The 142498-nt window shown below is 49.6% G+C and overlaps 3 protein-coding genes, 1 long non-coding RNA gene and 2 other non-coding genes across 9 annotated transcripts; 3 read left to right on the top strand and 3 right to left on the bottom strand.

Annotated features, from left to right (window-relative positions):
* Positions 1 to 42743: 42743 nt before the first annotated feature.
* TRNAT-CGU (transfer RNA threonine (anticodon CGU)) lies at positions 42744 to 42817 on the bottom strand. Its single transcript has one exon. It is a non-coding gene; the product is annotated as a tRNA-Thr (tRNA).
* A 4185-nt stretch (positions 42818 to 47002) lies between these two features.
* TRNAK-UUU (transfer RNA lysine (anticodon UUU)) lies at positions 47003 to 47075 on the bottom strand. The gene has a single exon. It is a non-coding gene; the product is annotated as a tRNA-Lys (tRNA).
* A 50-nt stretch (positions 47076 to 47125) lies between these two features.
* LOC135975982 (uncharacterized) lies at positions 47126 to 50351 on the top strand. Its single transcript, XR_010593212.1, has 2 exons — positions 47126 to 47835; positions 50053 to 50351. It is a non-coding gene; the product is annotated as an uncharacterized LOC135975982 (long non-coding RNA).
* Positions 50352 to 64691: 14340 nt separating this feature from the next.
* LOC101938704 (zinc finger protein 436-like) lies at positions 64692 to 125774 on the bottom strand. Of its 3 annotated transcripts, none has more exons than XM_065569734.1 (5): positions 125567 to 125754; positions 102940 to 103022; positions 98394 to 98520; positions 68916 to 69029; positions 64692 to 68508 (listed from the first exon to the last, which is right to left on the bottom strand). In XM_065569734.1, exons 2-5 carry the CDS (start codon positions 102961 to 102963, stop codon positions 67010 to 67012), a joined length of 1764 nt encoding a protein of 587 aa, XP_065425806.1. In that variant the 5' UTR covers positions 102964 to 103022; positions 125567 to 125754; the 3' UTR covers positions 64692 to 67009. The 3 variants fall into 3 exon arrangements, 2 of the variants coding, with proteins under 2 accessions (XP_065425806.1, XP_065425805.1); XR_010593146.1 differs by lacking the exons at positions 64692 to 68508; positions 68916 to 69029; positions 125567 to 125754 and adding exons at positions 88156 to 88435; positions 103619 to 106846; positions 108391 to 120373; XM_065569733.1 differs by lacking the exon at positions 102940 to 103022 and having other exon boundaries at positions 125567 to 125774.
* Positions 117433 to 118822, top strand: LOC135975962 (myb/SANT-like DNA-binding domain-containing protein 2). The gene is made up of 2 exons (XM_065570112.1): positions 117433 to 117973; positions 118353 to 118822. The coding sequence occupies exons 1-2, from the start codon at positions 117433 to 117435 to the stop codon at positions 118820 to 118822; spliced, it is 1011 nt and encodes a 336-aa protein (XP_065426184.1).
* A 3618-nt stretch (positions 125775 to 129392) lies between the features above and the next one.
* LOC101938364 (uncharacterized) lies at positions 129393 to 141859 on the top strand. Of its 2 annotated transcripts, XM_065570124.1 has the most exons (9): positions 129393 to 136898; positions 137106 to 137274; positions 137371 to 138007; positions 138170 to 138285; positions 138890 to 138958; positions 139625 to 139717; positions 140185 to 140293; positions 140823 to 140931; positions 141340 to 141859. In XM_065570124.1, exon 1 carries the CDS (start codon positions 129714 to 129716, stop codon positions 130656 to 130658), a length of 945 nt encoding a protein of 314 aa, XP_065426196.1. In that variant the 5' UTR covers positions 129393 to 129713; the 3' UTR covers positions 130659 to 136898; positions 137106 to 137274; positions 137371 to 138007; positions 138170 to 138285; positions 138890 to 138958; positions 139625 to 139717; positions 140185 to 140293; positions 140823 to 140931; positions 141340 to 141859. The 2 variants fall into 2 exon arrangements, with proteins under 2 accessions (XP_065426196.1, XP_005312654.2); XM_005312597.3 differs by lacking the exon at positions 138170 to 138285.
* Positions 141860 to 142498: the final 639 nt, after the last annotated feature.

Raw genomic sequence — 142498 nt, 5'->3', positions numbered from 1 at the left:
CGGGAGGGAGGGTACTATGTGATATTCCTGCAGGAGACCCATATGGATCCGGCCGCTGAAGCTAGCTGGCGGCTGGAGTGGTGGGACAGGGTCTATTTTAGCCACCTCACAGTTCGTACGGCTGGAGTGGCGACCCTCTTCTCCCCCGACCTACGGCCCGAGGTGCTGGGGGTCACCGAGGCTGTGCCGGGCCGCCTGCTGCACCTCCGGGTCCGCATGGAGGGGCTTGTAGTTAATCTCGTCAACGTTTACGCCCCGACATTGGGCCCGGAGAGGTTGTGTTTTTATCAGCAGGCATCCGCCTTCCTCGGCACCTTGGATCCTCACGAGTGCCTGGTCCTGGGCGGGGACTTTAACGCCACCCTTGAGGAACGGGACCGCTCGGGGACCGAGCAGCACCAGGCCGCTGCGGACGTCCTCCGGGAGATCGTCGAACATCACTCCCTGGTGGATGTCTGGCGCGACCACCACCCGGATGACGTTTTGACATTCACTTTTGTCCGGGTGGTGGTCCATCGGTCGTACCACTCCCGGTTGGACCGCATCTATATGTCACGCTTCCATCTTTCCCGGGCCCACTTCTCCAGCGTCCGGCCGGCCCCTTTTTCAGATCACCATCTAGCCACCGTGACAGCCTCTCTCTGCGCGGAGAGGCCGGGGCCGGCCTATTGGCACTTTAATAATAGCTTGTTGGAGGATGTGGGCTTCGTGGCGTCCTTCCAGGAGTTCTGGCTAGCCTGGCGAGGGCAGCGGCGTGCCTTTGCCTCGGCGCGACGGTGGTGGGACCTGGGGAAGGTGCGCGCCCGGCTCTTCTGCCGTGACTACACCCAGGGCGCCAGCTGACGGAGGGATGCAGCGATAGGGCAGTTGGAACGGGAGGTCTTAGAGCTGGAGAGGCGTCTGTCTGCCAGCCCCGGTGATCCATCCCTCTGCGGAGCGTGCCGGGAGAAGCGGGAAGAGCTGCGGACCCTCGAGGACCATCGGGCCCGAGGTGCCTTTGTTCGATCCCGCATCCGCCTCCTTCGGGAGATGGATCGCGGTTCCCGCTTCTTCTACACCTTGGAGAAAAAGAGGGGGGCTAAAAAGCACGTCACCTGCCTTCTAGCAGAGGACGGCACCCCCCTCACGGATCTGGCGGAAATGTGCAGGAGGGCCAGGGCCTTCTACGCAGGCCTTTTCTCCCCGGATCCAACCGATCTTAATGCTTGCAGAATGCTCTGGGATGAACTCCCGACGGTCAGCGCTGGCGACCGAGACCGGCTGGAGCTGCCTCTCACTCTGGCCGAGTTCTCGGAAGCCCTCCGCCGCATGCCCACCAATAAATCTCCGGGCATGGACGGGCTGACCGTGGAGTTCTACCGCGTGTTTTGTGACGTCCTCGGCCCGGACCTTGTCACTGTCTGGGCCGAGTCCTTGCAGGTCGGGGTCCTCCCTCTTTCATGCAGGCGAGCCGTGCTGACCTTATTGCCGAAGAAGGGGGACCTCCGTGATTTACAAAATTGGCGTCCCATCTCGCTCCTCAGCACGGACTATAAAATCGTAGCAAAGGCCATCTCGCTGCGGCTAGGGTCCGTGTTGGTGGATGTGATCCACCCAGACCAGACCTACACCGTCCCGGGCCGCACCATCTTCGACAACTTGTATCTGGTCCGGGTCCTCTTGGAACTCGGGTGTAGGGATGGTCTGTCGTTCGCACTCCTGTCCCTGGATCAGGAGAAGGCGTTTGACAGGGTGGACCACGGGTATCTCCTGGGCACTCTGCGAGCGTTTGGCTTCGGGCCCCAGTTTGTGGGTTTTCTCCAGGTGCTGTACGCCTCCGCAGAGTGTTTGGTCAGGCTCAACTGGACCCTGACAGAACCGGTCAGCTTCGGGCGAGGAGTACGTCAAGGGTGCCCCCTCTCGGGCCAGCTGTATGCTCTGGCGATCGAGCCCTTCCTCTGTCTCCTCCGTAGGAGGTTGGCAGGGTTGGTGCTGCGGGAGCCGGAGCTGCGGCTGGTCCTGTCGGCGTACGCTGACGACGTGCTCCTCGTGGTCCAGGACCCGGGGGACCTGGTGCGGGTGGAGGCTTGCCAGACCATCTATTCGGCGGCCTCCTCCGCCCGGGTTAACTGGGTCAAGAGCTCTGGCCTGGTGGTAGGGGACGGGTGGCAGGCGAGCTCCCTCCCACCCGTGCTTCAGGCCATCCGGTGGAGCGCGGGTCCGCTGCTCTATCTCGGCGTTTACCTTTCTGCCACGCATCCGTCTCCGCCGGAGAACTGGCTAGGTTTAGAGGGCAGAGTGTCGGAGCGGCTCCGGAAATGGACAGGACTCCTCCGGTGTCTCTCCCTTCGAGGGAGAGCACTGGTGCTCAATCAACTAGTCCTGTCCATGCTCTGGTACCGGCTCAACACCCTGGTCCCGGCCCCGGGCTTCCTGACTACCCTCCGGACGTTGATTCTGGAGTTCTTTTGGTCAGGACTGCACTGGGTCTCTGCAGGGGTTCTCCATCAACCCCTGGAGGAGGGAGGGCAGGGCCTGAAGTGTCTGCAGGCTCAGATCCACGTCTTCCGCCTCCAGGCCCTGCAGAGGCTCCTTTATGGTGCAGGTAGTCCGGCATGGAGCGTATTGGCGCACGCCTTCCTGCGCCGCTTCCGAGGGCTCCGATATGACCGGCAGCTCTTTTGTCTCCATCCGAGAGGTCTTCCGCGAGACCTTTCTGGGCTGCCGGTCTTCTACCAGGACCTCCTCTGGACCTGGAAACTGTTCTCAGTGACCAGGTCCGTGGCGGCCACCGTGGGGGCAGATCTCCTCGCGGAGCCCCTGCTACACAACCCTCAGCTCCGTGTGCAGGTGGCGGAGTCCCCCATGGTGCGCCAGAGGTTGGTCCTGGCAGAAGTCACCAAAGTCGGAGACCTCCTGGACTATGACCGGGAAGACTGGCTGGATCCCCTGACGCTCGCTCAGCGCATGGGGTTCTCCAGATCTCGTACTCCCCGGCGCGTGCTTCGGGAGGTGAGGGCCGCTTTGCCGCCCACTGCTCGGAACTATCTCGACCGGGTCCTGCGAGAGGGCACCCCCCTACACCCTCTACTCCGAGCCCTCCAGATCTTTTCATCGGGCCCCTGCCCCGTAGACCCAATCGGCCCCCCCCACGTCTCTTCGCCATGAGCCGGCTGCACCATCTGCAGCCGGTTCTGTTCCGGACCGCGCCAAGGAAACATCTATATACACTCGTGCTCCATGTTCTTCATGTCTTCACCCTCGCGTCCCACCCAGATACGAAGTGGCGGGATCTCCTGCTACCTCTGGAGGGTGAGGAGCCCCGGTGGGCCAGCCTTTATTCTACTCTGATCCCGAAGCCCATGGGGGACATAAGTTGGCGGCTCCTTCATGGAGCTGTGAGCATGGGCGTGTACTTGGCGCGGTTTACCCCTATCCCAGACACTTGCCCCTTTTGCGGCGTGAGGGAAACCCTGGAGCATGTTTACCTGGAGTGCGCCAGGCTGCAGCCCCTATTCCGGCTCCTCAAAGAGATTTTGTTATGATTTTTGTTGCACTTTTCCCCTCACCTTTTTATTTATGCACTCCTTGTCCGTTGCCCCACAAAGTCACGGGACCTCCTGGTCAACCTCCTCCAGGCCCTAGCAAAACTGGCTATTTATAAAACCAGAGTGAGGAGGTTGGCCGATGGAGTCTCCTGTGACTGTGGGGCCTATTTCCGGTCCTCTGTTCGTTCACGTATCCGGGCAGAGTTCGTGTGGGCGGCGTCCACTGGCTCCCTTTACGCCTTCGAGGAGCAGTGGGCGCTGTCCAGGATTCTCTGCTCGGTGTCCCCGTCTGGTTCCCCTCTTTTAACCCTTTAACCTCACTCCTGTCCCTGTTCTTTTATTAGTTGTCCCCCATAATTTTTTGTTCTCCAGACCCTGTGGACCACCCCTTAGGCTGGGGGGGATCCTGTAGCAGGATCCAAATAGGACCATACTCCTGTATCCTACTGGTCTCGGTCTGTCACAGTAGCTATTTTCCTTCTCAAAGCCACTGGCTTCTTCTCATGCCTTGTCCTGAAGGCCCAGATGTTGCCAGAATGTGAAGGAGCCAAGATGCTGGTGACCTTTCCCTCACCACGATGTCTTTGCTCATTGGAGTCCTCACCTTCAACTGGATGTGGTTCTTGTTCCTCTACACAGCATAGCCCCTGGAGAACAGGGATCTGCAAATGTGCATTCATAATATACCTTTGTTTAATTGATGAAAACATAAACTAGACACAGAAGACTGGAACTGATTTCAGCTGATTGGCTGGTTTTTATTCATTTGCACAGGAAAATGTTGAGTGTTCAATTCCTTTCAAGCATCCCCATTCAGTGGAACTCCTGTATATAATGGAAATTGATATGAATGTTTTCCTTTAAAAAAGGCTTCTAAAGGGGTACTTGGATTTAAAGAATGGACAATTTAATCTGTGTTCAAACACTCTATCACTGAGCTATACCCCCATACCAATGCTGTGCTAAAGTCTGTGATCTTAAGGACCTTGAAGGACAGAGTCTGCTTCAACAAGCTCCTTTTCCATTCCTAGACCATGGGTGGTTTTAAAAATGGAGTTTAATCAAACTTTATGTATGCAGGTAAACACCACAGCTTGCACACCCACCAACATAGCTTCTCCCATTGCCATAGCTACCACCTCTCCAGGAGGTGGCTTAACTACACGGATGGGACAGCTCCCATCAGCTTAGAACATCTTCATTAATGCACTACAGCAGTGGAGATACATTGGTGCAGCTGCACCACTGCAGCATTTTGAATGTAGACTTGCCTAAGAGTAAGACCAGACTGGCTCAATTTGGCACCTTGGATGGTAAGACACTACAGTGACTGCTGTGTAGTTCTGTAAGTGTGTCCATGGCTGAACAGCAGGAATTCCTGCCCATTTCCCTTCTGGCTGGAGCATGATTGGAGTGTGTTTCTGGTTGATGATGTTGCTGTAGATTGTTCATTCCCTGCCTGGAAAATTCAGACAGTCACTTTACCCATCACATCACCAGCACACCAATGATTCCAATAGCAGGGGCAGGTTTTCTCTGGGGCACTGAGATTTTTTGGGGAGTTGGAGGCTCCTTTCTTTCCTCACCCTGGAGTAAACTCCGATTTTTATTCCATCCTTGATGACTCATGGAATAACAACAGCAGCATGAAGAGAGAGGAGAGTGAATATCTCACTGCCGGGGGGGAAAGTGGCCACGTCCCCTCTGTCTGACCATTGCCATTGCAGGAGATAAGGTCTCAATGGAATTGAATGCCCTGGCTCAGACAAGAGACACAGGGAGGTTTTGCTGTTCATGGATACATGCAAAGGAAATTTTCTCTGTGTGAAACTGAGGAGGGAAATGTTGGCACCTAAGGCATAAGGGAACCCTATAGGATTAGAATAGGATAAGTTCTCAGGCAGCAGGTTTCTTACTTTGCCCATCTGTCAGTTTTGATTATTATTGATGTAAATATTTTGCCAGCGGGATGTGTGTTTACAAGGAAATTGACATTTACCAACAAACATAATTCTTCCAAGTCTGCAGTTGGTGGGTTTAGAGGGACACATTCACTCTTCCCAGTCCCATGCTCTCCATGCTGCCCACTTCCCACACTGCTGGGATCCTTCCCTCATCTTCCTCCAGACCACTGCCCCCCACTCCCACGAATCTCTCCTAACACTGTCCAACTCCTGTGATGGCAGGATGCCTCCCCGGTCCTTTCATTTCCTGCCTCCCTTCTGAGGAAGAGCTCTGCACTATTCCTACACAGGGAATTGAACCCAGGACACCTGGGTGAAAAAAAACAAGAATCCTGACTACTAGACCATATGAAACTGTTATTACTACAGCTCTCTAAGCCAACCCCTCATGAGAGCAGCAGGGACTGCACTAACTCTTCGGGTACTGAGCTTTTCCCTCTTTCCATTCCAGTGCCTGTGATCAGGAAACAGAGATTGGGGCTCCCAGGCTCTGCACAGACCATGACTGAGATGGGACCCCATATTGTGCTAGGTGCTGTACAAACCATGGCCAACACTGGGACACCCAGGGGGTTCCCCATAATTTTCCTGAGCCTCTGCTGCCCAACTTCTTCTGACTCCCTCTGGTACACCCCCCCCCCCGCCCCCCATCCAAGCAATCTTTCTTTCCCTGCCCCCATCTCCTCTCCCCGCTGCCCAGGTGGACAGAGATGCAGACAACTTCAGCCACTGGCGACAACCCCAACAAGTGCTTCAGCCTGCCCCGGGGTGGTGTGACGGGTTAGATCACAGAAACCCCCTTGGGAGCTGCGACCTAATGTGCAAAGACTACCCCTGCTTCTGTTTTCCCTGCCAGCTTAGGACTCCAGCACCCTGTCTTGGTGAGCCAGACACTCCCGTCTGCTCCAACACAGACCCAGGGTCTGAATCACTTGTCCCAAAGCTGTAAGTTTACCTGAAAACAGCTCACAGAAGTGTGCTTGTCTTTAGCACTCAGATGCCCAACTCCCAATGGGGTCTAAACCCAGATAAATCCATTTTACCCTGCATAAAGCTTATGCAGTGCAAACTCATAAATTGTTCACCCTCTATAACACTGATCGAGAGATATGCACAGTTGTTTGCTCCCCCAGGTATTAATACATACTCTGAGTAAATTACTAAATAAAAAGTGATTTTATTAAATACAGAAAGTAGGATTTAAGTGGTTCCAAGTAGTAACAGAGAGAACAAAGTAAGTCACCAAGTGAAATAAAATAAAATGTGCAAATCTATGTCTAATTAAACTAAATACAGATACGTTCCTCACCAGTTCCAGAATGCTCCCATTTACAGGCTAATCTCTTTTTAGCCTGGGTCCAGCAATCACTCACACCCCCTGTAGTTACTGTTGTTTGTTCCAGTTCCCGTCGAGTATCCTGGGGGAGTGGAGAGGCTCCTTCCTTAGCCAGCTCAAGACAAAATGGAGGGGTCTCCCACGGGTTTAAATAGACTCTCTCTTGTGGGTGGAGACACCCCTCCTCTCTCCTATGCAAAGTCCAGCTCTAAGATGGAGTTCTGGAGTTACCTGGGCAAGTCACATGCCGAAGCCATTGTCCACATGGTATCTTGCATGTCTCCAGGAAGACTTCTTATGTGGATTGGAGCATTCCAACATGCATTGTTCCCCAAGTGTTTCCTGATCAGGTACTTAACCTGGAGAATTCCTTCCTAAAGAAGCTGACCAAATGCCTCCCAAAGCTTACTTAGAAACCAAGCAAGCATACAGTCCATATTCTTAACCTCAAGTAGAAAATGATATATATGTACAAATAGGATGAATAGATATAGTAGACCATAACCTTTAAGGAGATATGTTACATGGCACAGGCAGTGCAAAACATATTCCAGTTATATCATACATACATTTATAAACACGCCCCCCATAAAGCCTTATGGGGTACGCTGTAACAGGTGGTATTTGCAGACACAGGAAGGGAGCACCTGGGAACGGTGTAGGGTCACCAGATCACAGGGATGAAATATCGGGACGGGGGGGGGCGAAGCAAAAAAACCAAACCTGGCTGCGGAGCAAAAAAGAAAAAGCAGTTTCGCAGGGGCTGGGGGCTTTAGGAGGCCCCGGCCACGCCACCGGATAGCACACAGCACCCCGGCTGTGTGCATTGCCCTCCCCGTGGAGCCTCCCACCCCCCAGCCCGCCCCGGACATATGAGGTATGTCCTGCCACTGGCGGGGAGCCCCGTGCCTCTCCCTCTCAGCTGTGCTCCAGGGGCTCCTTCATGGCGGGGTGAGCTGTTGGAGTGCAACCGAGCAGGAGAGGCACGGGGCTCCCTGGCAGCAGTGGGGAAGTTTATCGGTTCAGGGGACCCCGACTGGCTCCTCGCCCCTGTCCGCCGGCCACCCTGCTTGTGACAAGTCTCGCCCCTGCAGCCCCTCTCTGCCGTGTGTGATGTGACGGAGCAGGGAGCGGGGCAGATTTGACCTGGGAATGTTGCAGGGGGGATGTGGGACTTCCCTTGAAGGAAGCTACCTGAGCTGTAACCTGAGCCAGGAACGGGGGTGGGGAGAATTAACACCTTCTGCCCGGGAGACTGAACAAAGGAGAGGAGGAAATGGGGGGAGGGGGACAGAGGAGCTGCAGGAGGAATTTTGGTTTGGTTTCAGTTTGGGCTGGGTGGTGCAACGCAGGGAACCCCAAGCTGGGGTCTAAGCTCCCTGAACCTCCCAGAGGGACCTAATTGAGGGGGTCTGGTCATACCTACACGCTCTGCTTGAGACTGTGTTCCTGTCCTTAAATAAACCTTCTGCTTCACTGGCTGGTTGAGAGTCACAGTGAATCTCAGGAAGAGAGCTGCAGGGCCCTGACTCCCCCACACTCCGTGACAACTGGTGGCAGAGGTGGGATCTACTGCACCCCGTGGACGGTGCTTCCTCCAGTAAGTGACTGGGGAGCAGTAAAACGAAGGGGGATTGACGGGGACCAGGCGTGCTGAAGAGTGAGAGAGAGACGGTTATTACCCCTGGGAGTGTGTGACCAGCGAGAAGGCCTTTTGCAGTAACAGGGTCCCCCGGGGGGATCGCAGCGAGTGGTCCCAGGGGCGGAGGAGTCTGCAGCTCGACCCTGGCAGAGAGGTGGTGACCTCGAGAAGGGCTGGCACACTAGGGGTCTCCCTGGGAACTGTGGGGAGCTGTGAGCACACAGGCCGGTGAGTGGCCAGCAGGAAGATGTATGCCAAGCGGCTTAAGAGCGACCTGGTGGAGCTGTGCAAGCAGAGGGGGCTGCGCAGTGGGAGGCTCACCAAAGAACAGCTCATTGCCCAGCTGGAGGTGGAAGATCGCACGAATGAACTGATCCCTGGGTCTCAGGGAAGCAGCCTGGCAAATGCAGCGCAGGCCCCAGTGTCTGTCCCAGCTGGGAGTGGTCAGCCGGCTGCTGAGGGCTTCCCGAGACCCCTCCTTCCTATGCCTAGGGGAAGGGTGGGGAGAAGCCCAGCAAATACCGAGGGCGCCGTGACCCCCCCGGCCAGCAGGGGATCCTCCCGGCGAAGCTCGCCGGCCAGCAGAGGATCCTCCCGGCGACGTTCGGCATCCGTGGAGCGGAATTGGCTGGAATGGGAGAAAGAGCTAAAACTGAGAGAGCTGGAGGATCGTGAACAACAGAGACAGCATGAACGGGAGGAGAATGAGAGACAGAGACAGCATGAACTGGAACTGGCGAGACTGAGGGACAGCGAACCCCCGGCTGCAGTGAGTGAGGGGGGACCCAGGACTGCACAGAGCTTTGATAAGTGCATCCTGGCCCCACACAAGGAGGGGGAGGACATGGATGACTTCCTGGATGCCTTTGAGACGGCCTGCGAGCTGCACCGGGTTGATCCCGCGGACAGACTCCGGGTCCTTACCCCCTTACTGGACCCCAAAGCCGTGGCATTGTACCGCCAACTGGAAGAGGCAGAGAAAGGGGACTACGAACTATTCAAAAAGGCCCTGCTACGTGAGTTTGGGCTGACTCCTGAGATGTACCGGGAAAGGTTCCGGAGTCAGGATAAAACCCCTGAGATCTCATATCTGCAACTAGCCGTCCTCATGGAAGGATACGCCAGCAAGTGGGCTGATGGGGCCCAGACAAAGGAGGACCTGGTTAAACTGCTGGTACTGGAGCAACTGTATGAGCGGTGCCCATCCGACCTGAGGCTGTGGTTGGTGGACAGAAAGCCAGAGAACCCGCGACACGCAGGGCGGCTGGCCGATGAGTTTGTAAAGAGCCGGTCAGGGGGTGGCAGGGAGGAGCCCCAAAGGAACAGGCCCGCCGCGATGCAGAGAGAGAGTCACCCGGGTACCTTCCAAAGGGGGAATATGGGGAATCCCCTCCCAAGGGGAATGCCCAGCGTCAGGGACACCCGACCGGCTCGAGGGGACCCACGGGACATGAGCTGCTATTACTGCGGCCGAAGAGGCCACGTTCGGGCCCAGTGCCCCAAGCTCAAGGACAGACTGAGCAGACCGAACCTGCACCGGGTTAACTTGGTAGAGGCCCAGACGGACGAGGGGCAGGCTTCTCACGCAAGAGGGGCTGGCAGCTTATCAACTGCTCAAGAGAGAGAAGGGCCCCAGGCCAGCTTCTCTGGGGGGCCAGATGCTCCGGATTCAAAGTTCTCCGTTTACAGGGTGGGCGCGGGGCTGTCCCTGCGGAGCGAGTGCCTTGTTCCCCTGGAGGTGGATGGGAAGAAAGTTTATGGATACTGGGACACGGGCGCAGAGGTGACACTGGCCCGGCCCGAGGTGGTGGCCCCAGATCGGGTGGTGCCCAACACCTTCCTGACCCTGACAGGGGTGGGCGAGACCCCATTCAAGGTTCCCATAGCGAGGGTACACCTGAAATGGGGGGCCAAGGAGGGCCCCAAGGACCTGGGAGTGCACCACCATTTGCCCACTGAGGTGTTGATGGGGGGGGACCTAGAGGACTGGCCAAGCAGCCCCCAGACCGCCTTAGTCGTGACCCGTAGCCAGAGCCGGCGAGGGGCACTACGCCCTGACCTTGGGAAGGATGTCACACCGGAGGCACCGAACCCTACCCGGGTGGGGAGGGAACACCCAAGGACAAGGCTCGGGCTGGCTGGGGCTTCCGACCCAGCCGACGAGAGGGAGCAGGTCCCCATCCCTTCCCCAGCCGCCGAGTTCCAGGCTGAGTTGCAGAAGGACCCCTCCCTGCGGAAGCTAAGGGGCCTGGCTGACCTCCGTGTGGTGCAGACCATGATGAGAGGATGCAAGGAGAAGTTCCTGTGGGAGAAGGGGTTCCTGTACCAAGAGTGGGCTCCCCCATGGGAAGTGGAGTCGTGGGGGATCAGGAGGCAGCTGGTGGTTCCCCAGAAGTTTCGTCACAAGCTACTGTACCTGGCCCATGACATCCCTCTCGCCGGGCACCAGGGGATCCGGCGCACCAGGCAGAGGCTGCTACAGAACTTTTACTGACCCGGGGTCTTCACCAACGTCCGGCAGTACTGCCGATCCTGTGACCCCTGCCAGAGGGTGGGGAAGGCCCGGGACAAGGGGAAAGCAGCGTTGAGACCTTTGCCCATCATAGAGGAGCCTTTCCAGAAGGTGGCCATGGACATAGTGGGACCTCTCAGCAAGACGACCCGGTCTGGGAAGAAATACATCCTGGTGGTGGTAGATTTCGCCACCCGCTACCCCGAGGCAGTGCCCTTATCATCCATCGAAGCAGACACTGTGGCAGATGCGCTGCTGACCATTTTCAGCTGAGTGGGGTTCCCCAAGGAAGTCTTGACGGACCAAGGGTCCAACTTCATGTCGGCCCTACTCCGGTGCTTGTGGGAGAGATGTGGGGTCCGGCACAACTGGGCCTCAGCATATCACCCCCAATCCAACGGGCTGGTGGAGAGGTTCAATGGGACGCTAAAAATGATGCTGAAAACATTTATGAATCAGCACCCGCAGAACTGGGACAAGTACTTACCTCACCTGCTGTTTGCGTACAGGGAGGTACCCCAGGAGTCTACCGGGTTTTCGCCTTTCAAACGGTTATATGGAAGGCGGGTAAGGGGGCCCCTGGACCTGATGAGAGACGAATGGGAGGGGAAGGCCACTCCTGATGGAGAGTCGGTGGTGGAGTATGTCCTGACCTTCCAGGAATGACTTGCCGAGCTCATGGGCCTGGCCAGGGAGAATCTGGCCAGAGCCCAGAGGAAGCAGAAGGTCTGGTATGACCGCACAGCACGGGCCCGCGCCTTCGCCACTGGGGATCAGGTGATGGTCCTCATCCCTGTGAGGAAAAACAAACTCCAGGCCACCTGGGAAGGGCCTTCAAGGTTGTCAAGCAACTAAACGAGGTAAACTATGTGGTGGAGCTGTCGAACCGGGCACACCATCACCGGGTGTACCATGTGAATATGATGATGCCATATTATGACAGGGGGAATGTGGTGTTGGCCATGTGTGGACATTGGGAGGGGCAGGGAGATGACCCTTTAGTAGATCTATTCCCTGGGACAAGAGCTGGCTTCCCCCTGGAAGCAATTCCCCTCTCTGATCGGCTAACCCCTGCCCAGCAAGCTGAGATCGGAGGGGTGTTGCATCTGTACCAACAGCTGTTTTCCAACCAGCCTGGACGCACTAATCTCACTGTCCACCGGGTGCAGACAGGATCGCACCCGCCTATAAAATGCTCCCCCTTCCGAGTCACAGGGAAAACTGCTCAGGACCTGGAAAGAGAGGTCAATGACATGCTGGCTTTGGGGGTGATCCAGCCGTCTTCCAGCCCTTGGGCCTCGCCGGTGGTGCTGGTCCCCAAAAAGGACGGGTCGATCCGGTTCTGTGTGGACTATCGGAAGCTCAATGCCATCACTGTAGCCGATGCCTACCCCATGCCCAGGCCTGACGAGCTCCTAGACAAACTGGGAGGTGCTCGGTACCTTACCACCATGGATCTTACAAAGGGCTATTGGCAAGTGCCACTGGATGCAGATGCCAGGCTGAAATCGGCCTTTATCACCCCTCTGGGGCTCTATGAGTTCCTGACCGTGCCCTTCGGCCTCAAGGGAGCGCCGGCCACCTTCCAGCGCCAGGTGGATCAGCTACTGAGGGGGATGGAGAGTTTTGCCGTGGCATATATCGATGACATCTGTGTCTTTAGCCAGACCTGGGAGGACCACATGTCCCAGGTTAGACAAGTGCTGGACCGACTCCAGGAGGCTGGGCTGACCGTAAAACCGGAGAAGTGCAAGGTGGGGATGGCTGAGGTATCCTACCTAGGCCACCGGGTGGGAAGCGGCTGCCTAAAGCCGGAACCAGCCAAAGTGGAGGTGATCAGAGACTGGCCCACTCCTCAAACCAAAAAGCAGGTCCAAGCCTTTATTGGGATGGCAGGGTACTATCGAAGGTTCGTGCCCCACTTTAGCGCCATAGCCGCCCCCATCACTGAGCTGTGCAAGAAGGGGAAGCCAGACAAGGTGGTCTGGACCGAGGAGTGCCAGGAGGCTCTCCGGGCGCTGAAGGAGGCTCTGGTCAGTGGCCCAGTTCTGGCAAACCCAGACTTTGACAAGCCCTTTATGGTGTTCACCGACGCCTCAGACACGGGACTGGGGGCGGTGTTAATGCAGGAGGATGAAAAGGGGGAGAGACACCCCATTGTGTACCTGAGCAAGAAGTTGCTACCCCAGGAGCAGAACTACGCGGCCATCGAGAAGGAATGCCTGGCCATGGTGTGGGCCCTCAAGAAACTAGAGCCATATCTCTTTGGGTGACACTTCACCGTGCACACCGACCACTCTTCCCTGACCTGGCTGCACCAGATGAAAGGAGCCAACGCCAAGCTCCTGAGATGGAGCCTGCTCCTGCAGGATTATGACATGGACGACAACCTGATAGCGGACGCATTGTCCCGGAGAGGGAGCCCTGAACTTCCCCAGGTCACTGGTCAGAGTGACCCCGCTCAGTTCAGTCTCGAAGGGGGGAGAGATGTGACGGAGCAGGGAGCGGGGCAGATTTGACCTGGGAATGTTGCAGGGGGGTTGCAGTGGGGATGTGGGACTTCCCTTGAAGGAAGCTACCTGAGCTGTAACCTGAGCCAGGAACGGGGGTGGGGAGAATTAACACCTTCTGCCCGGGAGACTGAACAAAGGAGAGGAGGAAATGGGGGGAGGGGGACAGAGGAGCTGCAGGAGGAATTTTGGTTTGGTTTCAGTTTGGGCTGGGTGGTGCAACGCAGGGAACCCCAAGCTGGGGTCTAAGCTCCCTGAACCTCCCAGAGGGACCTAATTGAGGGGGTCTGGTCGTACCTACACGCTCTGCTTGAGACTGTGTTCCTGTCCTTAAATAAACCTTCTGCTTCACTGGCTGGTTGAGAGTCACAGTGAATCTCAGGAAGAGGGGTGAAGGGCCCTGACTCCCCCACACTCCGCGACAGTCTCTGGCAACCCACACCCCTTGGCTGCACCATCCACCTGGGTCCTGCCCGCTCCATGCTGCCCCCAGACCCACCGCACTACCCCGCGGGCTGCAGGGCTGGAGCAGGCTGCTTGCTGCAGCCTCCCGGACCTGGCCGGCCATGGCCCATGTGCCCAGGCTGCTGCACATAGGTGTCTCCTCCCCAGGCCCGGCTCGGGATCCAATGGGACAGTGAGGGGGCAGGGCTGGGGGCTGGGATTTGGTGAGGGATCCAATGGGGGAAGGAGGGGGCGTATTCAGGGCAGGGGGGTGAGAGCCCCTCTGAGCTCTGTCTGTGTACTGCAGCGGAGGGCAAAATTGCTCCTCTGTCCAGTGTCCTGACCGAACATCGGTCAGGACGTGGGACAAACAAGCAAATATCGGGACAGTCCCAATAAAATCGGGACATCTGGTCACCCTAGAGCAGTGGGTGCTGGGAAGAAGGAGGCAGGAGCTGGGAGAACAAAACCCAGAGACCGGGTGGGAGGCAGCTCCTGGGGGCGGGGCTCTGGCAGAGACCGGACTCTGCTGGTGCCTCCATGTGATCTGGGAGCTCGGGCTGAGCAGCTGCTGCTCCCCGGGGTCTTTGCTGGGGAGATCTCATCATTAAAGCTTCTTCCCTGCCACGCCAGGTGGGCTGGGATGGTCTCCAGGAGGAGCCAGCCTCCTAGAGCCCCGGAATCTGTTACCATCAGCTCTGGAGCCAGAGACTCCAGGTGAGTGAGAGACCCCGAGGGAAGTGCAGGAAAGTGACTCTCTGCCCCAGGGATCCGCAGCTGTTCTACATGTGCTACCAGCAGCGCTAGAGCTGCCTGAGCGATAGCAGAGCTGCTGTTCTCCGCTGCAGCCAGGATCTGCCCCAGGCACAGCTGAGATTCAGGTGGGGACAGAGAATGGGGCCCAGGGGTTCCCCTTTGTGTGGCTGGAGGTGGTGGGAAGGAAAAGGAGGGGGAGAAGCCGGAGTTGCAGGGAGGGGAAGGGCAGTGGGACAGGTGGGGGATTGAACGTGCTCTGTGCAGCCAGGAAAGTCCAGGGGGAGAAGTGTGTGTGAGTCGGGGGGTGAGATACTTGCATCCTTTTCCTGTTTGTGCCACTTCCCTCTCAAATACTGAAACAGTTCTCTCTAGTTCTTCCCCTTTTCTCTCCTCTTACCACGTATGGCTATAAAATCCAAGGAGATTCCCTCATTTTTCCTAAAATTATTGACTCTCTATTCTCTTATTTTGCCCTATTTTCTCTGCAATTCTCAAATGGCCATTTAAATTCTCCTCAGATTTGGGATGTTAACCCAACCCATTTTATCTGAAGCAATTTGTCCTTGTTTAGGTGGGAATTTGCTGTCCTGTGTCATTCCCCCAAAGTGAGTGGTAGTTAGTAGGTTCTGTTTGGGGGAGCCCGCAGACATGGCTGCCTCTGGGGTGGAGATGGGGTGGCCGTTCTCTGCCAGAAACAGGGCATGGCTGAACAGAAGGGAAAGGGAGGAGCCAGTGTCCCCTTGGAGCCTGCCCAGCCGCTTTGGTTCTGCTCCTTTCTAACATTTTGTTCAGAGACTTTATTACTGGGGAGGCTGAAAAATTTCCCTGTGGGCTTAACCTGGCAGGAGGGGCCAGGTCTACAAAGTAATGAAGAGATCAAGCATTTTCCCAGCATGGCAGAATCTAGGATGTGTCTCTGTAGGGAAAGATCCTGGGGGAATTGTGATGTGAAATTAACTAAAGCCTGTTCTGAAACCTCCACAGTTGCCTTTCTTGCCCAGCCAGGCTGCAGGATGATGTCCATGTTTTGCTCCAGCTCATCCCATCCTCTCATAGGACAGGAAAGAGAAATGGCTGCAATGGAGCCAGTTCAGGTAGGGATTATCGGGGGCGTGGGGGTGGAGGTTGCTGGTGGGTTCCTGCTGGAGAGAGATGGACAGCAAATACACCGGAGGTGGGAGGTTTGGACAGTCTGGTTTGGAGGTTGGAGTATGCCAAAAAATTCGCAGTGTGGAGAATGGGAGGAGGCCAGGGTGTAGCAAAAGTATTGGGACTTCTTTAATATGTGGTTTACGTTCTAGGAAGAGACCCATGAGGTTAGAAGGTGGAAATGCTCTAATTTGTGGAACAGGAAACAACCCACCTAGGTGGGGCTAGGAAAATGGACCAGAATCCCAGTGCTGGAGCCTGACTTGATTAACCAGCATCTGCTATGAGATATAGAGGGGGCACCCGCCAGTGAGGTTTAGGGATTGGTTCTTAACCTTTTTCTTTCTAAGGCCCCTCAACGTGCTATAAAAACTCCACGGCCCTGCATATGCATGGTTTTCTGCATATAAAAGCCAGGGTTGGCATTAGGGGGTAGCAACCAGGGCAATTGCCTGGGGCCCCATGTGACAGGCCCCTCCCCCCCTGCAAAGCTAATTGTTCAAGCTTTGGCTTCAGCCAATGGTGGCAGGGCTCGTGGCCCCAGGCTTCGGCCCCAGGCAGTGAGGTTTGGGCTTTCTGCCCTGGGCCCAAGCGAGTCTAACACTGGCCCTACTTGGATGACCCCCTGAAACCTGCTCGCAGCCCCTCAGAGGTCCAGGGACCCCTGGTTGAGAACCACTCCCTTAGGGGATATGACCCTCCTCCATATCCAGCTCCAAGGCTGGCCTTAGAGAAAATGGCACCCTGGGTGAACTTGTATTTTGGTGCCCCCCATCACCCCTGGCCTTCATGGGCTCCCCACCATCATGTCCAGACCCGATGCCTCCCTGTAGTGTTTAATTTGTATTGAAAGAAGTGCCAGAGCTCAGCCCTGGCACAAATTAAGGCAATGCCACCAGCAGCAGCAGTGGAGAATTAAGGGTGGCCTGGTATATGGTGTATTGTGCAGCCTTTTATTTTATTTAAAGTGCATTTTGTAATGTGGCATTACACCACCGTGGGTTCGGCTCTGGTGGCTACAGTTTCAAGCTTAACAGAGTGAAAGTCACCTCTGCCACTTGCTTCAAAAGTATAGTCTCTAGGAACACATAAAGGCCAAGGGTAGTGACCACACAGACATTCACAAGTACAAGCTCTAGTCTGTTTTACAAGTTTTATTAAAGTTACTATTAATGTTATGAATACCCAAGCATATAGAAATTCTATAAAGATGTATGCAAAAGTTACAACTATAGTCCTACTCACATCCTGAACAATAGTATTAGGGTCTGATGTGTCTCTCATGGATTGATCATCACTAGAGGGATGATTTCTGCTGGAATTTCCTATAGGGAGCTCAATTTTCCTGCTCTGGGCACCCCCTTTTTATAATGTGATTCTGATTTTACCTGTGTCTTGTGGTTAAGGCACATTTGGAAACAGAGGTGTCTCTACAGAATTTTTTTATTTAAAATTAATCTTCCAGCTAATTTTTCACCCTGTTACCACTTGGTACCTCTTTTCCCATAACACTCTGTGTTACTGTCATTATCTCCTCTATTTTAGTCAATTGTTTTTCACTCCACTGAAAACATATTTACTTAATTTTATATACATGCTTAAGGTTTTTTCTCTTTTATTAAGAACGAGAATTTAATTTTCTAGTTATTTTGGCATTTATGTTTACTGATCACAATCATGTATGTGACTCACTAACATTTGACTCCATCATTGCTATTAGTATCATACTTGGAACTGTATTTATTTTCATAGAAATTTTAAGTTACTTTACAGCTATAACTATATCATGAAGTTTGGGGCAGACAGGGCCCTGCACCTCCCCCACTTCCTGTGATTCACTGTGAATCTCAGCCAGCCAATAAAACAGAAGGTTTATTAGATGACAGGAACACAGTCCAAAATAGAGCTTGTAGGTACAGACAACAGGACCCCTTGGTCAGGTCCATCTTGGAGAGTAGGGAGCCAGACATGGTTCTAGCCTCCCTCCATTTCCCCAGCCAGCTCCAAACTGAAAAACCCCCTCCAGCCATCTCCTCCAGCCACACTCCCTGGCTCCTTCTCCAGCCTTTGTCCAGTTTCCCGGGCAGAAGCTGTCACCTGGCTTCATCCCCCTTCTGGGCTCAAGTTACATACTCAGTTATCATCCCTTAAGTGAAGTCACACCCTGATATCCCATCACCAATGCAGACAATACCAGTAAAACTCCCCTGCAACATCCCCAGGTAAATCCTCCCCACTCCCTACTTCATCACAAACTAAAAATATAATTTGAAGATAAGTGATCTGCATCTGCACATTGTCTAAAGTTTTGAGTTTAGCTATTCTTTTTAAATTTGCACTGCTAAGGTAAGTGCAAGCAAAATTTACATTCTATTATTTGATAGTACCATTTTAAATAATGAATGACAAAGTACAATAGGGGAATAACAGTAATAATGATAATTACTCCAGCCAGGACACGTTAGGCATTTTAGAACTCATTACTCAAAGAATTGAATTTAAGCATAAGAGAGAAATAAAATTATGAAATGCACAGACCAATTAAAAAGCTAAAATAACAGCACTGTAATCCTGAACAAATGTGAAAGAATAAAATTACAGAGAATATATTTACGTTGCACATTTTGACAGGAAGTAAAAAGAAGTAATGACAACAGTAATTGAAGTGTCTGTTGTGGAGTACTGTGATGGGTTGGATCACAGAAACCCCCTTGGGAGCTGCCACCCAATGTGCAAAGACTACCCCTGCTTCTGTTTTCCCTGCCAGCTCAGGACTCCAGCACCCTGTCTTGCTGAGCCAGACACTCCTGTTTGGCTCCAGACACAGATCCAGGGTCTGAATCACTTGTCCCAAAGCTGCAAGTTTACCCGAAAACAGCTCACAGTAGTGCGCTTGTCTTTAGCACTCAGATGCCCAACTCCCAATGGGGTCTAAACCCAAATAAACCCGTTTTGCCCTGTATAAAGCTTATGCAGGGCAAACTCATAAATTGTTCGCCCTCTATAACACTGATAGAGAGATATGCACAGTTGTTTGCTTCCCCAGGTATTAATACATACTCTGAGTAAATTACTAAATAAAAAGTGATTATTAAATACAGACAGTAGGATTTAAGTGGTTCAAAGTAGTAACAGACAGAGCAAAGTAAGTCACCAAGCAAAATAAAATAAAATGCGCAAATCTATGCCTAGTCAAACTGAATACAGATAATTTCCTCACCAGTTCCAGAGTGCTCCCTTTTACAGGCTAATCTCCTTTTAGCCTGGGTCCAGCAATCACCCACACCCCCTGCAGTTACTGTCCTTTGTTTCAGTATCAGGGGGTAGCCGTGTTAGTCTGTATCTACAAAAACAACAAAGAGTCTGGTGGCACCAGTCTTTAAGGTGCCACCAGACTCTTTGTTGTCCTTTGTTTCAGTCTCCTTCAAGTATCCTGGGGGGGGGGGGGTGGAGAGGCTCCTTCTTTAGCCAGCTGAAGACAAAATGGAGGGGTCTCCCACAGGTTTAAGTAGACTCTCTCTTGTGGGTGGAGACCTCCCTCCTATGCAAAGCCCAGCTCCAAGATGGAGTTTTGGAGTCACCTGGGCAAGTCACATGCCCCTGCATGACTCAGTCTTTGCATTGTCCACATGGCATCTTGCATGTCTCCAGGAAGACTTCTCATGTGGATTGGAGCATTCCAAGATGCATTGTTCCCTAAGTGTCTCCTGATCAGGTACTTAACCTGGCAAATTCCTTCCTAAAGAAGCTGACCAAATGCCTCACAAAGCTTACTTAGAAATCAGGCAAGCATACAGCCCATATTCTTAAGCTCGAGTAGAAAATGATATATACGTACAAATAGGATGAATAGATATAGTAGATCATAACCCTTACGGAGATATGTTACATGGCACAGGCAGCACAAAACATATTCCAGTTATGTCATACATACATTTATAAGCACCCCCTCCCCATAAAGCCTTATGGGGTACACTGTCACAACCTCCCCCTGAACTTACTGCCAGAGACTTGGACACTGTCCATGGCGGAGGCAGTACCTGTAAAATTTCTGTTTGTTTCTGGTCACACTTCCTTTCAGTACCTTGAAACCATATGATGTCACTCCTGGGGGTTCTAGCCCGTTTTGGGGTCCCTGGTCCCCAGATGCTTGCAAACAGGTAGGGATGTAGTATTGCTAACAGAATGCAGGCAGCAATACTCATTAACGTGGAGGTATCTTGGCATTTAGCCACCAATGCCATGAGGCGGTGTGCCTCAGTTTCCCCTTCTACACAGCAGCATAGGCCTGTTCTGCTTTTGCTGCTTTTTACAGGTATGGGCTGTAAAGTAACATGCTGGTGGGGCTGTCCTGTCACCATCCCCAGCATGTATAACAGCTTATTCCACAAATCAAATATGTTCCACATCTTTAAAGGGTTTACCACTAGTGTGAATTCTTTTGTTTTATCCCATAGGTGAATTAGCAAAAGACACAAGGTTAACAGCAAATCTACAGTGGACAGGCTTCGTTCACTCAATTTGACTTGTTTAGCATCCATTGCATTTTCCCAGTTCTCTGTGCCCTCTGGTAGACCCTCTGATGCAGATTCCTCTGCCTCTTTGGGGAAGACTTCTAGTTCGGGCAAGTGCTTGGGTCTTTGGCCAGGAAAGGGTGTACTACAACCATACTTGTCCTCGGCCCCTCCCTCTGGAGTTTCTCTGGGCTGGGCCCCCCTCCCTTGTGAAGTCCCTCCTATGAAGAGATTTCCCCCCCCCCCCCGTGTCTTGGAGAGAGAGTTGTATCTCTTGCAAGTGTAGCAAGAACAGCAGCTTTCCCTGGGGTGTTCTGGACCCCTTTGGGCACCCCACTTTCTGTTTCCAATGGGTCAGCTGGATAGACCCCCTCATCCTGGAGACCTGACCCCCAGGTTTCCCTTAAAACCTGATCCACAGGAGAGGGGGCTGGCATTTCGAATGCAGACTTTTCACCCTCCTCCTGGGAAAGCCCCTCCCCACAAAAGGTGGGTGGACTCTCTGGCCCCCCCGACCTTCCATTTGGGCTTCCCTCTTTGGGCTCCCCGCTGGGTCCGACACTCTTGTGTCCCCTGAAAGGGAAGGTGATCCTGCCCCAGCTGTGGACTCACAGCTACCAGCTACAACAGACCTCTCACTGGCCCGCAAAATCCCTCCCCTTCCACTCGGGTTGGGCTGGCACTCAGCTATAGAGTCCTTGGGGCCTGTTCCCACCACAGTGGTCCCCAGGACCCCAACTTCCACCTTTGGGACACACACCTCTGTGCACCCCAGGGCAGGCCCGGCCCCCTGCTGACCTGCAACTTCCTGGCAGTCAGCAGCTGTGGTGGCCTCCTTGCTACAAGGTGGTACATCCCCCTCCCCCGGGGAGATGATTAGGGGACAGGAGCGGGCTTCATCCAGCTCCTCCCTCTGGACCTTCCCTTGAGCCCCAGAGCTACAGGAACCCAGCTCCTCCCTCTGGAACTTCCCTTGAGCCCCAGAGCTACAGGAACCGGCTACAACCAGCCCTGCCCCCGAAGCTGCATCCTTTACTGCTGCAGAGGAATCTAAGAGACACCCTCCTATTCCCCCAGCAGTCTGTGTGACTTCGCCCCCCTCTCTGGGGCTTTTGGCACAAGATTCCTTCTCACTGCTAACCAACCCTGGGACAGATTCTGCCACACTAAAGAAATCATTCCCCAGTAGAAACGGTGCAAAATTGTGTGCCACCGTTGCAACAGTTAGCTCAGCCTGCAAATCCCGAGTTTGCATGTGTACTTTAGCTAAAGGTGCAAGGACTTTGTAACCCCCGACCAGCTCTAATTCTGCCATTTTACCTGGCAACAAATCCTTTTCTTGGATCAGGTCCCTCCTGACCACAGAAATCTCAGCACCCGTGTCCCTTAATCCAAGAAGCATTTGACCATTCAATTTAACAGCATGCATATGCTCATTGCTTGGTTGTGTGGAAGCAAGCTTTACAAATCCTGTGTGGAAAGAGGCCACAGCCTGGCTCTGAGAAGCCGCAGCTTCACTCAGTAAGGGACACTTATTTCTCAGGTGCTCAGTGGACTTACAATGATAGCACCTCTTGGGCTCCTCTGCTTGCACAGGAAATTTGGGTCGGGTACCAGGGGAATGGGGAGGTGACCGCCCAGCCTCTTTTTTCCCAGACCCAGGGGTAAAACGGTGATTCTGCTTTCCCCCAACCTTATACCCTTCTGCCAGTGGTTTGTGTTTGATTGCAGCTTGGGCTTGTTCATAAGAGTCAGCATACTCAGCTAATTCTCCCACTGCATTTACCTTTTTGTCCCACAAATACTGTTTTACCTCATCACTGCACATATTCAGGAAATGTTCCTGAGTAACTAGATCACACATCCCTTCAAAGCTGGTAATGCCTCTCCCCCGCACCCATTTATCTACCAAATCTCTCATTTCATTGGCATAAGCCACATTACTTAATCCAGATCCCCTCTTAAGGCTCCTGAATTTAACCCTGTAGGTTTCAGGTGTAACCTGAAACTGTTTCAAAACCAGTTCCTTAAATTTACCATAGTTTGAAGCATCATCAATAGGCATCTTATTGAATATGTCCAGAGCTCTGCCAGTCAATTTTGCTATCAATGTGGTCATCTTCTGATCTTCAGGGATGGCATGGAGGGTGCACAGTCTCTCAAAGGTGATGAAATATTCGGCGATATCGCTGGACTCATCATACTGTGGACATAGCCGCTCCCATTTGTGGATTTTTGGGGAAGTGGAGCCAGCAGGGGGAGGGTTTCGTCTCCCAGACTCCATAACAGCCAGTTCATGTTTCCGGGCCTCCCTCTGGGCCTCCATAACCCTCTCGTGGGCAGCTGCCTCTGCTTCCATAGCCCTCTTGTGGGCAGCCTCTTCCCTTGCCTGTTCTGCCTCCATGGCACTAATTTCTAATTGTCTTAGTTCCAGCCGTCTCTTATGTTCATTTTCTCTCTCTTTTGCTTCCAGTCTGGCCAGCTTTAGTTTAATAGCAGCGTCACTAGTACTCATTGTCCTGCTTTCTTGTGCTGGGCTACAACCCCTCTGCAGTTCACTGAAACTGAGATCACTAGTACTCATTTTCCTGCTTTCTTGTACTGGGCCACAGCCCCTCTGCAGTTCACTGAGAGCTGTTTGAACTTCTTTTACTAATGTCTCTCTAAGGTCTGTATGTGTTTTGGGGCGAGAAGGCAAGGAGAAGTATTAGCTACACAATAGTGACATCTAAGGAGAAAACTGTAATTGGCTTTGAGGTTGTAGGCTAAATGTAAGCAATAATTTGGTTTTGGTATTGAAATATTCAGCTGTGTATATCTGGGTTGCACTGCCTGGGTAAAATACTCTGATTGGGGTTTCGGCATCACTAAATATGCACCTGCCTTCTTGCGTTGCTCTTTTAGGATTTACAAAGGTTGGTTTTCTGCTGTAATAATCTGATGGTTTGACTAAATTGATGACTTGATTCCAATGCAGTATCTTTGTTAACTCATTGATTTACTGAGTTGACCTGAACTTTATCACTGTATTGTTTAACTCTTAGCTGAGTGGTGTCTATACTCATTTAGCCTTAGTGATGTGTGCTCTTGGATTTATTTGTTCATGTTTGTAAAACATGTAACTGGGATATTGAGTCATTTCTTTCAATAAGCAACAGGGGATGGAACTTTTATTTGTATGTTTCCCTTTAATTCAATCTCCATTTTCTTCATTTCATACTCTTCTAAGTTAAGGAATGTGCAGCAACAAAAACTGACACAAACCTGTTGCTGCCCCATTCTGTGCCCATTCAGCAGGAGTAGAGAACAAACACCTCCTGGAGCAGGGATTGTCACACTGGACTGTAAATACAGATGCACGTTCCCAAGGTTTGCTGTCTTTCTCAAATCCCGGCATAAGGATGACACCTACAAATCCTTGTAATCATGCCTGGCAGGAAGGATACACCTTGGGAGGCAGGGGAATCTGGGAGACACTGGGGGATATTTACCCAGAGCTCAGGAGCAATCTACTCAGGGGTGATACAGTAGAAAAGGGCTGGGTGCTGCTTTCCCCCCTTATTTCTCCTTATCCCCTTTTGGTCTCTCTCCTCTTTCCCTTTCTTCCCCCTCTGCCTACCCTCTGGCAGGGAGACTTGGTCACTTCCCTGCTCCCAGGGCCTCACTCTCCTGTAGCTGGATTGGCCCCTGCCAGTGCTAATAGGAGTGAGAGCCTGGGTGTGGGTCAGTCCCTGCAGTGGCTCTGGGACACTTTGAAATCAGGAGATTCTGTCAAAATAATAGATTTGGAGATCTATTTATTTGCCTTTTGCTTGATGAGCCTTTAGGGTGCACGGCGGTCCCATTTTGAAGCTTTTTCCACAGCCACAAGGGCTAGAAATATACTGTGTCTTTAAGAGCGAAGGCTGCAATCATCACGTCTCCACTTGACTCTAGGAGCTGGGGTTTTACGGAAAAACAATAACTCTGACAAGACTCAAGGCAAAATCATGAGGGTTGGCAGCACTGAGTCAGATTGAGTCTTTATTCTCGGGGATTCTCTGGAGCAGGGGTTCCCGACCTTTTTCTTTCTGTGGCCCCTGCCCAACACGATATAAAACCTCCACAGCCCATCTGTGCCACAACTGTTTTTCTGCATGTCCAGTAGATTAAAAGCCAGGGCTGTCATTAGGGGGTAGCCAGCAGAGGAATTGCGCAGGGCCCCACTGCAGAAGGGTCCCCATGAAATTACGTTGCTTTGGCTTCAGTCCTGGGTGGTCAGGCTCAGATTTCAGCTTTCTGCCCCAAGCCCCAGCGACTTTAATGCCAGCCCTGCTTTCTGGGTTATTTTGGTGCCCCCCCAAAACCTGCTCACTGCCCCCTCGACTGGTGTCCCCTGGTTGAGAACCACTGCTTGGGAGCTCTGTTTAGAAGTAGGAAGCAAAGCTGCTGCCTTTTCTGATGGCTGAACACAGACCCTTAGATTATGATCATAGGTGTGCACCCAGGGAATTGTATTTCTTTATTTTTTTTAAAGCGAACATTTATTGAATACTCAATCAGAAAGGACATTATTTTTATTCATCAAACAAACTGAAGAAACTAAAACTTATTTTTTTAAATTAACAATTAAACTTTACTTAAAAAATGAGACTCAGTTCTTAACCGAGGGGTCCGAGGTATTTGCACTACTATCAGAACATTCATTATAATTCAGTTTGTCTGCTCCTTTTCTTAACAATGAACCGATCCATATTTTAAAATTAAAAGGGGGTATCATACGAGTGAATTAAAATGTAAAGCCATGAGCTTGTTATGCTATTTCAGTAGAATACATGCAACAAAGATTACAAACACTGTAGACACTGCACTGGGCAAGCCTGACATGGCTGCTTATATAGGTCAGAGAATTTTCTAGAATAGGAGTCGGAGCGGGAGGGGAGGACCAATGGTAATGCAGTGCCGCTGTAGTGGGGATGCATGCTGTGAGCGAACACGGGCTTTCTATACATTTCTACAACATCTATATATCGCAATTCGGGGCTTACTGCATAATAAAACAATCCATACTTTAAAACTAAAAGAGCGTATCATGCGATTAAATTAAAAAGCAAAGCCACTTTTTTTTGAGACCTTTGGGCAGGAGTGGGCAAACTTTTTGGGCCGAGGGCCACATTGGGGTGGGGAAATTGTATGCACGGGCCAGAGCAGGGGGTTGGGGTGTGGAAGGGAGTGAGGCATGTGGGAGGGGGTGCAGTATGCAGGTACGGGGTCAGGGCAAGGGATTGTGGCAGAGGAGGGGTGCGGAGTGCATGAGGGGGCTCAGGGCAGGAGGTTGGGGTGCAGGAATGGTGCAGGGTGTGGCAGGGGGCTCAGAGCAGGGAGTTGGGGTGCAGGGTGCAGCAGGGGGTTCAGGGCAGGAGGTTGGGGTGAGAGGTGCAGGCAGGTGTCTTAGGGCAGGGAGTTGTGCAGGAGGGGTGTGGCAGGGGGCTCAGGACAGGGAGTTGGAGTGCAGGAAGAGTGTGGCAGGGGACTCAGGACAGGGAGTTGGGGTGCAGCAGGGGTGCAGCAGGGGGCTCAAGACGGAGTTGGGGTGCAGGAGGGGTACGGGGTGCGGTCAGGTGGCTTAGGGCAGGGAGTTGAGATGCAGGAGGGTGCAGCAGGGGACTCAGGACAGGGAGTTGGGGTGCAGGAGGGGTATGGGGTGCAGGCAGGGGGCTCAGGGCAGGGGGTTTGGGTGCAGCAGGGGGCTCAGGGCAGGGAGTGGGGTGCAGGAGGGGTTCAGGCTCCGGCCCAGCGCTGCTTACCTCAAGCGGCCCGGGGGGGCAGTGGTGTGCTCCCTGGCTGCCTGCCCTGGCCCCACGCTGCGCCACTCACCACGTCCCTGTGCGGCCCCTGGGGGAGAGGGGGCACAGGGCTCCATGCAGTGCCCTTGCCATGCCCCCAGGTATCTCCCCCAAAGCTCCCATTGGCTGCGGTTCCCCGTTCCCGGCCAATGGGAGCTGTGGGGGGCAGTGACTGGAAAAACACACAGAGCCCTCTGCCCCCCTGGTGCCCCAGCGACGTGGTGCCGGCCGCTTCTGAAAGCAGCACAGGGCCTGTGGCACCACGGGAGGTAAGTCTCATGGGCCGGATCCAAAGCCCTGAGAGGCCTGATCTGGGCCATAGTTTGCCCACCCCTGCATTAGGGTGTGCCTGGGCACACCTGGCACACCCCATGTGCACGCCCATGATTATGATACTCAGGCACTGCCAGCTACACCAGGAGAGCTCACCGAGCAGCTGCCTGGCCTCAGGGACAGTCTAAGCCTGCAGGGCCCCAGGGGGCAATGAAACAGCTGGGTCAGGCTAGGCACCTTGATTCCCAGAGAACTGCCCTGGCTCCCTGCTCAGCAGCAAAGAATAATTTCTCCCCCATCCCCCAATAAATCAGCCTGGAGCTAAGTGCAGTGCTGGGGGTTTCTCCTTTTACTCCTGCTGGGGAGTGCGGGGGTCCCGGGAGCGTTTCTAGCAGAGCATTTGGAACTCAACTGGGGGAACCAGCTGTTCATTACAGAATGCTCACGTTCAGACAACATATTTATTTACAATTTTTTATAATACGATATAATACTTCAATCCTAGTGTCACCATCGATAACATTGCTTGTTCAGCCTGGTGGGATACCAAGGTTAAAACTAACCAGCTCTTCAAATCCAAGAGAGTGGAGATAAATCACCTCTCAGAGTCAATGTGGGCCAAATCGCTTTTCAATAGATCCCAAAATCTTTTTATTTACTTATTATTAGCATTATTGTTATTTTTCTATTATTATTTTCTCTGGAGTGTGGACCTTGACTAGACCCTGACCAACAATTTTGGACCTTGACAAAGAATGGTGTTGTGTTACATTCCTTATGTCCTGGCGCCATCTTATGGCCATTTCCTTTCCCTCCTTTCGGTGAAAACCTTTGGGATTTTGTGGTGACCAACAAACACCCTTAAGTATCAGAGGGGTAGCCATGTTAGTCTGGATCTGTAAAAAGCGACAAAGAGTCCTGTGGCATCTTATAGACCAGGGGTAGGCAACCTATGGCACACGTGCCGAAGGCGGCACGCGAGCTGATTTTCAGTGGCACTCACACTGCCTGGGTCCTGGCCACTGGTCCGGGGGCTCTGCATTTTAATTTAATTTTAAATGAAGCTTCTTAAACATTTAAAAAACCTTATTTACTTTACATACAACAATAGTTTAGTTATATATTATAGACTTATAGAAAGAGACCTTCTAAAAATGTTAAAATGTATTACTGGCACATGAAACCTTAAATTAGAGTGAATAAATGAAGACTCAGCACATACTTCTGAAAGGTTGCCGACCCCTATTATAGACTAACAGAAGTATTGGAGCATAAGCTTTCGTGGGTGAATACATCTGATGAAGTTATGCTCCAAACACCCTTAAGAAGAGGCAGCCATCCCTGTCAAAAAAAATCATCTCCCGTCTTCACTTGAGTGACAGCCCTGAATCGTTCCTTATCGAGGCAGAGCCCAAAGATTGGCATCAGCAGCAGAAACAAACTGTTCTGTATGTAGCAGGAATCAACACAAAATGTGCTTTAAAAGGAGCTGTCTCCTTCCTTCTGGGGTAAAATTTGTCATTATGGTCATCAATTTTCATTTCCTTTCTCGGAGGGCGGAGATGGGGTTGGCATTACCTCAGGCTAGGACAGGAGTGGGCAAACTTTTTGGCCTGAGGGCCACATCGGGATTGCAAAACTGTATGGAGGGCCAGGGAAGGCTGTGCACCCCCAAACAGCCTGGCCCCCACCCCTTCCCACTTCCTGCCCTGACTGCCACCCTCAGAACACCCAATCCATCCAACCCCTCCTGCTCCTTTTCCCTGACCGCCCCTTCCCAGGACCCCCTGCCCCTAACTGCCCCCTGGGAGCCCATCCCCTGTCTAACCACCCCTGCTCCCTGTCCCATGACTGCCCCAACATCCATCCAACCCCCACTGCTCCTTGTCCCCGACTGCCCACTCCTAAACATCCCCCTGGGATCCCACCCCCATCCAACCCCCCCGTTCCCCGTCCCCTGACCACCACCCCCAGAACCTCCTCCCCATCCAACCACCCCCTGTTCCCTGTCCCCTGACTGGCCCCCGGGACCCCCCACTCCCCGCCCCCTTACCATGCCGGAGCCAGCCATGCCGTCGTGCTGCCCGGCAGGAGTGGTGGGCCAGAGCACTGCCAGTGCAGTGAGGTGAGGCTGTGGGGGAGAGCAGGGGAGGGGCCGGGGTGAGGTTCCCCGGCCGGGAGCTCAAGGGCCAGGCAGGATGGTCCCGCAGGCCAGATGTGGCCCGCAGGCCATAGTTTCCCCACCTCTGGGGTAGGATGTAGAGCCTATGTCCCCATCTGTCTGTCACTCTGGGATTCTGTCTCTGCTCACAGCTGACAGGCTGCCTTCAGCCTGTCCGTCCAGTTCCTGAGATCTGTGGGGGGTATGTGAGTCATTTCACAAGCATAAGTGGCACCAGGGAGACATGATCCTGCCAGATGCATTGGTGGTATCGTGGTAGGCATAGCTGCCTTCTAAGCAGTTGATCTGGGTTTGATTCCTGGTAAATGCAGGGATGTGCCCTTTTCTTGGCCGGAAATTGGTTTAATTTCAGTCACATTGTATCTCTATCAATGGAATGAGAGAATTAATGTCCCAAATCCCAGCAGGTCATTAAACACACAGTGGAGGAAGAAAGGGGTGGGACTATACTGTGAGCAGTTGGAGTCATCCTTGTATTACAGTGTTTGGTTTATTTTTTAAATGTTTCCTTTACTTCCCTCTCCATTTTGGACTCAGAGCCTTTAAGGTCAGAAGGAACCATCGTGATCATCTGGTTCGACCTCCTGCACCTTGCAGGCCAAAGGACCCCAACCACACACTCCTGTAATAGACCCCTAACCTCTGCTTGAGTTACTGACATCCTGAAATCATGGATTAAAGCTTTCAAGTTACAGAGAATCCACCATTTACACTGGTTTAAACCTGCAAGTGACCCATCCCCCATGCTGCAGAGGAAGGCGAAACCCCCCCAGGGTCTCTGCCAATCTACCCTTGGGGAAAACTCCTTCCCAACCCCAAATATGGTGCTCAGTTAGACCCTGAGCATGCAGACAAGACCCACCGGGCAGACACCTGGGAAAGAATTCTCTGTAGTAACTCTGAGCCCTCCTCATCTATTGTTCCATCTCTGGCCATTGGAGATATTTGCTGCTAGCAATCACAGGTAGGCCACATGCCGTCACAGGAAGTCCCATCATATCACCCCATCGATAAACTTATCAAGCTCAATCTTGAAGCCAGTTCTGTTTCTTGCCCCCACTGCTCCCCTTGGGAGGCTGTTCCAGAACTTCACTCCTCCAGTGGTTAGAAACCTTCACCTAATTTCAAGGTTAAGCTTGTTGATGGTCAGTTTATATCCATTAGTTCATTACTAGTGGGGGCATGTGATAGTGTGGGGGAGGGAGGGAGAAAGACAGGAGAACTGACAGTGGGTTCCGATTTTATGGGGACAGTCCTGATATTTGGGGCTTTTTTTATATGGGCTCCCATTACCCCCGCCCTGGTCCTGATTTTTCACACTTGCTATCTGGTCACCCTATGGGAGCCGGAGAGATTCCTTGTTCCCTGATCACCCATCTCTGGGAGGAACCAGTTGGAATTGCCCTTGGGAAGCTGCCGCTAATAACTCAGGTGCAAAATCATTATTCCGTTGGAATCAGATTAAAGCCTCTTCACACCTGGTGTCACAGTCATCGACATGGCTCATTCCTGGGATGTTACTGGCAACAACAATACAATAAGTGGAACCAAATCACTTTCCAGAGCCAAGGCACACAAAAAAAATCCTGGGGCTTTTTGTCCCTAGGCTTCTGGCACCATCGTGTGGCCATTTGTTTTCACTCCTTTCTTTTAAAACCTTTAGCATTCTGCAAAGAAATGTTAATTCATTGGGAGAGACTCGGGAGCGTTTCTCTGTTTTGTGTTATTAAGGATTGAAATGTTCCCTGGGTTCCTCAGTCCCAACCTGACTCCCGTTCTACTGCCCATGCAGCCCCATCCCAGCCCTCAGCCCCCAGTAGATGCTTATTTCCCTCAGCCCCATCTGTGCAGGGTGTGAAGCCCTTTCACTCTGCATTGCCTAGTTCCCCTAACTCTGAGGGACTTCAGCTCCTCCCAGGGACCCTCCACACCACTCCCCTGCTTACCACGGTTAAGATATTGCAGTAGCATGAGTCTGCCTCTCAGCGCCTGCTGCTCACTTTAGAGGCTCCACATTAATAACCATTTTCAATATGAACTTACTGGAGAGTCTATTGCATTATTTGGGGTGGGGAGAACCTGTTAAAAATATTCATAAAACTCCTTTCCCAAGAGAGTCCAAGGGCTCTTGATATCCCGTGTATTGGGCGATGAATGTCCACCGACCATGTGGCTGATTGTGGTATAAACATCTTAGATTTCCCCAGCTAGATAAGAGTCCATCGTTACATAAATGTCAGGGAGCCCTGCCTGAAAACAGTGACAATCTTAGAACAGTTCATTGGCAGAATTATTACACTAAAGCATATGTGCAAAGCATGTGCCCTACCACTGCACTCCCTCCCCACCAATACAGCTAAATCCATAAGGCATTGTGGGGGGAGAGGGTCTCTATGCCTGATCTTGGTGGCAGAAGTGGTTCAGGGCTTCAAGAGCTTCCACATTATCCTGGGATGACCTGCATCCTGGTCCTGGGAAATGATACAAAAGAACCACCTGGAGATGGAATGGATTGAAGCCACAGGGGTGGAGCTGGGGGGGGGGCACCCCGGCACATTAGAAATTTGGCACCTCTGCTCTGTCCACCAAAATGACATACTGGCAGTTTTGTTCAAAAGATACCATTGATTGCTTTTGTCTGTGCTTTAATTTGTAATATTTCCATTAGTCTATCTATAGTTGTCACGCTCTGGTCTTTCATTTGTTTTTATCAACATTTAAATGAACTCTTAGGTGGTGGGTTAAGACGGGTGGGAAATATTGTTTTGTTACAAGACTTGGTCAAGGTATAGCTAAGCCGGGCTCAAGTTTCATTATAAAAAACCAGGGTCCAAGAAAGAAAGAACTCACCTCCAAGACACAACCCAAGACCAACGTGGTCAGAATACTCTACATGACCATGATGTGCAGCAACCAGAACCCAGACAAGACCAACTTGTCTGGCCAACAGGGAAAGTCCATCTGCGTGATCAGGCTTGGTGAGCCTAGCATTGTACATTTAGCGTGTGTTTTCTGTTTTGGTTATTGTTAATAAACAGAGGTTAAGGACACAGGTGACTCATGTCTCCCCACACCGGGGGGCAGGATTTTCTAAAGGGCAGGACATGTGACTACCCCTTGTATCTCCCCTGCACAGTGACACCCCCTCACCCTGCACCCAGCCCTGTGCTGCTGCGCTCTCCCTGCCCCACTGCGCTCTCCCTGCGACATGTCATCTGGGGGGGCAGGTTCTGTCCTCCCTTTACCTCCCCGCCCCTGCAAGTTTGTCTGCTTCTCTGGCAGCTCGAGGGGGAATGGGACAGAGCCACTTCTGCCTGAGAGAGTCTGGCTGGGAGGCAGTGGTGGCCCACTCCCTGCCTGGACTCAGCTATTGCGGACAGGGCCAAGCATGCCGGGCAGGGAGGGGGGCTTCAGATCACATGGCCATTGTCCCCAGATATGGGGTCTGGGGGGTGGGTAGGTGGCCCGCTGTTGCCTCAGGTGCCACGGACAGGGACCAAGTGAGCCAGAGCACCCCCTCCCCCTCTCCCAGCATGTTTCTAGCTCACTTGGACCCTTTCTCTCTGCTACTGTAAAGTGAAAGGAACAAAATTCCCAAATCCTTCCTGGTGGGGAGCCAGGTTTGCTGCTCATAGTCTGAATTTCACAGACTTTCAAGTCTGGGAATGTCCAAGAACAGCATTTCTAAGGGGAAGGTGGATGCAGAGAAGTTCAAATGGGGATGCCCAGACCTCCCATGGGTGTGGGTTGGAAATTAATAATATTTTGAGGATCATTAGGGAAATCAGCATTTAGTCACAATTTTTGTCTCTCTTCTTATTTCATGATATGGTGCTATGTAGAGGAATCAGTAATTAATTTTAATGTAAAGAACTAATCTCTAAATTCTATTTACTCTGTCAGAAAAAATAGTGTTGCCTTTGTTTTCCCTTTCTTGCAATAATGAACTGAATTTGGTGGTTTTCTGGAACACGCAGAGAGATTACCTTTGGGGAATTCAGTCTCTGTATTTGTGAGTCAGTGTTTTACCCTCACAGTTCCATGCACACATTGAAAGGCTAAGAGGGATCGAAGGGCTGGTCTATTCTAGAAACTTCTGTTGGCTTAGCTCTGTCTCTCAGGGTGTGAGAAATCCACCACTCTGAGCAATGTGGTTCAGCTGCCCTAAACCCTAGTGCAGACAGCGCTAGCTCAATGGAAAACTTCTTCTGTTACCTCGCATCTCTACTCTGAAGGGAGGTGATACTGTCGCATTTTATGTGTAGATTTGCCTAAAGATGAAATGAATCTCAGCTCCAGTTGGCACCAAGTATATGGAGGAACTACAGCAAGTAGAACTCTAGTCCTTCCATAGGTGGCAGACTTCAAACCTGTATAAGGAGACCCCGATAGATCATTATCCCATCATCTTAACCACTCACCTACATTTACTTAACTAAAAATCTTTCCTCACTGCACTATGGCTCTGTTCTCACTGAATTGTCATTTCCAATTGTTTAATTAGACCAGCTTCCCCAGCACACTCACTGCTGTGCACTTCTGTAAGTGTGTCCATGGCTGAACAGCAAGAATTCCTGCCCCTTTCCCTTCTGGCTGGAGCATAAGAGTGTGTTTGTGGTTAATGACATTGCTGTAGATTCTTTCCATTCCCCACCTCGACAATTTTCCCATCATATCACCAGCACATCAGTAATTCCAATAGCAGGGGGCAGGTTTTTGCTGAGATGCTGAGACTTTCCAGGGGGTTGGTATCGCCTTTCTTTCCTCACCCTGGAGTAAAATCAGTTTTTTATTCCATCCCTGACCTTTCAAAGAATAACAGCAGCATGAAGAAACAGGAGAGCGAATATCTCACCATCAGGGCTGAAGGTGGCCACATCCCCGCTATTTGGCCATTGCCATTTCAGGAGAGAAGGTTTCAATGGAATAGAATGCCCTGACTGAGACACAGAAAGGTTTTGCAGTTCATGGATCTGTGCAAAGGAAATTGGTTCTCTGGAGGAGGGAAATGAAATGCCCACACGGTTCCATGATGCCCTAAGGAATGAGGGTGAAGGAATCAGGCTATGAAATGATTGAAATTTCACCTGGGGTTGAAATAACATTTGTTTCTCTCCTGTAGGCAGTGAGAAATGTGACATTAATTCAGATAGGGAGTTGATTCCCAGGAAAGGGGAGAGGGGAAGTCTGGGGCTGCCTTGAGTCCCTGGCTGGGGTCTCCTGGGCAGTGGAAAACATCCCTTGTTTGGTGCTGCCAAGGGGATTGTGGAGAGCTGAGACATCCCTTGGCTTGGATCAAAGGGGGATGTTGGATGGAATTTATCACAGAACCCTCCCTGCTCCCCAGAGCCCCACGGGGAAAATCTAGAGAAGGGGGAGTCATTCCTCACCTACATTCCCAGAAGAGCTGCTAGGACTCCTTCCTGCCAGCTACTCAAACCCTGGATTCATCCTCAGCTCCTAGGATCTTTCTGCTCCAAAGGCCCCAGAGTCCTGGGGTGAGGAGGAAGTCAGTGCACAGTCTGAAATAAAAGGGATGTTTCTGGAATTGAAGGAAGGAGCAGCAAATGTAGAGGAAAGAAACAAAGAAAATGCCTCTTCTCTCTCCCCTCCCTCTCCCAGCAAGAAATGTTATCAAGGACAGATGTTAGGGAAAATGGTGCCCTGGCAAAACTTGTACTTTGGCACTTACTCATTGCCCCTGGACCCTGTGGGATCCCCACTCCCCCTTTACCACTAGCTCTTGCACTCCCAACCCTTGCACCTCCTTCACCCCTAACTCCTGCCCGCTCCTGTGCCCTAACCCCTACACTGGGTCCCCTTTGCCCTTAACTCCTGCACTCCCCTCCTTTGCCACCAGCCATTGCCCCTCTCCTGTACCCCCTTCACTCCAACCCCTGCACCCCCTCCTGCACCCACATGGGGACACTGACCTGTGTGCATGGAGCAGCTGGCATTCCTGCCTGCTCCTCCCTGGAACGCTGCTCCTCTGGGCACCCCTAGGGGTTGCGGGGGGCAGGGCAAGGAGCGACGTCAGAGCTCCCTGCATCCAGGTCACTTTCCTCAGCCAGGCTGCATAAGGGAGGGCAGAAAGCAGCACCTTCTGATGCTCACCTCAGAGCACAGCCCAGGTGGGGAAAGTGACCAGGATGCATGGAGCACATAGTGTTGCTCCTCTCTCCCCCCCAACCCTCTATGGGGCCATGGAGAAACATTGGGGTGGGGGAGAGCAGTGAGCATCTTTGCACTGCCACATGATGCCCTTTGACCACCTGGAGCCCTGGGCGGCTGCTGGGGTGCTCCACCCCTAAGGCCAGCCAGGCTCCCCAGCATGAACAGCAGAGAACACAGAGAGACTGGCCACACATTGAGCAGTGGTAGCCTGGGCGGCACATAATGGAGGCTCGGGGAGGCTAAAACTCCCCAAACATTGCATCACCAAGGAGGCAGTGGTGGGTTGCCACATGGGCCAATGGGACCCATGACTAGGGGCCCTGCCCAAATTAGGCCCCCCTGGAAAAGTCTCCCCTATGTCAGCCCCAGGGGTGGAGGAGCTGCCACTCCCTGCTATGGCCCGGGGGTTGCAGCAGGGGCAGAGAGCTTCTCTGGTCTCGGGGCCACAGCGGGGCAGGGGTAAAGGAGTGTTAGGGTGGGGCTAGTGGGGGAAGGGGTGGAACAGAGGTGACGTAGTGGATGGGGCCGTGGGAGGAAGGGGTGGAAGGGGGCGGAGCCACAGACAGAAGGGAGGCATGGTTCTGGTGCTCGGGCCCCCCCATTTGTTCTCCCTTTCCCTGGGCTTTGGCATTGATAGCCCCTGCTTAGTGAGTAGGGTTCAGTGGTTCACAAAATGTGGGGCATGACTCCTAGGGGGACACAGAGGAACATTCATGGGGGGCACCTCAGGGCCCAAGCCAGCTCCCATGGAGGGCAGGGTGGGAGCACCACTCAGCCCCACTCTTTCCCAGCTCTTCCCACCCTCAACCTGGGCCCCTGGCTCCCAGCCCTGCCTCGATCCCCTTATCCTGTCTGCACCCCTCTCCCCAGCAAGTATGGCCCCACTCCCAGCCCCGGTTCTTGACTGTGGCTTCCAAGGGATCACAGCCATGGACAGGAGGGCACAGTGTGAAATGTTTGGGGACCACTGTGTTAGGGTGACATTTTCAATCACTTCTATGCAGTCCAATAAAAGGTATTCCTCACCCACCTACCCCTCAATCAGGGCAGACTAGGTATGTTCTGCTGCCCTTTACTCATAAAGGAAGTATAATAACATTTCATTCCACTCAATCCTAAAGTGATTTGTAAACCAACCCCAGCCAAATTTGGTCATCATGTTGCATACTTAGGCAGAGTAGGTGTGTCTATGCAAACACAGTCTGTTCCTGATGTCTTTCCCCCAGCTCCTCGCTACATGTGAGGGGGGAACTCATTCAGACCCTGTCTACACTTAGTATTTAAAAATTCCTTATTGTCCTTACCTCTGCTAGTCTTAGATTTCAACTCCTGTCCCTTTCTCATCAGTTCAAATGAGGTGGCCGAGTGGTTAAGGTGATAGACTGCTGTTCTATTGTGTTCTGCATACATGGGTTCAAATCCCCTCATCAACAGATGCATTTAGTTTTCACGCCTCCTTTATAGACAACCATCCCCCCCTTTGGTACAATGACAGATCAAACAAGTTTGCTCCCTGCAAACAAACAAAAAAATCTTCTCAGAAACTCAGACCTCCCTGCTGTAAATAAAATGTCTAAAGCCCAGATTTCTAAAAAACAAAAAAAAATTCTCTAGTCCTGTATTTCTTAGTTTTTATCTGAAAAGGTAACATCCTCATAATCTCCCCCAAACATCCTGAGACCTCCCCAAAATAATTAAAATACCCCCATCCTGAGCAAGACCACAAAAGTGAACCACAGCTAGTGTCTAGGCCAAGCTGTTCTGAAGGAGGCAACTCAAACATTTTCTCTCTGCTTCCCTTGGCAAGGTCTGACTGAGAAAACAAAATTCCCCAAACTGAAACTTTTCTGCTGAAAAACCAATACTAGTCTGTTTGGGGACTTTGCTTTGAATGTATTATTATTATTCTCTTCTGATTTCTGAATTATTTCAGTTCAGTCTTTGTCCTCTAGGTGTGTTTTCAGGTGTTGAATTGTGTGGGAGAGAGGCCAAGTCATGATGTCTCCTCCCCTCTTTCATAGTTTCTTCCAACTTGATAGGAAGTTTCTTTGCTACCATGTGAGTCAAGCAGTGCCCATTGTCTCCGTGCTATCTCTGAGAAATCTGCATTGTGCATGGTTCCTGGGATAGTCCTTAGGAATAGGGCTACCTAGTGAGCATGGCTAGCTCAGTTGGTAGATTATCAGACTTTTAATCTGAGGATCCAGGGTTCGAGTCCTTGGTCATGTAATGAATTATTCCCTAAGCTATTAAAAACATCTGCTTTTCAGGAGGAGGGATAGTTCAGTGGTTTGAGCATTGGCCTGCTAAACCCAGGGTTGTGATTCAATCCTTGAGGTGGCCATTTAGGGAACTGGGGTAAAAATCTGTCTAGGAATTGGTCCTGCTTTGAGCAGGGGGGTTGGACTAGATGAGGTCTCTTCCAACCCTGATATTCTATGATTCTAACGGACCAGCAGCGAGTCTGGTTCCTCCATTGTTGCACCTGAAAGGCTGGTTGTGGGCATTTCCCAACCTCATAACATATTTCAGTAACACACACAGAGCAAACTTCATAACCAATGCTAGCACACATCATCCAACAAGATATTAATATTCAACAGATCAAGGCAGGCTTTGTACAAACCATATCATCGTTATATGAGAGTGGTGAATATGGGGCTTCAAGGGGGCTGCTTTGAGCACAGCGTGCGACACCTGGGCTTACGTTGCAATGGAGTCATACTCTCAGGGTATGTCTACACTACGGGATTAATCCAAATTTATATAATTCGAATTTTGGAAACAGATTGTATAAAGTCGAATGTATGCGGCCACACTAAGCACATTAATTCGGTGGTGTGCATCCATGTACCGGGGCTAGCATCGATTTCTGGAGCATTGCACTGTGGGTAGCTATCCCATAGCTATCCCATAGTTCCCGCAGTCTCCTCCACCCATTGGAATTCTGGGTTGAGATCCCAATGCATGATGGGGCCAAAAACATTGTCACTGGTGGTTCTGGGTATATCCTCCCCCCTCTTCAGGGAAGCAACGGCAGACAACCATTTTGCGGCTTTTTCCTGGGTGAACAGTGCTGACGCCATACCACGGCAAGCATGGAGCCTGCTCAGCTCAAGATAGCAGTCATGAATATTGTAAACACCTCACGCGTTATCATGCAGTTTATGCTGAAGCAGAACCTGCAAAACCAGGTGGCGAGGAGTAGGCAATGGCAGCGCAGCAGTGAGAGTGATGAGGATATGGACATGGAATTCTATCAAACCGCGGGCCCCAGTGCTTTGGAGATCATGCTGTCAATGGGGGAGGTTATAGCCGTGGAACAGTGATTCTGGGCCCGGGAAACAAGCACAAACTGGTGGGACCGCATAGTGTTGCAGGTGTGGGACGATTCCCAGTGGCTGCGAAACTTTCGCATGCTTAAGGGCATTTTCTTGGAACTTTATGACTTGCTTTCCCCTGCCCTGAAGCACCAGAATACCAAGATGAGAGCAGCCCTCACAGTTGAGAAGCAAGTGGCGATAGCCCTGTGGAAGCTTGCAACGCCAGACAGCTACCGGTCAGTCGGGAATCAATTTGGAGTGGGCAAATCTACTGTGGGGGCTGCTGTGATGCAAGTAGCCAAAGCAATCACTGAGCTGCTGCTACAAAAGGTAGTGACTCTGGGAAATGTGCAGGTCATAGTGGATGGCTTTGCTGCAATGGAATTCCCTAACTGTGGTGGGACGATAGATGGAACCCATATCCCTATCTTGGCACCGGAGCACCAGGGTATCCAGTACATAAACTGCAAGGGGTACTTTTCAATGGTGCTGCAAGCACTGGTGGATCACAAGGGACGTTTCACCAACATCAATGTGGGCTGGCCAGGAAGGATTCATGAGGCTAACGTCTTCAGGAACACTAATCTGTTTAAATGGCTGCAGCAAGGGACTTACTTCCCAGACCAGAAAATAACCGTTGGGGATGTTGAAATGCTTATAGTTATCCTTGGGGACCCAGCCTACCCCTTAATGCCATGGCTCATGAAGCCATACACAGGCAGCCTGGACAGGAGTCAGGAGCTGTTCAACTACAGGCTGAGCAAGTGCAGAATGGTGGTAGAATGTGTATTTGGCTGTTTAAAAGGTCGCTGGCGATCGTTTTTGACTCGCTCAGACCTCAGTCAAACCAATATCCTCGTTGTTATTGCTGCTTGCTGTGTGCTCCACAATCTCTGTGAGAGTAAGGGGGAGAACTTTATGGCTGGGTGGGAAGCTGAGGCAAATCGCCTGGCTGCTGATTATGCGCAGCCAGACATCAGGGTGATTAGAAGATCACACCAGGAAGCGCTGCACATCAGAGAAGCTTTGAAAACCAGTTTCATGCCTGGCCAGGCTATGGTGTGAAAGTTCTGTTTGTTGAAAACCCACCCCCTTGATTGACTCATTCCCTGTAAGCAAACCACCCTCCCCCCTTAAATCACAGCTTGCTTTTAAAGGAAATAAAGTCACTATCGTTTAAAAATCATGTATTCTTTATTAATTGATTATAAACATAGGGAGAGAACTGACAAGGTAATCCGGGTGAGGTTTGGGAGGAGGATAGGAGGGAAGTAAAATACCACTGAAAAAATTCAATATAATGACAGCCTTTTGGTTGGGCTGTCCACTGGGGTGGAGTGGGAGGGTGCACGGAGCCTCCTCCTCCCACCCCCCCGCCGCGTTCTTACACGTCTGGGTGAGGAGGATATGGAACATGGTGAGGGGGGAGGGAGGTTATACAGTGGCTGCAGTGGGAGTCTGTTATCCTGCTGCCATTCCTGAAGCTTCACCAGATGCCGGAGCATATCCGTTTGATCACATAGCAGCCCCAGTGTTGCAGCCTGCCACCTCTCATCTCGAGCATCCCTCATGACCTCACGTTCACTGGCATCGTTCCTGTATTTAGATACCGTGTCCTTCCACTCATTCAAATGAGCTCTTTCATTGCGGGTGCATTCCATTATTTCCGAGAACATCTCATCTCGCGTCCTCTTTCTCTGCCGCCTTATCTGAGATAGCCTTCGGGACGGAGGAGGGAGGCTTGAAAAATTTGCAGCTGCTGGAGGGAGGGTTGAAAAAAAGAAGAGAATTTTTTTAAATGATACATTTTACAGAACAATGCTTATACTCTTTGATGGTGAACAGCAGTATTCACATTACATAGCACATGTGATTTCAGTACAAGGTCGCATTTTCCATCTTAATATTGAGTGCCTGTGGCTTTGGTGTTCGAGATCACAGACGCAGGTCCGGGCAACAGAATTCAGCTTGCATGCAGCCATGGTAAGCCATTGTCTTTCGGCTTCTGTGCTCTCCTTTCTCACATACCAAGCAGAGCCCGTTGACGCTGCCATTTTCCTGTTAACCTTCAGCAGCAGAAAACAAACTAAACACCCCCCCATCCAAGTCTCTGGGATGATCGTTTTATCCCTCCCCCCACCGTGTTGCTGGTATCAGGGAAGATCCCTGCAGAAACCAAACTAATCCCACGCCCCCCCTACCACCATGAATTATCTGGGATGATCGCTGTACCCCTCCCCCCACCGCGTCGATGGTATCAGGGAAGATCCCTGCTAGCCAAACACGAAAAGCTCTGGGCCAATTCCTCCCCCCCCCCGTGCTTGGCTAACTGCAGGGAAGGATTTCTTTTCAGCCACAGGCAAACAGCCCAGTAGGAACGGCCACCTCTGTCCCCTTAATTCCCGTATTTCAATCAGGTTACTATGAGCGATATCACTCTCCTGAGGATTACACAGCAAGATAAAGAACAGATGTTGCTTGAATTCCAGCAAACACCGGGACCATACGCTGCCAGGCTTTGTCATGCAATGATACCAGATTACTTGCTACTAGCATGGTGTGGTCAAGTGTCCTACCATGGAGGACGGAATAAGGTTGCACTGCCCAGAAACCTTGTGGCAAGGCTTTTGGAGTACCTCTAGGAGAGCTTCGTGGAGATGTCCCTCCATCCCCAGACACATTAACAGACTTTTCCAGTAGCTGTACTGGGCGCGATTGCATCCCAAGTCCTCAGGGCAAAGTAATCATTAAAAAACGCTTGCTTTTAAAACAAGTTTTATATTTTAAAAGGTAAACTCACCTGAGGTCCCTTCCATTGGGTCATGGTCTTGGATACTGGCTTGGGAGGGTACTTCAGTCAGGCTGAGAAAAAGATCCTGGCTGTTGGGGAGAACAGAGTGCTGTGTACTCTCTGCAAGCTTGTTCTCTTCCTCCTCCTCTTCCCCATCTGCAGAATCCTCAGGTGTAGCTGATGAGATTACCCCCGCCTCGGAATCCATGGTCAGAGGTGGGGTAGTGGTGGCGGCCCCCCTAGAACTGCATGCAGCTCGGCGTAGAAGCGGCATGTCCGTGGCTCTGACCCGGAGTGACTGTTTGCCTCCTTTGTTTTTTGATAAGCTTGTCTGAGCTCCTTGACTTTCATGTGGCACTGATTTGAGTCCCTATTGTGGCCTCTCTCCATCATGCCCTTGGAGATTTTTTCAAAAGTTTTGGCATTTCGTCTTTTCGAACGAAGTTCTGCTAGCACTGAATCCTCTCCCCATATAGCGATCAGATCCAGTACCTCCCATACGGTCCATGCTGCTGCTCTTTTTCGATTATCAGCCTGCATGGTTACCTGTGCTGATGAGCTATCTGTGGTCACCTGTGCTCTCCACGCTGGGCAAACTGGAAATGAAATTCAAATGTTCGCGGGGCTTTTCCTGTCTACCTGGCCAGTGCATCCGAGTTCAGATTGCTGTCCAGAGCGGTTACAATGGTGCACTGTGGGATAGCTCCTGGAGGCCAATACCATCGAATTGCGGCTGCATTAACCCTAATTCGAAATGACAATATCGATTTTGGCGCTACTCCGCTCGTCAGGGTGGAGTACAGAAATAGATTTTAAGAGCCCTTTATTTCGAAATAAATGGCTTCGTTGTGTGGACGGGTGCAGGGTTAATTCGATTTAACACTGCTAAATCCAAATTAAAGTCATAGTGTAGACCAGGCCTTAGAGTCCATTGCTACTGTGATAAAGACTGCAGCATAGCTGGCCTGGGCCATCTGACATGGGCTCATGGAACTAAAGCTGTGGTGCAGATATTTGTGTTCACACTGAAGCCTGGGTTCAGAAACCCTCACCCCTCCTGGGGTCTCAGAGGTTGGGCTCAAGCCCATATATCTGGACTGTAATTTTATAGTCTTTTAGCCCAAGCCCCATAACCCTGAGTCAGCTGGCTTGGACATTGAGACAGGTGCCCTGGGTGTTTTAATGACAGTGTAAACATAAGATTAGGTTACATCTCCAGTGAAATGAAACACTCATGGCTGGCCCATGTCATATTAATCAGGATCATGCAGCTTGGTCTGTAGTAAAGTTGCAGTGTACGTGTCTCAGCTCAGGCTCAGTACCCTACTCTAGGAGCCCAGAAGTTTAGGAGGGAGTTTAGCAAGTGGAAATGGTAAAACCACAGTGAAGTATTACCCAGGACTCAATGGCAGTTCTCCATTGGTCTGTCTGCTTTGGGGCAGTGACAAAACACATCCTGCTGCATTCGTTATTTCAAAGGGTGGTTTAGGATTTTCAGTCTGAGGCACTGTGAACAAATTAGGGCTCAAATCTTGGCATAAACTAATGAGCCACCCACAGATTTCGGGAACCACAATAAGGCATTTGGTGTGAGAGCTTAGGCCCGCCCCTGTTCCAGAGGAGGGGGTCGTCTGCAAGGGGACTGAACCACTGACCTATCAGCTCTTAACACCCAAACTTTCAGTAACTCTATTATCAGTGCCTGTGAGTGTAATTTAAACCATAAGAAAAACCACACTGGGCTAGACCAATAGTCCATCTAGCTCTGTATTTTGTCTTCTGACAGTAGCCAATACCAGGTGCCCCAAAAGCCACCCTGCAAGGCACCACTGGGAGTTGAACCCAGGATCTCCTGTTTACGAAACAGGTGCTTTAACCAGCTACGCCATGGTGCCTGCTGTGAGTTAAAAAATTGTGTCTGCCCATACCTGACTCTCTGCCCTCGCCCACTGAGGCCTGACAAGCATTGCTTGTGTTTGGATCCTGTAAAGCAGAGGAGCAGGTGAAGTTTTACTCCCAAGGTGTCTGTGAGTGATTCTTTGGACAGGCCTATGTTACAAAATTAGGTCGGTGTATCTACATTACTTAGATATAGCAATGCAGTTATATCAATCTAATCCCTGTGTAGATAGCGCTGTGTTAACAGGAGGGCTTATCCCATCAACATAGCTTGGGGAGGGGCTTGGTTAGTGAAGACCCAGAGAATAGGTGGCCCATAACTCTTGCCTTTGGGGAGGTTGGGCATGAGTGCTGAAAGCTCCCTAGAAGCTAATCCGCCTTTTGCTTACTCCTCTCCTCCCGAGGCCTCCTTGCTGCTGCTTGTGCCTCGACACCCTCTGCCCCAAGGTCTACCCACCACCCACACCTCTCTGCCCCTCCCCTGAGATCTGCCCTGCCCACTGCTCACACCTCTCTGCCCCTCCCGTGTCCTGTCCAGCCCAGCCCACCACTTGCACCTCTCTGCCCCTCCCCTGAGACCTGTTGTGCAACTAGCCACAGGGTGCTTTGGGAAGGGTTTGCAATACTTCTTGGGCCAGTACAGCATCACATGATGGAGGTTTCTCTATCCCATCATTCCATGGGCATCCTACTACATTACAAGCTGCTTTTCAACTGAAGTGTGTGTGGTGGTGCAGAGACTGTGTGTGTGGGGAGACAGAGTATGTGTGTGTGTTAGAGAACAGTGAGTGTGTCGGCACGCTGCCTCTAAGTTCAGACAACTGCTGGAAGCAACCAGTCCTGAGGCAGAGGGAGGGGGACAGCCCCGACACCAGCCCCTGCTTCCCTCACTGGCGCAGATCAGCACAGCAGTGTCTGTCACACACACACATGCTGCTACCTGCCTAGCTCTGTGTCAGGGGCACTGGAACAGGAGGGTTTAGACGGCCGTGGCCCCACCACTTTTTACCAGCCGTAAGGATGAACGACAGAAGGGTGTACAGGGTGGAGTCTTGGGGGGGGGGAAGAGGCATTCTGTGGGTGTGGCCTCAGGGGAGAGAGGTAGGACCAGACTTCAGGGAGAAGGGGTGGGGTGGGGTTGGGGGACTCAGGGAGAAGGGGCAAAGTGAGTGAGGGGCCTTGGGGAAGGAGCGTCATGGGGGCACCACAGTTCGGACACCGATGGCCCCCACACTATGAGGAAGCTCCCGCCACCTGCTCTCTGTTCATAGTGTGGGAGAGAGCAGCATTCCACTGTAGTGATTTGCTCCTTGCTGCCGAAGAAGAGCAGCAGAACTTCCTGGAGCTATGAAAGGGGAGGGGCCCAGCCTCTATAGCAGGAATGCAGGGCAGGTGAGTTTACAGCGGGCATTGTGGGATACTGGCGGAGGCCAGTTGTGGTAATATAATGACTAGCAGCATTTACACTGACACTTTGTCTATTTAAGTCTGCTGCAAAAAGCTCTAGGCCTCTCATTCAGGTGGTTTTATTTTGTCACCAAAACAGGGCAGTTTTGTCACCAGACATGGCATTGCAGTGTGTACACCAGCCAAAAGCTGGCAACCGAGGGAGTGTAGTGTGTTTTTCAAACACCTGAGCAATATAATTATGCTGAAATAACTTTGCAGTGCAGATCTGGCCAAAGATTCACACACACACAGCTTGCAAGGAAAACTTCACCTGCTCCTCTGCTTTGGAGAATCCAAACACAAGCAAAGCTTGTCAGGCCCAGATGGGGTCTGGCAAGAAGTCAGGTGTGGGCAGAGACCATCCTTTAACTAGAGGCAGGCATCATGGCTTAGCTGGCTAAAGGACCTGTTTTGTAAACAGGAGATCCTGGGTTCAACTCCCAGTGGTGAATTGTTGGGTGGCTTTTGGGGCACCTGGTATTGGCTACTGTCAGAGGACAAAATACAGAGCTAGATGGACTTTTGGTCTAGCACAGAATGGCTGTTCCTATGGTTTAAATTACACTTACGGGCACTGATAATAGAGTTACTGAAAGTTTGGGAGTTAAGAGCTGATAGGTCAGTGTTCCAAGCCCATCGTAGGTGACCCCCTCCCTCTGGGACAGGGGCAGGTCTGGGCTCTCACACCAAATGGCTCATTGTGGCTGCCAGAATCTGTGGGCAGCTCATTTAGTTTATGTCGAGGGTTGAGTCCTGCTTTGTGCACCGTATGTGAGAATGAATATCCTAAACCACCCTTTGAAATAAATGCAGCAAGCCGTGTTATTGTCCCTGCCCCAAAGCAGACAGACCAAAGGAGAACTGCCATTGAGTCCATGGTAATACTGCCATTTTACTTTTTTTCTTGCTAAACTCCCTCCCAAACTTGTGGAATCCCAGAGCCTGGTATTGAGCCTGAGCTGAGATGTCTACTCTACAAATTTTACACCCCATGGCCCAAGCCCCGGGAGCCTGAGCTGGCATGGGGCAGCCCTGGGTGTTTCACTGCAGTGTGAACATACCCCAACATGAGGTCTACACTGGCATAAACACATCCAAGTCACTATTCTCAAACCCTGGGTCAGTTGATTCAGGCTTGTGGGGCTTGTGCTGCAGGGTTATAAAATTACAGTGTAGACACATGGGCTTGAGCCCAGCCTCTGAGACCCCACAAGCCTTGTCTCCAAATGTCTACATTGCAGTTTTTAGTCTCACAACCTGAGCCCCAGGAGCCCAAGTCAGATGATCTGGGCCACAGGGCTTTAATCACAGTATTAAAGCAGCCCCAACACATAAACATAAACCATGAGGAAAAGACCCACCCCCAAATAAGCTGGGTAGTTTCCTTCTTAAGTCCAGCAACCAAAAGTCCTTTAACATGGGCCATCCCCTTTCTGCACCCCACTCACAATTGTCATCCTTAGTCACTTGAAGCCCAGAGTTGCATCTGTAGAGTTCACCTCCCATCCTGGGTGGAAAAGGGAGAAAATAAGAAGGCACTATACTCACTATGTTGTTTAGGGACTCACTCATCCCTCAGCAGCCACGCTGTCCTAAAGTTGCTCTAACCTAAATTTTAGTATTAGGACCCAAAACCCAGCCCACTTGGCTTTGGAACCCATGTCTCCTGCCTAGCTAGTGCTATTGAATTGAGGGTGAGTCCCTCAATCAAGGTCTTCCAAGCACAGTTCTGCTGCCCTCGATTCACACAACAAGGATAACAACCCTTTATTTCTCCTGCCCCAATAACAAGGAGACTGGGAATCCAACACCAGCCAAAAATGATCATTTTGGCAAACAATCCCATCATGCTGAGCATCTAGACAGGGTGGGTGTGCCCATGCAAATGAGATCAGACCCAGAAGTCCTCTTCCACAGCTCATCCCTAGATGTCAGGGGAGAACTCATTCAGGCCCTGCTTACATATTTAATATAGAAATTTCCAAGATACTGTAAAATCCACATGCAGAGTCATACACAAAACCTTGCAAGAAAAACTTCCTGAGGGGGGTCTGAAACACCTGCTGCTGGAGGGAAGGAGGGAGCCTTGGTTTGGGATTGAGGAGCACTGTAAAAAGGATGGGGCTGTGGGTTGGGATTGAGGGGCACTGGGAATAGGAGTAAATTGTGGGTTGGGATTGAGGGGCACTGGGAATGGAGGGTATGGGTTGGGACAGAGGAGAAGGGTGAAGAGGACTAGGGTCTGGTTGGGAGTGAGGAGCAGTGTCCATAGGAGGGCCTGTGGGTTGGGACTAAGGGGCACTGGGAATAGAGGGGACATGGGTTCAGGCTGAAGATCATCCTCATTTGGGGATCCAGCAGGACAGGGGAAGGCAGCAGGTGATTCTAATTCCTTAGGGATATTGTGTGTGTGTGTGTGTGTGTGTGTGTGTGTGTGTGTGTGTGTGTGTGTGTGTGTGTGTGTGTGTGTGTGTGTGTGTGTGTGTGTGTGTGTGTGTGTGTGTGTGTGTGTGTGTGTGTGTGTGTGTGTGTGTTCAGGGGAGGAACAAGCTATATGGCCAGAGGCCTTTATTCCCCCAGCCTTCAAGGACATAGGGGATGTCATGAAGTTGCCCCTTCAATCCCACACACACAAAGGCCCTACTTAGGAAAGGCAAAATCCTGAAGAGAAAAAGTAACATCAAAGAGGACTCCAGAAAGACAGATTTTTAAAATCTTGGGCAGTAGTTTATCACCTGACCAGGGACTTGAACCCTGGACCCTCAAATTAAAAGTCTGATGCTCTACCAACTGAATTAGCCAGGCTCCCGAATAAAAAGAAAAAGTTGGTGCAGAGGAGAAACTAGTCAAGAAAAAGAGAGCAGGAAACAATAGGGGAAACCTGCTGCTCTCTCTCTCTCTCTTCCGAGCCCTAGCCTGGCTTGGTATTACTGCTGCTTAAAAAGAGGGAGAAATATCAGCATCTATCAGCCTTTGTTAGCTGTACAAGAATCAGACACTATACAGAGGAACCTATCTGCAAGTGCCAAATGTTTGGATTGGCTAATGCAACCTCTAGAAGTTCAGGGCACACTGAGATATAGAGCCAAGAGTGCCATCATCATCATTATTTCAAAGTTGTAAGAATGCATAGCTCCCGAATCGCCAGCCCACGGGCGCGGCAAACTGCTCCCATGGCTACGAGGCAAGAGTGACCTTCAATCCAGCGTTTGTGTTTGGGAAACTTATTTGGCTGATTTGATTGTTTCCTCGCAGCTGGCATTCACGCGCTCAAGAGATGGGTTCGTTATCTTATGTGCATGTATACTGCCTGGCTTTTCTATGCGCAGGAATGTAACCACTAAGAAGTGTTGTAAACGAAGTAAGGAGAGAAATAAAAACCCCAGGAAAGTTTTCCTGGGAGGCTTTTCAGCTTGAGGCTTTTAAAGCTTTCTAGCTACCAGAAACCTGGTGTTCTATTTCCTTTCCTGTGTCGTCACCACAGCTGGTGACCCCGACATGATACCCCTCTACTCACCGGCTGGATACGCCGAGCGTGCCCGCGGCTGTTTGCCGCCCCTTATTCGTGAGTATGGGGGGGAGACTTTCCAGTGCCCAGAAGGAGCACGCAAGAGAGTTACAAGAGATTATACGACAGCGATCATGTGTCGCTGTCCCGGTCGCTCATATTGAGGACCTTCTAAGGGAAATAGATCGCCAGTGCCCCTGGTATCCGGACTGCGGGTCATTACAGCTTTCTGATTGGATACGGATTGGGATCACCTTGTATAGTGAACCCCGTGCCCCAGTTCAGCGTCTGCTGCTCTGGCAGCGTTGTAAGGAGGCGCTGGAGGGGGTCGGCCCCGACAGCCCTAAGCCGGTCCCCCTTTTGCCCCCAGGTGATGGGCCACCCCCCTCCAACCCGCAGCTGACCCTCTCTGCGCCGCCGCCCGTGGCGGCGCCCCCCTGCCTACCGGTCGGGCGGGGGGGCGCTGTCACCGCGGCGGTGCGGCGAGCGCGTGAGGCCGGTCTCTTGACCGACGAGGAATCCAAGTGTGGGTTCGAGGCGTTTCCCATCTCTTGGCGGGATAATGGAAATGGGGGGCAGATAGTGGACTGGGAGGCTCTCCCCTACTCGGTTCTGCGCGAGCTCCGCAAGGCGGTTCGTGAGACCGGGGTGCGGTCCACTTTCACCCAGGGGATCATGGAAGGTGTGTCAAACAGTTACTTCTTGCTCCCCCAAGATTGGAAAGACATGTGTCGCATGGTGCTGTCTCCCGCGCAATATGTTGTGTGGGATAGCGAGTACCAGCGAGAGGCGCTTGCAGCAGCAGCACAAGGTGGGGGGGCCTATCTCGCTGAGCAGTTATATGGCACAAGGCAGTTTTCGGGCATCCTCGAGCAGGCGGTGGGCACGCCCCGGGAAGCTTTTCCCATCATTGGCCAGTGTGTCCGTCGCGCGTTTCGCAGGGTCCCCGCTGCGAGCGAGTCCTCTAAGTCCTTCGACCCTGGCGGAGTTGCTACAGGCGTGTGCGGACGTAAGCACCCCAACCCAAACGCATTTACTGCCTCAAAGATCAGCCGTTTGAGGGTGTTATCGACTTTGGGGCAGACGTCACCGTCATCGCCGCCGCGCAGTGGCCCGCCCTTTGGCCCACAGAGCAGGCTCCGGCGGTTTGGGGTGTGGGCGGGGCGCAGGACTCACAACGAAGAGCCCGATGGTTGGAGGTTAGGGCGCCCCAAGGCATCCGCCGCGCCCGTATCCGGCCTATCATTCTCCCCGTCCACCTCAACCTGTGGGGCCGTGATTTATTAACACAGTTCACTGCCACCATCCATATTGATGATTAGGCGTACGGCCCTCCGTTGGCCCACTGACGAGCCCGTCTGGGTTGCGCAGTGGCCGCTTTCTTTAGAAAAGCTGGAGGCCCTCCAGCACTTGGTCAGTGACCAGCTGCAGGCAGGGCATTTGGAGGAGTCCACTAGCCCCTTTAATACCCCCGTGTTTGTAAGCACAAAAGAAATAGTTACACCTTGTATAGAAATTGATGTGGCTAGTGTTGTGGAAATTGAATTGTGGATAGGGTGTGCACTTTCCCCAAAACATGTGCAGTGTATATTGTAGCAGAAGTAAAAGAAATGCAAACCTACCAATATAGGTTGTGTTGTCTTTTTCAGATCACTGTGTGTTTAAAAGCAATGACTGACTGCCCAGAAGGGGTAGACCTCTGTTCTTTTGTCTTTCAGATTATCAGAGAAAATGGATGCCAGCTGAACAGCATTCAATGTACCACGCATTTACTGGCACAATAGGGATTATTTTTGTGTTTTATGCCAAAAATTGTTGTTAAGAATTGCATACCAACAGTCTTCGGAAGCAAGGACATGGAAGGTTAACCCACTCCCCATATTGCCCATGGGATCCTTCTGGCTACCTCAGATTTCTAGCCAGAGGGCTGGGGAGGGAGGAAAGCAATTAGACACCTGAGGTTGTACCGAGTGAACTCCTCAAAAGTGGGTGTGCTTGTCCCGCTTTGTTGCTCCAAAGCTCTGTAATAAAGTTATTTTACTGGAAGAGTGAAGGTTTCCTTTGTAGGTTAAAAGAAGCCGAGAAAGGGAGAAGAGGGAAAAGCACAGAATGAGTTAACTGAGAGGAAAATACAGCTTGCAGGCTCATCCAAGGTCACAGCCAAGACTTGGCTGATAGCCAAGAAAAGGGGGGCCTGAATGTGCCCAAGCAGCTGTAAAATCTGCAAAACACTGCCAGGCATTAATGAAATGTGTTAGGTTTCTTTTCTCACAGGTAGAAAAGTGTTATCCAAAGATCCTAGCACCCCTGCCATTTATTAAAACCAGGAGACTGAGTCTATGTAAAGTCCATCAACGAAAGACTGCTTTGGCTCCATGCTGGAAAGGCCCTTTCCAAGTCCTGTTAACCACCAACACCGCTGTGAAGTGCCAAGGACTGACTGCCTGGACCCATGCTTTTCACTGCAAAAAGACCCCTCCACCTCGGGAGGACCTTTTGACTAATGATAAGCCTATTTCTCCTTCTAGTTCTGCTGTGCCGTCTGGACAGCAGGAAAAAGGAAAAAAAGACAAGGTGAAGTGCTAGTAACCTCTCCCTTGTCCACTGACAGACCTACTGTTGCTCTGAATTTTTCTAAAAGACACAAAACCATTACAGGGTGATGTGCTAGTAACCTCTCCCCTGTATGATGCTAAACCACACTGTTTCAGGAAAAGAGAAGAAGGAACACTTGCTTCCTTGAAACCACAAAGTCCAGGAATTCCTGACTACAAGAGACATTAAGAACTGACCCTGGTGAAGAAACAAAGAATTATAACCGGGAAAAAAAGAAACTTGTGGAACCCATTCTTGGGAACGTGGTATTGATTGGATTTTGGGGTTTATTCTACAGGCTGCGCCCTGTGTTTTGGATAAGTCCTTCAGCATGTATTGCCCTCCCTAATTGGATTTTAAATGATAAGTACCAAAGGCACCTTGTTACCATTGCCCCTGCCATTTCCTCTATTACACTATTACCCCTGTAACACATCAAAATACAGACAATGACCCAGAAGTTGCTGACAGAGATGGTATTGAATATCACTGAGGCTGGGAAGGCATTGCAGTGGGATCTAGCATGTTCAGACATTCAGGATTTCTGGAATGACTAGCTAATGGCCATTCATAGATTCATAGAATATCAGAGTTGGAAGGGACCTCAAGAGGTCATCTAGTCCAACCCCCTGCTCAAAGCAGGACCAATTCCCAGCTAAATCATCCCAGCCAGGGCTTTGTCAAGCCGGGACTAAATGATCTAGAGCATCAGGCTTGGCCCACTGCCCTTACAGACACATCAGGAGTACCATCTGATCTGTGGCCATGGAGACATACTTGGAGACTTTCTGGGTGGAAGTGCAGACGTTCTCAGTGCTCCTTCCAAGCATATGGACCGGTTCAGGGGGTGTGGGCTCCCACATACCGAATCCTGCCGGGTCCATGGGGAGGATGCATGTGGGATTGGGTAATTCACCAAGACATCTGGGAAATTAGACCACCTGGTATGCCCAATCGATTTTTAGTCAGTGCTCCTAGGATTACACTTGATATTTAAATAGGGTTAAGTAGTCTATGGATATTTTGGCTATTAGAATCCCCACAGCTTCAGTGTATATGTAAACTGAAGCCAGGAGAAATTGTCACTGTTTATGACTACGTTTGCTGGAAGGGTAGGGGACAAGGAACCACCCTGACAGGACACTTACTTTTTTAAGCTAATGATAGCTGTGTGTATGTTAATGACACCATATTACAAGACATGCAAGGTCTGTTAAAAGAAGAACAGGAGTACTTGTGGCACCTTGCGTTCTTCTTTTTGCGGATACAGACTAACACGGCTGTTACTCTGAAAGGTCTGTTAAGTACCTGTCTTGTTCCTGTCTGCAAACCACCCAGCGACATCTGGGGTGTGAGACAGTGAAAGAAATGTGTTGTTTTAAGCTTACTGATAATAGCAATCGCATGCAATAGCAAATTGATATGCTGAAATGTTATGCTTAAGCCATCCGCCAGGACGTTTTTCCTCCTTGGTGGGATTATATCTAGTTATAGCTACCCTTAGAGTGGATAAAGACCCTTTTATAGTATGGGGTCTTAGTTTTGATTTTTGATGTTTTATTTTGCTGTTACGTTTAGTGTATACCCAATCTAGTGACATTGTGTATGCTACCCTGCGAGAGTGCTTTGTTTAAACACCGCACCTATAAAATAAAACAGGGGGGGATGTAGGAATGCATAGCTCCCAAATCGCCAGCCCACGGGCGCGGCAAACTGCTCCCATGGCTACGAGGCAGGAGTGACCTTCAATCCAGCGTTTGTGTTTGGGAAACTTATTTGGCTGATTTGATTGTTTCCTCGCAGCTGGCATTCACGCGCTCAAGAGATGGGTTCGTTATCTTATGTGCATGTATACTGCCTGGCTTTTCTATGCGCAGGAATGTAACCACTAAGAAGTGTTGTAAACAAAGTAAGGAGAGAAATAAAAACCCCAGGAAAGTTTTCCTGGGAGGCTTTTCAGCTTGAGGCTTTTAAAGCTCTCTAGCTACCAGAAACCTGGTGTTCTATTTCCTTTCCTGTGTCGTCACCACACAAAGTGATAATGATAATGATAGGAAGGTTCACAATTGACTAGTTACATACAAAGGTGAAAATTTGGCAGTGTACATTGGTAATTTCTGGGTCCTTCTTAGGCTCAGGTTGGCCACCGCGGTCTAGATGTAGAAGTTAAAAAAATTAAGCTTGAAAGAGGGGCCAATTTTCCCATCATTTCACACCTTTACATCCAAACACGATGACTTTCTGAATGAACCCTCCTCGTTCAGCCAGAAGATTTTGGGGTGGATGTAGGAGTCACTGGGTAAAATTCTCTGGACTCTGTTATGAATCAGGTCAGAGCAGAGGTACATAGTGATCTAGTCTGGCTGTGAAATCTATATAAGAACACCAAAATGGTGTTAAATTAATCCTCAGAAACAGCTGTTCCCCACCCAGATCCCAGCAAAGGACTCTCCAAGGAAGGGGGCTGTTTAGGAAAGAAAGAAGAAAGATGTCCTCCTCTCCCTGGAGGAATTGGGCTCTGTGATTTGGACAGAAAGAAGGGGAAGGAAATGGCTAAGGATGGCAGCAGAACCTAAGAAATGAAACACAACAGGCTTCTGTGCACATTGATGCTGAACAGTGAATGAACCTGACTCCCGTATCATGAAAAGCCCAAAAGCCATTTCTTTCTATGGCCGGGAATACTAGGAGAAAAGAGTTCCAATAATTGCTGCCCATTTACTTTTGAATTATTTTATATTATAAAGAAAACTGTAACAAAATTAGTCTGAACTTGAGCTGCCTGTTATTAAAAGCTGGTTCCCCAATTCAGTTCCAACTGGTCTGCTAGAAACAGCCCCAGGTAGGGTGACCAGATGTCCGGATTTTATTGGGACTGTCCTGATATTTGCTTGTTTGTCCCGCGTCCCGAGCAATGTGCGGTCGGGACACTGGACAAAGAAGCAATTTTGCCCTCCCGGAAAGGCTCTTGCCCCCCCGACTCCGCCCCCTCCATCCCCCATTGGCTCCCTCCCCAAATCCCCACCCTGGCCCTGCCTCTTCCCCATGCATGTGGCACTCCTCCTCCCTCCCAGGCTTGCTGCTGTAATGGCGGGGCAAGCCTGGAGGGAGGGGGTGGTGGCCGGCTTCCAGTTCCTGGAGCTGGTGAGTAGGGGCACTGGGTGGGCAAGGGGGGCTGGCAAGGGGGCTGCTTCCCCAGGAGGTAGCCAGGTGGGCTCCGGACCCCAGCAACGGTGGGAGAGAGCAGCTCAGGGCCGCACGAATGGCCATGTAAAGTTTATCAGCTTGGACGGGACCCCAGCCGGCTCCCCACCCCACGCCAGCATGTTGCGCCGGCTGCCACAGGCCAGGTAAGGAGCCGAGTCCTTGCTCCTCAGCTGAGCCCCCCGTCACCCTCCTGGGGGAGCAGCCCCCTTGCCAGCCCCCCTTGCCCGCCCGGTGCCCGTACTCACAAGCCGCAGGAACTGGAAGCCGGCCACCACCCCCTCCCTCCAGGCTTGCGCCGGCATTCCAGCAGGAAGCCTGGGAGGGAGGAGGAATGCCGCTCAGCTGAGGAGCCGGGGGGACTCGGTTCCTTACCTGGCCTGTGGCGGCCGGCAGCACATGCTGACATGGGCCGGGGACGCTACCCCCTACAGGGCAGGGCAAGGAGCCGGACGGGGTCCTCCCCCCAGCCGATAAACTTTATGTGCCCACTCGTGCGGCCCTGAGCCGCTCTCCTCCGCCGCTGCCGGGGTCCGGAGCCCAGTGCCTCTCGCTCCACCGGCTCCTTCCCCGTGGGGCGGCGGGACGTGCCGCATGTGCCCTGGGAGGGGAGGGGGCAGCAGCAATGGCACGGCTGGTACCTGCAAAACAGATTTTTTAATTTTTTTTTAACTTTTTTTTTACTTTTTTTTTGCTCCACCCCCCCTGCGCATCCTGATATCCCCCCTTCTCCCCGCCCCCGTGTCCCGATATTTCCTATCTGTGATCTGGTCACCCTAGCCCCAGGTGTCTGCTCATCCGAGGAAGAGAAAAAAGAGACCCCCCCCCACTCGGCACTGCCCTTGGCTCTAGGCTGCTGTCCTGGGGTGTGGGTGGAGACTGATTGTTTTCTGCTGAGGAGGGAGCCAGTAAAGGCCTCTGGTGCTGTACTCCTAACATCTGCCCAGCCCAGGCTGTCCTCTGCCTCAGCTGCTGCTCCCTGCATGCTCTAGAGTCAAACATGCAGGGACCCCAGGGGAACAGAGGCTGGGACAGGGCAGCAGCCTGGGTTGGGCTGGGAAGTAGCTGTGAGTTCTCGTTCCCTGAGAACAGGTCTGGCTCCCTTCTCAACAACAAACAAATCAATTCCACATCCCCTTCCCCAGAAAAATGAGCCTGGAGCCAAGGGCAGCATGGGGCAATTCCCTTTAGTTCCCACCAAGGCATGAGAGAACCCAGGGCATTTCTAGCAGAGCTTATGGAACTGACGTTGGGAAACCAGCCTTTAATAACAGGCAGTTCAAGTTTAAGCTAAGTGTTTTTAACAATTTTTACAACATTAAATAACCCTTCAATCGTAGGGTCACCATCCATAAAATTGCTTCAGCCTTATAGGTTCCCAAGAGCAAAATTAAACATCTCTTCAAACACAAGGGAGTGGAGATCAGTCAGTGTTCAGAGTCATCCTACATAAAAGAACCATGTTGTGGTACATAGTGGTCCTATCATGTGGCCATCGCCTTTCCCTCCTCTCTGTTAAAAGTTTTGGTATTTTACACAGAAGCTTTCTTCCCTCAGGAGAGACCTGGGAACCAGGGCTGCCAGCCAGACAAACACCTTTAAGAGGAGGCATAACCTGTCAAAAAATTATCTCCCTTCATCAGTTCAGTGACAGCCTGAAATGTTACTTATCCCGGCAGAGCCAGAGGATTGAAAGCAGCTACATTAACCCCCCATGTAGCTAGGAATGAACACAAACACTCCCTTGTATCTGAAGAGATGTTTAGTTTTACCCTTGGTAAACTACAAGACTAAATTCAGGTTTCAGAGTAGCAGCCGTGTTAGTCTGTATCCGCAAAAAGAAGAACAGGAGTACTTGTGGCACCTTAGAGACTAACAAATTTATTAGACCATAAGCTTTCGTGGACTACAGCCCACTTCTTCGGATGCATATAGAATGGAACATATATTGAGGAGATATATATACACACATACAGAGAGCATAAACAGGTGGGAGTTGTCTTACCAACTCTGAGAGGCCAATTAAGAGAAAAAAAACTTTTGAAGTGATAATCAAGATAGCCCAGTACAGACAGTTTGATAAGAAGTGTGAGAATACTTACAAGGGGAGATAGAGTCAATGTTTGTAATGGCTCAGCCATTCCCAGTCCTTATTCAATCCGGAGTTGATTGTATCTAGTTTACATATCAATTCCAGCTCAGCAGTCTCTCGTTGGAGTCTGTTTTTGAAGTTTTTCTGTTGTAATATAGCCACCCGCAGGTCTGTCACTGAATGACCAGACAGGTTAAAGTGTTCTCCCACTGGTTTTTGAGTATTTTGATTCCTGATGTCAGATTTGTGTCCATTAATTCTTTTGCGTAGAGACTGTCCGGTTTGGCCAATGTACATGGCAGAGGGGCATTGCTGGCACTTGATGGCATATATCACATTGGTAGATGTGCAGGTGAACGAGCCCCTGATGGTATGGCTGATGTGATTAGGTCCTATGATGATGTCACTTGAATAGATATGTGGACAGAGTTGGCATCGGGCTTTGTTACAAGGATAGGTTCCTGGGTAAGTGGTTTTGTTCAGTGATGTGTGGTTGCTGGTGAGTATTTGCTTTAAGTTGGGGGGTTGTCTGTAAGTGAGGACAGGTCTGTCTCCCAAGATCTGTGAGAGTAAAGGATCATCTTTCAGGATAGATTGTAGATCTCTGATGATGCGCTGGAGAGGTTTTAGTTGGGGGCTGAAGGTGACAGCTAGTGGTGTTCTGTTATTTTCTTTGTTGGGCCTGTCTTGTAGGAGGTGACTTCTGGGTACTTGTCTGGCTCTGTCAATCTGTTTTTTTCACTTCAGCAGGTGGGTATTGTAGTTTTAAGAATGCTTGATAGAGATCTTGTAGGTGCTTGTCTCTATCCGAGGGATTGGAGCAAATGCGGTTATATCTTAGAGCTTGGCTGTAGACAATGGATCATGTGGTGTGTCCTGGATGGAAGCTGGAGGCATGTAGGTAAGTGTAGCGGTCAGTAGGTTTCCGGTATAGGGTGGTATTTATGTGACCATCGCTTATTAGCACAGTAGTGTCCAGGAAATGGACCGCTTGTGTGGATTTATCTAGGCTGAGGTTGATGGAGGGATGGAAATTATTGAAATCATGGTGAAATTCCTCAAGGGCTTCTTTTCCATGGGTCCAGATGATGAAGATGTCATCAATGTAGCGCAAGTAGAGTAGGGGCGTTAGGGGACGAGAGCTAAGGAAGCGTTGTTCTAAGTCAGCCATAAAAATGTTGGCATATTGTGGGGCCACTGCTATGGGTACCCGCATGGTTAGACCACTATGGAGATAATGACATTGTCTTTCTTCTCACTTATGCTACACTTTCTTAGGCTACTTTCTGTCCAATTTCTGAAACTGCTCTTTTATCCATTCCCTGATGGGCTAAGATCAGAGAGTTCAGGAACCCCTGGGCCCAGGGTAACAATGTGAGCCAAACCCAAGCCACTGAAACAAACTGAAATGATGCGTCAGCATCCTTCAGCAGGATGACAGAGCAACACAGAGAAAACCCATGAGGAACAATCCTCCTTTGCCTTCATTTACCTCATCACAACCCTCTCTGCAGCTGACCTGGAAGCTCTTTCAGGAAGGACACTGAGTTGATAGGAGCTTTGGCATAGAGACCAAGGGAGAGGTGTTGCTCCCTCTCAGTGTGAGCTAATAACATTCTGACTCTGTGTAATAGAGCTCTGAGCTTTTCCATCGTGTGAGTTCTGTATCCTCAGCAAGCAGCCAAAGTGCTGAACCCCCCAGACCCTTCTGCTGGGAGCATGGTGATTGCACAACAGCTACAAGCTTTTTTCTCCTCTTCTTGTCCTCCTTGGCTTCCCGAGACCTTCCCCACAAATGGTTATATCAGATGATGGAGGTATCTAAGTACCTGCAGGTTTCCCTCACCCACCTCTTAAGGCAAACAGTGATTCCCTTCTCTGACACTCTTGGGCCCGGGCTTCTTTTGAGTTTTTCCCCAGGGGGACCTGATTCCCTGTGAAAATGTATGTGGGGAACCAGCTTGTCTGCCCCCTCTCTGGGACCTGAGAAGCTTTTTTTGACTCTCCCCCACTAGATGAGTCCAACAGCACCTCCCCCTGGTGGGAGAATCCTAAATTCCACCCTCCCACACTGGTTACTCTGACGAGCTGATGGTGACAGCATGCTAAATCAACCCCAGCTCTCTGGTCTAGAATGCAGCATCTAACCAGCCTTGTAACAGCTATGGTTTGCTCACTGGAGACATAACGAACCAGGAAAGAAGGCAAATGTCAGAAAGGGAATGTCAGCTCAGGGATCCTTCTGCACTAAAATGGGGCAGTGGAATGGCTTCATCTCAGGCTAGCTCAGCTGGAATAGGATGACACCTTTAATTCCACAGTTGTGCGTTTGAGGCCCATGTTGGGTGGTAGTGACAGCGCTTAGGTGTTACTCTTCTGCCATTAGTAAGAGACCAAAATGAAATAAACTCTCTGTCCTCGCTACGATCTTAGGCAGGTAATGTCTCTTCCTCTCTCTGAGCTTCAGTAAAACATGAAGATAGAACAAACTGACATTTGCATCCTCCAATGAGAGGTGAGAGAGGATTTTCTCCTCTTCCATTCTACCCCAGGCAAGAGAGGGGATAATAACCATTTAACGGATGATTGCAGAGAGAAAAGTTTGGTCATTATAAATAGGATGATGATCAATTGTTCTCCATGTCCACTGACGGTAGGACAAGAAGTAATGGGCTTAATCTGCAGCCAGGGAGATTCCCGTTAGATATTGGGAAAAGCTTTCTAACTCTAAGGGTATGTCTACACTACGGGATTAATCCGAATTTAGATAATTTGGATTTGAAAAACAGGTTGTATAAAGTCGAAATGGATGCAGCCACACTAAGCACATTACTTCGGTGGTGTGCGTCCAAGTACCGGGGCTAGCGTCGATTTCTGCACCGTTGCACTGTGGGTAGCAATTCCATAGCTATCCCATAGTTCCCGCAGTCTCCCGTGCCCATTGGGATTGTGGGTTAAGATCCCAGTGCCTGATGGGACAAAAAACATCGTCGCAGGTGGTTCTGGGTACAGCCTCACCTCCTCCCTCCCTCCCTCCATGAAAGCAACGGACGGCAGACAACCATTTTCGCGCCTTTTTTCCTGGGTGGGTGAACACTGCAGACTCCATACCACGGCAAGCATGGAGCCCGCTGAGCTCAAGACAGCACTCATGAATATTGTAAACACCTCGCGCGTTCTCGTGGAGTTTATGCTCAGCCAGGACCAGAGAAACGAGGCGAGGAGGCAGCGGCGGCGGCAGAGCAGCGACAAGCATGATGAGGACATGGACACAGACACGGATACAGAATTCAGTGAAACCACAGGCCCCGGTGCTTTGGAGATCATGTTGTTAATGGGGCAGATTCTATCCATGGAACGCCGATTCTGGGCAAGGGAAACAAGCACAGACTGGTGGGACCGCATAGTGTTGCAGGTCTGGGACGATTCCCAGTGGCTGCGGAACTTTCGCATGTGTAAGGGCACTTTCATGGAACTTTGTGACTTGCTGTCCCCTGCCCTGAAACGCCAGAATACCAAGATGAGAGCAGCCCTCACAGTTGAGAAGCGCGTGGCGATAGCCCTGTGGAAGCTTGCAACGCCAGACAGCTACCGGTCAGTCGGGAATCAATTTGGAGTTGGCAAATCTACTGTGGGGGCTGCTGTGATGCAAGTAGCCAAAGCAATCACTCAGGTGCTGCTACGAAAGTTTGTGACTCTGGGAAATGTGCAGGCTATAGTGGATGGTTTTGCTGCAATGGGATTCCCTAACTGTGGTGGGGCAATAGACGGAACCCATATCCCTATCTTGGCACCGGAACACCAAGCCACCGAGTACATAAACCGCAAGGGGTACTTTTCAATGGTGCTGCAAGCACTTGTGGATCACAAGGGACGTTTCACCAACATCAACGCGGGCTGGGCGGGAAGGGTTCATGACGCTCGCGTCTTCAGGAACACTACTCTGTTTAAAGGGCTGCAGCAAGGGACTTACTTTCCGGACCAGAAAATAACCGTTGGGGATGTTGAAATGCCCATAGTTATTCTTGGAGACCCAGCCTACCCCTTAATGCCATGGCTATTGAAGCCATACACAGGCAGCCTGGACAGGAGTCAGGAGCTGTTTAACTACAGGCTAAGCAAGTGCAGAATGGTGGTAGAATGTGCATTTGGCCGTTTAAAAGGTCGCTGGCGTTCATTATTGACTCGCTCTGACCTCAGCCAAAGAAATCTCCCCATTATTATTTCTGCTTGCTGTGTGCTCCACAATCTCTGTGAAAGTAAGGGGGAGACCTTTATGGCGGGGTGGGAGGCTGAGGCAAATCGCCTGGCTGCTGATTACGCGCAGCCAGACACCAGGGCGATTAGAAGATCACACCATGAAGCGCTGTGCATCAGAGAAGCTTTGAAAACCAGTTTCATGGCTGGCCAGGCTACCGTGTGAAATATCTGTTTGTTTCTCCTTCATGAAAACCCTTCCCCTTTACTGACTGATTTTCTGTAAGGAACCCACCCTGCCCCTTCCCCCAGCTTTCTTTCAAACCAAATAAAGTCACTATCATTTAAAAATCATTTATTCTTTATTAATAGATTAGAAAAAGAGGGAGGGAACCCGGGTGGTATTTGGGAGGAGGATTGCTGGGAAGGAAAAAGCCACAAAGAAAAGGTTAAAAAAATGACAGCCTTTTGCTTGGGCTGTCTACTGGGGTGGAATGGGAAGGTGTACGGAGCCTCCCCCCCGCGTTCTTACACGTCTGGGTGAGGAGGATACGGAACATGGGGAGGGGGGAGGGTGGAACAGGGGCTGAAGCGGCAGTCTGTTTTCCAGCAGCCGTTCCTGAACCTCCACCAGACGCCGGAGCAGCCCCAGCGTTGCATCCTTCATCCTCTGGTCTTCCTGCCGCCACCTCTCATCTCGAGCGTCTCTCCTCTCATCACGTTGGTCCCTCCTCTCCTCACGTTGGTCCCTCCTCTCCTCACGTTCACTGACTTCTTTCCTATACTTTGAAACTGTTTCCTTCCACTCATTCACATGAGCTCTGTCACTGCGGCTGGATTCCATAATTTCCGAAAACATGTCCTCTCGCGTTCTCTTCTTACGACGCCTTATCTGTGATAACCTTCGGGATGGAGGAGGGAGGCTTGAGGAATTTGCAGCTGCTGTAGGGAGGGGAAAAAAGAGAGAATTGTTTTAAAAGCTACATTTTGCAGAACAATGCTTATACTCTTTCACGGTGACCAACACTGTTCACATTACATAGCACATGTGATTTCTGTGCAAGGTCTCATTTTGCCTCTTAATGCTGAGTGCCTGTGGCTTTGCTGCTAGAGATCACAGGTCTGGGCAACAGAATTTGGCTTGCATGCGGCCATGGTAAGCTTCTGCGCCCTCCTTTCCCACATACCAAGCATAGCTTGTAGAGTGCTGAAGAAGCCTGGCCAATCTCAGCCAGTTGGGGGGGCAGTGTGGGGGGGCTTGTCTGGGCCCCTTCAGGCAAGTAGAGTGCTGCGGTTTTTCTGTTAACATTCAGCAGCACCAGAAAACAAACTAACCACCCCCCCCTCTCGCCATGAATTCTCTGGGATGATCGCTGTACCCCTCCCCCCCACCGCGTGGCTGGTATCAGGGAAGATCCCTGCTAGCCAAACGTGAAAAACTCAGGGTCAATTTCCCATCTGCGCTTGGCTAACTGCAGGGAAGGATTTATTTTCCGCCACAGGCAAACATCCCAGTAGGAACGGCCACCTCTGTCCCCTTAATTAAGTTCCCGTATTTCAACCAGGTTACCAGGAGTGATATCACTCTCCTGAGGATTACACAACAAGATAAAGAACGGATGTTGCTTGAATGCCAGCAAACACCGGGACCATACGCTGCCAGGCTTTGTCAGGCAATGATACCAGATTACTTGCTGCAAGCATGGCGTGGTCAAGTGTCCTACCATGGAGGAGGGAATAAAGATGCACTGCCCAGAAACCTTCTGGCAAGGCTTTCGGAGTACCTTCAGGAGAGCTTCATGGAGATGTCCCTGGAGGATTTCCGCTCCATCCCCATACACGTTAAAGACTTTTCCCGTAGCTACAGACTTTTCCAGTAGCTGAACTGACCGCGAATGCAAAGTCAGGCAAAGTAATCATTAAAAACCGTTTGCTTTTAAAACAAGTTTTATATTTTAAAAGGTAAACTCACCTGAGGTCCCTTCCATGGGGTCAGAGTCTTGGGTACTGGCTTGGGAGGCTTGGGAGGGTACTTCAGTCAGGGTGATAAAAAGATCCTGGCTGTTGGGGAGAACGGAGTGCTGTGTGCTCTCTGCAAGCTCATCCTCATCCTCCTCCTCTCCCCCATCGGCAGAATCCTCAGGCGTCGCAGATGACACTATCCCCGACCCAGAATCCACGAACACAGGTGGGGTAGTGTTGGCAGCCCCCCCTAGAATTGCATGCAGCTCGGCGTAGAAGCGGCATGTCCGCGGCTCTGACCCGGAGCGACCGTTTGCCTCCTTTGTTTTTTGATAGGCTTGTCTGAGCTCCTTTACTTTCACGCGGCACTGCTCAGAGTCCCTATTGTGGCCTCTCTCCATCATGCCCTTGGAGATTTTTTCAAAAGTTTTTGCATTTCATCTTTTAGAACAAAGTTCTGCAAGCACTGAATCCTCTCCCCATACAGCGATCAGATCCAGTACCTCCCTCACGGTCCATGCTGGTGCTCTTTTTCGATTATCAGCCTGCATGGTTACCTGTGCTGATGAGCTATCTGTGGTCACCTGTGCTCTCCACGCTGGGCAAACTGGAAATGGAATTCAAATGTTCGCGGGGCTTTTCCTGTCTACCTGGCCAGTGCATCCGAGTTTAGATTGCTGTCCAGAGCGGTCACAATGATGCACTGTGGGATAGCTCCCGGAGGCCAATACCATCGAATTGCGGCCACACTAACCCTAATTCGAATTGCTAAAATCGATTTTGGCACTACTCCGCTCGTCGGGGTGGAGTACAGAAATCGATTTAAAGGGCCCTTTACATCGAAATAAATAGCGTCGTTGTGTGGACGGTTGCAGGGTTAATTCGAATTAAAGCTGATAAATCCGAATTAAAGTCGTAGTGTAGACCAGGCCTGAATAATACATACCTGACAGCTCAATTCCTTGCAATGCTTCCATTGGTGAGGAGCATGCATTCAGTCATTTCATGGGGCAGAATATTAAGGCTATTAAGATTTGGGAAACTATTCTTCCTAGCATCTTCCCCTTGTAGATTGCAGAGTTGTGTACACACACACACACACACACCTCCCTGTTACACCCCAATCTAATAGAAAGGCTGGGAGGTCTCTAAGTTCATAAAAAGAAACAGATAGAAAAAGAAGCAAAACATTTCTAAGATTATAAGGGGTTGGATCTCTGCACCTCTCAGTCTTTGGATTTACATGGAGTAGGAACTGTAGCTGCAGTTTAGGAACCAGGTAGTGGCATAGATGGTCCTGCACTTCGGGCTAGCAGAGTTTTGTTGACATTGTGCTTCATTCCCCAGAGGCAATCAGTCCTGGGATCCTGGCAGTGAGTCTCTCTGAGGCTATGTCTACACTGGCAGAGTTACAGCACTGGGAGTTCAGTGCCGCTCAGAGAGCACTGAAGGGAAACTGCTATTGTGTGTTCACACTGTCAGCTGCCTGCACAATAGCGTGTTCACACTTGTGGCAGTTCAAGTGGTGTTCGCAGCGGTGCACCCTGGGCAGCCACCCCACTAAGCATTGCTTCCTCTTCTGCCACTAAGAGTTGTGGGAAGGTGGAGGGGGTCGCAGGGCATCGCATCCCAGCAATCCCTGTGCTTCCGTCCGCATTTGATGCCATCTTTCAATGGTTGGTGTATTGCGCATTCTGCCTCTTCATGCTGCAGGAATAGATCCCACACTGTTGACCAATATGCTACATGTCATGAGTGGCAGTGGAGTTATTCCTTAAACTACAAAAGGAGAGGAATTCAACATTGAGCTCATCACGCATAGTAGCTATGACACAAGATTGCTTGTGGCATTCACGGAGGTGCTGACCACAATGGAACACCGCTTTTGGGCTCAGGAAATAAGCACTGAGTGGTGGGATCACATCTTTATGCGCATCTGGGATGATGAGCAGTGGCTGCAGAGCTTTCGGATGACGAAACCCACAGTCATCCATCTAGCCCAGTGTGCTGCCTGAGAGTGACCAGTGCCAGAAGGTGTCAGAGGGAATGAACAGAACAGGCTTGTTGACCTGCAAAGTGAGGGTCTTTCACCCTTACCTTTAACTTTATTGTCAATTCCTACTTATCCTATCTTACCACTCCTCCCCCAAGGTCTCTGGGCAAATTAGGTGTGAACCACTCCTTTATTATATAGACGTGTCCCAATCCAGCTGAATTGAGGCAGACTTTGGGCAAATGTCAGTTTGGAAAAGGCCCACTTAACCCAGCAGGTTTCTCATGTAATGTTGATGTGTGAACCCCAAAGATATCAAACATGAAAGAAACACAAGGCCAGTTTTGGGGAAGTTTCCAGAGCTAGCCTGTGGGTTAAACAGCTGTGCTCAAAAGGAAAAGAGTCCTCAGCACCTATAAAGATAACTGGTTGCAAAATTTAAATTAAATTAAAAAAACAAAACAAACCGAAAAAAAACAACCCAGAAAAGCTACCACCACACATCCATCACCATTTTAGATTTTGACATCTTTTCTTTGCAAACAAGAGACCTGGAGAACTCTGTGGCTGTTACCCTCTAACTGGGTAAAAAGTTCCAAATCTTGTCTCAAGTAAGTTTTCTCTTAACAGAAGATTTAAAATTTATCAAAATAAATTCAATTTTAAATAGAAATAATTACTGTCTCTACTGGGTCTCTATTCTCGTACATGCTATTTCTCTCACATATTCCCCTGCTCTAATTCCTTTGGAGTGAGGTTTTAATTTCAGGATTAGCCACCATTTCCTATGTAGTAGGAGAAGGCAAGGAGAGAACTAGAAGAAAACCTGAATTATATTGTAACATTGAAAATTATCACATAATCAGCCTCTTACGTTACTAATTAACTTCATGTTTAATTTCATTGTTGCTGGTAACAACTTATTCAACTATTACAAAATATAAACCTATAGGACAGTTTTCTCTTAATTCCCATTTCCACCCCGTGAGCTTTGTGTGAAGTCACATTCTACAATAACCTAGGAGCCTTCCATTTCTGTGAGTTCATTTCTCCCTGGATCTTCTCTCAGAAGTCTGGGTGGAAGGGGTCTCACACTATGTGGGAAGACTGCATCATGAGAAAAAACCACCTGTGCTCTATTTTCACACTTTCTAATCCTTCAAAGTAGCAGCAGGAGGAGAACTGATTCAAATGCATTAGACTTAATAGCAAAACCAAGAGACCAAACCAGAGACTCTGGACTCAGCATTCATGTATCCTGCAGTCTGAACTTGGAATCTGATATATTCCCTCATTGGCTACCATCATTTGCCCAGAATGGAAGTGCTTCCTGTTCAACAAGGCAGCCAGATTGGATCCCATAGGCATGGAATGGCTCTGAAGGAATCAGCTGTTTCTCTTTGTGCTTCATGAAACTTTGAATCCAAATGGTAAAAGACAGTTGTGCCCAATTGAATCATGGCATCCTTTAGGAGTGTGATCAATGCCACTTAAAAAAAGAGCAGTGTTGTAAAAATAGTTTACCTTGGCCACAGGTCATAGCTTCCATCTCTGGGGTGAAAATCAACCACTAGTTCCTGCAATTTCTACCTGAGTTCTTGTCAAATCTTTGACTTTATTTGGAGTAATTTTACACTTCTCTGGTGTAGAATTCTTCACCAACCACACAACATATCAGTAGCGATAGTGTGGTATAACTCCCCCAAATATGCCCTTTTATTTCTTTAATCTGGTGGCACAGATTTTAATTAGGGACTAAATTCAGGTGCTGCTTAGAATCCCTGTAAGACACCAAATGTCAGGTATCTATTCAAAATAGGTATCTTTCTGCAGCTATATCACATTCAACATGGATTTCATTTCCTAGACATTTGCAGCATCTCCCAGGGGTGAGCTGAACAGAAATGTCACTTCCATTTTTCCCATCCCTACCTAGATAATTTTTCCCAAATAATAGGCAACATGCAGCTGATTAGGAAGAAGATATCTTCAGGAGCGACCTCTTGCAGGGCCTGGGCCACAACTGCTTTAGGAGCCAAATGCATGGGTATTTTGCTTATTTCCAAGTCATTTACCAGGGAATACTCTTCCCAGACCTTTAGAAAAAATATTGACCTAACCAATTGAACAACAGGGGGATTGGGATGGTGATGGGGAATAAGGCAATCCCTCTGATTTACCCTATCTTCCTCTACTGTTACAGAGGGTGAAATGAAAATTTTCCCTATCCCTGCTCTTTCTTATAATTCAATATATTTTAAGTGAGGAAAACGGTGGTAAAAATATCTGCTCTGCAGCACAACCTGAAGCAACATCAGAGCAACTGGGAATGAAAAAATTTGTTCCCGAAGGGGAAATTTGATGACTAACAATTGCTTTCAAATGGGGGAACAGCATAAGTGAGATGCTCAGGGTTTGTTTAGACTAGGAAAAGTGATGGAGTTTAGGTCAGGTCAAGGGGAAAGCTAATGCCAACCACTGCATGTGCTCTACAACTATAATTGTCTTTTTACACCAAGATCACTAACTTGAGCAGCCAATGCCATGCACAGTCCTAGTGGATGTAAAGCACAGGTAGTTTTTGCCTCAGTGTAGCTTGTCGGGATCAAACCTCTGTCTCCCACCTGGAGCGGATGAACATTCCTGGCTGGTGGGACACACACACCTATGACTCAAAAGGAAAGCAGTTGATAGAAAAGATCAGAGGACTGACCCCAAAGAAGGTGAGATGCAAAAGGCAGAAGCAGGCAACTCATCTGGTGGAACCAAGAGACCACAGTGAACATGGTGCACAGATCACTATGTGAGAATTAGCAAATGTGATTATTTAAAAAAAAAATCTTTGCCCAGCCCTAATCAAGGCATTTGTTACAGTTCTCTCATAAGGATTTTCTGATGTTTAATAAGGTGTGAGCTCTTTTTGAAGCTTTTCCCACACTCAGAGCATCCATAAGGTTTCTCACCCGTGTGGATTCTCCAGTGTATAATCAGGTCAGAGCTGCAATTGAAGCTTTTCCCACACTCAGAGCATGTGAAGGCATCTCTCCTGTGTAGATTCTACAATGTGAGAAACGTTGTGAGTGCTGACTAAAGCTTTTCCCACACTCAGAGTATGTGTAAGGCTTCCCTCCTGTTTGGATTCTCTTATGCGTGATAAGGTTTGAGCTCCGATTGAAGCTTTACCTGCACTAAGAGCATGTGTAGGGGTTCTCTGTGTGGATTCTCTGATGCGTGATAAGGTTTGAGCTCCAATTGAAGCTTTTCCCACACTCAGAGCACGTGTAGGGCTTCTCTCCTGTGTGGATTCTCTGATGTGAGATGAGGGCTGAATGCTGACTAAAACTTTTCCCGCACTCAGAGCATGAGTAGGGCTTCTCTCCTGTGTGGATTCTCTGATGTGTGATAAGGTTTGAACGCTCCCTAAAGCTTTTCCTGCACTCAGAGCATCCATAAGGTTTCTCACCCGTGTGGATTCTCCTATGTTTGCTCAGGGTAGAGCTGTGCTTAAAGCTTTTCCCACACTCAGAGCACGTGTATGGCTTCTCTCCTGTGTGGATTCTCTGATGTGTGATAAGGTATGAGCTCCGACTGAAGCTTTTCCCGCACTCAGAGCATGTGTAGGGCATCTCTCCTGTGTGGATTCTACGATGTGTGATAAGCTGTGAGCTCCGATTGAAGCTTTTCCCGCACTCAGAGCATGTGTAGGGCATCTCTCCTGTGTGGATTCTATGATGTGCGATAAGGTGTGAGCTCCAACTGAAGCTTTTCCCACACTCAGAGCATGTGTAGGGCTTCTCTCCTGTGTGGATTCTCTGATGTGAGATGAGGGCTGAATGCTGACTAAAGCTTTTCCCGCATTCAAAGCACATGTAGGGCTTCTCTCCTGTGTGGATTCTCTGATGTGTGATAAGGTTTGAACGCTCCCTAAAACTTTTCCTGCACTCAGAGCATCCATAAGGTTTCTCACCCGTGTGGATTCTCCTATGTTTGCTCAGGGTAGAGCTGTGCTTAAAGCTTTTCCTGCACTCAGAGCATGTGTAGGGCTTCTCTCCTGTGTGGATTCTCTGATGTGTGATAAGGCTTGAACTATGACTAAAGCTTTTCCCGCACTCAGAGCATCCATAACATTTCTCACCCGTGTGGATTCTCCTATGTTTGCTCAGGGTAGAGCTGTGCTTAAAGCTTTTGCTGCACTCAGAGCATGTGTAGAGCATCTCTCCTGTGTGAATTCTGCGATGTGTGAGAAGGTGTGAGCGTTTGCTGAAGCTTTTCCTGCACTCAGAGCATGTGTAGGGCTTCTCTCCTGTGTGGATTCTCTGATGTCTGATAAGGTGTGAGCTCCGCCTGAAGCTTTTCCCGCACTCAGAGCATGTGTAGGGCTTCTCTCCAGTGTGGATTCTCCAATGTGTGATAAGGGCAGAGCTTGAAATGAAGCTTTTCCCACACTCATGGCATGTGTAGCGTCTCCCTTCCAAGTTGATTCTGTCACGTGCAATAAGGTCTGAGTGGCTACTGAAGTTTTCCGCTAACATCTGCTGAGTCTCACAGCCTTTTGCTTTTTCTGGGAGTGCACAACTCCCAGAAACATTCCCTTTGGATCTTCCTGATAACGTTCCATGTGGTTCTACTTGCTCAGCATCTTCCTGATCGGGTTTCTCCTCCTCATTCTCACTCACCATCCCATCACCTGATGGGAAACAGAGAGAATCCAGACATAGGTCACTCCTTGTGCCAGAAAGAAAGGAAATCTCAGAGAGAGGAATGGAAAAAGGGATGAACAAACCAAAATATGTGTGGGAGAGATCAAACCTATCAGGAGCTGATTTTCCCCAAACCCTTCCCCAGAGGAGAGAGGAAGGGATCAGTTTTGGTCCGCATCTCACCAGAACACTCAGGGGAAAGCGAGATCTGGGAGTGACCTGCTGCCAGTTGTCAGTCAGAATAGGTGGGAAGCCATGAGTGACATCTGCCATAATGATTCCATTCTGCAGAGAACTATCCTGAACTTGGAGAGCTCACAGGGACTTTGTAGGGCATCACAAATGTTTTCTGCATTCCTAAACAGTTGTTGAGTTGGTTTAACCAATTCCTCACCTGTGCAGGCAGCTCTCGGGTGCACTTCTTTCTCGGAGCCCTGGAAGTCAGGGATCCACGGCTCTTCCCCTTGTTCCAGCTGTGAGATCACATCAGGTTTGGAAACTGGAAACCCTGCTCCAGGCAAAGAAAAGAAGGGAAATCAGTGGAATTTGTGGGATACTTGTCACAAAGAATATTGCATGGTTTTAACCCCAGCTCATTTTTAAGCAGTAACATCCCGAGGCCAGCTTCCTTGGCTCAAAGTTGCTGGAGAGTTATTATTATAAATCATATTCATTAACTTAGTGCCTAAGGACCAACTAACAGTCAGTCCCCATTCTGCTAGGCAAAGTACAAACCCAGAATAGTAGATGGCCTATGCCTTGAAGAATTTACAATCTAAATAGACAAGACAGAGACACAGAATGGGGGAAGGGGTAGAACCCACTGTTAGAATAGAGATATTGTGATAGACCCAGGCCAGTTGGGAACAGCAGAGTAGTCTTATTGGTAGCCAGGAAGTGGGAGGGCAAAGCCCGCCCACTACTACAGGACCTCCCCCCAGCCTAAGGGAAGGATCCACAGGACCTGGATAACCAAGTAATTCTGGAGGACAACTAATGAAATAACAGGGATAGGAGTGTGGTAAAAGGGCTAAACAAAGGGAACTTGATGGGGACACCGAGCAGAGATCCTCGGACACCGCCCACTGCTCCTCGAAGGTGTCAAGGGAGTCAGCAGATGCCACCCAGAGGAACTCTGCCCGGATGCATGAACGGACTGAGGAACGGAAATAAGCCCCACAGTCACAAGAAATTCTGTCAGCCAACCTCCTCTCCCTGGTTTTGTAGATGGCTAGTTAGGACAGGGCTAAGAGTAGGTTGACAAGGAGATCCCGTGACTTTGTGGGGCCACGGATGGGGAGTGCATAGATGAACAGGTGAGGGGAAAAGTGCAACCAAAAACATAATAATATATCTACGAGGAGCCGGAATAGGGGCTGCAACCTGGCGCACTCTAGATAAACATGCGCCAGGGTTTCCCTCGTGCCGCAGAAGGGGCAGGTGTCCGGGATAGGGGTAAACCATGCCAAGTACATGCCTGTGCTGACGGCCCCATGAAGGACCCACCAACTGATATCCCTGGTGGGCCTCGGGACCAGGGTGGAGTACAGGCTGGCCCACTGGGGCTTCTCACCCTCGAAGGTGGCAGAAGGTCCCGCCACTTTGTGTCGGGGTGGGTCGCGAGGGTGAGGAAATGAAGGGTGTGGAGCACAAGCATGTACAGATGTTTCCTTGGCACAGTCTGTAACCAAACCGGCTGCAAATCATGCAGCTGACTCACGGTGAAAGGGTGGAGGGGCTGGGTGGGTCCACGGGCAGGGGCCCAATGAAAAGGTCTGGAGGGCCTGGGATGGAGGGTGGGTGGGGCGTGCCCTCTCGCAGGACCCTGTCGAGGTAGGCCCGAGCAGCGAGCGGTAAAGCGGCCTTCACCTCCTGAAGTATGTGCTGGGGAGTGCGAGGTCTGGAGAGCCCCATCTGCTGAGCGAGCATCAGGGGATCCAGCTAGTATTCCCGGTCGTAGTCCAGGAGGTCTCCAACTCTGGTGACTTCTGCCGAGACCAACCTCTAGCACACCGCGGGAGACTCTGCCATCTGCACATGAAGCTGGGGGTTGTGTAGCAGGGGCTCCATGAGGAGATCAGCCCCCACGGCGGCCGCCACGGACCTGGTCATTGAAAACAGCTTCCAGGTCCAGAGGAGGTCTTGGTAGAAGACCGGCAGCCCGGAGAGGTCTCGCGGAAGACTCCTCGGATGGAGATAAAGGAGCTCCTGGTCATATCGGAGCCCTTGGAAGCGGTGCAGGAAGGCTTGCGCCAGTACTTTCCACGCCAGACTACCTGCACCATACAGGAGCCTCTGCAGGGCCTGGAGGTGGAAGACGTGGACCTGAGTGTATAGGCACTTCAGGCCCTGCCCTCCCTCCTCCAGGGGCAGGTGGAGGACCCCTGCAGAGGTCCTTTTGGCATTCCTGGTCAAAAGAACTCCACCATCGCCATTCAGAGGTTGGCCAGGAAACCCAGGGCCAAGACCAGGGTTTTGAGCTGGTACCAGAGCATGGACAGGACTAGTTGATTGTACACTAGTGCCCTCCCTTGGAGGGAGAGGCACCGGAGTAGTTCTGTCCATTTTCCGGAGACACTCCATCACCCTGCCCTCTAAGCCGTGCCAGTTCTCTGGTGGAGACGGATGCGTGGCAGAAAGGTAAACGCCGAGATAGAGCAGCAGATCCGCGCTCCACCGGATGGCCTGAAGCACGGGTGGGAGGGAGCTCGTGTCATCGTATGAAAAAGACAAAGTAATGTCTTGTTCGATTGCAAGAATAGCAAGACCAGTCAAGCATTCCTGGCTCATTGTAGAACAGAGATAGTTTTTAATGAACTTTAGTTTTGAGAAACTCCATTCTCCTGATGCTACGGTTACAGGAATTGTCAGTAGCATACAAGTGGCAATGTACACATTGGGATATATGTCAACAAGTTTCCTGGTATGAATAAACTGTAAAATGTCCATCACCAACTTTGCATGTGGCAACATTGATGACAATTTATTCAATTATTCGTACAGTTCAAGTCCATTTAAATCAAAACTATCACCGTGCTTCAGGAGGCTCTCAAGATTCTTGCACTTTGCCATTCGCTGCTCTTGTTTTCCTATTTCATTGAATTTAGTTATGTCATACAAAATTCCGTACTGTTCATGGTGTATTCGTAAGATATTAAACCTCTCATCAATGGCAGATATTGCTTTATCCATCACAACATTAAAAAATTCAACCTCAAATTTCTTTTCTGGATCATCTGTGGGCTCATCTGCTCCTTCATATTCCACTTGCCATTTTTTCCTTGAAACTCATGTCATGTTTGGCCATGGAAATTTTGGTTCTACACCGAGTGCCTGTGCAAGCTCTCTTGCTGTAACCTGTGCTTCTTTGAATCCATTTTCTCTGTATTTCACTAAGAAGTCTTGTGTGTTGTTTAGTAAGGTAAGTGTTGAATCAAGCTGCATCATTGGACTCTGCATTATTTTCTTACACTTGAGATTTTAACAAGAATGTCATACCAGATTACGACAGATGTTAGGAACTTGAAGCTGGATATTTCAGAGGCCAATGACTGTGCTTCACTTTTAGCTTTTGGCTCTCTGGCTTCTTCTGAAATAGTAACCAGTGCTTCATAAACTTCCTCATATTGATATCTCAATGTTTTTGCACTTTCTACTCTGCTTTCCCAGTGTGTCTCAGATAGAGGCTTAACAATAATACCATTGACATGTGCTTTGAATATTTGGCATCGTTGAGTGGAAGCTGAAAAGAGCACGTAAATGTGTTGCAGCAAACCAAAAAAAGAAATAGCTTCTACAGAGGACTTGGCCATATCACACAAAATCAAATTAAGGCTGTGGCATACACACGGAACAAAAAAGGCTCATGGATTTTCTGCCAGCAATCTAGCTTGCACGCCAGAAATGCATCCTCTCATATCATAGCCTTGTCCTCTAATATTCATTACAGACAATCCCATTCATTTTAGTTCATCAAGGAGAGCTTGAAGATGTCCAAAACTTGTAGCGTCCTCTACTTCTAAAAATGTGATAAACGATTCCTTAACTGTAATCTATGCTGAATCACTAATGTCAACAAATCTCACTACTAACAACATCTGTTCTTCATGACTTCTGTCCGGAGTGCAATCTACAATTATGGCAAAATATTTTGCCAAAGTAACCAATGAAACAATTGTATCTTTCACTTTATCACTCATTAGCATGATCAGTTAATTTTGAATTCTTGGTCCCAAATAGTGGTCATGTATTTCATTTTCAGTTACTCTTCGGAGATGTTCACTCATCACTGTGTCAAATTTTCCCAGCAGTTGTACAAGGCTCAAAAAATTGCCATTTTTGGGCTGGAATAATTTCTTAACCCTTCCTTTTAAAGGAAGATTGTTTGTTGATAGATATTCAACAATAGATAATAGACATTCAAGAATACAACGCCAATGCTGCTTCTCTAACTCCAGCAATCTTTGATTAGGGGCATTAAGAGTTGTCTGATTTTTTAACCTTACACTCAGCTCACACCATTTATGCATACTTTCAATATGGTGTTGTGCCTTTTCATGTTGCGGTAATGTGTGACTAAGATTTTTCCAATCATTAATACCCATGGTTGCTATCTTAAAATTGACAGGTTTCAGAGTAGCAGTTGTGTTAGTCTGTATCCGCAAAAAGAACAGGAGTACTTGTGGCACCTTAGAGACTAACAAATTTATTTAAGCATAAGCTTTTGTGGGCTACAGCCCACTTCTTCGGATGCATAGAATGGAACATATATATATACACATACAGAGAGCATGAAAAGGTGGGAGTTGTCTTACCAACTCTGAGAGACCAATTAAGTAAGAGAAAAAAACTTTTGAAGTGATAATCAAGATAGCCCACTACAGACAGTTTGATAAGAAGTGTGAGAATACTTACATGGGGAGATAGATTCAATGTTTGTAATGGCTCAGCCATTCCAAGTCTCTATTCAAAGCTAAGTTGATTGTATCTAGTTTGCATATCAATTCAAGCTCAGCAGTTTCTCAATGGAGTCTGTTTTTGAAGCTTTTCTGTTGCAAAATTGCCACCCGCAGATCTGTCATTGAGTGACCAGACAGGTTAAAGTGTTCCCCTACTGGTTTTTGAATGTTATGATTCCTGATGTCAGATTTGTGTCCTTTAATTCTATCTCCCCATGTAAGTATTCTCACACCTTTTATTCTCACAGGGCCTTTCTCAAGTATAATGGCACGTAATTCGTTGTTTAAAGATTGCGGCCATGCGCAATGTCATCTATATCCCATGCTAGTACAGTTTCAACTGTTGTAATTTCTTGCTTTGTGTCTGCATCTGTTTCAAATGATTGTTCCGTGTGTTGTTGTGTTTCTTGAGCTTTGTCTGCATAAAAATTTTCTTCACGCAGCGCACAGTCAACTTGTGGAACTCCTTACCTGAGGAGGTTGTGAAGGCTAGGACTATAACAGTTTTTAAAAGAGAACTGGATAAATTCATGATGGTTAAGTCCATTAATGGCTATTAGCCAGGATGGGTAAGGAATGGTGTCCCTAGCCTCTGTTTGTCAGAGAATGGAGATGGATGGCTGGAGAGAGATCACTTGATCATTGCCTGCTGGTCCACTCCCTCGGGGCACCTGGCATTGGCCACTGTCAGTAGACAGGATACTGGGCTAGATGGACCTTTGGTCTGACCCGGTAAGGCCGTTCTTATGTTCTTATGTTCTTAAGTCAGCACAGAATCATCTCATCTAGATTAAGGTAGCACAGAAATGTTACAGAAGTCCTATTGTGCCTTATTCTTGTTTGGAAAGACGTTAGCGATAGCAGCACATTTTGGGCAATGCCAGAAATACATGATAAATCACCGCCTCTAAAGTTCCATCAAAAACTGACATTTTCACAGTTCTAGCATGATCTGCTGCACAGATTCTTCACAAGGAAGTGTCCCTGGCCTTTTTAACTCATATTAACCATGTATTTACTTTATGAAAGTTGGACAAAACATTATGAAAACATAAGACATTGGCTGCCCAAACTTTGGACTGGCAAAAGCTATACTGACTCACTGGGGGGAAAAAGCAAGAGAATCTTAGTACAACATATGGTCACTCTACACACTAGTAAGGAGATGAGCATATTACAGTTGTTGGAGGGCTCTATTTAGCAGTAACAGGGCTATAGGAAAGTCAGTCATCATTTTTTGTTTCTCTAATGAAAACTGGCGCACTCCCTGCCCCAAACCAAATTTGTCACAAATAATTGTCAACAACTTAATTTTCTGTTTTTGGCTAAGATATTGATTTAAAACAAAATATATCAAAATTGGATTCAGGATTGTTAGCAAGCATTTTTGGCAAACAAAGTTGTTAAATGACAATCTAAATGGCAACGCAGTACTGCTTTCATGCTTGGCTCACCCCCAGGCTGCTGGTCCAACAGCTGCAGTAGAGGAGGAGATAGGTGGAAAGCTGCAGGACCCCAAAATCCACCTCTTGGGGTGCAGAGTGGCAACAGCAGCAGCAAACCCTCAGGTCCAAACACACACCACTGGGCACCACCGCCAGCACCATGGACCATGGTGAAGTTAGCACAGCATCTGATCTCAGGGACGGGGCACAGCAGCTGATCCTGCCCTGCGCAGCTCCCCCTGGATGAGATGGATCTTTGCAAGCCCGGGGAAAAGATGCACTCCCCAGCTAGGGTGACCAGATGTCCTGATTTTATTGGGCCAGTACCGATATTTGGGGCTTTGTCTTATATAGGCACCAATTACCCCCCACCTAGGGTGACCAGACAGTAAGTGTGAAAAATCAGGACTGGGGTGGGGGGTAATAGGAGTATATATAAGAAAAAGACCCCAAAATTGGGACTGTCCCTATAAAAGTGGGACATCTGGTCACCCTAGCCCAACGCCCTGTCCTGATTTTTCACACTTACTGTCTGGTCACCCTATCCCCAGCCCAGCCAGCTGTGTGTGAACATTCCAATCCAGTCCCTATTGCTTGGGCTGGCTGCTGAGGAAGTAAGTCACTTTCAGTTTCACTTCCTCGGCACACAGCCAGCCAGCCCCCCCGAGCATCTTTACCCAACCAAGCCCTGATAGGGGAGGGGGAGAGAGGGGTGCTGTGGGGGGGAGGGAGGGAAATGGGGGGTGCTCCGTTGGGGGGAAGAATGCATGTTATGGGGGGCAACAAAGGATACTGCCAGAGCCACCCAACCAGCCTCACCTCACACTGGGGGAGAGAGTCAACTCACAGGTGAGTTCCTTCTCCCATCCCTTCTCAGAGACCCCAGCAGCCAATCCCCTCCCTCAGACTGTGCTGCAGGCAATGCATTTGGCTCTCTCTAGGACCCAACCCTGCTCTTACATGCTCCACTGCTTCCCATCCCTCCTGGCTCCCGGCAGAGTGGTGCCCCAGACATACTGGTACCCTACGCAGCTGCCTATGCTGCCTATGGCTTAGGACGGCCCTGGGTCCTAGACTACGAGGATCCCATTGTCAGCGTACGCCGACAGGACCAGCCACAGCTTTGGGTCTCAAAGCACCAACCCCATCAACCTCAGGCAGAGGAGACAGAGGAAGGGCTTGATTGCCAGAGCGTACAGCTGACCCGAGAGGGGACACCCCTGCCGTACTCCTCACCTGAAGCTGACCGGCTCGGTCAGGGTCTAGTTGAGCCTGACCAGACACTCTGCGGAAGCGTACAGCACCTGGAGAAAACCCACAAACTGGGGTCCAAAGCCAAACACTCGCAGAGTGCTCAGGAGATACCCGTGGTCCACCCTGTTGAACGCCTTCTCCTGATCCAGGGACAGGAGGGCAAACGACATACCATCCCTACACCCTAGTTCCAGGAGGTTCCGGACCAGATACAGGTTATCAAATATGGTGCGGTCTGGGACGGTGTAGGTCTGGTCTGGGTAGAGCACATCCGCCAGCATGAACCCTAGCCGCATTGAGATGGCCTTCACCATGACTTTGTAGTCTGCGCTGAGGAGCGAGATGGGACGTCAATTCTGTAAGTCGCGGAGGTGCCCCTTCTTCAGCAATAAGGCAAGCACGGCTCGCCTGCATGAAAGAGGGAGGACCCCGTTCCGCAAGGACTCGGCCCAGACAGTGACTAGGTCTCGGCCGAGGACGTCCCAGAACACGTGGTAGAACTCCAAAGTCAGCCCGTCCATGCCTGAAGATTTATTGATGGGCATGTGACGGAGGGCTTCCGAGAACTCAGCCAGAGTGAGAGTTAGCTCTAGCCGGTCATGGTCACCTGCGCTGACTGTCGGGAGTCCGTCCCAGAGCACTCTGCAAGTGTTAGAATTGGTCGGATCTGGGGAAAAAAGATTTGCGTAGAAGGCCCTGGCCCTCCCACACATCTCTGCCGGATCCGTGAGAGGGGTGCCGTCCTCTGCCAAGAGGCAGGTGGCGTGCTTCTTGGCCCCCCCTCTTTTTTTCCAGGGCATAGAAGCAGCGGGAGCTGCAATCCATTTCCCAAAGGAGAGGGATGAGGGATCGAACAAAGGCTCCCTGGGCCCGATGGTCCTCGAGGGCCTGGAGCTCCTCCTGCTTCTCCTGGCATGCTCCACAGAAGGATGGATCCTCGGGGCTGGCAGCCAGACACCTCTCCAGCTTTAAGACCTCCCATTCCAACTGCTCTATCGCTGCATCCCTCCGTTGGCTGGCGCCCTGGGTGTAGTCGCAGCAGAAGAGCCGGGCGCGTACGTTCCTCACGTCCCACCACCACCGCGCCAAGGGAAAGGTGCGCCTCTGCCCTTGCCAGGCCAGCCAGAACTCCTGGAAGGATGTCACAAAGCCCGCATCCTCCAGCAAACTGTTATTAAAGTGCCAATCGGCCGGACCTGGTCTCTCTGCGCAGAGAGAGGCCGTCACAGTGGCAAGATGGTGATCTGAAAATGGGGCCAGCCAAATGCTGGAGGAGTGGGCCCATGAAAGGTGGAAACGTGACAAATAGACGTGGTCCAGCTGAGAGTGGCGTGACCGATGGGCGTCCACCTGGATGAAAGTAAATGTCGAGACGTCGTCTGGGTGGTGGTCGCACCAGACATCCACCAGAGAGTGATGTTCGACAATCTCTCGGAGGACATCCGCGGCGGCCAGGCACTGCTCGGTCCCTGAGCGGTACCACTTCTTGAGGGTGGTGTTAAAGTCCCTGCCCAGGACCAGGCGCTCATGAGGATCTAAGGAGCCAAGGAAGGCAGACGCCTGCTGAAAGAAATGCAACCGCTCTGGGACCGATGTCGGGGCGTAAACTTTGACGAGATTGACCACAAGCCCCTCCATGCGGACCCAGAGGTGCAGCAGGCGAACTGGCACAGCCTCAGCGACCCCCAGCACTTCAGGCCGTAGGTTGGGGGAGAACAGGGTCACCACTCCAGCTGTATGAACTGTGAGGTGGCTAAAATAGACCCTGTCCCCCCACTCCAGCCGCCAACTAGCTTCAGCGGCCGGATCCGTATGGGTCTCCTGCAGGAAAACCACAGAGTACCCCCCTCCTGAAGGAAGGAGAGCACCTGGCACCTGCAGAGACCCATCCTACAGCCCCAGGTGTTCAATGTAGTGAAGATGACAGGGGGCATGAGGAGGGCTGGGGGGATCCTTGCCGGCAGACTCCATCGGGCCATCCAGCAAACCATCATCTATCCCGTAGGTGAGTAAGGAGTCACGGGAGAGGCGGACCCACTGGTAGGCCGCGGTGGCCTGCTTCCCAGTCCTTGTACCCTCCGCCATGAGGGCCCTCGTGGCCCTGAGGATTTGATGAAAATCTCCCCATCGCTGGAGAGCGAGCTGTACCTTGTTGCGGGAGCCACGGACATCTTCAAGGAACTCCCACAGCTCTTCTCGCAGCGTATGGAGGGATGGGGTTACTGATCTTTGGCTTTACCCTGGTGGGGCCCCATCAAAGCCCCATGGCCCACTGAGATGGGCAGGCAGGGGGCAGACCCCCGACGTGGCTCCCGATGGGCCAGCGCCACATGGTCCGCCTCGCTCCCTGGTTCAATATGGAGTGGCGGAGGAGAAATCGCAGCCCCTATTGGGTCGGGACAGGGAAATACAAAGGCTGCTCCCTGGGGGTCATCCTCTAGGATGTGGAAGGAGTCGGCCCCAGGGGCGGCAATGGCATCATGGGAGGTGGAGGGGATAAGGACAGGGCTGGCATCAGGGACAGGGCAGAGGTCAAGAGTAGGGGCAGGGCAGGGATCAGGAGCAGAGTGGGGGAGGAGGACAGAAGCAAGATCCTGAGCCCCAGTAGCTGGGCCACTGGAAGGTGGCCCCTCTCGGTTCAGCTCAGAAATCTGGGGGTTGGGAAGGGGACCCTCAATGATGCCGGGCTCAGACTTTATGGCTGGTGTTGCAGCCACAGCATCAGGAGATGGACAGTCTTCAGTGGGGTCCCCGCCTGGGAAGGAGGCCGATTGCCCCACACCTAAGAGGGACACCCCATGGGAATAGGGTCCCAGCCGCATGGCACTGGCCATCGCCTCAGTAGGCTCGGCGGCCGTCAGTGGGGTGCCACCTGTGGCCAGGCAGATGGAAGAGCCATGGGGACCCTCAGAGGTGGGAGCAGAAGCAGCAGTTAGGGGAAGGGAGCATGGGGAAAGGGAACCCAGGGTGAGGTCACTTAGCTCGAGGCCAGCTGGCAGAGGGTCGTCCTCCCCCTGGGTGACTGGGGTCAGACCCAGGGCCTCGATCTCCTCATAAATGGAGGGGAGATCACCTTCTACCACCCCAGGGTTCTCCCCGCTGGCAACCGAAGTGATGCTCGCTTCGGGGTTCGCTGGGGCCTTAGGTGGCATGGAAGGCATCCATCAGGGGTCTTTGAGGGAAGGGACTCCAGAGGAGGGACGGTACTACCCTCCTGTGCTGCCACGTCTTCCCCAGCTGGCACCGGTGGACAAAATTTCACCTGGGGACAAAGGGGAAGGCTTGGCATTGGTGCCCCCCTTCCTGGTCTTCCAGGGGGCTTCCTCATCGATGGGAAGGAGCAGAGCTCGAACTTTCCACTTGCCCCATTTCCCCTGTACTAGGACCCAGCCCTCCATGGCATCATCTGGGGGCTGGTTAACAGGGGTTGGGGAGCAAGGGTGATGGCTCGGAGACTCGGGGAGACAATGGAGGGGCAGCATGAGGGAGGGAGGATTCTCCCTGGGGCAGGCCCTCTCCCATGCCTCTCCCATCCCCGCCGCACCCTCCTCCACAGGCCCCGCCAGATTGCAGACAGCGGAGGCGGAGCTCTCCCACTCATCTGGGCGCACTGAGGGAGGAACCCCTTGGGCCTTAGCGGGAGCAGTGGTAGACTGGGAAGGAGGAGGGGCAGCTCCGGGCGCCGGGCATTCAGGGGCACCGGCGATGACGGGGCCAGTGCCCTGCCGGGGCTCAGGGATCCCGGATGCTCCTCCATGCTGGGCCAAGCAGCAGTCCCTCCGGACGTGTCCCATCACTCAGCAGAGGTAGCACCGGGCCTCCCCTGTGGAATAATGCACCCGGTAGTGGGCTCCCTGGTAGGGGACTAGAAAGGACCCCTCGAGTGCCTCTCTGTCATGTGCCGCGGGCGGCAGTTGAAGCTGCACCTGCCGGCGGAATGAGAGGACATGACGGATGGCGGGGTCTTTGCAGCCCAATGGAAGAGGGCTGATGACAGAGATTGGTCGCCCCAGGATAGAAAGAGCAGGCAGCGGGGCGGCATTGGGCAGGAAGGGAGGGACGGAGGTCAGGACTAACCGGACACCCAGGTCTTCCAATGGCTCCAGGGGGACGAACATGCCCCCCAATGCCAGGCCCTTCTCTACCACCTCCTAGGCGGTGGCCTTCAATGCTAGAAAGAAGATGACCTTTCCATACATTTTGGAGGCCGCCACAGTGGCCGTGGGCCCCACCACCCTCTCTAATGCCCGCATGTAGGTCTCCACGTGGGGCGAGGCGGGCACCAGGAGGCAACGGACGCCATGCTTCCTGGTCAAGATGGGGAAGGGGCCCCGCCACTATAGATGGTAGCGGAGGCGGTGGTCAGAGGAGATGATGTAGCAGCAGGAGGGGGGCCGCCGCCACCTGGGCGTATGCCCTGGGGGCCGGGGGAGGGGCACCCACAGAGCTAGTGGAGGGAGCAGCAGAGAGGGACGCTGCGGCCGGTGGTGGGGCTGCGGCAGTGGGGGCAGCCCCTGCCATGGAGGGCCCAGTCTTTTTAGCGGGGCCCTTACCCTTCTTCTTTCCCTGACCTTTCCTGCTGGCTGGGGGGGCTCCCCCAGAATCAGAAGGAGTGAGGGACGTGGCAGCAGAAGAGGTCTCCCCAGTACTCGCCGCTGCCGCCTCCCCAGCGGGGTCGGTAGCAGGTGGTTCGGCAGCAGCGGTTGAGGTAGAGGTTTGGGGAATGGACACGGGGGCAGGTGGAGGAGGGTCAGTGTGAGAGGTCTCACCCACCATGTCCCCCGCCATAATGAGAGTGGGGAGGGGGACAAAGAGCGAAGGGGGTAGGGAAGGGAGGCAACCACTCCTCCCCATTAGGCTGCAGGCAGGGGAGGAGGGCACCAAAAGGGGAGGGCTAAACGGGCGGGGGGGTATCAGTCACCAACTCGAGATGGAATTCTGGCTCCTCTAGCTGCACTAGGGGATCAGGGGTTATAACAGCATAAGGGGGTGCAGTGAACAGGGATAAACTCAAACAGGGGAGGACACAAGTGCATGGGAGGGGGCATGGGTGCACAAGGGGAGGGGCTAATCAGGGTGAGGGGGGGCCACAGGGGGAGGGAAACAATTAGGCTGGGAGTGGGGCAGAGGAACCAAGGGGCTAGCTTCAGGGCTGGGGCAGGACAATCAAGGCTGCAGAGGGAAACAGGCGGGGCAGACAAACAAACTGAAGCTGGGCTGGGGAGGGGCAAAGACTGCAGGGGCAAATGGGGTAGGCAGTAAGGGGTAAAGCTGGGGTCCAGTTGCAAAGGGGAAGGGGGTCAGTTCAAGGGGGGGAGCACCCACGAGCGCTTGCACTTAAATTCAATGTTTGGCTAGCTGCTGCTGCAGGCCCAAATGGTGGAAACGGGCATGGCAAGCCAGGCGAGCAGCTCAGTCCCAAAGGTAGGCACTCGAGACAGATGGTAAACAGCCAGTGGGGGTGGTGGAGGAGGTAGCGGTGGGGATGGTGGGGGCAAAGGGGGACACGGATGGACCAGGGGCAGGCTCCACACCACACCCTCGGTGTCCCCACAAACACAGTCCAGACCCCCACCACAAGAGCACAGTTCAAAAATTACTCAGTCCAGAAGCGCCCTCTCCACGGTGGTCTTCAAAGCCTCTGTGCATTCCCCCAGCAGCAGGTGGTCCTCTTCTTCTCCTCCTCAGGGCTCCAGCAGCTCCCCAGCAGCAAACACAGCAGCTCCAGGTGGTGGTCTGGTGGCCAGGCAGGAGAGACCCTGCTCAAATGGTCGTGGTGGTGGTGTCCTCAGCAACAAAGTCTGGAGCTGGGGTCCCTCACTCCCCTCCTCTGGGGAGGAGGCCAGCAGCCCCCTCCCCCATGGGCTGTAGTTGGAGTGACAGCAACAACTGAGGGTGGGGGGGGTCTACTAGCCAGCCGGCAAGCAGGTAACAGAGAAAGGGGAGAGTGGTGGTGTCTAGCTCAGTCAGGGGAGCAGCTGGAGCAGCAACAGCAGCACTAGCAAGGGCCCAGTGCCCAGCAGGAACAGCAACAGCAGTCCTCTCCCTCCTTCCCTCTACAGCAGAGTAGTCTTATTGGTAGCCAGGACCTCCCTCCAGCCTAAGGGGAGGATCCACAGGACCTGGATAACCAAGTAATTCTGGGGAACAACTAATGAAATAACAGGGATAGGAGTGTGGTCAAAGGGCTAAACAAAGGGAACCTGATGGGGACACCGAGCAGAGAACCCTGGACAGAGCCCACTGCTTCTCGAAGGCATCAAGGGAGCCAGCGGACACCGCCCAGAGGAACTCTGCCTGGATACGTGAGCGGACGGAGGAGCGGAAATAGGCCCCACAGTCACAGGAGACCCCGTCGGCCAACCTCCTCTCCCTGGTTTTATAGATGGCCATTTTAGCCAGGGTTAAGAGGAGATTGACCAGGAGGTCCCGTGACTTTGTGGGGCCTCGGATGGAGAGTGCGTAAATGAACAGGTGAGGGGAAAATTGCAACCAAAAATGTAATAATATATCTAAGAGGAGCCGGAATAGGGGCTGCAACCTGGAGCACTCTAGAGATATGTGCGCCAGGTTCTCCCTCACACCACAGAAGGGGCAGGTGTCCAGGATAGAGGTAAACTGCACCAAGTACATGCCCATGCTCACGGCCCCGTGAAGGAGCCACCAACTGATATCCCTGGCGGGCCTTGGAACCAGGGTGGAGTACAGGCTGGCCCACCAGGGTTCCTCACCCTCTGGAGGTGGCAGGAGGTCCCACCACTTTGTGTTGGGGCGGGACGCGAGGGTGAGGAAGTGAAGGGTATGGAGCACAAGTGTGTATAGATGTTTCTTTGGTGTAGTCTGGAACCGAACCGGCTGTAAATCGTGCAGCCGGCTCACGGTGAAAGGGCAGGGGGGTGATTGGGTCCACGGGGTAGGGGCCCAATGAAAAGGTCCGGAGGGCCTGGGGTAGACGGTGGGTGGGGCATACCCTTTCGCAGAACCCGGTCAAGGTAGGCCTGAACAGTGGGCGGTAAAGCAGCCTTCACTTCCTGAAGTACGCACCAGGGAGTGTGAGGTCTGAAGAGCCCCATGCGCTGAGGGAGCATCAGGGGATCCAGCCAGTCTCCCCAGTTGTAGTCCAGGAGGTCTCCGACTCTGGTGACTTCTCCCAAAACCAACCTCTGGCGCACCGCGGGGGACTCTGCCACCTGCACACGAAGCTGGGGTGTGTGTAGCAGGGGCTCCGTGAGGAGATCAGCACCCACGGTGGCCGCCACGGACCTGCTCATTGAAAAAAGCTTCCAGGTTCGGAGGAGGTCTTGGTAAAGACCGGCAGCCCAGAGAGGTCTCGCAGAAGACCTCTCAGATGGAGATAAAGGAGCTTTCGGTCATATCAGAGCCCTCGGAAGCGGTGCAGGAAGGCGTGTGCCAGTACTCTCCATGCCGGACTACCTGCACCATACAGGAGCCTCTGCAGGGCCTGGAGGTGGAAGAGATGGACCTGAGTGTGTAGGCACTTTAGGCCCTGCCCTCCCTCCTCCAAGATTGATTGAGCACCAGTGCCCTCCCTCGGAGGGAGAGGCACTGGAGTAGTCCTGTCCATTTCCGGAGCCGATCCATCACCCTGCCCTCTAAGCCTTGCCAGTTCTCTGGCAGAGATGGATGCATGGCAGAAAGGTAAATGCCGAGATAGAGCAGCGGACCCACGCTCCACTGGATGGCCTGAAGCGCGGGTGGGAGGGAGCTCGCCTGCCACCCGTCCCCGACCACCAGGCCAGAGCTCTTGACCCAGTTCAGCCGGGCGGAGGAGGCTGTCGAGTAGATGGCCTGGCAAACCTCCACCCGCGCCCAGTTGCCTGGGTCCTGGACCACAATGAGCTCATCGTCAGTGTATGCCGACAGGACCAGCTGCAGTTCCGGCTCTTGCAGCACCAACCCCGTCAGCCTCAGGTGGAGGAGACAGAGGAAGGACTCGATCACAAGAGCGTACAGCTGACCTGAGAGGGGACACCCCGTGCCTTACTCCTCGCCCGAAGCTGACCGGCTCGGTCAGGGTCCAGTTGAGCCTGACCAGACACTCTACAGAAACATACAGCACCTGGAGAAAACCCACAAACTGGAGTCTGAAGCCAAATGCTCGCAGAGTGCTCAGGAGGTACCCGTGGTCCACCCTGTTGAACGCCTTCTCCTGATCCAAGGACAGGAGGGTGAATGACAGACCATCCTTACACCCAAGCTCCAAAAGGTCCCGGACCAGATACAGGTTATCGAAGATGGTGCGGCCTGGGACAGTGTAGGTCTGGTCTGGGTGAACCACGTCTGCCAGCACGGAACCTAGCCGCAGCAAGATGGCCTTCACTACGACTTTGTAGTCCGTGCTGATGACCGAGATGGGACTATAGCAGTGTAGTCTTATTGGTAGCCAGGAAGTGCCCGCCCACTGCAAAAGAACCTCCCCCCAGCCTAAGGGGAGGATCCACAGGACTTGGATAACCAAGTAATTCTGGGGAACAACTAATGAAACAACAGGGATAGGAGTGTGGTCAAAGGGTTAAATGAAGGGAACCTGATGGGGACACCGAGCAGAGAACCCCGGACAGTGCCCACTGCTCCTCGAAGGCATCAAGGGAGTCAGTGGACTACAGCAGAGTAGTAAAAGGGAGATGTACTACTGGCCACTGGAGAAGCAGGTGTATGTTCCCTGACTGACCAGAGCAGGGGCTGATCTAGGCTAATGAGAACACCTGACCCCAATTAACCTGCTAAGAGTCAGGTGAGGCTGTTAAGCACCTGACTCTAATTAAGGCCCCTCTGATACTATAAAAGGGCTCACTCCAGTCAGGTCAAAGAGAGCCAGGGAGCCAGAGGAGAGGAAGTACATCTTTGGAGCTGGGAGCAAGGGACTAGGAGCTGAGAGTGAAAAGGCCTATTGCTGGAGGATTGAGGAGTACAAGCATTATCAGACACCAGGAGAAAGGTCCTGTGGTGAGGATAAAGAAGGTGTTGGGAGGAAGCCATGGAGAAGTAGCCCAGGGAGTTGTAGCTGTCGTGTAGCTGTTCCAGGAGGCACTCTAGTCAGCTGCAGTCCACAGGGCCCTGGGCTGGAACCCGGAGTACAGGGTGGGCCCGGGTTTCCCCCAAACCACCCAACTCCTGATCAGACACAGGAGGAATTGACCTGGACTGTGGGTTCTACCAGAGGAGAAGGTCTCTGGGCTGTTCCCTGACCCACATGGTGAATCTCTGAGGCGAGCAAATCCACCAATAAGTGCAGGACCTACCAAAATAGAGGAGGAACTTTGTCACAATATTCAGGCCTGCCTGTAAAGTCTATACTTTAAGAACTTAGGTGTATTTTTATCACTAAGCTAGTTACAGAGGTAAAAAAAAAAGAATCAAAATCACAGACCACCTGTGTATGGGTCTTCTCTCACTAGGATAGTCTGAGGCCTTGTTCTTAGGCTAAGGACTTTGGCTAAGCAGCAGGGGAAGCCATAAGCTGGGAAGCCTAGGGTCACATCCTCACATCCCAAACCAGTCACATTGAAATAAGGTGCTATTGGGCTGTTAGGAAGATGATCCTGTCTGGATAGTGCCCATCACCACCAGATAAAGAAACAGACCTTAAGATGGTTAAAGAAAATGTAGCTTGATAGCATCCTCTCTGGCCATAAATCACTTATCAATGGTCGTGGTTGTGAAACCCTCATTTCTGTACTGTTTTATCTTTATGGCCACCTGTGATGAACTGGGACTGTTCTTACTGTGGTCTGTGAATGCTGACAGGGGAGTGTGGCTAGGATAGTCTGCATTGGGGGATGGTAGACTGCCCGAAGGCGAATACCTGAGCGTGTAACATGAGAACCCAGGAAGGGGTTGGAGGCCAGGTGACACCTTGGCCCGGGAAACTGAACAAAGGCTGTGGGAGGGGTCGCTGAAGGCAGGGTGTTGGAAGCGGGCTGGAGAGATGGCTGGGAGGCAGAGATGGCTCTGACCCCCCAAAGGGGGGGGAGCTGGGATGCCCTGGGACCCCAAGCTGGACCTAACTGAGGGGGGCCCTGTTGTCTGTGCCTGCAAGACCTGTCTTGGACTGTATTCCTGTCATCCAAATAAACTTTCTGCTTTACTGGCTGGCTGAGAGTCATGGTGAATCGCAGGAAGCCGGGGGTGCAGGGCCCCAATACTCCGTGACAACCACTTTTCTATTGTTAATCTGTCTGGTTCTCTAATTGTTTCTCTCTGCTGTATAATTAATTTTGCTAGGTGTAAGTTAATTAGGGTAGTGGGATATAATTGGTTAGAGAATTATGTTACAATATGTTAGAATTGGTTAGTTAAATTTCAGTACAATGATTGGTTAAGGTATAGCTGAGAATATTACTATATAAAGGGGATCAAAGAGGAGGGGAAAAGGAAATTGGAATCATGTTTGTTAAGGGGGAAACAGGAACAGGGAATGGGGACACAGGCAAGGCTCTGTGGCGTCAGAGCTGGTAAGAAAGACATGAGGTAAATGCCTTGCTGTGTCAGAGCTGGGAACGGAACACAGGGGAACAGACTCTATCGCGTACAGAGATAAGCCCAACTGGTGTGAAGGGCTTCGGAATATGCTTGCTTGGAAACTAACCAATAAACATGGCATTATCCCCACTTCAGACTTCTGGTCTTTTTGCTGCTTGCTGTCTGCGTGACAAGAACCAGGGAAGTGTGAGGGTGAAAGGAAAGCCCACTAACAAAACTGACATGACCTGAGAACCAACAGGTAAGCGTTTAAGGAAGGTTTTAAAACACTTTGGAATGGATCAGGGATTCCCACAAGGACTGATGAGGGGGCAATGGTAAATACACATTTAGATCCTTTTCTTGTTTTATATCTTTTCCCCACTGGCACACTGTCATGGATCCATAGGAACTGTGCAATGCCCTGGCTTTTAAACAGTCCTTGGGAGGTGCCTCTTGAGTGCACTAGACCCCCAAGGGGTCCCACTCTTCCACAAGGATAGGCCATGTAGCTTCAACACCTGAGACTGAGGCCTGATCTACACTACGGGTTTAGGTCGACTTTAGCAGCGTTAAATCGAATTAAGCCTGGACACGTCCACACGACGAAGCACTTTCTTTCGACTTAAAGGGTCCTTTAAACCGGTTTCTTTACACCACCTTCGACGAGGGGATTAGCGATAAAACCGGCCTTTGCGGGTCGGAATTGGGGTAGTGTGGACGGAATTTGACGTTATTGGCCTCCGGGAGCTATCCCACAGTGCTTCATTGTGACCGCTCTGGACAGCACTCTCAACTCAGATGCACTGACCAGGTAGACAGGAAAAGACCCGCGAACGTTTGAATTTCATTTCCTGTTTCCTCAGCGTGGAGAGCACAGGTGACCACGCAGAGCTCATCAGCACAGGTAACCGTGATGGAGTCCCAGGATCGCAAAAGAGCTCCAGCATGGACCGAACGGGGGGTACGGGATCTGCTCGCCATATGGGGAGATGAATCAGTGCTAGCTGAACTCCGTAGCAGTAAAAGAAATGGCAAAGTATTAGAAAAGGTCTCCAAGGCCATGAAGGACCGAGGCCATAACAGGGACACACAGCAGTGCCGCGTGAAAATTAAGGAGCTACGGCAAGCTTACCACAAAGCCAGAGAAGCAAACGGAAGGTCCGGGGCAGAGCCGCAAACTTGCCGCTTCTACGCGGAGCTGCATGCCATTCTAGGGGGTGCAGCCACCACTACCCCAACAGTGTGCTATGACTCCGTCAATGGAGAAACACTCAGGGAAGACGGTTCGGGGAACGAGGAAGATGAGGATGGAGGTACTGTAGGTAGCTCACAGCAGCAAGGAAGTGGAGAAACCGGTTTCCCCAACAGCCAGGATATGTTTGTGACCCTGGACCTGGAACCAGTAACCCCCGAACTCACCCAAGACCCTCAGGGCACACAGGAGACCTCTGGTGAGTGTACCTTTGTAAATATTTGTAAACATTACACATGGTTTAAAAGCAAGCGTGTTTAATGATTAATTTGCCCTGGCAATCGCGGCCAGTACATCTACTGGAAAAGTCTGTTAACGTGTATGGGGATGGAGCGGAAATCCTCCAGGGACATCTCCAGAAAGCTCTCCTTCATGTACTCCAGGCCAGTAGCACGTAGTCTGGAATCATTGCATAACAAAGCATGGCAGCGTATGGTCCCGGTGTTTGCTGGCATGGAGACAATATCCATTCCTTATCTCTCTTTGTTATCCTCAGGAGAGTGATATCATTCACGGTCACCTGGTTGAAATGGGGTGATTTTATTAAGGGGACATTCAGAGGCGCCCGTTCCTGCTCCTCTGAACAGAAATGTTCCCCGCTGTTAACCACGCGGTGGGGGGAGGGGTGAAGTGATCATCCCAGAGAATCGTGTGTGTGTGTGTGGGGGGGTGGTTTACTTGGGTTTGTGCCGCATGTTAACCAGGAAACCGCAGCCCCTCCTTTTACATTGAAAACCCATTTTAAATGGACAACCCAATTCATCCTTGATATGGGAAATGCGCTGCTGTTTGAAACCTTTCCCGCATGTTAAGAAGGTTAAAAAAGCCAAAACACTGTGGCCTACCATGGCTGCCTGCAAGCCGAAATATGTTGCCTGGGGCACTGCGTGAGTGATCTCTCATATCAAACCGGCAGGCAGAGGAAAAATGCGACCTTGTAATCAAAGAGTGTACCCATTGTTCTCTAAAATGTGTCTTTTTTAACCACCTCTCCCTTCTCCTCCACCAGCTGCAAATGTTTCTCCTTCGCAGAGGCTAGTGAACATTAGAAAGAGAAAACGGAGGACGTGGGACGATATGTTCACGGAGCTGCAGATGTCCTCCCACGCTGATAGAGCACAGCAGAATGCGTGGAGGCAGTCAATGTCGGACATGAGAAAAGCACAATATGAACGAGAGGAGAGGTGGCGGGCTGAATGGCGGGAGGAAAAGAGCAAGTGGCGGGCTGAAGACGATAGGTGGCGTCAGCTTGCAGACAGACGGCAAGAGTCAATGCTCCGTCTGCTGGAGCATCAAACTGATATAGACTCATAGACTCATAGACTTTAAGGTCAGAAGGGACCATTATGATCATCTGGTCTGACCCCCTGCATGCTGCAGGCCATAAAACCGTCCCTACCCCTTCCCTGGACTCTGCTGCTGAAGTCCCCAATCCTGTTATTAGTGACTTCAATCGGCAGAGACCCTCCTGCTAGAGATCCCTGCCCCATGCTGCGGAGGAAGGCGAAAAACCTCCAGAGGCTCAGCCAATCTGCCCTGGAGGAAAATTCCTTCCCGACCCCAAATATGGCGATCAGTAAGACCCCAAGCATATAGGCAAGAGTCTCCATCCTGACCCCTTTTAGCCATTATGCTATTTACCTACCATTGCTTGGTTTTCCTTGACTACTATGTTTTACCATTAAACCATTCCCTCCATAAACTTATCTAACTTAATCTTAAAACCAGACAGGTCCCTCGCCCCCACCGTTTCTCTCGGAACGCCGTTCCAATATTTCACCCCTCTGACGGTCAGAAACCTTCGTCTAATTTCAAGCCTGAACTTCCCCACGGCCAGTTTATATCCATTCGTTCTTGTATCTACGTTAGTACTAAGCTGGAATAATTCTTCTCCCTCCCTTGTATTAATCCCTCTAATATATTTAAAGATAGCAATCATATCCCCTCTCAGCCTTCGCTTTGTCAGACTAAACAACCCAAGCTCCTCTAGTCTCCTTTCATACGACAGGTTTTCCATTCCTCTGATCATCCTAGTGGCCCTTCTCTGCACCCATTCCAGTTTGAGTTCATCTTTTTTAAACATGGGAGACCAGAACTGCACACAGTACTCCAAATGAGGTCTCACCAGCGCCTTGTACAACGGAAGCAGGACCTCCTTATCCCTACTAGATATACCTCGCCTAATGCATCCCAAGACAGCATTGGCTTTTTTCACCGCCAATTCACATTGTCGACTCATAGTCATCCTGCGGTCTACAAGGACCCCTAGGTCCTTCTCCTCTTCCGTTACTTCTAACCAATGCGTCCCCATCTTGTAACTAAAATTGTTATTAGTCATCCCCAAATGCATCACCTTACACTTTTGACTATTAAATTTCATCCTATTTCTGATACTCCAATTCAGAAGTTCATTCAAGTCTCCCTGCAAGATATCCCTATCCTCTTCCGAATTTACAACGCCTCCCACCTTCGTATCATCCGCAAACTTTATCAGCCCACTCTTGCAATCGGTTCCGAGGTCAGTTATAAATAGATTAAATAAAATGGGTTACAAAACCGAACCTTGAGACACTCCATTAGTAACCTCCCTCCAACCTGACAGTTCACCCTTTAATACGACCCGCTGCATTCTCCCCATTAACCAATTCCTTATCCACCTCTGGATTTTCATATCGATCCCCATGTTTTTCAGTTTAACCAATAATTCCTCATGGGGTACAGTATCAAACGCTTTACTGAAATCCAGGTATATTAGGTCCACCGCATTCCCCTTATCTAATAAATCCGTTACTTTCTCAAAGAAGGAGATCAGATTCGTTTGGCACGATCTGCCCTTCGTAAAACCATGTTGTAATTTATCGCAATTGCCACTAACCTCCAGGTCCTCAACTAGTTTCTCTTTCAGAATTTTCTCTAACACCTTGCACACTACAGATGTTAAACTAACAGGCCTGTAGTTACCCGGATCACTTTTTTTCCCTTTCTTGAAAATAGGAACCACATTAGCTATTCTCCAGTCTAACGGGACCACCCCCGAGTTTACAGATTCATTAAATATTATCGCTAACGGGCCTGCTATTTCCCACGCCAATTCCTTCAATATTCTTGGATGAAGATCGTCCGGTCCTCCCGACTTAGCCCCATTAAGGTGATCAAGTTTTGTTTCTACCTCGGATACGGTAATCCCCCATTCTGAACGCCCCTCTGTAGTGGTGCTAGTATCCCTAATCCCTTCATTGGCCTCATTAAACACCGATGCAAAATATTCATTGAGATATTGCGCCATGCCTAGATTGTCTTTAATCTCCTCTCCGGCAATAGTCTTCAGCGGTCCCACTTCTTCTTTCTTTGCTTTCTTCCTATTTATTTATGCTCGAGCATATGGTTGAGCTGCAGGAAAGGCAGCAGGAGCAGAGACCACCGCTACAGCCCCTGTTTAACCAACAGCCCTCCTCCCCAAGTTCCATAGCCTCCTCACCCAGACGCCCAAGAACACGGTGGGGGACCTCCGTCCACCCAGTCACTCCACCCCAGATGATCGCCCAAGCATCAGAAAGCTGGCCTTCAATAAGACTTAAAGTTTTAAAATGCAGTGTGTCCTTTTCCATCCCTCCTCTCCCACCCATCCCAGGCTACCTTGGCAATTATCCCCCTACTTCTGTGAGGAACTAATAAAGAATGCATGAATGTGAAAAAACAATGACTTTATTGCCTCTGCAAGTGGTGCTCGAATTGGGGAGGGGAGGGTGGGGTGGGGTGGTTGGTTTACAGGGAAGTAGAGTGAACCGGGTCAGGGGGGGGGTTGGAGGGTTCATCAAGGAGAAACAAACAGAAGTTTCACACAGTAGCCTGGCCAGTCACAAAACTCGTTTTCAAAGCTTCTCTGATGCGCACCGCGCCCTGCTGTGCTCCTCTAACCGCCCTGGTGTCTGGCTGCGCGTAATCAGCGGCCATGCGAGTTGCCTCAACCTCCCACCCCGCCATAAAGGTCTCCCCCTTACTCTCACAGATATTGTGGAGCGCACAGCAAGCAGCAATAACAATGGGGATATTCTTTTCGCTGAGGTCTGAGCGAGTCAGTAAGCTGCGCCAGCGCGCTTTTAAACGTCCAAATGCACATTCCACCACCATTCAGCACTTGTAGTTGAACAGGTCCTGACTCCTGTCCAGGCTGCCTGTGTACGGCTTCATGAGCCATGGCATTAAGGGATAGGCTGGGTCCCCAAGGATCACGATAGGCATTTCAACATCCCCAACGGTTACTTTCTGGTCCGGGAAGAAAGTCCCTTCCTCCAGCTTTCGAAACAGACCAGAGTTCCTGAAGACGCGAGCATCATGTACCTTTCCCGGCCATCCCATGTTGATGTTGGTGAAACGTCCCTTGTGATCCACCAGGGCTTGCAGCAGCATTGAAAAGTACCCCTTGCGGTTTACATAGTCGGTGGCTTGGTGCTCCGGTGACAAGATAGGGATATGGGTTCCGTCTATGGCCCCGCCTCAGTTTGGGAATCCCATTTCAGCAAAACCATCCACTATTGCCTGCACGTTGCCCAGAGTCACTACCCTTGATATCACCAGGTCTTTCATTGCCCTGGCAAATTGGATCACAGCAGCCCCCACCGTAGATTTGCCCACTCCAAATTGATTCCCGACTGACCGGTAGCTGTCTGGCGTTGCAAGCTTCCACAGGGCTATCGCCACTCACTTCTCAAATGTGAGGGCTGCTCTCATCTTGGTATCCTGGCGTTTCAGGGCAGGGGAAAGCAAGTCACAAAGTTCCATGAAAGTGGCCTTACGCATGCGAAAGTTTTGCAGCCACTGGGAATCGTCCCACACCTGCAGCACGATGCGGTCCCACCAGTCTGTGCTTGTTTCCCGGGCCCAGAATCGGCGTTCCACGGCATCAACCTGCCCCAGTGACACCATGATTTCCACATTGCTGGGGCCTGTGCCTTGTGAGAGGTCTATGTCCATGTCAATTTCCTCATCACTCTCTTCGCCGCGCTGCAATCGCCTCCTCGGCTGGTCCGGGTTTCGCCTTGGCATGTCCTGGCTCTGCATATACTCCAGGACAATGCGCGTGGTGTTCATAGTGCTCATAATTGCCGTGGTGATCTGAGCGGGCTCCATGATCCCAGTGCTAGCTATGGCGCCTGGTCAGAAAAAAGGCGCGAAACTAGTATCTGATGGACCAGGAGAAGGAGGGAGGGCGGGAGGGAGGGAGGGCCGAGTGACGACATGGCGTACAGGTACAGGAACAGGGAATTAAAATCAAGAAAGGTGGCTGTGCATCAGGGAGAAACACAAACAACTGTCACACAGAATGGTCCCCCCAAAGATTAAACTGAAAACCCTGGGCTTAGCAGGCCGTTGATTTCACGGAGGAAGGGGAAGCAAATGAATACAGAACAAATCTATTTTTTACATCTTAAGGTGGCAGCCGACGGTGCAGCATGAGTGACGACATGTACCCAGAACCTCCCGCGACACTGTTTTGCATCATCCGGGCATTGGGATCTCAACCCAGAATTCCAATGGGCGGCGGAGACTGCGGGAACTGTGGGATAGCTGTGGGATAGCTACCCATAGTGCAATGCTCCGGAAGTCAATGCTAGCCTCGTACTGTGGACGGGGTCCGCCGACTAGAGCACTTAGAGCATTTTATGTGGGGACACACACAATCGGCTGTATACAACCGATTTCTATAAAACCGGCTTCTATAAATTCGAACTAATTTCGTAGTGTAGACATACCCTGAGCCTCTGGCTTCAACACTCCTATTTCAACCTGTGAGCTCTGCCCAGCAGGTCCAGCTGAATGACACTCCTGTTCAGAGACATTCAATGAACAGAGCAAGTTTTTGCTGTGACACTGGCAGACTTTTAAAACATAGCAGGGTTTATTAGTCAACCAAAACACAGCATTGGAAAGTCCTTAGATTAGCACAGGGAAGCAACAAAGACAATATAGTCCATACTGGCCAATGGCCTTGAGCCCTGCTGCTGTAGAAAATGCTTAGGTTTCCTTTCACTGTGACTGTCCATTTGTCTTCGCTCCGGTAGAGCTCCCTGCGTCTGAGAGCCCAGTTCTTCCTGCTCCCAAAAACATAACGAGTCCATGTATACTTCACTCAGCCAAACAGAGATCCTTCCATGGACAGGTGACAATTATTCCCTTGTCTCTGTAGGGTATTCCACTGATGTAGGTTGGTACCAGCCAGTCCTTAATAACCCATTCACAGCACCCCATGATAGACACATGACAAAACACCTCATGTCGCCTGCCCATTATAATCATAGCAATACCAATCACAGAGGGAAACTGAGGTGTGTATTGGCATCATAGAAGTATCACCAAAATCCCCACCTCTATCACACACACAGTGCTCACAGCCCTTGGAGAGAAAGCAAAGCATGGGAACTGGACATTAGTCCAGTGAACACAGTGGAGGACAAGCTGCAATCTGCAAGCCCTGGTCAAAAAGGAGAGGCATGTGGGTCCCTACCCATAGAGAGGGACTGGCTAGAGGCCTGATACCTGACAGACCATTCCTTGAGCAGACCATGGAAGCAGGTCAAAGGCTTAGCTACCCCAGAACTGTGACATCACAAAAGCACATTCTGGGGAATTAGGAAATCTAGTGACTCAGGTGTAATGGGAGGGAGAATTAAACTCCCCCAGTGTGTGGAGAAGGCTGGGGAATTAAACACTAAAATTCAAGAGCAACAGCCTCTAATTATTCCGGAAAAGGAGATTGTAAGAAACAAGAACTGGGCCACGCAACCTCAGGAGGGACAGGCTTGAAGATCCAAGGAGCCTGGAGGGAAGACAGCTTCTGGCTGCTGCACATGGGGAGAGGGGGGACAAGACTCTCTCCAAACTCTCACTCCTGTTGACCCCGACCTGATTTTATGATCTATGACCTACTCTCATGTCTTGTGGGCAATTTTATACTCGCTAGAGGTAAAATCTGATTATCAGATTTGATAGACCCAGACCAGTTGGGAACAACAGAGTAGCAGAAGGGAGATATACTGTCCACTGGATATGTAGTTTTCTGTTCCCTGAGTGACCAGAGCAGGGGCTACTCCAGGCTAATAGACCACCTGACTCCAATTAACCTGCTAAGAGTCAGGTGAGGCAGTTAAGCACCTGACTCTAATTAAGGCCCCTCTGATGCTGTAAAAGGGCTCACTCCAGTCAAGCCAGGGGGAGCCACAGGAGAGGAAGTGTGTGAGAGGAACAGGGAGCAAGAGGTGTGCAAGAAGCTGAGAGTGAGTAGGCATACTGCTGGAGGACTGAGAACTACAAGTGTTATCAGACATCAGGAGGAAGGTCCGGTGGTGAGGACAAAGAAGGTGTTGGGAGAAGGCCATGGGGAAGTAGCCCAGGGAGTTGTTCGTGTCGTGCAACTGTACCAGGAGGCACTCTAAATAGCTGCAGTCCACAGGGCCCTGGGCTGGAACCTGGAGTAGAGGGCGGGCCCGGGTTCCCCCCATACCTCCCAACTCCTGATCAAACACAGGAGGAATTGACCTGGACTATAGCTTCTACCAGAGGGGAAGGTCTCTGGACTGTTTTCCTGACCCACAGGGTGAATCTGTGAAGCGAGCAAATCCGCCAATAAGCGCAGGACCCAGCAAGGTAGAGGAGGAACTTTGTCACACAGAGTATTGCTTATTACCTTGGAACACGTGTGGAGGGGCAAGAAGGTGATCATAAATAAATGGGTTATTAAGGGCAGGGACTACACTACAGCTGGGATCGATGCTCTGAGATCAATCCACCGGTGGTCGATGTAGCGGGTCTGGTAAATACCTGCCAAATTGAATACAGATCGCTCTCCAATCGACCCCTGTACTCGACCCCTGATAAGAAGAGTAAGGTAAGTAGACCCTGTGGTAACTCGACCTAAGGTACATCGACTCCAGCTACATTATACACATAGCTGGAGTTGCATAGCATAGGTTGACTTACTGCGGTAGTGTAGACACAGCATAAGCTTGCTACAGTTTAGGGCCTTATATTAGGTTGAGGCTTTGTGGGAGTAGTTATGCTGAAGTCTGGGATTTACCTAAATAGGCCTAAGGAGAGAATCCCAGGTCAGATATTTTGCACCCTCATTTTGAGAGACTAACAAGGAACCACAAACAGGTGCAACACACCACAGGATTCTGAAAGAAGGAAGTTTGGGGCGGGCTTTAGCAATTAGGTTGCTATGAAGTATCTCAGCCGTTGGACCACATTCATATATTGGAATGATTAATAAATAAGTGATGTAAATCATGTGTATTAATGCTTGATGCTTAATTATGGACTTCCCAAAGGCCAAATATGGGTTGGGGCACCTATTGACATTATTGTAATCAGAGTAAAGAAGCAGATATGGTATATCGCCTTCCTATTACCATAAGAAAGCGGAGAAAATACCTCTCCTAGTTACCATTTTTTCATTTTGTCGGGTCCCTGAGACAGTGTACACTGAAGCAGGGCCTCCCTTCTGATGGTCTCCCTTGCCCCTCAAACTTTGTTTCCAATGGTGTCCATAATTTGTAAGTGTCATAACTATAAAGGGAAGGGTAACAGCTCTCCTGTGTACAGTGCCATAAAATCCCTCCTGGCCAGAGACTCCAAAATCCTTTTACCTGTAAAGGGTTAAGAAGCTCAGGTAACCTGGCTGACACCTGACCCAAAGGACCAATAAGGGGACAAGATACTTTCAAATCTGGGGGGGGGGGAAGGCTTTTGTTTGTGCTCTTTGTTTTGGGAGTTGTTCGCTCTTGGGACTGAGAGGGACCAGACATCAATCCAGGCTCAACAAATCTTTCTGAACAAGTCTCTCCTATTTCAAACTTGTAAGTAAATAGCCAGGCAAGGCGTGTTAGTTTTCCTTTGTTTTCTCAACTTGTAAATGTACCTTTTACTAGAGTGTTTATCTTTGTTTGCTATACTTTGAACCTGAGGCTAGAGGGAGGTCCTCTGAGCTCTTTAAGTTTGATTACCCTGTAAAGTTATTTTCCATACTGATTTTACAGAGATGATTTTTACCTTTTTCTTTAATTAAAAGCCCTTTTTAAGAACCTGATTGATTTTTCCTTGTTTTTAGATCCAAGGGGGTTGGATCTGTATTCACCAGGAGTTGGTGGGAGAAGGAGGGGGAATGGTTCATTTCTCCCTGCTTTAAGATCCAAGGGGTTTGGATCTGTATTCACCAGGGAATTGGTGAAGAGTTTCTCAAGGCTACTCAGGGAAGGGAATCCATTTGGGAATGGTGGCAGCAGACCAGATCTAAGCTGGTAGTTAAGCTTAGAAGTCTTCATGCAGGCCCCCACATTTCTACCCTAAAGTTCAAAGTGGAGAAGCAGCCTTGACAGTAAGTATGCACAGTGCAAGACCTTCTTTATATATTTATCTTACTCTAATCGTTATGTGTATTGATTTTTGTCTATGATTTTAATTATAACTGTCTGCATTACATCAAGTTTCTGTGTGTTTCACCAAATTCCATCTTCTCCATTAACTTTGAGTAGCCATGTACCAGGACAAGCTGTACCCCAATATGTAATCTTATAGGTATAAAAATTGTACAGGCTACACTACCACCCAGTGACATCATCACTGGGGAGGTTATATGGTAATGGGTGGGAGAGGGAGGTCAAGAGTTAAAATAATAATATTTGTGGGGAAAATGTATAATGAAGTGAAACTGAACAGAAATACAACTGGAGTGTAGGCTCTAAAGCAAGAAGGCTTGGATAGGGATTCGAGGTTAAAGATCTGGGATCCCCAACAGCTCTAGATCCCCAAACCTCTCCTCCCTCCCACTGACCCACCCAGGCCACTTCCTGGGTGTCCTTCCTCCACACTCGCCTCCTCTTCTTCCCATTACTCTCAGCCATCACCACCTCCCGGCACCTTGGGAGCTTCTTGTGTTCCCGTCCTCGTCTCTCACTACCTCATCCCTCCCTGCTCCTTCTTACCTCAAATCTTGCACACATCCTCCCCATGTCCTGGCACCCCAGAATTATCTACTCCCCCCTTCTCTTCCCCTCCCACGGCTCTGTTCTCCCTTCATCCATGGGGTCCTGAATGGAAACATACGCTCTCCTATCAAAAGAGGAGCTCATCTGACTGTCACACAACCCATGCATGAGTCATACACCTATTTACTTAACTTAGAATTCTACAGGCAGTATATTTTCCTCTTAAAATGAGGAAAAGGCATGAAAGCTACAGTTACTAATGTAGTTATTAATGTAGCCAAGAAGGATACATTAAATGCAATTTTAAAATGACTGACGGCACGAAAAAGGCACATGTCCAAAAATTATACTAGTGGGTGGGAGATAAGGCAAAAAAAAGGTGGGGCAAGGAAAATTGTCAAAACTTGTATGACAAATAAAGGTATAAAGTTATTACTACTCGGGTTCTTTAGAAAACGCACAGCTTCTAATAATCGAAGGGACAGGACTCCTTACCTAGCAAGACCACCGTCTCATAGTTCTTCTGCATGACATCCCTGTAGAGGGCTCTCTGAGTGGGGTCCAGCAGAGTCCCCTCTTCCCTGGTGAAATACACAGCCACCTCCTCAAAGGTCACCGGCCCCTGAAAGAGTAAGAGTCCAACACTCAGTACCTGCTGCCCCACTCACAACCCCACTATTCACAGAACAGCAGCACCAGGTAAATGGATGCTCTGGGAGGCACATGTTAACAGAACATAGCCCACCTTGCTTAGAGAAGCCAGAAGGCATTAGAAGGTAGAAAGAGAGAACCTTTGTGTTTCCCAGCTGAAAGACGGAAGCAGCATCTTCACATTTATCACATACCTACTAGCCAGAGCTTCATACAGGAGATGGGGCTGTCTCTGGACCCTACTGGTGGCTCCCTGGTAGGAATCCCAACACTCTCCAAATAAAATATATGGAAGAAAGGGGAATTCAATAGTAAAGAATATAAGTTAGAAGGTCAGAATTGTAGAAAATTGGTAAGGGAAGCTATCAGAAATCAATTATTAATCAATGAATATAAGAAGGAAGTTTTTAAAAGTATATTAAGTACAAAATTAATCCTAACAATGGTAGTGGTAAATTACTAGATGGAAATGGCAGAATTATCAAAAATAATGCAGAAGAGGTAAAAGTGTTCAATAAATATTTCTCTCCTGGATTTGGGGAAAAACAGATGATGTACTCATATCATAAGATGTTGATGCCGACAGTCTTTCCATTCTCTCGAGGTCCCTTCCAGTCCTAGAATCTATGAATTCCAAAGTAACTCAGGAGGACGTTATACAGCAGGTATTAGAGTTAGATGTGTTTAAATCAGCGGATCCAGATAACAAGAGTTTTTAAAGACCTGGTGGAGGAGCGTGATGGACTGTTAATGTTGATTTTAATTAGGACCTGGAACACTGAGGAAATTACATAAAAGTGGAATAAAGCTAATGCTGTGCCAATATTTAAAAAGTGTAAAAGAGATGACCCAACTAATTACAAGAGTGTCAGTCTGACATCGATACTGGACAAGATAATGGAGCAGCCAATACTGGATTTATTAATAAAGAATTAAAGGCGGGTAATATAATTAGTACCCATGAACAAAGGTTTAGAGAAAATAGATCCTATCCAACTAACTGGATATCCTTATTGGATGAGATCAAAAGTTTGGTTGCAGCTAATATTATTGATTAAATATACCGAGACTTCTGTAAGGCATATGACTTGGTTCAGCAGAATATTTTGACTAGAAAACTAGAAAGATACAAAATACATATGGCATATATTAAATAGATTAAAAACAGTGATTGTAAATGGGGAACCATGGTCGAGTGGATTTCTTTCTAGGGGGTTTCCACAAGGATTGGTTCTTGGCTCTGTGCTATTTAAGATTCTTATCCATGACCTGGAAGAGAATATAAAATAATCACTGATAAAGTTTGCATTTGCCACAAAGATTGGGGGTGGTGGTAACTAATGAAGTGTCAGTAGATTCTGGCTCCAGCACTGGGAGTCTAGGAAGTTTTCCCAGCCCTGGCTGGGGGGTTATTTCCTGTTCCACAAAGAGGGGAAGTTCCATTCCCAACTCCTGTGCCTTGAAATTAGGCCCTATCTGACACTACACCCCACATTCAGCATAGTGGTATGAGTATAAACTGATTAGGGCATAATTATGAGGTATTTTGTGCAAGATGCGTCATGTGCAGTGTCATTGGAAAAGTTATGATTGGCTGAATATGATTATCCTATTTGTATGCATGGATCATGTTTATATTTGAAGTTATGGATATTGACTCTGTATCTGTATTTCAAATGTGCTTACTCTGGGTAACATCCACAACTAGCCTTTCAGGTACAACAATGAAGAAGCCAGACAGCGCTGACGGCTCATCAACAAAGACAATGGACCGTGGAAGAGCTTAGCCTTCCTGTGAATGTTTCAGCCAGCCTATGAGTCATGGCTACTATGACTCAGCAGGGCATGGTAGGGCATGTGACCAGACCACATGATGCTGAACTCCATTTTGGTACCAAAATGGACTGGGAACTGAGTTTGGAACAAAGGGTTCCCCCCATATGGAAAAGCTACATAAGGTGGTTGTGACATCATCTCTTGGCCTCATTCCCCACACAAGAGAACTCCTGGAATATAAGAACATAATGGAGCAAGTAATTAAGGAAATCATCTGCAAACAGTTGGAAGGTGGAAGGTGATAGGGAATAGCCAGCATGGATTTGTAAAGAACAAATCATGTCAAACCAATCTGATAGCTTTCTTTGATAGGAAAACGAGTCTTGTAGATAAGGGAGAAGCGATGGAGGTGGTATACCTAGACTTCAGTAAGGCATTTGAAACGGTCTTGCATGATATTCTGATCAATAAACTAGGCAAATACAACTTAGATGGGGCTACTATAAGGTGGGTGCATAACTGGCTGGAAAAACGTACTCAGAGTAGTTATTAATGGTTCCCAATCCTGCTTGAAAGGTATAACAAGTGGGGTTCCGCAGGGGTCTGTTTTTGGATCAGCTCTGTTCAATATCTTCATCAATGTCTTACATATTGGCATAGAAAGTATACTTATCAAGTTTGCAGATGATAGCAAACTGGGAGGGATTGCAACTGCTTTGGAGGATAGGGTCATAATTCAAAATGATCTGGACAAATTAGAGAAATGGTCTGAGGTAAACAGGATGAAGTTTAATAAAGACAAATGCAAAGTGCTCCACTTATGAAATGGATTGTTCCTTCCTACATACAGAATGGGAAGAGACTGTCTAGGAAGGAGTACGGCAGAATGGGATCTAGGGGTTATAGTGGACCACAGGCTAAATATGAGTCAACAGTGTGATGCTGTTGCAAAAAAGGCAAACATGGTTCCGGGATGCATTAACAGGTGTGTTATGAGCAAGACACGAGAAGTCATTCTTCCTCTCTACTCTGCGCTGGTTAGGCCTCAACTGGAGTATTGTGTCCAGTTCTGGGCACCGCATTTCTAGAAAGATGTGGAGAAATTGGAGAGGGTCCAGAGGAGAGCAATAAGAATGATTAAAGGTCTTGAGAACATGACCTATGAAGGAAGGCTGAAAGAACTGGGTTTGATTAGTTTGGAAAAGCGAAGACTGAGAGGGGACATAATAGCAGTTTTCAGGTATCTAAAAGGGTGTCATAAGGAGGAGGGAGAAAACTTGTTCATCTTAGCCTCTAAGGATAGAACAAGAAGCAATGGGCTTCTGCAGCAAGGGAGGTTTAGGTTGGACATTAGGGAAAAGTTCCTAACTGTCAGGGTGATTAAACACTGAAATAAATTGCCTAGGGAGGTGGTGGAATCTCCATCTCTGGAGATATTCAAGAGTAGGTTAGATAAATGTCTATCAGGGATGGTTTAGACAGTATTTGGTCGTGCCATGAGGGCAGGGGACTGGAGTCGATGATCTCTCGAGGTCCCTTCCAGTCCTAGAATCTATGAATAAGAATGGCCATACTGGGTCAGACCAAATGTCCATTCAACCCAGTATCCTGTCTACCGACAGTGACCAATGCCAGGTGCCCCAGAGGGAGTGAACCTAAGAGGTAATGATGAAGTGATCTCTCTCCTGCCTTCCATCTCCACCCTCTGACAAACAGAGGCTAGGGATACCATTCCTTACCCATCCTGGCTAATAGCCATTAATGGACTTAACCTCCATGAATTTATCTAGTTCTCGTTTAAACCCTGTTATAGTCCTAGCCTTCACAACCTCCTCAGGCAACGAGTTCCACAGGTTGACTGTGCGCTGTATGAAGAAGAACTTCCTTTTATTTGTTTTAAACCTGCTGCCCATTCATTTCATACGGTGGCCCCTAGTTCTTATATTATGGGAACAAGTAAATAACTTTTCCTTATTCACTTTCTCCACCTGAGGAAGCACCTGAGGAACAAAGACTGAACTGGGGGAAGTGTTGGTTACAGCGTAAAGGGATTTCAAGCTTGGGTATGGAAACTTGATGGACTGCTTCTATCATCAGTCAGGGTGAGAAATTGCTAATTCAAATTCTACCCATCTAGTATCTTAGCAAATAACCAAAAATTCAAACTAAGCCTAAGTAATCTGCCTTGATCTCTTTGCTATCACTTATCGCTGGGAAATTGGCTGTTGTCTTCTATCTGTCTTGAGTGGCTTAGGTAAAGCACTCAGGTAGCTTAGTTGGATTCATGGCATCACCTGCTGTAGTGTTGAGTGATAACAGGGGCTCGAGAGGCTGGCTGAATCTTCAGCAAAGCATTGTGAGAAGGGCCAGCCCAGCTTCAGAGTTAGAAGGCACAGCGGTTCCCAGAAGCCCCCCAGACTGCACCCTGGGGTGACAACCCATCACACCCTAGATTAAACAAGTCTCAGCAGGTTTGTTAGATCCTGTCCCCTCCCTTTCTCCACCCTAGATAGTTCCTGCCTCCCACCACTTCGAGCAGCTCCCACCCTCCTATGCATTTACTGCTCCTCTCCTTCCAGGCTAACCCATCACCAGCTCCCTGATAATCCATTACCTGAGCCAGCTCCATTGAAGCCATTTCCTTCCCCCTGGGAGGATGGGATGATCTGAAGCAAAATGTGGACGTTATTCTGTAGCCTGCAAGGGCGAGAAGGGCAATGTGAGAGACTTCAGACAGGGTTTTTGTCCATTCCACATGCCAATTCCCCCAGGATTTTCCCTGCTAATGGACATTCTAGGTTCTGCCACACTGTGAAGCACAGAGTGACCTTATTCCAGTACAGGCCTAGCCCCCTCCCACCACGGTGTAACCCTCTGAGATATGGTGAAACCCTCCCAGTAGCAGAGTCTCTGTTATAAAGTTTGCAGGCAACACCAAGCTGGGAGGGGTTGCAAGTGCTTTGAAGTATAGAATTAAAATTCAAAATTATCTGGACAAAGTGGAGAAATGGTCTGAAGTATATAGGATGAAATTCAGTAAGGATGAATCCAAAGTACTCCACTTAGGAAGGAACAATCAGTTGCACACATACAAAACGGGAAATGACTGCCAAGGAAGGAGTACTGCGGAAAGGTATCTGGGGGTCATAGTGGATCACAAGCTAAATATGAGTCAACAGAGTTAAACTGTTGCAAAAAAAGCAAGTATCATTCTGGGATGTATTAGCAGGAGTATTGTGAGCAAGACACGAGAAGTAATTCTAACGCTCTACTCCGCGCTGATGAGGCCTCACCTGGAATAGTGTTTCCAGTTCTGGGTGCCACATTTCAGGAAAGATGTGGACAAATTAGAGGAAGTCCAGAGAAGAGCAACAAAAATGATTAAAGGTCTAGAAAACATAACCTATGAGGGAAGATTGAAAACACTGTGTTTGTTTAGTCTGGAGAAGAGAAGACTGAGAGGGGACATGATCACAGTTTTCAAGTACATAAAAGGTTGTTAGAAGAATGAGGGAGAAAATTTTTTCTTTTTAACCTCTGAGGATAGGATAAGAAGTAATGGGTTTACATTGCAGCAAGGGCGGTTTAGATTGGACATTAGGAAAAACTTCCTAATTGTCAGAGTGGTTAAGCACTGGAATAAATTGCCTCGGGAGGTTGTGGAACCTCCATCATTGGGAATTTTTAAGAGCAGGCTGGACAAACACCTCTCAAGGGATGGTCTAGATCAGGGTCTCCAAACTTCATAAGATGAGGGCCATATTAGATTTTTGAAAGGGCTTCGCGGGCCAAAGCAACTTTGAAAGAAATTAAACATATGCAAATATATGCAAAATCATTCAAAAACAACACTATTCTACTGTATCAGTGTTGCATTAAATTCTAAATCAGGTATAAAAGTTAATCGATGCAGGTACTGTGAAATCACACAAAATATTTGTCAATACATTAAAAATCATTTAACTTTTTAAAATTTTATTTCTAAAAACTCACACATTTGTATCATACAAATACTGTTTGGTTCTATTAGTGATGTAGTTAAAATGTAACCATTATGAAATTGTTAATTTCCATCTTCTTTATTCCATTTATTGGAGATGTAATTAAGCACCTGGCTTGTATTTTTACTCCTAAGGGAGGAGGCCGTGCCTGCTTGGCTGCAGCAATGACTCTCCCCTAAGTTGGCTCCCCTTTTTGGGGGGACACTGGCTCCCAGAGGCACTCACCCCTCTGTACAGCACAGCTGAGCTATCCCCCCAACCCGAGCTGCTGCCGACAGCCTGCCTATTTGCTTCTCCCTGTACCTACTTTGCTGAAGCAATGACTCTCCCCTAAATTGACTCCCCTTTTGCGGGGACACTGGCTCCTAGAGGCACTCACCCCTTTGCACAGCTCAGCTGTGCTGCTGCCCCATGTGAGCTGCTGCCAGCGGCCCCTCCCCCTGCCTGCTCGGCATGCCTACTCAGCTGTTCGCTTCTCCCCTGTTGGTTGGAGGGCCGGACAAATGGAACCCATGGGCCGTAGTTTGGAGACCCCTGATCTAGATGATACTTAGTCCTACCTTGAGTGCAGGGGACTGGACTAGATGACCTCTCGAGGTCCCTTCCAGTTCTATGATTCTATAAACCAAAGGCCACAGAAGAGCAGAATCAAAGGAGTCACTTTGGGGGATTCTCCCTCTCATTGTCCCCAAGGCAGCTTTCTCAGGTTTACTAAGTTCTTTGATGCTCCAGCCTTTACACAGTCTCTCCTGGGAGTACCCCCTTTCATGGGCTGGGCCTAGTTTTAGCTTTTGGCAAGCGTGATCCTGAAGGCTCTGAGACTGGCCTTCTTGGCTCAGGACACCTTGTTTCTTTCTGTGGCTCCCCAGTGAGTCCAAATGAGTAGATACTCCTGATACAGACTGTGAACATAAGAACGGCCCACTGTGTCAGACCAATGGTCCATCTAGCTCACTGGCCAATGCCAGGTGCTTCAGAGAGACAACCGGTTCTAAAAGGGCTTCTAAATTTAACAACCGGTTCCTGCGAACCGGTGGGAACCGGCTCCAGCTCACCACTGGTTAATATCTGACTAGTTGCAGTGTGAGCCTCTCTGGCGATGTAAATCAGCAGACAGGGGAGAGACTTTACTGAGGTGAAGTGCTGATTGGCAACAGAATGCATTACATCCTGCCTGGCAGGAAAGGTCCATCAACACCAGATAGACTATTATGGGATGTTAAAGAAGACAAAAGACTGTTGTTGTGCTCTTGACTTCCCATTAGCTGAGTTTGCAGCTCAGAGCACATGGCAAGAAGGGCATAAAAACCCCATACAGAACAAACTGATTATCTGTATGCTGCTTGGACTCTGGGGGGCAAAGTTTCTAAGCATAAGCAAGGGATCCCCAGTTGCTTAGCCAGGGTTAATCCTAAAGAATATGTAGGGCTTGCTTATTATAGAAGCTTCTATTACCTTTTGAAATTTAAGACTAACTCGTCTGCATCTATATGATTACCTGCTTTTAACTTTGTAAACAACTCTCGTTTCCTCTTAAATAAATCTTAATGCAGGTTATGACAGGACTGGCTACAAGTGTTGTTTTTGTTGGGAGATCTAAGATTCAATTCACCTAACGAAATGACTGGTCCTTTGGGATTGGCAGTAACCTGAATATTGCTGTGATTCATGGTGTAAGGCAGTGGTTCTCAACCAGGGATCTGGAGCCCCCTAGGGGGCCATGAGCAGTTACCAGATGGGCTGCCAAGCAAGGCCAGCATTAGACGCGCCGAGGCCCAGGGCAGAAAGCTGAAGTCCCAGCACATGGGGCTGAAGTCCATGGCCCTGAGCTCCACCACCTGGAGCTAAAGACAAAGACTAAGGAATGTAGCTTTGTGGGGGCCCCTGTGGCATGGGGCCCCAGGCAGTTGCCCTGTTTGCTACCCCCTAACGCCAGCCCTGGCTTTTCTATGCAGAAAATCAGTTATTGTGGCCCACGTGGGCTGTGGAGTTTTTATAGCATGTTGGGGGGGGAGGGGGGCTCAAAAATAAGAAGGTTGAAAACCCCTGGTGTAAGGGACCATCTGTCACAAAGGTGAGCTCACCTGCGTGGTGAGATATATGGGATGACCCAAAGGGACTGTCTGTGATTCCATGTTAATCCCGTTACAGTGCCTGCAGCGTCTACACTGGATACTTGGTTGGTGAAATCTACATATAGGCCTCGCAACCAATTTGGGTTTTCTTCCCTGCTTCTTACCAGTCTGCCTGAGAATGGTGCTCATGCTCTTGAGTCACTGAAGACAGCATTACAGAGACTTACGGGCGCAACACCACCAGCAGCAATTGGCAGCAATGCAGAGCAGGCTTTACAGTGACACAGCGTGGGCCAAATGGTCTATGGACTCAGTCAAGCCCCAGTTCTCCTCCAGTGCACATCAGCATCCTGGCAACCTTCAAGAAGGGTCAAGGCTGCCACTCCTTCAGTGATGATGGATCTGCAGCATAGCATCACCCACGCCCCATGACCCGTCTTGTCTCCTGAGACAAAGGTGAGTGACAGATGGTGTATAACAGATCCTGGGGGGGGGGGGGGTAGTGAAAGGGATAACAAAACACACCTTCTGGGGGTCACCCCTCAGGAAGTGAAGGTGACAGGGATTGTGGTGGCAGTAAAGGGGGAGGGGAGGGAGTGGGAGCAGCACCCTCAAAGACAATGCTGCCAGTGGGTCGCCCTACCACATCAGGCATGGGGCTGATAGGGGGCCATTCCCTGGGCCTGGGTGCCTGTGAAGGGCTATATAAACACCATGCTGGCACAGAAGGGGTTAAACTCCTGCTTTAGTGTGGACTGGCCCAGTCCCTCCACACCTGCAAACCATGCCAGGACTGGAGCAGGAGTTAATAGGAGAGACCTGCTCTACTCAGAGGGGGGCCACCCTGGGAAAGGAACTGTCTGTCGAGCATCTCCAGCCCCAAAGAGCGGGCTGGCAGCATTCCGGGCTCTGGGGTTCACTGAGGGAGGGTGGGGATCCCTGGAGCTCAAAGAGGGAGCAGGCTGAAACTTGCCCAGGAGACCCAGTCAACTCTGAAGAGGACTGAGAAGCCCCCACGGCTCCCAGAAATAAGAAGGGCCCATATCCTGATGGGCTCTGTCCACATTTTTTTCTCCCACCCGTTTCTGTTCTTTCATTCCTTTATTTACCCTTATTTGCCGACAGTTGGCTTTTTTGCTGTGTCACGTGGTACCCCGAGAGAGGAAGAAAGTGCCCCAAGGCCTCAGCCAGAGGGTGGAGCCCTCACCCACCCCTGGCTTAGAGGGTCTCTGCCAGTCAGGAAGGGGTAGCAGCAAGGGAAGATGGGGTGAAGAGGTTTGGGCTATTGTGGGGGGCAGAAGCAGTTGGGACTGGATAACCTGGGGCTGGGCAGTCTCCATAGGATTAATGAAGGTGTCAGTGACTAGATGAATGTTCAGTAAATATGCAGAAAGTGATGGCTCCCCATCCCTACCTGTCATTCACACAGGGAGCAAAGCCCTGGGCAAGGCAAATTTAAAGAGTTAAAGAGAAGGGGCTACAGCTTAGAGTTTCTCTGCCAGTCAGGAAGGGGTAGCAGTGAGGGAAGACTGGCAGCTAATAGTTGGAGGGGTGAAGAGGTTTGGGGTATGGTGAGGGAAGAAGTGGCTGGCACTGAGTAAGCTGGGACCAGGCAGTCTCCGTGAGGGACACTTGCTCCCCCTGTGCCCCTTCCACACACTCTTGTGAGTAGAGAATGGCCACTCTATCCCCACCCCCAAAGGCAGCCATGTCTCAGGACTCTCCCAAGTTGCACCCACTAACTCTCTACCCATTTGGGGTATAGCTGAGGGCAAAAATCTCCCACCAAGATGAACCCAGCTGGCTGCTGCCTGTTCTGGTGTCACAGCGTGGGTGAAAGGCAGAACGGCAGCAGTTCTCAACAGAATTTATTTTCTTCATACAAAAAAAAAATAAAGAAATTCTGCGCTGGATGTGAATTCTGTGCGTACGCAGTATCTCAGAATTCCCACGAGTAACTCACACCCTGCACAAACATAACCTGCTCACTCTCATTTCTTCTCCTTATGTCTCCGAGTCCCAGAGCTGCTGCTTTCATTAATGCACACAGGCTTTCACTCCCATCAGTGCTGACAAAACCCAATCCAGTTACAAGTCTGAATCCTTATTTTCCCATCACATAGGACAGTCTCAGCTGAGGGGGAGGTGAGAGTGGGAGGGGGTACAAAGGGAAAAGAATTGTTGTAGCCATGTTGGTCCTAGGATATCAAAGAGAGGGATTTTAAATTGTTTCTAAAAGCAATTACCTCACCCACCTTGTCTCTCCAAGAGACCTGAAAGTGGCAGAAGGAGACAAACAGGAAGACAGAGCTCAGGACTCTAAAACAAACATTTTCAAGCCCCTGGAAGAAACAACATTTCCCTTCTACCCCTGGGTATGTTTATGTCCTATATGAGGGACCACCCAGTTCCTCTCACAGCATCAAGGGGAGACTGCAGCCAGCCCCAGATTGTCCTTCCCCATCCTCGGATGGATGTTGTGAAGACCTTTGTGTGGTGGGCATTTGGGCTAGGTCCCCAGGCAGCTAGACCCATCTGCAGAGTGGAAAGCCAGGGCAACTCTTGCACAGCATGGGGGCTGTGGGCAGTGGTAGCAATTCTGGAGCTGGGCCTCTGTCCCCTCTAGGTCCCATGGCAGATGGCTCTGGCAACATCAAGTGGGTCCATCACTGCAGGGGAAGGTTGGGGTAGTGTCTGAGATCAGAGTGAGGACTGGGGGGTGTCCATGCCCAGGAATGGAATTCACCTCCCCACCCCTCTGCAGAGCCCAGCAACTAGGGATTTATCCAGTGAAGTGAATTTCACTCTGGGTGACTTTGAGCCAGTCACTGAAAGATCCTTGTGCTTTAGGTTCCACACTGACCAAAGGAGATTACTAGTACTCCCTCCGCAGACTGCTGGGGGGCAGCCAGGGATAATTAGTAGGTTATGGGAATTAGAAGCTGAAAATTCATTAAGAACGATGATATTTGTGTGTTTATTATTAAATCCCCAGACACCCACCAATCCCCATCCTTCTCCCAATGAGCTATAAATATTTAAGGTACACAGCGACTGATCCTGCAGTGAGTTCCTGCCCCTCCCCACTTTCTATAGCAGCACTTTTAAGAACAGGCTAGGGAAACATGTAAATACTTTGAACCAAATTCCGGAAGTTGCTGAGCATGGACAAGTTAAAATGAAACCAAGGTTCCGTCTCTCCGGGGACCTGGCCCTTAGTGCAACATTATAGACACTCCCCAGAAATCTGAAAAGGCCATTTCAGAACTGAGAGAATGTTATTTATCTATTGACTTCTGGGAATTACCACTAAAAGAAACAACCCAGTGAAGTTGATACCCTGAGAGAAAGTTCTCATGTCTTTACAAATCAGTATAATCTAATCTGGGACTTTAGACACTAAAATGCCTTATTTGTTGCCCTATGGTGATTGCCTGGTGTCACTACAGGGCAGAATTAAGGGTGGGTGCCTTAGCTGTAAATTTTCATGCCCTAGCATATTGTGATTGCAGTTAAGTGGGTTTGGCAAAATTCATTCTATTTCTTTTTTTTATTTCAATTGATGATATTGATATTTATCTTTAAGCCCTTTTTTCAGTGTTTACAATTTCAATTTTCAGAGCTGTGGGATGTTATGGGGGTCGTCAGACAACAATTATTTAATTACAGTAAATGTTGAGATTCAAAAAGCCAAATCTTTAGAACTGTTCAAACACAAATTGTCAATGTCACATGGAAAATATACAGTGTAAATATCCTTAAATCAAACTCTACTTTCTTCAGAAGCATTTCTGTATTTTACCTATATAAATATTTTTACATCTGTGTGTACACTGAAAACATATTATTGCAATTTATTAAGAAAAATCCAGTCCTTTTAACTAATGAAGTACTTTAATTCTTTCACTTTCTAGACTGTAATGCTTGCCTTGAAAATAATTACACCCTCCCTGTGATGTATTTTACTCTCAGTACCGTAACCCCATCGTGATGTAGCTCCTGTCTGGGAGCTCTGCTGAGGCCAGTGGCATTATGATCAGGTGACACTCTGACATATGGGCAGAGACACATAGGGGAGGGTGGAGGATGAGGTAACATGGAAGCTATCAGGGTCGAACATGGCCCTACAGAGTGTGGGGAGCAAACTCCCTCTCAGCCTCTCCTCTCTCCCACCTCCCAGAGTCAGTAACTCTGATAAATCGCTCCCTGAAATCTAAATAGCCCCAGTATGTGAGACAGTGATTAACGCAGGTGCCTTGGTTGCTGCAGCACCAACCCCCTGATTGGATGAAGGGGATAAAGAAATGCAGTAGAAATGGGTTAGGCTGGGAGAGGGCACAGCTGATGTGGGACTGGGAGCCGAGTTGACTGAGAGGCCAGAATTCATGGGGGGTTGGGACAAGAAATCAACAGGACTGGGTAGAGGCACTTCTGTGAATTTTCCCCATTTACCATCCTGCCATATATTTAATTTAGAAACTTCATTCACATTTAAACACATTGGAGCTAAGCTGTGTTGATGCATTTTCACTTACAGTGGTACAGTTTTAAATGGGTGCTTAATCAGATGCTTATGCAACACAAAGCAGTCAATAATTGGCGTGCTTTCATTAATTAACTTGCCTGTGTGCTGTGCATTGCTCTGAAAAAAAAATGGTGTGAATGAATGTCAAAATTTCAGGCATTAAGAAATAGAAATTAGGTGTCAGTTCATTTCTCATGTGTTTATCTCCTAATTTTAATTTCAGTTTTGAATCAGTATTAATGCCATGTTGTTTTAATAGCATTAGAGTCTATTTGTATAATCGTTTGAAAGATTTCATGGGATATTGTGAACCAGCAGTCTTAACCTTTTATTTTGAGATTACTAAATACAATCCAGCGTATCACTCCTGAAAGACTGAAAGCCCTGGCCAGTGACATGCTCCCTAGAGAGCAAACACCTGACGAGCCCTTTCGCCCTAAAAATCGCTTTTGGCTCTTTGACATCAGAAAACACTATAGATAACCAGGTAATTACAGCAGACCTTCACTAGGTAGTTCTACCATCTATGTGCCAAAATTCAAATGGTTCTGTTTGTTTTATCTTTCATTCAGCTTTGCAATTATTAGATCCCATTTAAAAGCTGGAAGTGAAATAACCAAAGCAAGTTAAGAAGAGAGTGGCATTGGGCATAGGTGGGGGTAAAACAATAAAGGGAAAGAACTGACTATGCAAAAAGGAACATCCCAAACTATCAGAGCCCCAGACCCTCGTCCAAGTGAATCCACCCCAGCCAGGCATATCAAGCTGAGCCCCTGAAAAATCACCCATCCCATCTGGCAGTGAATGCTGCGTGTTCCAGACGGAGCTATGGGGTGTGCGTTTGCTCTGCTGACGTGCTGCTCTAGTACGGAATGCACCACGGCCACAGGGAGCAGAGACATGGACTCCTACAAAACAAAATCCCAGAAACATCTCCAACATCCCATCCCCTCCGCCACCTCCATAGGGCCATTCTCAGCCTATTGCTAACAGTTCCTTCCAGCCTTCAGCACTATAAATAAATAAAACATGGTGATACAAAAGGTAGATGGTGCCAGAGAAACCATATCTCCTTTCGTGAGAAGGTAACTAATTTTTTGGACAAAGGAAATGCAATAGCTCTAATCTATCTGGATGTCAGTAAGGCATTTGATAGAGTTCCACATGGGAAACTATTCCTTAAATTGGACAAGATGGGGATTAATATGAGAACTGAAAGGTCGATAAGGAATTGGTTACAGGGGAGACTACAAGGGGGTCATACTGAATGGTGAGTTGTCAGGTTGGAGGGAGGTTACTAGTGGAGTTCCTCAGAGATCAGTCTTAGGACTGATCTTATTCAACATTTTTATTAGTGACACTGGCACAAAAAGTGGGAGTGGGACACAAAGCTGGGAGGGATTGCCAATATGGAGGAGGACAGGAATATCATACAAGATGATCTGCATGTCCTTGAAAGCTGGAGTAATAGAAATGGGATGAAAATTAATAGTGCAAGATTTTTTGCAATAAGCAATAAAAATTAGTACTGTTATAAAAGGCACCAATGAGACATCATCTGAAATACTGTGGGCAATTCTGGTCTCCCATGTTTAAGAAGGATGAACTCAAAGTGGAATACGTGCAGAGAAGGGCTACTAAGACAGGGGTGGGCAAACTATGGCCCGTGAGCTGAATCCGGCCCACAGCACCACCGGCGCCATATCCCTGCGGCTCCCAGGAGGGGGAAAGAGGGGAGGCAGAGGGCTCCATGAAACGGGGAACCGCGGCCAATGGGAACTTCGGAGGAGGTACCTGGAGGCGAGGCAAGGGCAGCGCTTCCTGGAGCGGTGCGGGGCTGGGGACAGGGCAGGCATGCAAGGAGACAGCCCTGGCCCACCAGTGAGCACTGCTGCCACCCCGGAGCCGCTTGAGGTAAGCTGGCCCTCCTGTACCCTGCCCCCAACCCCCTGCCCTGAGCTCCCTCGTACACCCCACACTCCTCCTGCACCCCAACCCCCTGCCCTGCACTCCCTGCTGCATCCTGCATGTGTGCACCCCAACCCTCTGCCCTGAGCACCCTGCTGCACCCGAACCACCTGCCCTGAGCCCACTCCTGCATCCCAACCCCATGCCCTGAGCCCCCTCCTGCAGTCCGCACCCCTCCTGCACCCCAACCCCCTTCCCTGAGCCCCCTCATACATCCCACACCCCTCCTCTGCTGCAATCCCTTGCCCTGAGCCCCTTCCTGCATACCGCAACCCCCTGCCCTGCACTCCCTGCTGCATCCTGCACGTGTGCACCCCAACCCTCTGCCCTGAGCCCCTCATACATCCCACACCCCTCCTCTGCTGCAATCCCTTGCCCTGAGCCCCTTCCTGCATACCGCACCCCTCCGACACCCCAACCCCGGCCCTATACACTATTTCCCCACCCAGATGTGGTCCTCAGCCCATAAAGTTTGTCCACTCCTGTACTAGGATGATGCGACGAATGGAAAATCTGCCTTATGAGGGGAGACTCAAAAAGCTTGGCTTGTTTAGCCTAACCAAAAGAAGGCTCAGGGGAGATACGATTGCTGTCTATAAATACATCAGAAGGATAAATACCAGTGAAGGAGAGGAGTTCTTTAGGTTAAGCACAAATTTTGGCCCTAGAACAAATGGATATTGGCCATCAATAAGTTTTGACTTGAAATTAGGTGAAGATTTCTAACCATCAGAGTGAAGTTTTGGAACAGCCTCCCAAGGGGAGCACTCACTCACTCTCACCCGTCACCCCAATCGGGGTATGGGCCACCAACCACAGATCTCCAGAGTCCTCTATCCAGGGCCATTTGCTCTAGCTGGTTCCAGGTATAGCCCATTTTTATGCTATCAGCCTGAAGGTCGCGTCGCCAGATGTTTCTTGGACAGCCTCTTTTCCGCTTGCCTTGGGGGTTCCACCGCAATGCCTGTCTAGTGATGTTGGTTGGCTGCTTGCGTAGTGTGTGTGTCCTATCCAGCCCCACCTTCTCCTTCTAATTTCTTCCTCTGCTGGAAGTTGACGGGTCCTCTCCAAGAGGTAGATGTTGTTGATGGTGTCTGGCCAGAGGATCTGGAGAATCCTTCTAAGGCAACTATTTATGAAGGTCTGGATCTTCCTGGTGGTTGTTTTAGTTGTCCTCCAGGTTACAGCTCCATACAATAAGACTGATTTCACGTTGGAATTGAACAGTCTAATCTTTGTTGCCAAAGACAGCTCTCTGGAGCTCCAGATGTTCTTGAGCTGTAAGAAAGCTGCTCTTGCCTTACCGATCCTTGCTTTGATGTCTGTGTTCGTGCCACCCTGTTGGTCGATGATGCTGCCTAGGTAGGTGAAGGACTGCACTTCTTCCAGAGGGTTTACATTCAGTGTGACTGCGTCATTACTGATGGAGTTAATCTTGAGGATCTTGGTCTTGTCCTTGTGGATGTTGAGGCCAACCTGTGATGACATGGCTGCCACTACATTAGTCTTCTCTTGCATCTGCTGTTTGCTATGCGAAAGGAATGCGAGGTCGTTGGCAAAGTCCAGGTCGTCAAACTGGGTCCACAACGTCCACTGGATTCCGTTCCTGAGCTCATAAGTGGATGTCTTCATAATCCAATCAATGACAAGGAGAAAGAGAAATGGTGACAACAAACATCCTTGTCTGACTCCGGTTTGCACCTGGAAGCTGTTTGTAAGCTGCCCTCCATGGATCACTCTACAGTGTATGCCGTCATATAAGTTCTTAATCAAGTTAACCACCTTTGCTGGGATGCCATAGTGCCGAAGGAGCTTCCAGAGAGTCTCTCAAGCCACGCTATCGAATGCTTTCTCATAGTCAACAAAGTTGATGTACAACGAGGAGTTCCATTCCATAGACTGCTCGACTATGATGCGGAGCGTTGCTATCTGGTCCATGCATGATCTATTTTGCCGGAAACCTGCCTGCTCATCTAGTAGCTGTGGAGCGACGGCATCCTTCATTCTCTCTAAGAGAACTCAGTTGAAGACCTTCCCTGGCACCGACAGAAGTGTGATTCCTCTGTAGTTGGCACAATTGCTGAGGTCTCCTTTCTTGGGGAGTTTAATAAGGTATCCCTCTTTCCAGTCTTCCGGAATCACTTCTTCTTCCCATATCTTCTCAAAAAGGGGGTACAGCATTTCCACTGAAGCATCCAGATCTACTTTCAGGGCCTCTGCTGAAATATCATCAGGTCCAGCTGCCTTCCTGTTCTTCATCATAGTGATGGCTTTTCTGATCTCATCTCTGGTAGGTCTATCACAATTGATTGGAAGGTCTTCGTTGGCTGGGTCAATGTCTGGTGGATTTAGTGGTGCTGGTCTATTTAGGAGTTCCTCAAAGTGCTCCGCCCATCTGTTCATCTGTTGTTCTATTTCTGTTATAGACTTTCCCTGCTTGTCTTTGATGTGACATTCTGGCTTGCTGAACTTTCCAGACAGTCGCTTGGTGGAGCAGTAGGGGCAAAAAATCTAACTGGCTTTGAGACTGAGCTCGATACCTTTATGGAGGGATTGGTATGATGGGACTGCCTACAATGGCATGTAGTCAATCTGCAACTGCTAGCAGCAAATATCTCCAAAGGCTGGTGATGGGACACTCAGGGCCGGCTCCAGGCACCAGCTTAGCAAGCTGGTGCTTGGGGCGGCAGATTGTTGGATGCAGCATTCTGCCCAATCCTAGGGTGGCACGGCCGCTTTTTTTGTTGTTGGTTTTTTTGTTTTTTGTTCTTGTTCCACTCCGGCCGCCCCATAGGGGGCGGCGGCGCGTAGAACCAGAGCGCCCTGCAGGGCAGTCCTCTTCCTTCCCTCCCCACAGACTGGAGCGGAGCCCTCGCAGCAGGCAGCAGGAGGCGGGGCAGCGGGAGGGGTCGCATGGCAGCGCCCCTGCTGTAGCCCTGGCCGCCCCCTTCTCTCTCTCCCGCCCCCCCCAGCCGGTCCCCCTGCACCCGCGCTCCGGCCACACCGCATGGTTTTTTGGGTTTTTTTTTGCTTTGCCGTTCTGGCCGCCCCTTTTTTTCTTTTTGCTTGGTGCGGCCAAAAAGCCAGAGCCAGCCCTGGGGACACTAGCTGGGGAGGGCTCTGAGTTACTACAGAGAATTCTTTCCCAGATGTCTGGCTGCTGGGTCTTGCCCACATGCTCAGGGTCTAATTAATTGCCATATTTGGGGACGGGAAGGGATTTTGCCCAGACACAGATTGGCAGAGACCCTGGGGTATTTTTTTAGCCTTCCTCTGCAGCATGGGGCATGGCATGGGTCATTGCAGGTTTAAACTAGTGTAAATGGTGCACTTTTTTGTAATTTTAAGTCTTGAAATAATGATTTGAGGACTTCATTAACTCAGCCAGAGGTTAGGGATCTATTACAGGAGTGGATGAGTGAGGTTCTGTGGCCTGCGATGGGCAGGTCAGACTAGCGGATCATGATGGTCCCTTCTGGCCTTAATGTCTGAGAGTCTATAAACTGTGCCTTGCATTGCACAGACACTTATGGAAATCAGGGCCACATCGTGCTGCGCATGGCAGAGAACCTGACTGAGATCAGCACCCCCATTGTGCTGGGCACTGCACAGACAGAGAGGGACAGTCCTTGCGCAAAGAGATCACAATCCAAGTAGACAATGGATAGGAGGAAAGCACAGAGGGGCTGTGAGTTCCCCAAGGTCACCAAGCAGGTCAGTGACAGAGCCAGGAACAGACCCTGGTAACACCAGAGCCCCATCACCTGCAGTTTGGAAAGGTCCCCAGACCCCATTGTATTAGGCTGCAGGAAGAGGTGGCTTGTCCATGGATGCACAGGCTGTCTTGATCCACCAGGAGTTGGTGGGAGAAAGGAGGGGGGATGGTTAATTTCTCCTTGTTTTAAGATCCAAGGGGTTTGGATCTGTATTCACCAGGGAACTGGTGAAGTCTCTCTCAAGGCTACCCAGGGAAGGGAATTAGCACTTTGGGAGTGGTGGCAGCGGACCAGATCTAAGCTGATAGTTAAGCTTAGAAGTTTCATGCAGGCCCCCACATTTGTATCCTAAAGTTCAGAGTGGGGAAGCAGCCTTGACAACTCCACAGCATAAAATGACAATACAAAGGAAAAGAAAGTAAGACAATGCAAACTTTGGCCTGGTCTACACTACGGGTTTAGGTCGACTTTAGCAGCGTTAAACCGAATTAAGCCTGGACATGTCCACACAACGAGGCCCTTTCTTTTGACTTAAAGGGCCCTTTAAACCAGTTTCTTTACACCACCTCCGACGAGGGGATTAGCGATAAAACCGGCCTTTGCGGGTCGGAATTGGGGTAGTGTGGACGGAATTCGATGTTATTGGCCTCCGGGAGCTATCCCACAGTGCTTCATTGTGACCGCTCTGGACAGCGCTCTCAACTCAGATGCACTGACCAGGTAGACAGGAAAAGACCCGCGAAGGTTTGAATTTCATTTCCTGTTTGCCCAGCGTGGAGAGCACAGGTGACCACGCAGAGCTCATCAGCACAGGTAACCGTGATGGAGTCCTCCCAGGATCGCAAAAGAGCTCCAGCATGGACCGAACGGGAGGTACGAGATCTGCTCGCCATATGGGGAGATGAAGCAGTGATAGCTGAACTCCGTAGCAGTAAAAGAAATGGAAAAGCATTAGAAAAGATCTCCAAGGCCATGAAGGACCGAGGCCATAACAGGGACACACAGCAGTGCCGCGTGAAAATTAAGGAGCTACGGCAAGCCTACCACAAAGCCAGAGAAGCAAACGGAAGGTCCGGGGCAGAGCCGCAAACTTGCCGCTACTACGTGGAGCTGCATGCCATTCTAGGGGGTGCAGCCACCACTACCCCAACCATGTGCTATGACTCTCTCACTGGAGAAACACACAGGGAAGACGGTTCGGGGAACGAGGAAGATGACGATGGAGGTACTGTAGGTAGCTCACAGCAGCAAGGAAGCGGAGAAACCGGTTTCCCCAACAGCCAGGATCTGTTTGTGACCCTGGACCTGGAACCAGTAACCCCCGAACTCACCCAAGACCCTCAGGGCACACAGGAGACCTCTGGTGAGTGTAACTTTGTAAATATTTGTAAACATTACAAAAAAAAAAAAAGCAAGCAAGTCTGTTAACGTGTATGGGGATGGAGCGGAAATCCTCCAGGGACATCTCCAGAAAGCTCTCCTGGTTGAAATGGGGTGATTTTATTAAGGGGGACATTCAGAGGCGCCCGTTCCTGCTAGTCTGACCAGAAATGTTCCCCGCTGTTAACCACGCGGTGGGGGGGAGGGGTGAAGTGATCATCCCAGAGAATCATGTGTGTGTGTGTGGGGGGGTGGTTTACTTGTGTTTGTGCCGCATGTTAACCGGGAAACCGCAGCCCCCTCCTTTTACATTGAAACCCCATTTTAAATGGACAACCCAATTCTCCCTTCTCCTCCACCAGCTGCAAATGTTTCTCCTTCGCAGAGGCTCGTGAACATTAGAAAGAGAAAACGTAAGACGAGGGACGAGATGTTCACGGAGCTGCAGATGTCCTCCCACGCTGATAGAGCACAGCAGAATGCGTGGAGGCAGTCAATGTCGGAGATGAGAAAAGCCCAACATGAACGAGAGGAGAGGTGGCGGGCTGAAGACGATAGGTGGCGTCAGCTTGCAGACAGACGGCAAGAGGCAATGCTCCGTCTGCTGGAGCATCAAAGTGATATGCTCGAGCGTATGGTTGAGTTGCAGGAAAGGCAGCAGGAGCAGAGACCGCCGCTACAGCCCCTGTGTAACCAACAGCCCTCCTCCCCAAGTTCCATAGCCTCCTCACCCAGACGCCCAAGAACACGGTGGGGGGGCCTCCGTCCACCCAGTCACTCCACCCCAGATGATCGCCCAAGCATCAGAAGGCTGGGCTTCAATAAGACTTAAAGTTTTAAAATGCAGTATGTCCTTTTCCATCCCTCCTCCCCCACCCATCCCAGCTACCTTGGCAATTATCCCCCTACCTCTGTAAGGAACTAATAAAGAATGCATGAATGTGAAAAAACAATGACTTTATTGCCTCTGCAAGCGGGAGGGGAGGGGAGGGTGGGGTGGGGTGGTTGGTTTACAGGGAAGTAGAGTGAACCGGGTCGGGGGGGGGTTGGAGGGTTCATCAAGGAGAAACAAACAGAAGTTTCACACAGTAGCCTGGCCAGTCACAAAACTCGTTTTCAAAGCTTCTCTGATGCGCACCGCGCCCTGCTGTGCTCCTCTAACCGCCCTGGTGTCTGGCTGCGCGTAATCAGCGGCCAGGCGAGTTGCCTCAACCTCCCACCCCGCCATAAAGGTCTCCCCCTTACTCTCACAGATATTGTGGAGCGCACAGCAAGCAGCAATAACAATGGGGATATTCTTTTCGCTGAGGTCTGAGCGAGTCAGTAAACTGCGCCAGCGCGCTTTTAAACGTCCAAATGCACATTCCACCACCATTCGGCACTTGCTCAGCCTGTAGTTGAACAGGTCCTGACTCCTGTCCAGGCTGCCTGTGTACGGCTTCATGAGCCATGGCATTAAGGGGTAGGCTGGGTCCCCAAGGATCACGATAGGCATTTCAACATCCCCAATGGTCACTTTCTGGTCCGGGAAGAAAGTCCCTTCCTCCAGCTTTCGAAACAGAGCAGAATTCCTGAAGACGCGAGCATCATGTACCTTTCCCGGCCATCCCACGTTGATGTTGGTGAAACGTCCCTTGTGATCCACCAGGGCTTGCAGCAGCATTGAAAAGTACCCCTTGCGGTTTACGTAGTCGGTGGCTTGGTGCTCCGGTGACAAGATAGGGATATGGGTTCCGTCTATGGCCCCGCCACAGTTTGGGAATCCCATTTCAGCAAAACCATCCACTATTGACTGCACGTTCCCCAGAGTCACTACCCTTGCTATCACCAGGTCTTTCATTGCCCTGGCAAATTGGATCACAGCAGCCCCCACAGTAGATTTGCCCACTCCAAATTGATTCCCGACTGACCGGTAGCTGTCTGGCGTTGCAAGCTTCCACAGGGCTATCGCCACTCGCTTCTCAACTGTGAGGGCTGCTCTCATCCTGGTATCCTGGCGTTTCAGGGCAGGGGAAAGCAAGTCACAAAGTTCCATGAAAGTGCCCTTACGCATGCGAAAGTTTCGCAGCCACTGGGAATCGTCCCACACCTGCAGCACGATGCGGTCCCACCAGTCTGTGCTTGTTTCCCGGGCCCAGAATCGGCGTTCCACGGTATCAACCTGCCCCAGTAACACCATGATTTCCACATTGCTGGGGCCTGTGCCTTGTGAGAGGTCTATGGCCATGTCAATTTCCTCATCACTCTCGTCGCCGCGCTGCAATCGCCTCCTCGCCTGGTCCGGGTTTCGCCTTGGCATGTTCTGGCTCTGCATATACTCCAGGACAATGCGCGTGGTGTTCATAGTGCTCATAATTGCCGCGGTGATCTGAGCGGGCTCCATGATCCCAGTGCTAGCTATGGCGCCTGGTCAGAAAAAAGGCGCGAAAGTAGTATCTGATGGACCAGGAGAAGGAGGGCGGGAGGGAGGGAGGGAGGGCCGAGTGACGACATGGCGTACAGGTACAGGAACAGGGAGAAACACAAACAACTGTCACACAGAATGGTGCGCCCCCAAAGATTAAACTGGAAACCCCGGGCTTAGCAGGCCGTTGATTTCACGGAGGAAGGGGAAGCAAATGAACACAGAACAAATCTATTTTTTACATCTTAAGGTGGCAGCCGACGCTGCAGCATGAGTAACAGCCATACCAATACGACGATGATGGGTACCAATCATAAAATACCATCATCTGCCAAAAGGCAAGGGGCTGCTGCTGTGTAGCAATGCAGCCCCACGTCTGCCAGCCCCACGTCCGCCAGCACCCAGCATCGCCCTCGGCCTCTTCTGGGTGCTTAGCAGACAATACTGGGCAATTGGCAGAAAATAGTATATTATGACTGGTAACCGTCATCATCAAAACAGTAGCATGTCTGCCCAGGTGGCCATGATTGACAGCCACACCAATACGATGACGACGGGTACCAATCATAATATACCATCGCCTGGCAAGGGGCTGGTGCAATGCAGCCCTACGGCTGCCAGCCCCACGACTATCACTCATGCTACACTGTCTACCGCCAAAAGGCAGTTAGCAGCTGCTGCTGTGTAGCAATGCAGTCCCACGTCTGCCGGCACCCAGAGGACATATGGTGACGGTGAGCTCAGCTGAGCTGAGCGGGCTCCATGCTTGCCGTGGTATGTTGTCTGCACAGGTAACCCAGGTAAATAGGCGCGAATCTATTGTCTGCCGTTGCTGTGACGAGGGGGGAGGGGCCTGACGACATGTACCCAGAACCGCCCGCGACACTGTTTTGCATCATCCGGGCATTGGGATCTCAACCCAGAATTCAAAGAAAAGGCGCGAACCGCTTCTCGGCTCGAGCTGTGGCGCAAACGTAGTATCTGACGGCCTAGGGGAAGGAGGGAGGGGGGCCGAGTGACGACATGGCGTACAGGCACAGGGAATTAAAATAAAGAACGGTGGCTGTGCATCAGGGAGAGACACAAACAACTGTCACAGACTGGTCCCCCCCAAAGATTAAACTGAAAACCCTGGGTTTAGCAGGCCGTTGATTTGACGGAGGGAGGGGGAAGCAAATGAATACAGAGAAAATCTATTTTTTTACATCTTAAGACGACGGTGCAGCGTGACTGTGAGCTCAGCTGTGCTGAGCGGGCTCCATGTTGTCTGCACAGGTAACCCAGGTAACCCAGATAAAAAGGCGCGAATCTATTGTCTGCCGTTGCTGTGACAGGGGAGGGAGGGGCCTGACGACATGTACCCAGAACCGCCCGCGACACTGTTTTGCATCATCCGGGCATTGGGATCTCAACCCAGAATTCCAAGGGGCGGCGGAGACTGCGGGAACTGTGGGATAGCTGTGGGATAGCTACCCATAGTGCAATGCTCCGGAAGTCGACGCTAGCCTCGTACTGTGGACGCGGTCTGCCGACTAGAGCAGCTAGAGCATTTTATGTGTGGACATACACAATCGGCTGTATACAACCGATTTCAATAAAACCGGCTTCTATAAATTCGAACTAATTTCGTAGTGTAGACATACCCTATGACATCCTAGGACAAAAGTACACAATGGAAAATAGCTCAACTCAAACCAAAACAACACAGGCACCAAACAAGATGAGGCAAAACAATGCACCATAAAACTGCAACAAAACATGGTGCATCAGAGTTCCAAATGGCACCATGCAAAACAGCTCAGCATAGAACAGGACACAGGACAAAACAGAATTATTTCAATGTAGGCATGGAAGGGATCTTGCGAGGCATCTACTTAAGGCTCCTGTGATGAGGCAGGACCAAGTATCTCTAGACATTCCCGGACTGATGTATCTCTAACCTGGTCTTAAAAACCTCGAATGAGGGAAATTCCACAACCTCACTTGGAAACCAAAGCAATGCAAACACTCTGACCAAAACAACGCTGTACACCCACACAAGCTGGGCTTCGGGTTAAGCTGAGAGGCAAGAATTCAAACAATCTGGGTTCAGTTCCCAGTTTTGCCCCAAATTCTCCATGCAACCTTGTGCAAATTACATCAGCTCTTTGAGCTTCAGTTTCCCCATCTGTAAAATGGAGAGTCGCCTCCCACCATTGGCCTATTTAGCCTTTGAGCTCTTTGTGGCAAGGACTCTGTCACTGTGGGCATGTCTACACTGCAATTAGACACCAGTGACTGGCCCGTGCCCACTGACTTGGGCTCACACGGCTCAGGCTGCAGGGCTGTTTAATTGTGGAGTAGATGTTCCGGCTTTGGCTGCAGTCCAAGGTCTGGCACCCCCCCACCTCGCAGGGTTCTATAGCCTGGCTCCAGCTTGAGCCCAGACATCTACACTGCAATTAAACAGCCCCTTCGCCTGAGCCCCGTAAGCCTGAGTCAGCTGGCATGGGCCAGCTGTGGGTTTTTAATGGCAGGGTAGAGATACCCTTGGTGTGTGCAGCACCGGTCACAATGGGGACCCTGATCTTGGTCAATGTCTGTGCAGGAGCCCTGCACAACAGGGGCCTAATCTCAGTCAAGGGCTCTGCAACCCCCAGCATTACAGGATCCCTGATTTTTCGGGGGGGTCCCTGCAGCATCTGGCAAAATGTGGGGGCAGGATCTCTGTCAGGGTCTCTACAGTGCCCAGTACAGTGGTGGGGTGTGATCTGGGTCGGGATCAGTGCAGTGCCAGGCCCAACGGGGACACAGATCTCAGCTGAGGTCTCCCAGCACAATGGAGGCAGAAATCTGTGCCACAGTCCTGCACTGGCACAAGGGGGGCAATGATCTCAGTCCCGGTCTCAGTTTTACCTGGCACAATCAGGGGTCTGATGTCAGATGGGATCTCTACAGTGCCCCGCACAACAGGGGCGCAGATCTCAGTTGGGGTCTCCACAGCACCTGTCACAACAGTGGGGTCTGACCTCTGTTGGGGTCTCTGCAGTGCCTGGCAGAACAGGACCCAGATCTCAGTGGGGGTCTCTGCAGCTCCAGGAACAACAAGGTCCCTGATTTTGTTTGCTGTCTCTGCAGCGCCTGGCACAATGGGAGCCTGATTGAACTTTGTGTTGATGCAGGGCCTGGCACAACAGGGGCCCAGAACTCAGTCAGGGTCACTGTAGCACCCGGCACAACAAGGTCCCTGCTCTCTCTGTACCCCTCTCTGAAGGGGTCTGTGCAGTTCCTGGCACGAGTGCACCAAACGTGGTCAGGGTTTGTGTAGTGCCTGGCACATTGGGGGACCTGATCTCAGGCAAGACCTGGGCGACGCTCAGTTCGATAAGAGCCCTGATCTCAGTCAGACACCTGGAGAGAAAAGCAGGAAGATTTTCAAGAATTAGATATCAGTAGCTCAAAACTGAGGAAAAAATGGGGCACAAACTAAATATTTGCCAATATAAGAGAGAAGCACGAACATCTGGGGACATTTTATGTCACCATTCAACAGTTCAAGAGAAAGGAGGGGAAATTTGAGGGGATTATACAGCAATATTCAATCAAGAACAGAATGGGATGGATTCTACTTGCCTCACATTCACATGGCCAGCAGGGAGCCCTGGGTGATGCCGCTTTCACAGGGGAAAGGAGTGGAGCTGGAGTCAGAAGGTCACTGGCTCTGGGGTCTGGAAATGTGACAGGCAGTGGTGGGAGTTGCTGGGTTCGTAGTTGGGGAAAGTAGTTGGGACTGGGAAACCTGGGGCTGGGCTGACTCTATGGGGGGCACTTGCTCCTCCCTTCCTTTCCTGGGCCTTTCCATGCCCTGTTGCCAGCAGACAGTGCCCCCCCCCCCCGCCAGCTGAGCCCAGAGGTATCCCTGTCTCAGGGCTCTCCCAGCCTCTGCCCAGTAACCCTCTTCCCATTTCAGAAATCACTCAGGAGAACCATTTCTCACCTAAACAAGGACAAATCACTGCAAGTAAAAATGGGGGGAAAAACCCCAAACCTGAGATTTGAACTGGACATTGGCAAAGTGGAGAGAAAATGGGGAACAATCGGGGGAGGGGAATAGGGACCTTCTCAGGGATTTGAGGGAAAAGGGGGGGGAGAAATCACCATGGATGTTGCTCGTTGCTCTCTAGAGAGAAAGGGGGCAGGGCTGGAGAGGATGGGGGGTCCCCACGGGAGGGGGCAGCAGTAAATCCAAGGGGATATCAGCCCCCCCCCTTTCTCTCCCTGCTCCTCGGGGGGTCACCGGCTCTTCTCCTCCACTGGCCATGTCCAGGCTGCACAGACATTTTCCATCCGCCCCTTTCCCAGGTTTCCCCCTCCGCCTGGCCACCCCCGCCCAGCCCCATGCAGGGACCCCAGTGGGGTCTGGTCCCCTCCCCCCTAGGGTTACCATATTTTGAGTGTCCAAAAAGAGGACACTCCACAGGGCCCCGGCCCTGCCCCCACCCCAACTCCACCCCTTCCCGCAAAGTCCCCACCCCAACTCCGCCCCCTCCCCTGCTTCCTGCTTGATTCGCGGGAAGCCTGAAGCAGGCAGCAGGTAAGCTGGGGGGGTGCAGGGAGGAGGCGCGGCCCAGTCTGCCCCCCCCCAACCAAGTGGCTCCCTCCGGCGGCCGGCCCCAGCCCCAGCGTCTCCAGCCTGCCTCGGCTCGGGCCCTGGGGTGCCGGACCCGGGCCAGTCCCCGGCCGAGCACCCCCAGGCCAGCACCACCGGCCCCGGCCCCCGGCCCAGCACTGCCGGCCTCGCACCGCCGGGCCCCAGGCCAGCTCCCGGCCCAGTACTGCCGGCCCTGGCCCGGCCCCCGGCCCAGCACCACCGGCCCCTCCCTATTTTCCCGGACATGTTCGGCTTTTGGGGATTTCCCCCCGGACGGGGATTTGGTGCCCAAAAAGCCGGACATGTCTGGGAAAATCCGGAAGTATGGTAACCCTACTCCCCTCCGGGACCCCCCGTGGGGCTCCAGGGCAGAGCCTGGCCGGTCCCGGGGGCGTTGGGCTCCTGCGGGGACAGCAGCTCCGAGCCCCCCGCGGGTGCTGCCCCCAGGGAGCAGATCCCGGCGCTGCGAGATGCCGGGTCCCCCCCACGGACACTGGGGCAGAGTCACCGCCCGGCCCCGACCCCGGGGCTCGCTCCGGTACCTGGAGGCTGCAGCTCCGCAGCGGGCGGGCAGAGCCCGGGGCGGCCCCAGCGGGAGCAGGGCGCGGACCGGGCACGGGGGGGTTAATGGGTCTCCCCAGCACAGACCCTCCTGCTCCGCCCGGCCCCGCAGTGCTAGGGAGCAGCAGCGGGTGAGCGCTGCCTCTGCGCATGCGGGACTCTCCCTCCCTCCCCCCGATCTGCGCATGCCCAGAGCCGGGAGACACAAAACCCTTCTCCGGCTCCGGGAGAGGCTCCCACAGCACCGCACGAGCCAGACAAAGCCGCAGCGCTCCGCGCGCGTTCGCACCCCGGCTCGTCCCCCCCCCCTTCACCTAACGTCACTTCCGTTCCCAGGAGAGTCAGGAACTACATCTCCCAGACTGCTCCAGGGGGTGCTTCCGCCCTCTCCCGCCCAGGTAAGGGAGAAAGGGGTCAGCAGCGATTACTGCCCATGCTCAGTGAGAGCCTTAGCGGGGGGGATGGGAGAACGAAGCTGCTCTTGCTGCTGCCTTTGTAATGACACAAACTGCCCCTGCTCCCAATTCCCTACTTTGGGAGCACTTGAGCATGCTCACCCGAACAGCATGCCCGGTAACCTTCGCTGTTGCCACTGCCCTCACTTCTGGTTACAATTTGCTGCCTCCTCTTTGGGGGGGGTTAAAAGCATTAAGGGGGGCAAATCACAGCTGGGGGCTGTCAGGGTCTGAGCAGGGGGCAGAAATTTACTGGCCTTGAGGGATCAAGCTACTGTAGGTAGCGGCAGAAGGGGGGTTGACCGGGAAAAATCAGGGGTAGGAGCTGGGGTTAAGCCCAGGGGGGAGACGCTGCCAGACCCGGTGGGGGGACAAAACCCCTGTTTAGGGAGGGGAAGAGTGTTGAACAGTGACCCCGTGGGATAAGCCACCTGCTGTGCTCGCTAATCTAGGGGCAGCCACTTCGGAGAGGGGCGGCACGTCCAGCTGTTCGGCGGCAATTCGGTGGATGGTCCCTCACTCCTGGACAGAGCAAAGGACTTCCTGCTGAATTGCCGCCGCAGAGCAGATCGGGGCTTTGTTTTGTTTTGGTTTTTTTGTTCGTTTTTTTTTTTTTTGTTTGTTTGGCTGCTTGGTGAGGCCAAAAGCCTGGAGCCAGGTGGGGCAATTTTCCGCAGGGGCCCCCACAAGTATGTCAGAGGCTGCCCCTGCCTCCATCTTCCCCCATTCCCCGGCGTCTCAGTGCGCTGCGTCCGGGAGCAGCCCTGGCGCGCTGCAGCGCCATGGCTCCAACGCTGTCCGGGGCCACTCCTGGAAACGGCGCGCTGAGGCTCTGGGAGAGGGGGTAAGTGGCATGGTAAGGGGCCGGGGCCGGGCACCCCCCCAACCCCGTCCCAATCATCACCATCACCCAGCAACAGCCCATTATGTAATTGCAAATGTATACATACCATTAAAGCATTTAATGTTTTTAAATAAGGTATTTTGTGTATTTTCAAATTATTACAAATTAATTTTTGAATGTATTTCACTAGTTATTTTTTACATTTCCAAATACATGTTACTATAGTATTGCAACTTTTTTTATGGAAGGGGACCCCGAAATTGCTTTGCCCCAGGCCCACTGAATCCTCTGGGCAGCCCTGTGTAGGGCTACATTACTGCTCCAGCCAGGAGACTGAATGCGGTTAAATATTGTACAGACACTCCCTCCCTCAAACTCTGCCTCTCACATTTTGAATATGTAAAAGTGTCTTCTATCAGTTTTTATGTCTATATGAAATCACTCAGTGCAGCTCATTTCTCTTCTATAACGTGCTGAGTTGCTAACTCCCTCCCAGAGCCCACATGTCTGCACTCCCTCCTGTACCCTAATCCCCTGCCCCAGGTCAGAGCCTGCACCCCTCACTCAAACTCCCCATAGCCTGCAACCCTCCTGCACCCCAACTCCATCCCAGAGCCTGCACCCCAAAAAGGGCTGGATTAACCTTTTGTGGGCCTGGTGCTAAACATATTTGTGGGCCCCCATGGTGGAAATGGGGACATGGGGCAGGGGGGCAGAGTCCTCAGAGTGACGGGCTGGCCAGGGGCAATGGGAGATGGGTCATGGCACGGCAGGGACAACCCCACTCCACCCAGCGCAGTACAAGGGCACTGTTTACAAACTGGGAGCTGCCAGATGCACACTGGCCAGCCCGGACACCTCCCTACCCATCCCCCCCACAGCCCTGACCCCCAGCTCTAAGCCCAGCCCCTCTGAGCCGGGCACCCCCCAACCCAGAGCCCAGCTCCCCCCGCAGCCCTGGGCAACAGCAGCACCACCCCCAGGCAGCAACAACCCATTGGCACCAACCATCACCATCACCCAGCAACAGCCCATTATGTAATTGCATATGTATACATACCATTAAAACATTTAATGTTTTTAAATAATGTATTTTGCGTATTTTCAAATTATTACAAATTAATTTTTGAATGTATTTCACTTTTTTTTTTTTTACATTTCCAAATACGTTACTATAGTATTGCAACTTTTTTTTATGGAAGGGGCCCCCGAAATTGCTTTGCTTTGTAATAATTTGAAAATACACTAAATACATTATTTTAAAACATTAAATGCTTTAATGGTATGTATACCAGCTGTTTAGCTGCAGTGCGCCAGGGCCGCTCCCAGACGCAGCGCGCTGAGATGCCAGGGGATGGGGGAAGACGGAGGCAGGGGGAGCCTCCGACATACTCATGGGGGCCTGGGGCAAATTGCCCCACTTCCCCCCCCCGGGCGGCCCTGAGACATTCTCTCGCCTAGACCTAGACCAGTTTCATAATTCTCTATAGATTTGTCACCAAGATCAAGGGCTGCAGTGAAAAGACAGCAAGGCCTGTGTGCTGGACTGCCCCAGGTGAGGGGCCAGACCCAGCTATGTGGATGGGTTAAAGGGGTCTGTAATGGGCCCCTTCCCAGGGTGGGCCTGGTGCCATGGTGCCATTAGCACCATTGTAAACCCAGTATTGACCCCAAGCCCCCTCCCACAGCAAAACTGCCTTGGACCTTTTCTGGATGCCACCCAAAAATATAAAAACCTGCTGCCCCGGTGCTACTTTACTGCTACAGGAGACTTGATGTAGTGAAATAATTTCCCTAAATTCCATCAAACTCTGCATCACACATTTTGAGTATTTAAAAGTCTCTCATAACTATTGGTCTATGTGAAGTCTCATAACAGTTCACAAATTTTAGGATTGCCTTTTGCTGCATTTATCTTGCCTGTGATTCCAGCCCTTAGAGTCCCATGTTCACATGTCATTGCTTGTGTGTAGAAGCTGATTCACAAATATTCAGTAAGTGTATTATATGGTGTCATCTTACATCCTTCTCAAGGGCAAAAATCTTCTGCAACAATGAAGGCTTGGGCTCATGACCAGTGGCTGCAGAACTTTTGGATGCACAAGTCCACATTTCTGCATCTGTGTGCAAAACTCACCAAAATAAAAGCTGCACTGACAATGGAGAAGAAAAAATAATTGCACTAATGGGACCTGCAACACCAGATTCTTATTGGTCAATCAGTGGTCTCTCTCCTAAACCAAGGTGGAATGAATTTCTTTAATGTAAGTAGTCACAACATATTGTTAAAGCTCATTTTATGCTCAGTTATCAGGGGATAGCCGTTTTAGTCTGTATCTACAAAAACAACAAGGAGTCTGTTGGCACCTTAAAGACTAACAGATTTATTTGGGCATAAGCTTTCGTGAGTAAAAACCTCACTTCTTCGGATGCATAGAGTGAAAGTTACTGATGCAGGCATTATATACGGACACATGGAGAGCAGGGAGTTACTTCGCAAGTGGAGAATCAGTGTTGACAGGGCCAATTCAATCAGGGTGGATGTAGTCCACTCCCAATAATAGATGAGGAGGTGTCAATTCCAGGAGAGGAAAAGCTGCTTCTGTAATGAGCCAGCCACTCCCAGTCCCTATCAACCACACACTTAGGACAGACTCTTCTGCTGGGCTATCTCAGGGACTCTCTTTCTGTCCCACCATCCCCACGAACACGATACAGTTCTGCGGTGATCTGGAAGCCTACTTTCATCGTCTCTGACTCAAGGAATATTTTCAACGCACCACTGAACAGTGCACTAGCCCACAGGAACTCTCCTACCAACACTACAAAATGAAGAACTCTGTGTGGACTCCTCCTGATGGTCGAAATGACAGACTGGACCTCTACATAGAGTGCTTCCGCAGACGTGCACAGGCTGAAATTGTGGACAAACAACATTACTTGTCCCATAACCTCAGCCGTACAGAACGCAATGCCATCCACAGCCTCAGAAACAACTCTGACATTATCATCAAAGGGGCTGGCAAAGGAGGTGCTGTAGTCATAATGAACAGGTCAGATTATGAACAGGAGGCTGCCAGGCAACTCTCCAAGACCACATTCTACAGGCCACTATCCTCTGATCCCACTGAGGAATACCAAAAGAAACTACACCATCTGCTCAAGAAATTCCCAGCTACAGTACGGGAACAAATCTACATGGACACACCCCCAGAACCCCTACCAGGGGTATTCTATCTGCTACCCAAGATCCATAAACCCGGAAACCCTGGAAGCCCCATCATCTCAGGCATTGGCACTCTTACTGCAGGATTATCTGGCTATTTGGACTCTCTCCTCAGACCCTACGCTACCAGCACTCCCAGCTATCTTCGAGACACCACCGACTTCCTGAGGAAACTACAATTCATTGGTGTTCTTCCTGAAAACACCATCCTGGCCACCATGGATGTAGAAGCACTTTACACCAATATTCCACATGAGGATGGACTACAAGCTGTCAGGAACAGTATCCCTGATGAGGCCACAGCAAGCCTGGTGGCTGAGCTTTGTGACTTTGTCCTCACCCACAACCACTTCAGATTTGGGGACAACTTATACCTTCAAGTCAGTGGCACTGCTATGGGTACTCGCATGGCCCCACAGTATGCCAACATTTTTATGGCTGACTTAGAACATTTCCTCAGCTCTCGTCCCCTAGTGCCCCTCCTCTACTTGCGCTACATTGATGACATCTTCATCATATGGACCCACGGAAAGGAGGCCCCTGAATAATTCCACCTGGACTTCAACAATTTCCACCCCACCATCAACCTCAGTCTGGACCAGTCCACACAAGAGATCCATTTCCTAGACACTACAGTGCAAATAAGTGATGGTCACAGAAATACCACCTTATACTGGAAACCTACTGACCGCTATACGTACCTACATGCCTCCAGCTTCCATCCAAGACACATCACACGATCCATTGTCTACAGCCAAGCCCTAAGATACAACCGAATTTGCTCCAACCCCTCAGACAGAGAAACACCTACAAGATCTTTATCAAGCATTCATAAAACTACAATACCCACCTGGGGAAGTGAGGAAACAGATTGACAGAGCAAGACAGGTACCCAGAAATCACTTACTACAGGACAGGCCCAACAAGGACAATAACAGAACACCACTGGCCATCACATACAGCCCCCAGGTAAAACCTGTCCAGCGCATTATCCACGATCTACAACCTATCCTGGAAAATGATCCCTCACTCTCACAGACCTTGGGAGGCAGGCCAGTCCTCACTTACAGACAACCCCCCAACCTGAAGCAAATACTCACCACACCACAGAAACACCAACCCAGGAACCAATCCCTGTAGCAAACCTCGTTGCCTACTCTGTCCCCATATCTACTCTGGCGACACCATCAGAGGACCCAACCACATCAGCCACACCATCAAGGGCTCATTCACCTGCACATCCACTAATGTTATATATGCCATCATGTGCCAGCAATGCCCCTCTGCCATGTACATTGGCCAAACCGGACAGTCCCTCCGCAAAAGAATAAATGGACACAAATCGGACATCAGGAATGGTAACATACATAAGCCAGTAAGTGAACACTTCAATCTCCCTGGTCATTCTATTACAGATTTAAAAGTCACTATCATTGAACAAAAAAACTTCAGAAACAGACTTCAAAGAGAAACAGCAGAACTAAAATTCATTTGCAAATTCAACACCATTAATCTGGGCTTGAATAGGGACTGAGAGTGGCTGGCTCATTACAGAAGCAGCTTTTCCTCTCCTGGAATTGACACCTCCTCATCTATTATTGGGAGTGGACTACATCCACCCTGATTGAATTGGCCCTGTCAACACTGATTCTCCACTTGCGAAGTAACTCCCTGATCTCCATGTGTCAGTATATAATGCCTGCATCAGTAACTTTCACTCTATGCATCCGAAGAAGTGAGGTTTTTACTCACGAAAGCTTATGCCCAAATAAATCTGTTAGTCTTTAAGGTGCCACCAGACTCCTTGTTGTTTTTATGCTCAATGTCGTGTTAAGATCTCTGCAGTCACAGATAATAACGGTCTTCTTGGGGAATCAGGGCACAGTATCCAGTCTGCCAGACAGACAGACAGACACACACACACACACGCACCCCCACTTGAACAAAAACTGATTTTTGAAAAAACTTGCATAGAGCAGTAAATGGCAGTGTGAGACACACCTATATCCCTGGTGACAAGTTTCAGGCAACTCCCTTATCCTCATCCACACCCAGCTCATCAGTTAGACCAATTCTAGTAGTGAAACTTGGATTGATATCCAAAATACTGAAGCAGACAAATTTCATTGTCAGCATCCTGAAGGAACACCAGCCATAGTTAGAAGTGATCAGCTCCGATTGTCTAGCCTAAAGAAATTCCTTGAGTCATCAGTTTACCCATAAACAAATCTAGTCTCCTCCCTTCAAGCAATTGTATATTTTCTCTATAAAACCATATACTGACTCTCCAGTAACATTTCTGATGCATGCATAGACCCAAATTCTGCCTGAGTTCCACTGGGGTTTCATCTACTCCAAGACTCTGAGCTACGATCATCAGCTGGGAAGCCTCACGAGTTCAAGCTTCCTGGAGTGATGAGATCCCTCATTTTCCCTCTCTGTTTCCTTTTCTACCTCAGGTATTAACCTTTAATAATGTAACTTATTTTGTTTAGGCTCTCCTTTGAGTAGTTATCACTATTAGTCCATAAATAACTTTATTCTTGTGTTTGTATCTTCCACATTTATTCTGCAGCAACGCTTCTTTTTCCTAAGCTACAGACCCCTGTAGCGCCCAAAAATACTCTGGGGTTTGCTCATCAAGTGGGTTACTACCAGTACAATTGTGATGTAAGAGTGGGGATAGGGACATGCTAAATCTGGGAAAAATAAGGGTGTCAGCTTGAAAGTGCTGTTTGACTCATTCCATTGGGAACAATAGCAGTACATTGATAGAATTACATAACCACCCTCCCTCCAGGAGAGTAACCCTAATAAATGAGTGTACCCCAAAGTATTGTGCAAAGTTGGTCACAAATTGTTGAACAAACGCAGGCAGCATGTGACCCTAATCACATGTTAATTGTTGAGTAGTTGCTGTGGCGTAGGGAAACTGAGGCACAGACCTGAGCAAGCTCTCTTTTTCAGACCAAGCTCCTTTAGCAAGGTCTCTCTCTCTCTCTCTGTCTCTCATAGAATATTTGTTAACCTTCTGCTAAGAATCTTGCTTAGATACCTGTAGAACGGTGCAATAAGGAGTTAAGAGTTGTGCCTTAAAAATAAAGGTTTTACAGCAATACTGTTAGTAGTGAAAGAGGGGTGCTTTACAACAGCTTTATACACAAGCAGTACATTAGTAGAATTATCGGGGGAGGGGAACCCAAACTAGTAACCCCAATAAATAAGCTTACCCCAAGTAATGGTCAAATCTGGTAAAAGTACACAAATAGTAATGGTCTTCCTGGCTAAGTGCATGTTTAATCAAGAATCTTTAAAATAACTGTATAGTCATTTCTTAAATGGTTTGCATGCCTTTAATCATGGTGATTTATTTATTGCTCCCCATTTCTCTATTGTTTATCTGTGTGGTCTGTGTCTGGTTTTTTTATTTTCTTTGGTGAATGTATAAGTAATTTTGCTGGGTGTAAAACAATTAAGGCGGTGGGATCTAATTTGTTAGATAATGGATTAACATTATGTTAGCATTGATTAGTTAAATTACAGTAAAATGATTGATTAAAGGCATAGCTGAGAATGAGGTGATACTGATATGTGTATGTTATAGGTGTTTCTCTATTTCAGATTCTTCAGAGTTTCAGAAAACGATTTTCTCCCAAAAAGTTGCACCAACCAAAAAATTACCTCTACAACACACATAATGGCAAGTAAGTAGAATGTTTCCATGTGTTCCCATGGGGGAGGGATAGCTCAGTGGTTTGAGCATTGGTCTGCTAAACTCAGGGTTGTGAGCACAATCCTTAAGGGGGCCATTTAGGGATCAGAGCAAAAAAAAAGCAAGGGGGGGGGGGAAACTGTCAGGGACAGTACTTGGTCCTGCTAGTGAAGGCAGGGGACAGTACTCAATGACCTCTCAAGGTCCCTTCCAGTTTTATGAGATAGGTATGTCCCCATATATTATTAATTATTCATTTGTTTTCAGAACCCATTATTTTCAAGCAACTGTGCTTGTGTTTTATTTTTTGATTGACATTTTTGTGCTGTTCCATTTACTGTCCTGAGTCACTATGTCTATACATGGTTACAATCTTGTAGGTGATATCCTTATCTCTGATAACATTCAATCTGCATTGAGCGAATACAGCCGTAATTTGCAAGCCACAAATACTTCAAAATTATGCACATTCCTGCAATTTATTTATGTCTGTCTTGTGACTGGCCTATGAATGATGCATTGTTGATTTAGGTTTACCCTGCTTATAGGTCTGCAATGTACATCTCATAGCTTCTAACTCAACTTTGAGTCTTATATGGATTGATATGCCATGTTTGCACTTAAGTATCTGTTTTCTCTTGTAAACAATTCTCAGGGAAATCTTTTGACAAAAAAATTGCAAATGTTTTGGCATACCTAAGGAGTGGCACATATCCTGAAGGAATGAATAAAGCAGGCAGACAGAACCTGCATCGATATGCTGTCAACTTTTCTTTGGAAGGCAAGGAATACTTTTCTTAAGATAATACTGACACATTACACAGGAAACTTCAGCCTGTAAATGATGGTCCTGATGTCCCAACATTGGGATTATTTGGAGTGTTAACCTTACCTTCAATGGGACCGGGATTGGGATCTCTAGTTTTATTAAAATTTTCCAGAAAATCTCCTTTTTTGCTATCTATGCCAGTGGTGCAACAAACGCAGTGTGCTTTGCAGTTATATGAGAAATGAGTATAAATTTTACAAAAAAAACCCATGACTTTGCTTCATTTCTTAAGTATGTTATCCAGTCTGCTGCAAGCACCACCAACAATCACTATATGTTCAATAAGCAAAAATTTCTAACTATACACTGAAATGTCCCCCATGTACTCAAGACATTATGAACCATACTGTATATAGATGTCTTTGATAGGCATATGCCTTATAATTAATGAATGGCTTTGCAAATAACCAGCTATAGCTTAAGTGCAACACGTTGCCCCCACCCCAGCCCTGGCAGAAGCCATGGGGCAGCAGGGGAAGCCCCTATGCCCGAACCCGTCTCCAGCAGAAGTGCCTGGTGGGGCAGGAGAATCCACAGCACCCTGCTCCTGGTCCCCTAAAGAACCGCAGCATCCAAACTGCCGCTGCAGCCCTGGGACTGGAGGAGCTGTCACTCCCTGGTACAGCCCTGGGGCCGTGACATAGGGACAGAGCTTCTCCAGTCCTGGGGCTGTGTGGAAGAGCAGGGTGGGTGGGAAATGAGCAAAGGAGTTGTGGGGCAGGCAAAATAGTGGGGAGCCTAGGTGGAACATGGCTGAGATCCTGGGGAAGAGGAAGAAAGGGATAGGACCATATGTGGTGCAGCCGGCGGACAGGGTAGGTAGGGGCCCAACAATTGCCCCGATAAACCTTAATCATCCTCCATGCATTTTCTACGATCATCAGAGGGGACATTGTTCCATTGAGCAAAAGGAAGAAAGGTTGTCGTTGTGCATACCATGAAAGAAGCCCTGCAACTCTTTGAAAGGGATCATGACAGTCTATTGGGTGGACACCTAGGAATATTCAAAACTAGGAATATGCTGACATCAAAATGCTATTGGCCAGGGATGACAAAAGACATTGCCAATTGGGTATGTAAAGTAATGAAACTAAATCCTGAAGAATGCTATTTACAATTGAAATAGAAGTTCAAAATGTATAAAAGAAATATAAAAGTATATTTGGTGTGCAAATGTGAACTCTGTTCCCTTGCAATACTATTTCCATAACTAAATGTTCATGTCATCATATTGTTCCATCAAAAACAGGTTGCATGATGTCTAACTTGCCAAAAAGAGGGAAAGGAATTAAATATGGATACCACCTTGAGAAGCATAGAGGTGAATTTTGGCATCAGACACATTATTGTTTATCATTATCCACTGGTATTTCTGCAATACAATGAGGCTTTGATTTTGAAACGAGTCCAATGCATACAAGTGGCACAGCATAGTGCAGCAATGACCTCTAATGTGCCTTTGCACTGGCTGGGGATATGTCTTCATCTTTACTCTTGTATTGTTTTCCATAATCCATTCCTGTACTTCTTTTTGTTTGGTTTTTCTTTCTTTCTTTCTCTTCTGTATTTAAAAGTGGGCTTTCATTCTGATTCTATGGCTGTTGTAACCATATTACATTGTGTACTCTGTTTATGACATGGGTTTATTGAGAACATTTAGTAATAAACATGTGTAATATGACTGTAACTGGTACCCTTGTATGTAGGTCACTCGGATCTGGGAATTGGTGGGAATGGATTTAATAGGACCATTACCAGTAAAAAAGGATGGATACCAGTATATACTGACAGTCATAGATTATCTTTCAAGATGGGTGGAAGCCTTTCCATTTAGAAGTAAGTCAGCATCTGAGGTGGTAGAGAACATGTGCACAATGATTGTTAGACATGGATGCCCAGAGCGGATACTGACATTTTTTTATATAAACTGCTGTTGGTCAACGTCAGTGTTGCTATAAAATTATTTTTTGGTGTCTTCATATCTAACAAAGAAACGCACAACTACTTGTTTCCAAAACAAATATGAAAAGATGGGCTATTCCTGTTGCTAATTACACATAAAAGTAGTGGCAAATACAAAAGGAACATTCCTTAACACAAGTCTATATGTAAGTTTATGGTGTAATTTATTTTCTTTCAGTTTAACCTGTATGTTTGTGAAAGATTGAGAATAGAACATAGCTTCACCAGCCCATACCACCCATAAACCAATGGCTTGGCTGAAAACGCTAATAAATCCATAAAAAGGTAAGTGAATGGGTGGGAATATTACAGTACTAATGGCAAGTAGCGTGTGCAATGCTAGAAGATGCAATTCACAAAAAAATCTTCAAAAGCAATGTGTTACATGGAAAGTCTTTTTCATTATATATTACACCTTTTGGATTATGTATGATCTGTTTCACTTGTTACTTTATTTTTTTAAAAAATCAGATCAATTTGCATTTGTTACAGAGCATTGCAGAAGATGGTTGATGACAACGGGAGTAATTGGGATGAATTACTTGACCCCATTTTGTTTTCTTTGTGGACTAAAGTACACACAACAACAAAAATTTCACCCTTTCGACTAATGTTTTGTGCTGACCCACTGTTTCCAGAAGAGGTCTCAGAGAATTACATGGTAAGTGTATGTTATTACCAGCACCTTTCATGTACACATGCCATTCAATGTGTCTTCATTTTACAAATATAATCCCTTCTCCATTTGTTTACAAAGATCCCAGATCTGAATACATTCAGGGAAGATTTCTGCAAACAGTACAGCATCAATATGAAATCGAGACATGACGCTGACATTGCACTGGCCCTAAGTAACATTTCTAAAGCACAAGAAAAACAACAAAAACATTATGCTAAAAGAAAGAATTCTAAATATAGGGAAATAACATTTGATGTTGGGGACTCTGTTCTGTTACTGAATGCTAGAAAGAGAACAAGAAAAGGAAGAGTACTGGAACCATACAGTACTGGACCATACAAAATTACAACCGTTGAGGGTAAGAGAGTGAAATTAGAAACCATCTCAGGGAAACAGTTAGGAACCATGTACAGTATCGCACACTTAAAACCATTCAAAGAGCCACCAACATTAGCTGCTGAAAGCACATCAGAGGGAAAAATCGGAACTGAAATTCCAGTTGGTGACACTGAACCAGAAACACCCACAGAAGAGATTAGAAAAGTGGATGGTACTGTATCTCACGACAGCACATTAAAAAACATAGAGGTCACAGCAATGGAAGAAGAGGAGGATATAGGGCAAGATGTTTCAAAGAATGATACAAGTGATGCTGATGACTTTTTTGATGACATGCTTATGGAGGAGGTGGAAAACAAGCAATGGATTCTGAAAGGTAATTGGTTACCGCACCTTTCTTAAACAGATTAACATAGTTCCATTTATGAAGTATGTTAAAGGTTTTCATGTACAAAGTGGCGGCATTCACAGTAGTAAAACCGAGAAAAAGGAAACTGTATTACCATGCATGTAATATGTGTTAATATTTTTTTCCTAGTCAAATTTGTAATGACTGACAAACACACAGAGAGACTGGAGGCCAAAGTGAGAAACATAAAATTGTATGGCTCCTCATTTCATTGCCTGAAACCGAGAAGCTGGATAAGTGATGATGTACGTTTAAGTAACACTAAACATGTATTTGTTAATGGGATTGATTCATCAAATATTATTGAAATTGTGCCTTTTCTTTCATCATGTGTTGTAGGTTATTGATGTATATTTGAGCTGTGTGAGTTGAGAAAGCAGATGGAAAAGTAGGCTACTTACTGTGATGGTACATGAAAGTATACATTGATTCAATAAGTAAACAATCATGTGAATATGTGGCACAACATATTGAAGTCCAAATATCCTTGAAATATCAACATAAACCTGAAATTGCAAAATTTCTGTATATTTACTGCTGCCAAACATTTACTGAAATTTATTTGGAGGTGCATATCGGACATACAATAGAGGGCCACATTAGTTTTGCTGTACAGTTCAGTGGGTCCATTAATTGAACACAAGTATGCGAACAGCTTAGTCGGTTTTTACATTAAGTAAGACAGAGTACATTGATTACAAATCATTTTGTTTTTATAGAACTCTCTTACACATACATATCTGATTTGTAACACTAAGGATCCCTTGCATGTCTGTCTATATTAAATTCATTATGTTCTTGACATGCCAGAATTATTAATGCATTAATAACTTTGTTGATTGTCAACAGGTACAAGCCATCTCATCAGTAGTTTCTACTGTCATTCTGTCAGGCAGAGCTCCACAAATGAAAGTGAAGGTAAATGCTAACACACTTTCATACATAGCATGAGCAAAGCACAATTTCATTCTGTGAGTTAAACACAGTGTGAAACAGCAAATACAATGGTGTGTTTGATGTGGAGGAGTTGTCTAATAGTAAGACATGTAATGAAACTGGGAAATATAGTATAATGTACATTTCATTGTTTGCTTCTCTGGAAACTATAATTGCATTTCTAATTTTTTTTTAAATAAACACAGAGTGAATTACTTCAAAATGATATATTATTGCTTCCTTACCACACACCAGGTCATTGGGTTCTTGCAGTAAGATGTTTTGTATTGTACTTCTGGATTATGGGCAATAAATGTGATAATAAATAAGAGATTTGTAACACAACTATGGTAGCAGTGATATAATTTCCCGTGTTGCGGGTTTTCAGTGAGTTCAGTGCATGCAAAGGAAAGTGGAATGTGAATGTTAAAAAATAAAATGCTACTGTCAAGTTATGTTGTGAGTGTAACTTGGAAGAATACATTCTGTAATGAATTAATGATTTCACAATATGCTTTTCTCTTGTGTGTTACTGAGACATTACAAATGAGAATATGTTAATTGCATAATGATTTTTGATAAATCATTCTAAAATGTTTGAAATAATCACATTACCAATATAATTTGTGAATATATTTAAACTTACAGATAGCCTCGATGGGGAAAAAGAAAAGAATTGTTAATAATTGACCCCTTGTGTGATGAGATGAGATATGAAAGAACATGCCTGAGGAATTGGAGGTGATTTATTAGATACTTACTTTTACAGTGGACATTAACTGTTCCATTGAAATTTTTTTAAAGGGAATGTAACAATAGTGAGACTAATATCTTCCTGTTAGCTACAAATAAAAATTGAAACAGCATGTACTTGTACTGAATATGCCTAGTAATGGACTTCGCGTGAACTTGTGTGATTTGATTCTGAGGAACGACTTCACAGAATGTGGACATGAAACAGTAGCATGTTATATGATTGAGAATGTGTTATTATCAACATGGGGCACAGCAAATCAGGTGATACATTGTGTATGAGTGAGACAATAATATGAAAGCAAGTGTGTATATATGTGAGCAATAAGTCATTTCGATCATTAATTAAAAAGAGAGAGAATGGATTTTTATCTATGTCCAGAAACTGGAGGGGGGGGAAACGGAAAACAAAGCTCATTTATGCAGTCTGCTAATGTACTCTCTAAAAATTTCAGAAACTTCATCAAACGATTAACTAGCAAATCCTCATCTGATTGGAAGAGTAAAATTGTTCAGCATCTCAGACAAAGTGATGGCCACAACTGCAGACCACTCATGTTAAAGGTATTGAATAACAAATTGCCATTATTATTTGTTATATATGAGTAATTATCCAGGGTGAAAATAAATGCCAGAGATTACCAGTGGGCACTGCACCGGCATCCTTACCAAGGTGTGTGGGGTGGGCTCTGGGCCCTCAGAAGGGATGGGGTCTCCAGCGGAAGGTGCGGTGCTGGGGGGCCAGATTCCACCAGCCAGCCCTTCCTCACAGCTGCTGCTGCAGTGACCAGGAGAACCAGGCCCTTGTAAATCACCGGAACCCAGGGCCCCTTTTGCTCCCCCACTGTTGGCAGCCCTGCCAGGAGCATCTAACAGCATTGCCAGACCCTATGGCAGGGCCGCTGATGGGGGGGAGGGAGAGGAGGGTGCTAAAGGGGGCAGCAACGTTAAAGCATAAAGCACTGCCACAGCGGAAGTGTAACGTCAGCCGTGTACGGGCCGGTACCAGTAGACGGTTCTTACCAGTATGCTGAACCGGTCCACTTTCACCTCTGGTAATTATGATGTTTATTCTAAATAACAGTGTTGTTAGTTTGCAGAAACGTATTTGCAGCACAAAGACATCAGTATGGTAGAAACAACACAAGAGGCTAATACTGCGTTTAGAAGACATATAGCAATTTTTCTAATGAAGGAGTCAGGTAATTACTTTCTACCATGTACTGTTATCTCATTAGGCACATGTGAACATAACATGAAGAGTGGAATTATGTCACATAGCAGACAGTTATCTTAATACCCCTAAAATGGGATATCTCACAGATTTGGTTCTGTAATGGTGACTATAAATCAATAATATCTTTAGGTACACAAACATTTGAATCGGGTGAATGATTGCTATTGATCGACCAGTTAAATGAAATTGGCATTTTTAGATACAGGTGCAGTAAAGTAAAAATTTGAGAAAATAGGACTCACAAAAAAGAAAGATATGTTCAAATCATTGACTGGATTAAAATACTGACATTAGTTAATAAATCAAGATTTGCATTTTCAGCGTTGGTCGTAACGTATTTATCATTTCATAATGCTTTATATTTATTTTTAAGAAAACGTAGAGGACTACTGAATATACTGCAACCTTGTCAACTGTGAAAAGGAAAGTGAGGATTGCACGATGGTAAGAAACATAGAATTATATGAGAAATAAATGCCAAAAACTGCCTAAGGATCATAATTCTTGTAAAAATTCCACCTCAGTAAACATTTTCTTCATGCTGATAGGCATACATATGTTAGGTAATGCTGACATGTGGAAGGAATAGCATGAGTGAATGCAAAGTATCTGTAACATTATAACCTCTGTGATTTCATTTCTTAATTGTTACTTAACAAAGGTCCAGTGTGATACTTGCAAGAGGTGGGCACATATGCCATACATTACATACATTACAGAAGGAACCAATCAAGACTACCTAACTGATGAGAAGAAAGAGTACAACTGCAAAAAATGTGCATAGTTCACTTCTTTACCAAAAAAAAAAAAAAATGTTTAAATGCCTCTTGTTCAAAACATAATGCAACCAAAAGACATTTTAATGTATATACCAGATTATAATAATAAATGTTTTTTATTTTAAAAAAATATTCTCTGTATTTGTGTCCATGTGTATAATGCAAATTATAAAAGTAAATTAAAAAAATGAAAGTGTTATCACCTTGGGCTTAGGGCTATGCTCCATACCCCCAAACCTTACTTCCCTTTTCACGGATTCACACACAAAAAAGTGAAACAGCGCGCCTCAATCGTCCAATAGATCAATTTGGCACATTAGCCAGGAGGAAGCAGATCGGGAGTGTTTTTGACCACAAACCCCATACCTCCTGATTCACAACCCCATGGACCAGGCGGTAGCAAGTAGCCCAGATGGTCGAGTTGTATTGACACAAACTGCCCCTGCTCCCAATTCCCTACTTTGGGTGTACTGAGCATGCTCACCCGAACTGAGCATGCCCGGTAACCTTCACTGTTGCCACTGCCCTCTCTCTGCCCTCACTTCTACTTACAATTTGCTGCCCAGATGGTCACGTTGCGTGGCAGAAACTGGCACCCAGTTGCAAAACGGGAGGGTTGCTATCCTGGGCGATTTCTAGCCGGAGAAGCCCCCCCAGCCGGGCACGGAGGGGTTAATGCCGGACTCCACCCAGCAAACACCCCGCTGGGGAAGCAGCAGCTGCTCAGCTCCCAGGCAGCAGCGTCTGGTCTCT

The sequence above is a fragment of the Chrysemys picta genome, chromosome 16 (assembly GCF_011386835.1).
Source record: "Chrysemys picta bellii isolate R12L10 chromosome 16, ASM1138683v2, whole genome shotgun sequence".
NCBI lineage: Eukaryota > Metazoa > Chordata > Testudines > Emydidae > Chrysemys > Chrysemys picta.
Note: the sequence above shows the minus strand (reverse complement) of the source record. Positions and strands in the feature narration are given on the sequence as shown.

Bases quoted from the DNA above. Each gene is read 5' to 3' on its own strand.
- LOC135975962 (XM_065570112.1), top strand. From the start codon at position 117,433: ATGGAGTCCTCCCAGGATCGCAAAAGAGCTCCAGCATGGACCGAACGG. The intron at 117,974-118,352 runs GTGAGTGTAACT...CTCCTCCACCAG, and splicing joins GGGCACACAGGAGACCTCTG to CTGCAAATGTTTCTCCTTCG.
- LOC101938704 (XM_065569733.1), bottom strand. From the start codon at position 125,737: ATGCGCAGAGGCAGCGCTCACCCGCTGCTGCTCCCTAGCACTGCGGGG. The intron at 98,521-125,566 runs GTACCGGAGCGA...TTACTCTTTCAG, and splicing joins TGCGGAGCTGCAGCCTCCAG to GGGCCGGTGACCTTTGAGGA. The intron at 68,509-68,915 runs GTGAGGAATTGG...GTTTCCCATCAG, and splicing joins CCCGAGAGCTGCCTGCACAG to GTGATGGGATGGTGAGTGAG.
- LOC101938364 (XM_005312597.3), top strand. From the start codon at position 129,714: ATGAAGAACTCTGTGTGGACTCCTCCTGATGGTCGAAATGACAGACTG.